This window comes from Cetorhinus maximus, chromosome 20 (genome assembly GCF_964194155.1).
Source record: "Cetorhinus maximus chromosome 20, sCetMax3.hap1.1, whole genome shotgun sequence".
NCBI classification, from domain to species: Eukaryota; Metazoa; Chordata; class Chondrichthyes; order Lamniformes; family Cetorhinidae; genus Cetorhinus; species Cetorhinus maximus.
The window spans coordinates 37,892,829-38,019,096 of NC_135898.1; the positions used below are offsets into that span (position 1 = coordinate 37,892,829).

At 42.3% G+C, this 126,268-nt stretch overlaps 3 protein-coding genes across 6 annotated transcripts; 1 reads left to right on the plus strand and 2 right to left on the minus strand.

Annotated features, from left to right (window-relative positions):
* Positions 1-22,912: 22,912 nt before the first annotated feature.
* Positions 22,913-60,250, minus strand: tfam (transcription factor A, mitochondrial). Of its 2 annotated transcripts, XM_078565909.1 has the most exons (7): positions 60,046-60,250; positions 51,516-51,643; positions 47,954-48,024; positions 47,585-47,734; positions 41,487-41,582; positions 38,004-38,060; positions 22,913-23,684 (listed from the first exon to the last, which is right to left on the minus strand). In XM_078565909.1, exons 1-7 carry the CDS (start codon positions 60,123-60,125, stop codon positions 23,418-23,420), a joined length of 849 nt encoding a protein of 282 aa, XP_078422035.1. In that variant the 5' UTR covers positions 60,126-60,250; the 3' UTR covers positions 22,913-23,417. The 2 variants fall into 2 exon arrangements, with proteins under 2 accessions (XP_078422035.1, XP_078422036.1); XM_078565910.1 differs by lacking the exons at positions 22,913-23,684; positions 38,004-38,060 and adding an exon at positions 40,542-40,876 and having other exon boundaries at positions 60,046-60,180.
* Positions 60,251-73,750: 13,500 nt separating this feature from the next.
* On the minus strand, positions 73,751-92,705 carry LOC144695032 (ubiquitin-conjugating enzyme E2 D4-like). Of its 3 annotated transcripts, XM_078565912.1 has the most exons (9): positions 92,572-92,677; positions 82,460-82,612; positions 82,038-82,357; positions 78,523-78,586; positions 78,391-78,422; positions 78,215-78,292; positions 78,019-78,124; positions 76,800-76,893; positions 73,751-75,661 (listed from the first exon to the last, which is right to left on the minus strand). In XM_078565912.1, coding segments are annotated over exons 4-9 (357 nt in total). In that variant the 5' UTR covers positions 78,524-78,586; positions 82,038-82,357; positions 82,460-82,612; positions 92,572-92,677; the 3' UTR covers positions 73,751-75,615. The 3 variants fall into 3 exon arrangements, with proteins under 3 accessions (XP_078422038.1, XP_078422039.1, XP_078422037.1); XM_078565913.1 differs by lacking the exon at positions 82,460-82,612 and having other exon boundaries at positions 92,572-92,675; XM_078565911.1 differs by lacking the exons at positions 82,038-82,357; positions 82,460-82,612 and having other exon boundaries at positions 92,572-92,705.
* Positions 92,706-97,828: 5,123 nt separating this feature from the next.
* Positions 97,829-109,992, plus strand: cisd1 (CDGSH iron sulfur domain 1). Its single transcript, XM_078565914.1, has 3 exons — positions 97,829-97,982; positions 102,939-103,141; positions 108,559-109,992. Exons 1-3 carry the CDS (start codon positions 97,958-97,960, stop codon positions 108,646-108,648), a joined length of 318 nt encoding a protein of 105 aa, XP_078422040.1. The 5' UTR covers positions 97,829-97,957; the 3' UTR covers positions 108,649-109,992.
* Positions 109,993-126,268: the final 16,276 nt, after the last annotated feature.

Below are 126,268 nucleotides of genomic sequence, written 5' to 3' on the forward strand. Positions count from 1 at the left end.
AAGGAACGACGATATATTTCTAAGTCAGGATGGTGAGTGACTTGGAGGAGAACTTCCACGTAGTGGTTTCCCATTCATCTGCTGCCCTTGTCTTTCTAGATGGTAGTGGTCGTGGGTTTGGAAGGTGTTGTCGAAGGAGCCTTGGTGAATTCTTGCAATGCATCTTGTAGGTGGTACACACTGCTGCTACTGTGTGTCAGTGGTGGAGGGAGTGAATGTTTGTGGATGGGGTGAAAACCAAGCAGGCTGCTTTGTCCTGGAAGGTGTCAAGTTTCTTGAGTGTTGTGGGAGCTGCACTCATCCAGGCAAGTGGAGAATATTCCATCACACTCCTGACTTGTGCCTTGTAGATGGCAGACAGCCTTTGGGGAGTCAGGAGAAAGGTTACTCATTGAGTTATTCCTAGCTTCTGACCTGCTCTTGTAGCCACAGTATTTATATGGCTAGCCCAGTTCAGTTTCTAGTCAGTGGTAACCCCCAGGATATTGATAGTGGGGAATTCAGTGATGGTAATGCCATTGAACATCAAGGGGCGATGGTTGGATTCTCTCTTGTTGGAGATGGTCATTGTCTGACACTTGTGTGGCATGAATGTTACTTGCCACTTGTCAGCCCAGGTCTATTGTCCAGGTCTTGCTGCATATGGACATGGACTGCTTCAGTATCTGAGGAGTCGTGAATGGTGCTGTACATTGTGCAAGCATCAGTGAACATCCCCACTTCTGACCGTATGATGGAAGGAAGGTCATTGATGAAGCAGCTGAAGATGGTTGGGCTGAGGACAGTGGAATTTTACAACCTCCCAGCTAATGTAATTGTGGCAGTGCAGCTGCTGAACAAATGCTCCTTGTGACAAGCACCTCTCGGTTAAGCACAGTATTTCATTTCTGTCTTAGGAGTCTTATAACTGAAACCTTCCAGTTAGGATAGTAACAACAGAACTCCCTTATTGTAAAAAGAACTCCACCCAAATAGCATCTCAGCTATTTAAATGATTAGAGCTAACCTATGTGAACAGTGCTGATCCTGCAGACACCAGATGATGTTAGGTGCGTTTAAACAATGTTGATCCTTGTGCTGACACTGGATGGAGCCTGAGGTCTGTCAGCCAGAATACAGCAGTTGCACATGACAGGCAGTCACCCATTAGAGGGCACACAGTACTGAGATTATATTGGATTCACTGAACCAGCTCAGTGTGTTCACTGGGTCAGGCACAGTGATGCATGCAGCACAGTATGGTTTCCACACACATCAGGGTGTGTGCTGTCGTTCATTTTAAGGAGGTTTGAATGGTCAGGAATACCTCCACCATTAGGAGAAGTGTGTGTTGGCAGTTAATGGAAATCCCATTGAGGTAAGGGCCTCTTTATCCAGTGCATGCAATGTCTTTAAGCAATAGATTTATACCAATTGGTGTCCACTCTGGCTCAGTGGTGGCACTCTCGCCCCATCATCAGAACTGGATGTCCATTAAGCAGTCTTTAGAGATGGTGGAGCAGTCAAAGGAGGTGATGGTGAGGTAAATGGGGGTGTTGTCAGTAGACAAGTAAAATATAATGCTGTGCTTTCAGATGGTACCACCAAGAGGCAGCATGTGGATAGGAGGGGCCAAGGTTAGATCCTTGGAGAGACACCATAGGTAAAAGTATGGGAGCAGGGAAAGAAACCATTACAAGTGATTCTCTGGCTATGAATAGATAAATGGGAATGGAACCAGATGAATGCAGTCCCAGATAAAAATAGAATATGCTGGAAATGCTCAGGCGGCATCTATGCAGAGAAACAGAGTTAATGCTTCAGGTCATCAGAACCGAGGAAAGATAGAAATGTGATAGGTTTTGAGCAAGTGAAGGGGGGTGGGGTGGGCGCGGGGAAGAACAAAAGAGAAGACCTGTTATAGGGTGGATGCCTAAGTGACAAAAGGTTTCATTGTAAAAAAGCCAATGGGAGTGGTCATGGGTAAAGTAAAGAAACAAAAAATGTGTCAACATGAGGTGCGAATGGATACCAGCTGCCTAAACGCAAAGTAAGAAAGAAGAAAGAAAATCAAATTAGTAATGTTATGTCAATAAGACATGAAAAGAAATCCAAAACTGTATGTTTCAAAATTTTGGGTTATTTTGCCATTTTTAAAATGGATTTTCTGCTGAACCAAAAAGATGGCTGCTACAAGTCACATGACCACAGGATTAGCCCTTTGATCTGGGAGCTACCAACACGAGCTACAAGAACAAAAGAATCCTCCTCTCATGGTCACGAAATCTCACACCTAATTGTAAGGATATTATAATCACGAAACCAGGGAACTTACAGATCCAAATTCATTATCCCTGCAGAGTTGTTAACAGATTCACCTCACACCTGGGACCGTCCAGGTCCATTTAAAAAGGGGATCACAGAGAGAACAATTGACATCATTTGTACCTTGATAAGCTTACTCTGGGTCTACCCAGACAATGGCTTCCCGATGTAAGAACCTCAACATGGATGGTAACTTTCAAAAGCTAATGGCTGGGACGTTATCAGTCATGAAACCAAAACCGGCCCTGGACACTAAATAAACATCCCTTTTGAAATCATTGTAGAGAAAGAAGGTCACGTGACTCGAATGACCAATTTGAAAGTTCTATATTCCTCTGAGAACTAAAAAACCTTCAGTCTCTTGTTTTAACACCAGCCAGAAAGAACTCTAGCAGCTCTCAGCTGAGCAAGCAGTTGGCCAACATCCCTCAACTCCTCGAAGCCTGTTTGATTTTAAAAGTCTCTGATCGTCACCTGCCAAGTGGTCTAAGCACATCATGCTGCAACGTCATTCACTTCAAGGACTTTTGTGTTGTTGTCTCTAACCAGAAACTCATCGGGACTGAACTCCACCATGAAGGAAACGCCCTCTGGACTTTGGACCCTGGAAATCATGTGAACTAATATCCATTTCTGTGGTTGTTTTATTCTTGTTGTCCATTGTTGTAGATTTTCCTCTTTTCTATCCCCCCTTACTGTATACACGTGTGTGTGAGTTAGAGAAAGAGTGTATGTGTTTGCGTGTGTAAGAGAATGTGGGTTTTGTTTGTGTGTGTGTGCACGTGTATGTATGAGAGGGTGTTTTTGTGTGTGTGTGTGTGTGTGTCTGTGTGAGAGCATATGTGTGTGTGTGTGTGTGTGTGAGTGAGAGTGTGTGACAAAGTGTGTGAGCGCGAGTGTGTGTGACAAAGTGTGTGGGTGTTTGTGAATATATGAGTGAGCATGAGTGTGTGAGTGTAAGTGGGTGCGTGTGTGTGTGTATGTGGCATTGTGTGAGAGTGTGTTTGTGTGTGTGAGAGTGTGTGTGACAAACTGTGTGTGTTTGTGTGTATGTGGCATTGTGTGTGTGTTTGTGTGAAAGTGTGTGTGTGTGTGTGAGTGTGAATCTGAGTGGGTGAGGGGATGTGTGTGAGAGTGTGTGCATGTGTGTGTTAGAGAGAGTGTGTGCATGTGTGTGTGCGTACAAAAGAGTGAATGTGTGTGAAAATGTGTGAGTTTGAGTTGTGTGTGTATGTTTGTGTGCAAGTGTGTGTGTGCAAGTGTGATTTTGTGTGAGTGTATGAGTGTTTGTTATGAAAACTTCCTCCCTCAGGTTTGAATGTGAATAAACTAACCTTCTGAGATAATCATAATATGAGTTTGCTGCGAGTGATTATTAAAGTGGATCCCATAAACCAAGGGATGGGGAAACACACCACAGTGTTCTTTAAAAATAATTCAAAAACACCTCTGCTTACAGACAGACTTAGAAACATAGAAAATAGGAGCAGGAGTGGGACATTCAGCCCTTCAAGCCTGCTCCACCATTCAATATGATCATGGCTGATCCTCTATCTCAACACCATGCTCCTGCTCTCTCCCCATACCCCTTGACGCCTTCAGAGTCCAGAAATCTATCTATTTCCTTCTTAAATATATTCAGTGACTTGGCCTCCACAACCTTCTGTAGTAGAGAATTCCATAGGTTCACCACCCTCTGAGTGAAGATGTTTCTCCTCATCTCATTCCCAAATGGCCTACCCCATATCCTGAGACTGTGACCCCTTGTTCTAGACCCCCCCAGCCAGAGGAAACAACATCCCTGCATCCAGTCTGCCCATCCTTGTCAGAATTCACAGAATCACAGAATTGTTACGGTATAGAAGGAGGCCATTCAGCCCATCATGTCTGTACCGGCTCTCTGAGCATTTTAACTTAGTGCCAATCTCCTGCTTTTTCCCCGTAACCCTGCACATTGTTTCTATTTAAATTATCATCCAATGCCCTCTTGAATGCCTCAATCAACAGACAGACTTAGAAACATAGAAAATAGGAGCAGGAGTGGGTCATTCAGCCCTTCAAGCCTACTCCACCACACTTCCAGGCAGTGCATTCCAAACCCTAACTACTCGCTGTGTGAAAAAGTTTTTTCTCACCTCACATTTGCTTCTTTTGCAAAACACTTTAAAACCGTGCCTTCTGGTTTTTAATCCATTTACGAGTGGGAACAATTTCTCCCTATCTACTCTGTTCAGACCCCTCATGCTTGTGAAAACTTTTACAAGTCTCCTCTTAGCTGTCTCCCCTCCAAGGAAAACAGTCCCAATTTCTCCAATCTTTCCTCATAACTGAAGTGTCTCATCCCTGGAATCATTCTTGTAAACCTCTTCTGCACTCTCTCCAATGCGTTCACATCCTGCTAATAGTGCGGCGCCTAGGACTGTACACAATACTCCAGCTGAGGCCTGTTATGACGTGGAAGATGATGTGTGCCAGGCAGCTCAAATCCATGAGGGAAACTTGATCATGCGGTCACAACAATTTTGCAATTTGTATTTATTTCGAGATGTGTGCCCTGAATTCTGTAGCAATAAGTCCACCAAGACTCTTGAGATTTTTCTACAAAACTAAATTAAACATTTATTAACATAAGAAAATATCTCAAGCACATACATAGGTCTACAAATTACTACTATACTAACTCCTAAACCCCTAATTAATCTGGCTTCCAGTTATACACCCATTAAGGCAACAGTAAAAAAAACAAACAGATTTTAAATAGATTCCAGTCAGTAAACACAATACCCTGGACAGTAGAATTCAAAGTGGCTTTCCCCAGCTTCAGTTTCAATAGACAGCAGCTTAATGCACAACTACTGGAGGTTTTTCACACTTCTGGTAGATCTTACAATGCTTTTTTTTCTCTAACACATAGCCTCTTCTCCTTTGTACATGTTTCTTCCTTTTAATGCAAATTCCATTGTTCCCATATGTCTTTGGAACTTTACTTTTCTCATAATACAAATCTTTTCATGGTGCTAATACTATCAGTAACCTTCGGGCAAAATAAACACATTGCTTGGCCTAGCTTCTCTGGCTAGGTGTAACATCCTACCATCTCTTTGACATTCAAACTACCCTGATTTATCTACAAATGCAAATTCTCCTCACCTCACATTCTAAAACTTCAGCCATGTTTATGTATTTAGCATTTCAAACCTAGCTTCATTTGATAAGTCAAAGCTTCCAGGCCAGCTGTCTCCAACTCAGTTAAATCCCACACACACACACACACACACAGAAACTATCCAAACCCCACTATTAACCTACTTTTATTGTAAATCACAATAATATTATGAGAATTATTATACTTTCATGACAGGTCTAACCAGTGTCCTATATAAGCTCATCATAACCTCCCTGCTGTTATACTCTATGCCCCTATTAATGAAACATAGACTACTGTATGCTTTAGAAACAACTCTCTCTACCTATCCTGCCGCTTTACTGACTTATGTACATATACACCCAGATCTCTCTGCTCCTGCACACCCTTTAGAATAGTATCCTTTATTTTATACTGTCTCCCCATGTTTTTTGTACCAAAGTGTATCACCTCACACTTCTCTGCATTGAACTTCATCTGACACCTATCTGCCTACTCCACCAATGTATCAATGTCCTTTTGAAGTTCTACACTGTCCTCCTCACAGTTTACAATTCTCCCAAGTTTTGTGCTGTCCGCAAATTTTGAAATTGTCCCCTGCACACCAAGATCTAGATCATTAATATATATCAGGAAAAGCAAGGGTCCCAATACCGACCCCTGGGGAACTCCATTACAAACCTTCCTCCAGCCCAAAAAATACCCATTAACCATTTCTCTCTGTTTCCTATCCCTCAGCTAATTTTGTATCCACATTGCTACTGTCCCTTTTATTCCATGACCTATAACTTTCCTCACAAGTCTGTTGTGTGGCACTGTATCGAACACCTTTTGGAAGTCCATATACACCACATCAACGGCCTTGCCCTCATCAACCATCTGTTACCTCTTCAAGAAACTCCAAGTTAATTAGACACAATTTTCCTTTAACAAATCCATGCTGACTCTTCCGAATCAATCCACATTTTTCCATGTGACTATTAATTCTATCCCAAATAATTGTTTCTATAAGTTTCCCCACCATAGAAGTTAAACTGACTGGTCTGTAATTGCAGGATAGATCTTTACCACCTTTTTTGAACAAGGGCGTAATGTTTGCAATTCTCCAGTCCTCCGGCACCTCCCCATATTGAAAGATTATTGCCAGTGACTCTGCAATTTCCACTCTTACTTCCTTCAATATTCTTGGAAGCATCTCATCTGGTCCCGGTGCCTTATCAGCTTTAAGTACCAACAGCTTATCCAATACCTTCTCCTTATCAATTTTAAACCCTTCTAGTGACTGAGTTTCCTCCTCTGTCACCATGGCCTGGGCAGCATCTGCTTCATAGGTAAAGACAGATGCAAAGTATTCATTTAACACCTCAGTCATGCCTCTTGCCTCCATGTGTAAATCCCCTTTTTGGTCCTTAATCTGCCCTACTTCTCCTTTACCACCCTTTTACTATTGATGTGCTTATAGAATACTTTGGGATTTCCTTTTATGTTAGGTGCTTTTGTATGTTTCATTGAGACCTCCTCTCATTCTTCTAAACTCCAATGAATATAGGCTTAGTTGCCCAATCTCTCCTCATACGACAATCCAGCCATCCCAGGAATCAGTCTGGTGAACCTTCACTGCACTCATTCTATTGCAAGTATATCCTTTCTTAGGTAAGGAGTCCAAAACTGCACACAATACTCCAGGTGTGGTCTCACCAAGGCCCTGTACAGCTGTAGTAGGACATCCTTGCTCCTGAACTCAAGTCCTCTCACAATGAAGGCCAACATACCGTTTGTCTTCTCAGCTGCTTGCTGCACCTGCATGCTTGCTTTCAGTGATTGGTGTACAAGGACACCCAGGTCCCTTTGTACATCAACATTTCCCAATCTATCAGCATTTAAATAATACTCTGCCTTTCTGTTTTTCCTGCCGAAGTGGATAACTTCACACTTATTCACGTTATACTCCACCTGCCATGTATTTGCCCACTCACTCAACATGTCTAAATCACCTTGAAGCCTCTTTCCCTCCTCATCACTCACATTCCCACCAAGTTTCATGTTGTCAGAAAACTTGGCAATATTACACTTGGTTCCCTCATCCAAATCAAGAATACATATTGTGAATAGTTGGGGCCCAAGCACTGGCCCCTGCGGTACCCCACTAGTCACCGCCTGCCACCCTGAAAAAGACCCATTCATTCCTACCCTCTGTTTCCTGTCTGCTAACCAATTCTCAATCCATGCCAATGTATTACCCCCAATTCCATGCGCTTTAATTTTCCCTCTTATGTGGGATTTTATCAAAAGCTTTCTGAAAATTCAAGTACACCACATCCACTGGTTCTCCCTTCTCTATTCTGGTAGTTACATCCTCAAAAAACTCCACTAGGTTTGTCAAACATGATTTCCCTTTCATGTTGACTTAGTCTAATCTCGTTGACATTTTCTAAGTGTTCTGATATCACAGATGGGGAAGAAGATAGAGAAGTTCAGTTTTTCACTCTCCTGTCCATAACAGTAAAAAGAAAGCAAATACCAAACAAAATGGAGGCAGAGTTTGAGGGAGCAGGAGGTGAGTGTGATGCACAAGATGAGCTCAGAGAAGGAATGAGGGGAGATGGGAGAGAAACTAAAGAAAGATGCAAGTTCAAGGCTAGGGCAGGGAACAAAATTTAATTCCAGAAGCACTAAGATATAAAATGTATTTTGGACATAAATGAGACAGAATTTACTGTAGCACTGCATCTACTGGCATCTGCCATTAGTTAGATTTTCCCTTGCTCTCTTAAAGTAAATAAAACAAAACAAATAAAAAGTGCTCACAAAGTTGCTGAAAGTGCAGCAACAGTGCAACAAAGGAAACAGGGGGTCTGGGACCCGAGTGAACAGGGACTCTGGGACCTGAATAAACAGGGAGACTGGGACCCGAGTGAAAAGTGTGTCTGGGACCTGGATGAACAGGAGGTCTGGGAACAGAGTGATCAGGGGGTCTGGGACCCGGGTGAACAGGGGGTCAGGGAATGGAGTAAACAGTGGGTCTAGGACGTGGGTGAACAGGGGGTCAGGGAACGGAGTAAACAGTGGGTCTGGGTCGTGGGTGAACAGGGGGTCTAGGACGTGGGTGAACAGGGGGTCAGGGAACGGAGTAAACAGTGGGTCTGGGACGTGGGTGAACAGGGGTGCCCGGGACGTGGGTGAATAGGGGGTCTGGGATGCGGGTGAACAATGGATCTGGGATCTGGGTTAACAGGGGGTCTGAGACCCGGGTGAGGAGGGGTGTCCGGGACCCGGGTGAACAGCGGGTCTGGGACCTGGGTAAATGGGGGAAGCTCTACAGTGTCTCCTTTAACCTGCTAGTATTAATGAGATTTAAGGACTGTAAATAACTTGTGAGAGAGGGTTAATTAAAGGGGGTGAATGCAATTGTAAATCAGGTACTGAAAGAGAAATAAAGAGGAATGAAAGCCTGGATTGAGGGAGTGAACGAAAAGACAAATAAAAGAAAAAGGAAAAATAAAGCAAGAAAAAGATTCAAATTTTACATTAAATTTTTTGGACGTCAAAGAGGAGACGCTAAAATTGTAATGGTGATTTTGATGTGAGAAGAGTTGCTTGGCAGTAATTAACAATCACCACATTGTTAAAAAGATACCCGCTTTACTAATTACCTGCCCTGAATATTGGCAGCGAGTTTAGTTTTAACTCCTTGTCATTCAGTGCATGTCAGTACTGAGGCTGAGAGGGAGAGCCATTCTCAGCAGAGCGGAGACTTTTCGATATTGGCACTTAACCATGTACGTCCCCCTGCTTGAGATTGCTGCACAATTTAATAACAGCGATTAACCCCCACTGAAGCGAGTATCACCGTCCGATTGCCGCTCCCACTACTTTCCTGGGTCCAGACTCAGCTCCGCGTTTCTGGCTGGGTTTTCCAAGCTCTGCTTCTTCAGGAATGTGGAGCGTCCAATCCATTGGAGAAGCCCAATGCAGCACTGTAGTGTTCCGGGGCGGGGGGGGTGGGGAGACAAGGCACATGCCCTTTGACCACACTGGCTGCCGTCTGGTAAATTTAAATATCCAGTGTGAACGTTGGTGAACGGATGGGCAGGGTTCTAGGATGGATGGTGGGTGAGATAAGTGGGTAGAGTGGCAGGTGGTTAGGGTGCCAGGTGGGTAGGGGGTAGCCGGGTCAGTTTGTGAGGGGTAGGCAGGTCAGTGGCTAATCAGAGTTGGTCAGTGGAGGTAGTCAGGTCTGGTCAAGGGTAATCAGATTGGGTGAGCATTGGGAAGTCATACTTCCTGGGTAATTCCCTTGGAAGTCAGCACATCTGGACTTCCACAAGGTCCACGCGCACGCCCTCATTCCTATGTCCAGGATCCAGCTATCTGGAGACTGGAAGATCTGAGCTAATAGTCACTTTTCTCGAACTGCTTCATCCAATTCTGGGTCATGGGGGAGTCGGAGCCTATCCCAACTGGCAATGGGTGCTAGGCGGGGCACACCCAGGACAGGGCGTCTCACACACACACACAATCCACCTAACCAACACATCTTCGGATGGTGGCAGGAAACCGGAGCACCCAGAGGAAACCCACGCAGACACAGGGAGAGCATACAAACGCCACACAAGGTCAGAATCGAACCCGGGTCCCTTGAGGTGCGAAGCAACAGCGCTAACCACTGCATCACCGGACCACCATGGGCTAATGCTTTCACAGCAAGTTCCTGATGCACCCTCTGTGGGACAAAAGTGGTATTGCAGGTTGAGATCCAAGCTGTGAATTTCCTTGGGGTTTTCGCCAACCTGTTATCAGAACCTCACTGGAAACCCCATCAGAGTTACACCTCCAGCCAATGTTGTGGGCAGTGTATTGAGGAATTTTACCCCATTAAGCAGTTAGAAAGATCGAATGGGCAATAATGAGTGCTCTATGGGAAGAATAATGTCATGTCTCTTTTCTACTTACCCTATCACTGATTATTGAGGAATTCAATAAATCTTAATCACCAAACCTCAAGTTGTGATCCCATCTCTGACTGCTCAATTGGCAAGGGGTGCTGTTACTGTTGGGGCTTTCTCTCCAGCCCTGATCCAGAGACTGAATCCCTGTACATGCTGTGTTGCAGCACAGTGCTCAGGATTAAGAACTATGGTGTTAACAGGTTGGAAAAAGATCCCATGGGATGCGCACCACATTCTCCTGCTTCCTTTGAAAGTGAAGCAATTTTGTAGGGCCAGTTGTTCAACTGTTGTATCTGTCGCCATCATGGAAATGTAAAGGTGGAAAATAGTCACTCAGAGCCTGAGGTCACAGTAATTGAAAAACAATATAATAATTTGATTACGAATTCTTGGGAGAATGGAAACACACATCAACCCAGCATAGTTGATCAAGTGCTTCAAGAAAGCTGATATAGCGCCCCTCCAAGTCACCTCTCAAAAACAGCCCTAACTGTGCACCTTAAAACATGGGAGTTGGAGGCAAAGTGTTAGGAACAGCACTCAGGTCTGTCAGAACTTAACTATTGGTGTACCCAATAACCAAACTCTTTTTATTGCAGGGGGATAAAAACCCTTTAAATATTCAGTTTACAACATTTGTGAATTTAGGGACAGGATATGAATAGTGATGTCACAAAATTTCTCTCCTTCCCCGCCCCCACCCCCCCCCCAACCTTCAAAAAAATGTTTTTTTCTTCCCTACACCTTATTTATTTAACTGACCAATATTGCTCTAATCATCTTTCTTGAACTGATGATGTTACATTTTCAGCATCTTACATTCAGGTGTGAAAGGTTTATTGACATAGGTTGAAGTAATTTCCTGGACCTGTATTTTTCATACAGTTGTATTATTCTATTTAGCTCCTAAAGATCATCCCTTAGGCATTTTCCTTGGCCAGTTACTCCAATCTCATAGGATTTAAGTCGACAGGCACATGCTCCTCAACAGAGTTGAAAGCTCTTACACCCTACTCCCATCACATTGCACGCAGAACATTGAAGTCTCAGGAGAATGAAGGCACACTTCTCTACCAGACACTTCTTGTCTATGGGAGATTTGAAACATTTCACCTGCCATCAGTCACTAATTACTAATGCATGCATAACTTGGGTGTTGCAAGACACAAACAGAACTCAGACTGGCTGCCCAGTATAACCACAACTCGGAAGATCATTCCACATCTTGCCTCTTGGTTCCATGCTGGAACAGTCACCTCTGAATCAGCAGGTTCTGGGTTCAATGTACAGTCCAGAGACTCGAGCTCAAAATCCGCATGGATACTTCAGTGCAATACTGAGGGAGGAATGAGACATCAAACTCAGGTGCAGTTTGCCTGTTCAGATGGCTGTAAAAGATCATACGGAGCTATTTGAAGATGAGCAGTGAGTTCTCCCTGTGTTCCAGCTAACATTCATCCTTTACTGGATTAAGAGGTCATTCATCTCATTTGCTGTGTGAAAATTGGCTGCCGTGTTTTCTGACATTAACAACAGTGACTATACTGTACTTCACTGTGAAAACCTGCACTAATTAAATGAAATCTTTCTTGTTGGCTTTATCTCACGCCTTGAGTTATGCTTCTCTCAGTCGTACTCTGTTAGAGGATAATAGAGATGTGAATATACACACTTGTACAATTCAGAATACCATTCACCACCAGCACCATACAAATGTTAGTTAGGTACAGGTGAGCCATTTTCACAGCTGGTTATCCACCAGCATTAACAATAGGCTGTGTTTACTGCCAATGCCATGCATGTGCAGGTCTAGTCCGTTACTTCATCGCGAGCGACAGAGTAGTTCTGGTAAAGTTAGATTTGGTGCAAAGTGGTTCTGACTTTGTACTAATGGCAAACTTGTGACATGTGAATTCACTAAAAATAATTCAGTTTCTTTAATATTGAAAGTCAAAGAGTTAATTACGAGAAATGACTAACAAGTAGGACCAGGAAGGAGGTTCTGCAGAGGGACTACGAGCAGCTCGGGGCTAAATTAAAAAGCAGAACCACAAAGATAATAATCTCCGGATTACTACCCGAGCCACGTGCAAATTGGCACAGGGGAAATAAGATTAGAGAGGTAAATACGTGGCTCAAAGATTGGCGTGGGAGAAATGGGTTCCGATTCATGGGGCACTGGCACCAGTACTGGGGAAGGAGAGAGCTGATCCGTTGGGACGGGCTTCATTTGAACCAAGCTGGCACCAGTGTCCTGGCGAATCGTATATCTAAGATTGTAGATAGGGCTTTAAACTAAATAATGGGGGGGAGGGTTCAATTGAAGGGAAGTTTAAAAATTAAAAAGAAATGAGAGAGCAGAGGTGCAGGGTAGTGAAGAGGTGAATGATAATCAAAGTGTGATAGCAAGGGGCAGAAAATATAAACAGAAGAGGGCAGCAGAAATTAGAACCAGAATGAGCAATAATGGTTAAAAAGTCAAAGCTTAAGGCTCTTTATCTGAATGCATGCAGCATTTGTAACAAGATAGATGAGTTGAAGGCACAAATAGAAATAAATGAATATGACTTGATAGCGATTACAGAGACGTGTTTGCAGGGGACCAAGACTGGGAACTCAATATTCAAGGGTATTCAATGTCCAGAAAAATAGGCAAAAAAAAAGGTGGGGTCACTTTGTTAATAAAGGAAGGTATCAGTGCGGTGCTGAGCAGTGGTATAGGTGCAATAGATCATGATGTGGAATCAGTGTGGGTGGAAATAAGGAACAGCAAGGGGAAGAAGTCACAGGTGGGAGAGAAACAGAAAATGCTGGAAAAAATCAGCAGGTCTGACAGCATCCATAGAGAGAGAAACAGTTGACATTTCTGAACCTTCTTCAGAGCTACAGAGAAGTAGAAATGTGATGACATTTATACTGTTTAAGGTGGGTGGAGCAGGTGAAGCTGGCTAGAAGGCCAGTGATAGGTGGGTGCAAAGGAGAGAAGATGTCATGAACAAAAGAACAACGGGAGTGTTAATGGTAGTGATAAGGGCTAAAAACGGTGCTGATAGTGGCATTAAGGTAAAATGCAGAATGTGATAATAGCAGGACAGGGGTAAGCACTCTGAAAAGAACAACATGAATAAGTGACAGATGCCCTTGTGGGGGTGGAGTAGGGGGGGAGGGGGCAGCGGTGGGGAAAATAAAGGGTCGAAAATGGGATAAAAAGGTGGGATAAAAAAGGGGATAAAACAATGAATAAAAATAAAAATGAATAAAAATGAAAATAAGTGGGTAAAAAAATGAATTTTGAAAAAATGGATAAGAAAGGGGTGAGGATGGAGGAGAGAGTTCATGGTCTGAAGTTGTTGAACTCAATGTTGAGTCCGGAAGGCTGTAAAGTGCCTAGTCGGAAGATGAGGTGCTGTTCCTCCAGTCTGCGTTGAGCTTCACTGGAACAATGCAGCAGGCCAAGGATGGACATGTGGGCATGAGAGCAGGGTGGTGTGTTGAAATGGCAAGTGACAGGGAGGTCTGGGTCATGCTTGCGGACAGACCAAAGGTGTTCCACAAAGCGGTCACCCAGTCTGCGTTTGGTCTCTCCAATGTAGAGGAGACTGCATTGGGAGCAGCGAATGCAGTAGACTAAATTGAGGGAAGCGCAAGTGAAATGCTGCTTCGCTTGAAAGGAGTGTTTGGGCCCTTGGATGGTGAGGAGGGGGGAAGTAAAGGGGCAGATGTTACACCTTCTGCGGTTGCATGGGAAGGTGCTATGGGAAGGGGGTGAGGTGTAGGGGGTGATAGAGGAGTGGACCAGGGTGTCCCGGAGTGAACGGTCCCTATGGAATGCTGACAGGGGCAGGGTGAAGGGAAGATGTGTTTGGTGGTGGCATCATGCTGAAGTTGGCAGAAATGGCAAAGGATGAACCTTTGAATGTAGATGCTGGTGGGGTGAAAAGTGAGGACAAGGGGGACCCTATCATGGTTTTGGGAGGGAGGGGAAGGGGTGATGTCTGGGTCAGGTTGAGGGCCCTGTCAACCACCGTGAGTGGGAAACCTCGGTTAAGGAAGAAGGAAGACACGTCAGAAGCGCTATTTTGGAAAGTGGCATCATCAGAACTGATGCGACGGAGGCGAAGGAACTGAGAGAATGGGATGGAGTCCTTACAGGAAGCAGGGTGTGAGGACCTGTAGTCGAGGTAGCTGTGGGAGTCGGTGGGCTTGTAATGAATATTGGTGGACAGTTTACCACCAGAAATGGAGACAGAGAGGCCAAGTAAGGGGAGAGAAGTGTTGGAGATGGACCACGTGAAGGTGTTAGAGAGGTAGAAATTGGAAGCAAAATTGATCAATTTTTCCAGGTCTAGACGAGAGCATGAATCGGCACCGAGACAGTCATCGATGTACCGAGAAAAGAGTTGTGGGAGGGGCCCTGAATAGGACTGGAACAAGGAATGTTCCACACACCCCATAAAGAGACAGGCATAACTGGGGCCCATGCGGGTACCCATAGCCACACCTTTTATTTGGAGGAAGTGAGACAAGTTGAAGGAGAAATTGTTCAGTGTGAGAACAAGTTCAGCCAGACGGAGGAGAGTAGTGGTGGATGGGGATTGCTTGGGCCTCTGTTCAAGGAAGAAGGGGAGAGGCCTCAGACCATCCTGGTGGGGGATGGAGGTGTAGAGGGGTTGGACGTCCATGGTGAAGAAGAGATGGTTAGAGCCAGGGAACTGGAAATTGTTGATATGGCGTAAGGCATCAGAGGAATCGTGGATGTAGGTGGGAAGAGACTGGACAAGGGGAGAGAGAACGGAGTCAAGATAGCAAGAAATTAGTTCAATGGGGCAGGAAGGGGCTGACATGATCGGTCTGCCGGGACTGTCCTGTTTGTGGATTTTGGGGAGGAGGTAGAAGCGGGCTGTCCGAGGTTGGGAGACTATGAGGTTGTAAGTTGTGGAGCGAAGGTCTCCAGAGGAGATGAGGTCAGTGACAGTACTGCAAACAATGGCTTGATGTTCGGTGGTGGGGTCATGGTCCAGGGAGAGGTAGGAAGAAGTTGGCCCTCAGCCTCTGCAAGGTAAAGGTCAGTACACCAGACAACAACGGCAGGTTTGATAACAAAGCCAGGGCCTGACCGGGTGGGAGTCATCTATAGGCCCCAGAAGAGTTGCTTCACTGTAGGACAAAGTATGAATTGGGAAATAATGGAGGTGTGTAAGAAGGGTGCTACAATTGTCATGGGCGATTTTAATCTGCATATTGACTGGACAAATCAGATTGGCAGGGGTAACATGGAAGATGAATTTGTAGGGTGCATCAGGGATTGTTTCTTAGAGCAATATGTTGCAGAACCTACCTGGGAACAGGCTATTTTAGATCTAGTAATGTGTAATGAAGTGGGATTAATAAGAGATATCGTAGTTAAGGATCCTCTAGGGGGTAGCAATCACAACATGGTAGAATTTCAAATTCAGTTTGAGAGCGAGCAACTCGGGTCTCAAACCAGTGTCCTCAACTTAAATAAGGGCAATTACAGAGGTATGAAGAAAGAGGTGTCTAAAGCAGGCTAGGAAAATAGACTAAGGGGAAGGTCAATGGATGAGCAGTAGCAGACAGTTAAGCAGATATTTCATAATGCTTAGCAAAAATTTATCCCGGTCAAAAAGGAGCATTCAATGAGAAGGATGGACCACCCGTGGTTAACAAAGGTGGTTGAGGAGAGTATCCAATCAAAAACTAAGGCATACAAAGCGGCGAAAACTAGTGGTAGGCCAGAGGATTGGGATTTTTAGGAACAACAGCGGATGACTAAAAAGCTAATAAAGAGGGAGAAAATTGATTATGAAAGTAAATTGGAAAGAAATATATAAACAAACAGCAAGAGCTTCTACAGGTATATTAAAAAAAAGTGGATAAAGTGAGTGAGGGACCCTTGGAGGATGAGCATGGAGAATTGATAATGGGGAGCAAGGAAATGGCAGATAATTTAAACCAATATTTTGCATCAGTCTTCACAGTAGAGGAGCATCCCAAAGATATCAGATATAGCAAGGAGCTAATGGGAGGAAAGATCTTGTAACAGTCTCTATCACAAGAGACAAAGTATTTGACAAACTAATGGGATGAAAGGCAGACAAGTCACCAGGACCTGATGGCCTGCAGCCAAGGGTTTTAAAGGAAGTGGCTGCAGAGATAATGGAGGCTTTGGTCGAAGTATTCCAGAACTCACTGGATTCCAGGGGGGTTCCAGTGGATTGGAAAACTGCTAATGTGACATCCCTGTTCAAGAAGGGAGGAGACTAAAAGCAGAAACTATAGGCCAGTCAGCTTAAAATATGTAGTTGGGAAAATGCTAGAATCCATTATTAAGGAAGAAATAGCAGGACATTTAGAAAAGCTTAACACAATCAAACAGAGTCAACATGGTTTTGTGAAAGGGAAATCAAATTTGCTAGAGTTCTTTAAGGATATAACAAGCAGAGTTGATAAAGGGAAACTAGTAGATGTAGTGTAGTTGGATTTCCAGAAGAGTTTGATAAGGTGCCACATGAAAGGTTATTGCACAAAATAGGAGCTCACGGAATTGGGGGTAATGTATTAGCATAAATTGAGAATTGGTTAACACACAGAAGACAGAGAGTCGGGATTAATGGGTCTTTTTTAGGTTGGAAAGACGTAACTAGTGAAGTTCCACAAGGATCAGTCCTATGGCCTCAATTATTTACTATCTATATTAACGGCTTGGAGGAGGGGGCAGAGTGTAATGTAGCCAAATTTGCTGATGATACAAAAATAGGTGGGAGGGCATGTTGTGATGAGGACATAAAGAATCTGCAAGGGGATATAAATAGGTTGTGTGAGTGGGCAAAAACTTGACAGATGGAATTTAATGTAAGAAAGTGTGAGCTCATGCACTTTGGTAGGAAGAATCAAAAGGCAGACTATTATTTAAATCGAGAGACTCCAAAAAAGCACATCACAGAGGGATCTGGGTATCCTTGAAACATGAAATACAAAAAGTTAGCATGTAGATGTAGCAAGTAATTAAGAAGTCAAATGGAATTTTGGCCTGTATTGCTAGGGGGGTGGAGTTTAAAAATAGGGAAGTCTTGTTACAACCGTACAGGGTGTTGGTGAGGCCGTACCTGGAGTACTGTGTACAGTTTTGGTCCCTGTATTTAAGAAAGGATATACTGGCATTGGAGGCAGTTCAAAAGAGATTCACTAGGCTGATTCCTGGGATGAAGGGGTTGACTTATCAAGAACGGCTAAACAGGTTAGGCCTTTATTCATTAGAGTTTAGAAGAATGAGGGGTGATCCTATTGAAATGTACAAAATTCTGAGGGGGCTTGACAGGGTAGATGTTGAGAAGATGTTTCCACTAGTGGGGAATCTCGAACTAAGGGACATAGTTACAGAATAAGGGGACACTCATTTAAAACTGATGCGAAGGAATTTCTTCTCTCAGAGGGTAGTGAAAATCTGGAATTCTCTACCCCAGAGATTTGTGGAGGCTAGATCACTGGAAGTATTTAAAGGGGAGGTAGATAGGTTTTTGAAATATCAGGGAGTTGAGGGTTATGAGGAGCTGGCTCGAAAGAGGAGTTGAGGCCTGGGGCAGATCAGCCATGATCTTATTGAATGGCTGGGCAGGCTTGAGGGGCCAAATGGCCTACTCCTACTTCTTATGTTATGTAACATAACCACATCCTGTGAACGAATAAAAAACTTCTTATTCCCAGAAACGGAAAGAAACAGGCAGATGGTGTATGTACGTGGTGCCATCATTGACGCATGTGCAGAGGGGACTGGCAGTCTGGGCACAGAGAAGTGATGTCACTGCATCTCTGCGCATACGCAGACGGGTATCGGTGGCTATCTTGCGTGGCCATCTTGCGTTGGCAGGAGACAATGTTAAAAATATTGAACATTAAGTTAAAAATGAGTTTTCATTGAATCATTCAAGAGATTTTTTGATTGGCTTCGCACCAAACTGGAGTTATATTACAATCAGTTCTAAACCCAAAAAATGAGAGGATGAGAGATAGTCTCACACCTCCTAGCCTAATGTAGGAGTCAAATTGCTGACATGACTCTCAAGTTATACATCCATTGCTCTGTATAGATGAAAACTGGTAGCATAAACTGCCTCTCAACATGCACTGCTGGATGGTAGATAAGAATGCTTCATTAGGCAGCTAACAAAGATGGCATTTAAGAAAACTGACCACAGAGGCTTTATCTTTCATATCACATTGTTCTATCTCAGAAAAAACACATGCCCCAGTTTAATATTATACATTGCTTCACTACTTTAGCATCTGTGTTTTGTAACTTGATACAGATGATGGCAAAAAATTATGAAGGAGATTAAACGTATCACACTATTATTTCAAGAATCTCTTCATGCAGCCAATGCCATGAAGCTGCATGAATGGGACTTATTGTTGTGAACAAGTTGCTTATCTTTATAGCTGTTGTACTCATCAACAAAATTAAATTTTCCTTTTTGATCTTGTTCCTGCAAGTCATCTTCCTTAAAAGAACTGTTTCTTCACCCATTTAAAGTATTAAATAATTGAACTTCTGATGCTCTCAAATTACATTAAAAGAAAAAAATGTGCTCAACTTACACTTACTAAATTCTTTCTGACCTTCTGCATTCTTGTCTGTTTAGTATTTTTCTGCCTCTCCCTTTCTCTATCTTTATGCATCTCACACTAGTTCCTCTCATTGGCCTAGATTGACAAATTAACTCTCCAGGCTTTGTCATTAAAATAGTGCCCCAGTTAATTAGGAAAAGGTAAGACAAGTTGAACTACATGATACTCACATATTTAACCCTAAATAGTTTATACTCTGGTGCCCACCCTTTCCCAGGACTTCCAAATCATTCAACTATTAATGCCATCTTCCCATCAATTTGACCCCAAATAACGTCAGTGTCTCCACTATTGTTGACCCAACAGCTTCAAGCCAAACTTCAATTTGTTTTTTCCATGCTGCATATGAGGAAGAGAGAAAGGGGAAAATACTGTAGATGGTCGGAAAAATAAATTAAAATTGGGATGCAGACTGCCAGTTAGAGAGCATGGAACAACAATGGGCAACTCACAGAGAGACTGCTTCGACTCTGGGTCCACTGGTAGAAAACGATCCAGATCCGGTCAGTGTCGAGCAGATGAGACTGGGTAGAGGAGAATCGGCTGGACAATCAGGTCAGCTTGAAATGGGTAGAGAAGATTAACCAAATAGAAAGAACAAAAAGCCAAGTTAAAGATAATTAGGAAAGAGAATGTAAAGTTAAAACTAAAATTAAGTAAACAATTAAAACCAGAGTAGGTCAGGTCAGAACGCTAAGTATGGTCAGAAATCAAGCTGTCTGATTTGTTCTTCTGGAATTGAATGGAGGATCTCGGATTGGTTGAAGCTGTCACTTGGTTAGCATGGATTAATCAGAAATAGCAGACTCCACATTGTAAAGGGTATTCTCTTCACAGGCATAAACCTCCATTAATGGGTGAATACATAAACTGATGCTTCTATTGATAGGTTGATCCATGTCATTGTTATGGATAAGCCTTTCTGTTGTTTTCTTTTATAGCTGTTGTAATAAAATGGAAGTTCCCGATGTGCCTCAACCAAGCTCTCTCAGGGTTCAACCTACCCTAAGTTAATTAATGCAATTCATTTCTTATTCCACAGTCCTTACCCAAACAACTCCTGCAAGGGTAATCAAATAGATTTTGAAAACTTTACCCCAGAGGGCTGTGAATGCTCAGTTGTTTGGTGTATTCATCTCTGTCCTGAATAAGGGAATCAAGGGATATGGGAGTAGTGTGGAAAGATGGAGTTGAGTTAGAAGAATGACCATGATTGTATTGAATCATGAAGTGGGTTGAAAGGGCTGAATGGACTATTCTCATTCATATGTTCTAATCAGCCCAAACTTTATAGTAATACATTACTATTAAAATGATGAAGTATAAAAGTTTCCCAACAGTGTAATTAAATAAATGTTACAACAAGGCAGCTGGGTTTATTACCATTGATCCTAAGCAATAGCTAAAATGCTGCCAAACCACTTGCATGCTATAACAATCTCTCTTTTGTCTGAGGCTGTGCCTTGCAATATAAAAGGCTGATGGGTCAAACTCATTGTATTTGATCACTGCATCTTGATGCAATTGTAAATTATTACCACACAAGAATCTTCTGTTCTTTATTAATTTTACTTTAAAAAAAAGGGTTTCATACAGGATTCTAACATTAAAAGTAATATTTTCATTAAAATGATCAATTTTGTTCCTTATCCTGAAGGTCATTAACATACATACACCTTTTCATAGACTCATGCATCTTAGCTGTAACATTATTTATCCACAATTTTAAACACTTGACATTATATCTATGCTCAAGCTAACCTGGTTTGATTATTGCATTACCTAATGTTTCATGATGCATATTAATTATTTTTAGCCAACATAAGACTTACTGCCGCATGTGTTCGGGCCTCAGGTTGAATGAAGCCACTCATCTTCACACTGTTCACTGCTCCACCAATCACTGTTTCTCTCCCGCATCAGTGAGCCTATCAGCAGCAAACGCGGGAGAGAAATAGCCTGTGTTCAGAGGAGCCATTCCTTAGAATCTGTCACTTGCTCTTACCTGCGTTTTTAACACTGGCTCCGCGGGCTGGGTAGAGAGACTTGGCGGGCCAGATTGTGGCCCCTGGGCCATATGTTGGACAGCCCTGATTATCAGCAAAGGAGCAGGACATTTAGCCCAATGGCTTCCAGACGGACCTCTTATTTTGCTTAACTCTATCAATGTATTTTTCTATTCTTTTTTCCTAATTTCCTCCTAAATGCATCTACGCTACTTGCCTCAACTACTCCACATGGTAGCAAAGTTCCACATTCTAAATGCTACTAAGCTTCCTCACCTATGTTGTCTCCTCCTAAAGGGAAAGTGATGAGAGCCCGATGCATTGCTCCAGCAGGTATCCCAGCATGTCTATGGAGTTCTGTCCTCAGGCTCCACAAACAAGCTGCATGCTGCAGCTCCATGGGCAGAATGTGACTGAACCAGCAAGCAAACATGAAGTGAACAATGAAGACTGGAATAGCTCCAGCCTAATCTGTGTGCCCTCATATCAGGTACTTTTTACTAAGCAAAGGGCAGCACAATTGCTGGCAACACTGTGAACATTGAAAATCAGCTCGCCAGATTCTGAAGTGATTCTAAACATGTTAAACTCAGGAGAAATTTCCCAAGTAACATCATGGCGTAAGATTCTATGAAAAGTTGGAGTGAACTGAATGAAAATTCCAATCCAAAAATTCAATCATTTCCCCTTTTTAGCTTTCATACTGTCCTGTACCTACCCTCCCTTTTCCTCTTCAAGGTTCTACACACCTGGCTGTCAATGTCACCCCCTATAAACTCTGACAAACCAGTTCTTAACCTGGCTAACTATGATGGCTGCCTCAGTCAAAGTCTTAGTGCAACCTGATTACTTTTTACATACCTTGATCGCTCTGTGCTTTTCAACACAACTGACCACTCCATCCTCCTCTACTGTCAACCTCAAAGGGACTATCATACCACCTTCCACTCTTACTTAATCCAATGCACTTATGTCACCAGCGATGGTTTCTCCTCGCACACTGCGCTGTCCTTTCAGATACTTCTATACATGAAAATTGTTATTGCCCGCCTCCTTTTCTCTGAATATATGTTAGCCCTTGGGGATATTATGCATAGACATAGGGTCAGTTTCCATCTTTGCTGATGACACCATTGCCCTCGATTCCACAAATACCCTGTTGTCAGATTGTCAAACTAACATCAAGTCATGGATGAATCAGAAGATTCTCCAGTTGAACACTGAAAAGCAAAGCTATTTTCTTAGCTCATACCAAAAATTCTACACCTTTGTTTGATACTATCCTGTTCCTGGCTGCTAACCAATTGAGCAACTTTGTCATCTGGTAGACTCAAAGCTGAGCATCAAACCCCATGTTCCATCATAATATTGTCCATCCTATCTTGACACCAATACCTTATCCATGATTTCATTTCTTCCACACTACAATTGTTGAACAGTCACCTGAGCTTCCCTTATATAACTCCAATTGATCTAACATTCTGCTACAACATATGACAATGCACCAAGTTCCACTTGTCCTTCACCTCTATTCTCACCCATCCATACTCATTCCATGCTTCCCCACATATAATGTTTTTACTTCCATTGGTCCTACCTCTATCTTCACAAGTACTTCCAGTTCTATGCCCCAGCGCACAGTCTTTGGTCTCACATTCAGTTCGTCCCCAACCATAGCTATTTGATAGCAGAGCTTTCAACCATCTTAGCCCTATGCTCTGAACTCCCCCTCAAAGTCTCTTCAGCTTATGACTGCCCTAACTCTGCCAATAATGCTCTGCCCATTTCTCTCTCATAGGAATTGTCTTGGGATGTTTCATGATGCTGTAGCGACAATTACAAATTCAAGTTGTGTTAATAATATATGCAAATTTGAGTTTTTATTTACAGACCATCATTTGAAAAACTCCCTCATTGATAGTTGATGCATGGATCCATTATTTCAATTTACAAGAAAAAAATGTTGCAAAATTTTCAGAACATAGCCTGCCCACAGGAGAGTTCCCCAACTCAACAATCTGTAGGTCACAAGACTAGATTTAATTATCATTATTTCAGTCACCACTTGTTGATTTACAGATTGGTAAATTACATCACTTGTACTGTAGACAACAGGCTCTTCACATTTGCCCAAGTTAGACTACAGGCCTATTCCCTTTCATTAACTAACCAGAATACTATGCCTGTTGCTTCTGATGCCAATAAATGTCTTTCCATCATCAGCAAGTAGAAAAATTCAAAGATGCAACGAAACATTTCAGGGAGACACTCCCATATAGATTCCTGAAATGTCAGGAATCAGAAGTCAGTGTTCAACATCGGTCATCAGTATGGTCAATAAAAATATTCAATCTCTGAAGAACAGCCTTATTCTTCAGATTCCTTTTTGCTCTTGATTGCTTTGATTGTGCTTGTAGTTGCAGTTGGCTTTGAGGTTTTGGCAATTGTCGGGATAGGTTTCAATTCTGTTTGATTGGGTTTTGGTTTTGCTTTCGTCCGCAGCAACCTTTGAGCTCTTCGCTTCTGTTTCACACGGATAACATCTGCGTGTCCCGTCTCAATCATTTGCTCCTCCCAGATCTTGATTTCATTCTGGTAACGGATTTTGTCATCCTCGGCCAGTTGTATGTACATCTAGAAAAGTAACAGTTGGCGTCAGATATTTATGCATTGGGGAAAAAAAAATTATGTCTTTTGGCAAAGTTGGGGGAAGCTCATGAGGAACATAAACAGCAACTAGGGGAGGTGGTGGCCTAGTGGTATTGACACTGGACTAGTATTCCAGAGACCCAGGATAATGCTCTGGGGACCAGGGTTTGAATCCCAAAACGGCAGATGGTGAAATTTGAAATCAATTTTTAAAAATCTGGAATTAAAAGTTGATGATGACCATGAAACCATTGTTGATTGTCATAAAAACCCATCTGGTTCACTAATGCCCTTATGGGAAGGAAATCTGCCATTCTTACCTGGTCTGGCCCACAGCAATGTGGTTGACCCTTAATGCAATTAGGGATGGGCAACAAATGCTGACCACCCACATCCCATAGGTGAATAAAGAAAAAAAATCACACCACCACACTAATTGAAGTGAACTGAGATTCCTTCCTACACTAAGTTCTATGTAAGTCAGGACTGCAGAAACAGAACCGTTGTTTTGCCTGATTAGACATTTATAAATTGTTTAATTCTCTTAAAACATGGGAGCGTTGAAACAAACACAAGATTTCACCCAGCAGCTTGCACACCCCTTTCCCCTCCACTTTACTCAGGTCCTGGAGAGGGGGGAAATAGAAGTAATTTTAACCCATAAATACCGTGGGGAAACATGCACAGATTTCACTATCTCTTAGATTTCTCTAAGATGGAAACAATTTTAGTTTGACTCAAATAGCTGTGGTTCAAATCTCAGAGCCTAGATGGAATTCAAAACCTGCTAACCGCCCAGTGTAAAGCTGAGGGGATGGGGAGCTGCTCTTCTTCGGAAGGGATGTTAAGCCAGAATCACACAGGCCTGTTTCATTTAGCTGGACATTAAAATCTCACGATCCTAGTCAAAGAAGGGCCCAGATTTCCCCCCGCTGTGTCCTAGACACTTTTCCCATAACCTATCACACAACTGGTCATTCATCTCCTCGTTCTTATGGAGTATTTCCAATATAGAAATTCTGTGTTTAATAGCATAACAGACATTTCAATGTTAATTCATTTGAAATGTTTGGAGTGACAAAGGCATTATATACTGCAAGTACTTGAATAGCTTACACCAGTTTAACATAAAATATATATGTTAACATTATGAATGTATTTAGTGTTTGAAAGAGTATACTATAATTTAAATAAATATGATATATATATATATATACACACACACACACACCATTTTTCATGCTAAAGATTGACATGTTAAAGAATTTTTACATTAGTTAAAACTTTTGAAAGGAACAAACAGGCAAGCAAATATTATTCGCAGAACTGAAATACTCATCATACAAGTGTTGTCAGCAAAATTGTTGCTATCACAGAATTTTTAAAAAGTTCTTTCATGGGAGGTGGACATCACTGGCTACGCCAGCATTTGTTGCCCATCCCTAATTGCCCTTAAGAAGGTGGTGAAGGAATGTGGTGTTGAGTCCACACTCAGATCAGCCATGAACGGGGGAGCAGGCTCGAGGGGCCGGATGGTCTACTCCTGCTCCTAATCGTATGTTCATACGTTTGTTCACATTCCAGGCAAGTGGAGAGTATTCCATCACACTCCTGACATGTGCCTTGCAGACGGTGGATGGGCTTTGGAGAGTCAGAAGGTGAACTCCTTGCCTCTAACCTGCTCTAGCCACAGTAGTTACGTGAAAGTGTGTTTTTCAGGATATATAACCAAGTGGTAATGTCACTGGGTTAGTAATCAAGAGGCCCAGGTTAATGCTCTGGGGACAAGTGTTCAAATCCCAACATGGCAGCTGGTGGAATCTGAATTCAAGTAATAATCTGGAACTGAAAGCTAGTCTTGGTAATAGTGACTATGAAACCATGGCCAATTGTCGTAAAAACCCATCTGGTTCACCAATGTCCTTTAGTGAAGGAAATCTGCCATCCTTACCTGGTCTGGCCTACATGTGACTCTAGACCCACGGCAATGTGGCTGACTCTTAACTGCCCTCTGAAATGGTGTGGCAAGCCACTCAGTTCAGGCAATTAGGGATGGGCAACAAATGCTGGCCTTGCCAGCGATACCCACATCCCATATACGACTAAAAAAAGGAAAAGGAAGGACTCACTGGAACATCTGCCAATCAGAAGAAAAGAGAACACTATTTCTGCTGCAATTTAATACAATTATCAGCAAATAAACAGAAGCAAAATTATCTGACAGAAGCTAAAAGCATTCGACAGAGGGTTTTCGGCAGAATCATGTTCCAACTTCAATGGGTCGGAACAACTGAATGAAAAATACACTCTAGGGAAACCCTGTTCCCCACAAAGTCACACTGAAATTTGAGACCATTACTGGTGCCCTTCTACAGTGGTAGACCCAAATGTCAATGGGGGGTGTGGGAGTGAAATACTCCCCCAGTTGAGAACTTGAACTTGCTTCCTGTTTTGTGAGCACTTTAAAATATACCGCAATTATACACATACATCCAGGTGCAGGCAATACTTCCATGGTTCAAGTAGTACTTTACAACACAATTAAATGACAAGGTACTGGTTCCAGAATTATGCGAGCTCCATCACAGGACAACCCAAACTCCTCATTCTGGACATCTGGGGGTCATGTATCCCTTTGAAAAGCGATCGCATCTTTAGAAGAACAGAGTCCAATTGCTGGATTCCACAAAAATTTTAGATTTTAATCTAATTACAGATTTAATGCATTGCAAACTATTTCTTGCAATGGTAAAACAGCATCTCTGACCATGTTGTGCAGTTGACCTGAAGTTATAATGTAAGCCCTCGCACAAAATGCTTCTGCAGATTGCATTTTCCATAGGCAATCCCACAATGCCGGTGAGTGTAATAGTCATCTTCCTAAGGTCAGATCCACTGCTCATTCCTCCATGCCTTGCCGTCTTGGGGTTTCTTCTAAAGATGCTCATAGGAGCCTCCCATTTTCAGTTTCAATGAGTAATATGACTAGGGGCAAAGGAATACATGAGATGGTTTCCCATTACCTTCCTCATGTGTTTAAAGGAAATGCAAGTCCTCTTCCTGAAGTATGCTCTGCCTATAAGCAGCCATTGTCCCTCAAGGCTCTTCCATCATCACCAGCAACCTTTTATTGGTTCTGACATTGACCTTGGCCAGAAACCCTGAACATGGGACCCTTACCTGGACATGGCGTGAATCGCAAAATGGAAGGGTCTACTACACACCCCACCCTACACCAAGGTCTCAAATGACCCTGCTACCCTATGAATGAAGACTGAATTAAAAGCAAAGAAAATAGTAGTATGCCTTAGAGGTAATGATATACCCTTACACTGGAGTAATGTACATAAAGTTACATAGGATAGTATCTATCTTAATCTCTTTTATAGGAAGAAAACAGCATGTTGGCAGACCATACAATTCTATAACAGTTATAACAATTTATTACATTAAATAAATCTTCACAGAAACAAAATAAATCAGATAAAAAGTAATACAGTACTTGACTTAGTGATACTTTAAATGGCTTTCAAAACCAAAAGAGCAACGTATTTAAATTATTTGCATCTCTTAACACAGTGTTTTAATGATTCTTAGTTACGAGCACCTGGTTCCAGGGAGTTATCGCACATCAGAAGATAAACAGGTATACTGAAAGCATCTAGTGTCCTAGATCTATTGTTCAGATATAATCCTCCATTTCTTCAACATGGAAGCCAGCTTTTTTGCAGGATACCCTAGCTCTGTCTCAACAGGCAGGTAACCATCTTTAATTTTAAAAATCTAACATCTCCACACACCTTCCATCTGCAAAGCCTTACTTTCTGTTATCACCTTGATGTTCCTCATTTTAAATGCCTATGTTCATGATTATAATTGGAAATGCTGTGTTTAAACCCTTTTATCACTAGTAGCACAGTAATGTTTCTTTTGCATTTTACAACTCCTCAGCCTGTATGCATTTTCCAACAAATTCTACTTCTCTGTTTAGCAGTCTGTTTTTAAGATTGGATAGAAGTTTGCAGTAGTGTTCCCCAGCAGATGTAGATGCACCACTGCTCTTCTTGATATATTAATGACCTGGACTTGTGCTTATAGGGCATAATTTCATAGTTTTCAAACGACCCGAAACTCAGAAATGTAGTGGAAAAAATGAGAAGGGTAGTAACAGACTTCAGGCAGACATGCAAACACTGGTGAAATGAGCCGACACCTGGCAGGTGAAATTTAAGGCAGAGAAGCGTGAAGCGATTCACTTTGGCAGGAAGAATGGAGAGGGGCAATATGTACTAAATGATACAATTTAAAGGGCACAGTGGGAACAGACAGACCTGCACCCACACAAATCTTTGAAGGTGGCAGGACAAACTGTGGAGACTGTTAAAAAATAAAGTATCCGGGGTCCTTGGCTTTATTAATAAAGGCATAAGGTGCAAAAGCATGGAGGTTATGCTAAATCTTTATAAAACACTGGTTTGGCTCCAGCCAGACTATTTTGTTCAATTCTCAGCAAGAGAAGGTTAAGAGGAGATTTAATAGAGGCACTCAAGGCCATGAAGGGTTATTACAGAGTAAAGCAAGCAGAAGAGTCAGTAACCAGAGAACATGGATTTAAGATAATTGGCAAAAGAACCAGAGGTGACAGGGGATAGCATTTGTTTTTAAACACAGCGGTTGTTGTGATTTAGAATTTTAAAAATTCATTCAGGGGATGTGAGCGTCGCTGGCTAGGCCAGCATTTACTGCCCATCCCTGATTGCTCTTGTTGAGAGGACATTTAAGAGACAACCACATTGCTGCGGGTCTGGTGTCACATGTAGGCCAGACCAGGTAACGATGGCAGATCTCCTTCCCTAAAGGACATTAGTGAACCAGATGGGATTTTATGACAATTAGAAATGGTTTCATGGTCATCATCAGACTTCTAATTCCATATTTTTATTGATTTCAAACTTCACCATCTGCCGTGGTGGGATTCAAACTCGGGAGCCCACAGCATTGCCCTGGGTCTCTGGAATACTAGTCTAGTGACAAAACCACTATGCCACTGCCACCCCACAACTGCCTGAAAGGACAGTGAAAGCAAATTCAATAGCAGCATTCAAAAGAGAATTAGATGAATACTTCTAGGAAAAAGATTTGCAGGATTATGGGGAAAGAGCAGGGGAGTTGGATAGCTCCACCGAAGTGCAAGAAGGGCCAAATGGCCTCATTCTGTGCTATATTATTCTCTGTGCTATAGTGTGAAATCAAAGTGTTATATAAAAACGAGGATGTATGTATTAAACTGAGGACTGAAATACAGCCATTTATCTCCTTCCTTCTAACCACAATTCACCTGAAGGTTACACTTAGTCTCGCCACTTTGTGTGAAAGACCAAGGGAACTGAGCAACCCTGATTATTTATATCACCGAAATATTGATGTTACTGTCTAAAACAACACTTGAGGCAAAAGCAGAAACAAAAGCCGCAATGGGAATGGGGCAGCTTCGAGTCAGATGTCTGCTTTACTCTACAAACAAAAGGAGATGAAATCAGAGTGTGAAATGAGTCATAAGAACATAAAAAAATAGGAGCAGGAGTAGGCCATTAGGCCCCTCGAGCCTGCTCTACCATTCAATAAGATTATGGCCTTAACTCCACTTTTCTTCCCCACATCCACCCCGCCCCGCATAACCCTTGATTCCATTGTAGATAAAATAAGATCTGTATAACTCAGCCTTGAATATATTTAATGAACCAGCCTTCACTGCCCCCTGCAGTAGAGAATTCCAAAGCTTAATGACCCTCAGAGAGAAAAAAATTCCTCCTCATTCCCATCTTAAATGGGAGACCCATGGGTCATCTGACCCTGAACAAGGCCCACCCCCATCATGCAGGTTAGGTTCAAATTCGGCTAAAGCCTTTTGGAGCTTGCATGTAGCATGACATCCCTTCAATGGCTGTGATGCTTTATAAGCAATAAACTCCATTTCTCATTGGTGACAAACTAGCATGTCGTCATTTCACAGGCTGAGATAAGCTTAAATCAGATTCTGTTTCATCCCTGTACAATCCAGTAGCTATTCTCCAACCACTACTGAACTCTGTACGTCAGCCTCGAAGGTAAACAAGATCCAAGAGCAATATTGAAAAAAAAATGGTCTAGCTAAAAATTCATGTGAAAATATTAAACAAATTATATTGAGCCCAGCATCCGTTATAATTTATTTTAAAAATAAAGTTCACTATAATAAGGTAAACTACCACTCTTGCAAAAGGTGCTCATTAATAGGTACAACCTGTGCTCCAGAAAGCAAACATTTTAACATGTTTTCCAAGGACACAGTGTTCAGAAATGCTAGTTGACCGGATCAGTCTGGTTTGGTTTGTAGCTGGTGGGCCACAATCAGTTCCGTGGTGGAGTTTTTAAGCAAGGTCATATGAGACTATAGAATATCCTTTGGAAATTGGTCACCATGGAGCCAGAGTATCAACATACTAAGGAAGTGCACCAAGGAATAACATCCCATTATGATGTGGTAGGTGATGTGTGTCAGGCAGACCAAATCCACAAGGGAAACTTGGCCACGCCATCACAACAGTTTTGCAATTTGTAGTTATTACAAGAAGATTTGTGCACTGAATTCAGAAGTAGTGAGTCCACTAACAGCTTTAGTGTTTAAAAAATTAAATTAAAAAGTTTATTAACAAAAGAAAAGAATTCAAATACATACATAAGATTGCAGTTACTTGATATTCTAACAAATCCCAAAATTCCTAATTAACCTGACTCCCAAATACACACCCCCTTTAAGGCAACAGTCCAAAATAGATGTTAAATTTAAATAAGCAATCCAGCAAGGTTAACACAGCACCCACTCAACAGTGGAATTCCAAAGGCTTTTAACATAACTTTAGTTACTGGACACAACAGACTTCTGCAAAAGTGGCTGAAGGCTTTTCCCCAAGGCTGCTTTACACGGTGTACCTTTCAAGCTGTCACGCGGTCACACCCCACATAGCCTTCCATCCTTCTTGATATATGTTTCTCTCTCTTTAATGCGTAAAATCCCATTGTTCTACCTGTCTTCGGAAATTTACTTTTCCCATAGTATAAAAATCTTTCATGTTGTCAATATGGCCTCTTTCCTTTTATCTTCTTAGTTGCGAACATTTTACCATCCCATTGAAAATCAAACAACCCCTTCCCTTATGTAAAAATACAAATTGCAGTCACACTTTATCTGTGGAATCCTCATCCTTGCTTGTCCATCTCCATTTCAAAAGTCTGCTTGACACCTAACTCTTGATAATTTCAACCTTGCAGTCTATCTGACTAATTCAATTAAATCAGTCACACAGACAGGACTATCCACACTCTCACCCAAAAGCCTACAATAATATTATGAAAAATATTATCGTTTCATGACAGTTTTTATAAAATATGTCAACCTGCACACAACATTCAGGAAGAATTTCATCTCTGATTCTTGGCAACCTGACAATTGTACAAACAGAATATAAGGTGCGCCATGAGCCAATATCAACTCATCTGAATATTCTCAAGAATGAAAGTTCAGGGATTCCCATCAAATTGGTAATTGAAATTTAAAATTCAGCCAAAATAAAAAATTCAATCTATCAAAAATTATTACACTTCAATAATGCACTGCAGGAAAAAAATCCTATTACCAGACTTTCTTCCAATAAAAGCATCAACATAATAGTTTGAATCTGATGTCAGTATTAAATACCATCTAGATGGAAAACTCTGCAACCATGTTTACCTCCGTGCCAAAGCTAAACTGGCAACCAAAGAAAAAAATTGTGACTGGTGTGTCGTTGCCCACTCTGCACACCAGGTTTCAAGACACTATCTCTTCCATTCCATATACAAGAAACTCGGCCTGTCCTTGAATGTTACCAAAACAAAACTCACATCAACCCATCTGGTCAGCCAAATACTCTACCTCCCAAATACATTGAAGGAGAGACTCTGGAATGTGTTGAGCACTTCCCATAGTTGGCAGCAAAAGGCCACCATTGACGAGGAGATTCAACACCGGATCAGCTACACCAGCTCAGCCTTCACAAACTACAGCAGTGAGTGCTTGGCAACAAAGACCTCTGCAGGTCAACTGAAGTCCTATTGTACAGAGCAGTTGTCATCACCACACTCCTGTATTGCAGTGAGACCTGGACCGTATATCAGTGGCACATAAGAGCGCAAGAGAAATTCCAGCAGCAATGCCTCCGCTACATCCTCCGAATTCAATCGGAGGGTTTTCGAACAAACGCTCATGTCCTTCTTGAAGCCAACTCCACAAGACTTCAGGCAAAACTCCTGCAAAATCAACTACGATGCACTGGATACTGTGTCCAGATGGCTGAAAACCATCTTCCGCCACCAAGTCCTGTCTCTCAACTCGCCAATATTCCAGGGGAGGACAAAGAAAATGCTTCAAAGACCACATGAAGTTTTCCTAGAAGCATGGCGACATTAACCTCAAGGGCTGGGAGGAGCTAGCTACCAATTGTACAGAATGGAGACAACTTGTCCATCAAGCTGCACCATGCTTCAAGTCCCAACTCCTTAATGATGAGGCAGGGCAGCAGCAGAGAAGGAAAGAAAAGGAAGTAAATCCTGCACTCTGGGTCCCACTACCTCGTGGGATGTCCTGCCCCATGTGCCCAGAGATCCGCGTGTCGAGAATCAGCCTGCCCAGTCATAAGACCACCCACAGCAGTAACTCACAGCCCGGAGTAGACGTCATCCTTGAATTGAGAGACAGCCAATGAAGATAGCGTGACTAGAGGTACGTTATCTTTAAAGATTTTTCTATGGACTCCCAGTAGAACATTATTGGAGACAGTTGTGACACAGGCTCCCTCCCCATATACCTTCATTCACGTTCACAGCTCTAACACCTTAGAATCAAAACTTGGATCTCTATTCTTCACTGTGTAAGCATTAGTGTCCCCAGGTTTAACATTCAGCACACAATAACAGCATATTGTTCAATGGAGAACACAAGTTGCTACTCTGCTCTACTGTCAGCTCTGAAGGCAGATAAACTAAGTTACTAAAAGTAGATTTATTTACAGGTGAAATACTGTACAGAAGCAAAAAAGACACAACAAGATGCCAAATAGTATGATGACCAACCATACACAACACATGGTCTGATTAATTCATTAACAAGGTTGGAAATTTTTCTAGTTCTTTTCAGGAAGTTGTTAGTAACACTGCCCAGTGCTCACTGAATTGCTCCTGGAGTTCCTCTTCATAATTCCTTGAGGAAGAGATTTATAAACCAAAGTGTTTTTTGGGATTATGCTGCGTTTTTTTTCCTTTGACAACCAAATGATTTCTCCTCAGTGGTCAGGCAAGCCGAATTATCGTTTTTAATGCTTTGGTTGAATAATGTGCAAACCGTGGTTTCCAAAAGGTAGAAAATTCTTTTTGACACCTGTCAACCGTGAAAAACACAACTCTATTTGTAAGCCTGGAAAGGAATGATGTGAAATACTCCTGGTATTTCAAAGATTTCAAACTTTGATTAACTTGGGATTAAAGGCTTACCAGATCTTTGAACTAGATATATTGTGCTTTTTCGAGGAAACATTTGGACTTCAGACAACTGTAAGTTAATTTAATGAAATATAACCATGCTTTCAAAACAATAGCACCTGTCTGAGCAGATTGTTCCTGAATATTCTGCTCCTTCCAGAGCAATTAGAAACTTTGACGTCTTGAAGAACGTCACTGACCCAAACAATGTCTCTCATCTTACTGGCACATCACAAACAAATTGAATTAATTTAGGGGTGTGCGCAGGTTGTGGGGTGGGGGGGGGGAAATGGAGGGTAATTCAGGTTATTACTGCGGAATGCATTGCCAAAATGCTATGGCAAAATCTTTTGCTGCAACCAACTGAGGATCAGGAACTTCATTACATTTGGGACTTCTAAGTGACTGAACCTTGAACAAAAGGGTCCGGGAATGTCAGTTCAACCCCATCGGCTCAGCTCACCCATTTCTGGATTTGCAACGTTAATTCAGACTCATCCAATTCTGTGGCATCCACCACTTCAAATTGTAGCCCAGCAGGTGAACAACATCAGCCTGAGTTCGATGCAAAGTCAGGATGGAATTACCTACAGCCCCATTTATGATCATTGGTGATACTTCCTTGCAACTCAAACATTTTAGGCAGGGTATCTAATGTCGAAAGCAGTGATAGTATTCCCTTTCAAAGCCTCCAGTTGGTGATTTCCTACAACAAGTCTTTACCAGATCATTTGAAAACTGCCAATTAGAGGCTAGACTTTGATTGAAGTTTGAAGGTTTCATTTACTCCATGTTTTGATAAGGCTTTATAGGCAGCTGAATTCATTTCCTTTTTCCCCTTTAGACATCTTTCTTCAGATTGTAGGGAGGGAGGGATGAAATACTTTGGAGCGGCTTTTATTCCTTTCAAAATTTTTGAGGAAGCAGAGTTTAAAAAAGCAACTTCATGAAGTTTCAACTTTTCTGCCATCGCATGCAGCCATTCAGTCCTTGTCCTCTACATTGTTCGGCAGGACAGGGCAGGCTTGGGTGTTCCTGGAACTGCTCTCATGGAATCCAGTTGAGAAAATCATGTGTCTATTCTGTTTCTCTCCGTCCACTCCCCTTTTGCACTGCACACCCTCCAAAAAGGCCAAAAAATTTAACTCCCTAAGGGCTACCCATTTAATACCTTAACCAACAGTTGATTGAATTTTCAATGACAAACAATTCTAGGGCAATCTTCAATTCAGATCTTCTTGAGTGGCAGGCATCTTTAATTAATTACAATTATTAATTGAACCCACCGTCTGTGTTTTGAACTTTGGTCAGGGCTCATTAGGATACAATACCACAATCCATGGGCTTTGAGCACGCACTGCCACCACAGAAGGTAACCTTGGGGTTTGTGAGGAGCTGGTCAATGAACATTATAGGCTTCTCTTCATATCTGGTAATTCTGAGGTACTATGACCAAAAAGGCTCCAAAATGTCTGAAATATTTGTCAAATACTTCACCCTCACCCACTTTTTTTTGGTAATTCATCAACATTTTCAGCTCATGATGGGGAAGTAGAACACTCCCCATTTCAGGCACTTCATTTCAACTTTAAGGGCACTAATCATCCTTAAAAAATCTTTCCCAGAGAGTTGTGGATGTTCAGTCATTGAGTACATGCAAGAATGAGATCAATAGATTTTCAGACTCTAAGGGAATCAAGGGGATCAAGAGGGCAGGGAGGTAGAGTTGAGGTTGAACATCAGCCATGCTCTTACTGAATGGTGCAGCAGGCTTCAGAGGTCTTATGGTCTAATCCTGTTCCTACTTCTTATGTTCTTAAACTAGACTCAATAACTGTCAGTTTGTGATAAGTTAGAAACAGTTTTGTGCTGCAGGCCCCTGGTTACGAGAAAGGGGACTGAAATGGTACAAAGTCACTTCACACTGAAGACTTACAGCCACCAGACAGGAGACTCTGATCCCATTGGTCAGCACTGGACCTAAATCCAGATTCCAGGTGTGAAAAGGCCAATGTCTAGCTCACAGTGCCTATATAATAAAGTCTGAGAGGAAGGAAGAAAACAGGAAAGGCAATATAAAGCAAAAATTGAACAGAAGTTGTACTGGAGTAGAAACGCTGGCCTGAATCTTCCAATATGGGGAGTGGCGATCGAGCAACTTAAGTCATTGATGCGCCTTCGGAGCCTGAGGAAGTCCCAATGAGCATAAACGCACAATACTGATGCAGGAAGTTTTAACTTCAAATTGCTGGTTTTACCGGTATTGTTGAATGATTCTGTATGACAGAGGCACCAAATGGCAAGAACCAAGGAGACTTGGGCTGCTTGCCCTATACTTACCCTGGTTTTTACACAGGTTCACTTAGTTTTTCAGGAGTGCAGCTCGAAGTAAATCAGCTGGTATGTCAAAGCCTCGAGCACAATGGCAATCCTGACAATCTTCACCCCCACAGCAACGCTCAGCTCTCCCCCATCCCGGCTCTCCCCCATGCTCCTGACAATGTCCCCCACTCCCTCCACCACAACAACAATGTTCATACCTCCACAGCCCACACCCAACAATGCCCACTCCCTACTCCTGACAAGTTCATCCCCTCTCCTGACTTACATTCCAGAATCCCTGGCTCCTGTCCTCCAATGTTGGAAGCGTCAACATTGTCGGAGGGTGGGTGGGAAGGGGGAAAATGAGCATTGTTCAGAGTGGAGAGGTGGGGAGGGTGAATAATGTCGGGGGCGGGGGGGGGGGGGGGAGGTGGTGAGCCAGGAGGGAATGAGGGAGGGGGCGGACTGAGTCGATGTTTAGGGGAGGCGGTGTTGCAGTGGTGATGGATGAGTAATCCAGAGACCCAGGGTAATGTCCTGGCGACCCTGGTTTGAATTCCACCACAGCAGATAGTGGAATTTGAATTCAATAAAATCTGGAATTAAAAAGCCTATGATGACCATGAAACCATTATCGATTGTCGTAAAAACCCATCTGGTTCACTAATATCCTTTAGGGAGGGAAATCTGCCATCCTTGGAAAAACTCAGCAGGTCTGGTTGCATCGGCGGAGAAGAGCAAAGTTGACGTTTCGAGTCCTCATGACCCTTCAACAGAACTAAGTAAAATAGGAAAGGGGTGAAATATAAGCTGGTTTATGGGGGGGGGGTTGTTGGGACAAGCAAGCAGTGATAGGTGGAGATAACCAAAAGATGTCATAGACAAAAGAACAAAGAGGTGTTGAAGGTGGTGATATTATCTAAAAGAATGTGCTAATTAAGAGTGGAGAGCAGGACAACCAACTTTGCTCTTCTCCGCCGATGCTGCCAGACCTGCTGAGTTTTTCCAGGTATTTCTGTTTTTGTTTTGGATTTCCAGCATCCGCAGTTTTTTGTTTTAATCTGCCATCCTTTCATCTGGCCTACATGTGACTCCAGGCCCACAGCAATGTGGTTGACTCTTAAATGCCCTTTGAAACAGCCTAGCAAGCCTCTCAGTTCTATCAAATTAGGAAGTCAATAAGGAATGAAACTGGACGGACCATCCAGCATCGACCTGGGCACCAGAAACGACAATGGCAATCTCAGCCCTGTCGATCCTACAAAGTCCTCCTTACTAACATCTGGGGGCTAGTGTCAAAATTGGAAGTGCTGTCTCACAGGCTAGTCAAGCAACAGCCTGACATAGTCATCCTCACGGAATCATACCTTACAGATCATGTCCCAGACACCACCAACACCATCCCTGGGTATATCCTGTCCCACCAGCAGGACAGACCCAGTAGAGGTGGCAGCACAGTGGTATACAATTGGAAGGGAGTTGCCCTGGGAGTCCTCAACATCAACTCTGGACCTCATGAAGTCTCATGGCATTAGGTCAAACATGGGCAAGCAAACCTCCTACTGATTACCACGTTCTCCACTGCACCCTCCTTCCCCCCACTGCCAAGCTGATGAATCAGTGCTCCTCCATGTTGAACACCATTTGGAGGAAGCACAGAGGGTGGCAAAGGCTCAGAATGTACTGTGGGTGGGGGACTTCAATGTCCATTACAAAGAGTGGCTCGGTAGCACCACTACTGACCAAGTGGCTGAGTCCTAAAGGACATAGCTGCTAGACTCGGTCTGTGGCAGGTGGTGAGGGAACCAACAAGAGGGAAAAACATACTTGACCTCATCCTCACCAACCTGCCTGCTGCAGATGCATCTGTCCCTGACAGTATTGGTAGGAGGGGTTGAGCATTGTCGAGGTCAGGGAAGGAGTGGGCATTATCGGGGTTGAGCGAGGGGGTGAGCATTGTCGGAGGTGGGTGCTGAACGTTGTCAAGAGGTGAGGGGGTGAGCATTGTCGGGGGAGGGGTGAGGGTGGGTGCTGAACATTGTTGAGGGGTGAGGCTGTGCAGTTTCAGAGGCTGACAGCTCCATTTAGAAACGCTAAGTCAATGAACTGAAGACAGACCTTAAAGGGCACATCTTCCATTCATGGTGAAAAAGAGGGGCCCTGGCTTCGCTGGAATTGCTCTCACCACGTGTCCTCCCGGCTCTGCGCCTCACTGGATTCATACTGGAGCCGAGACTGGAAGATGCCAATGCTCCAGCATATAAAATGGTAAGTGGACAGTTTAAATTGGTCAGCAGCAGGTGCAGCCACTCCACCACTGACCGGAACATCTGGGCCACCAAGTCTATTAGCAAATTAAGGAAATCACTGTAACTACTACATTTAAGCAATAATTTAGTCTAAAATGCAAATGAAAGCAATTCCTACCTGCTTCTGCGTGTCAGACAATCGATGCCACTCATCCTGTAGGTTTTTCAGTTTGGCCTAAAAACAGAAGTCATTTGGGAGTTTATCGGAGTGTCAGAATATTTTACTGATTGGTATTCAGAACAAACCAAACACAATTAACATGCACAGCACTGGATTGCTGCCCCAGTCATAGCTGCCAACTTTGGAAATCCCAATGTAGTTTGAAGATCCAATTTAAATGTCACAAGGAAATATTTCTAAGCTACCCACCAGATTAAATCCAGAAATTCATGTCTGGATCCACCGTCACCGTGAAAATAATTGTCTCCGTTAAACTTTTGAAGAGTTATTTGTTAGAACTGCATTATGAGTGACACAAAACAGTGTGTGGGAAAGATTACTCTTCCTGAAAGGTATCATTCCAAGAGAGGTGCCACTTCTCTCCTGCACAGTGGTCCTGGGTTTCAAACCAGATGAGCTTCTATTTCTCACAATGTGGTTTACTGCCTTTGCTGCTTCTTTGAGTTATTTTCCATAAAGGCTCACCTGGGACAGCGCGACACATTGACATCCCAATGTGCTGTACCAGACTGACCGAGCCCATGTCACGATAAATATTCTTTTTCATTAACTTACCTTCCTCTCCAGAGGGCTGTTAGTCTGACACTCATGTCACTAGCATGCAGTTCCACAGCTGCCAGCAGCTTCTCTGTGCCTTGCTGCTCATTCCTGGTGTGGGAACCTGGACAGTATCAGCAGATTCTTCAACAGCAGAGGGCGTCATTCAGTAGCAATCTGGAGCCGGAACCCTGGTCCTTTCTAGCTTAAGGGCAACTGGAGGACTTTAAAGGTTACGCTGGCTGAGAGTGCCTACAGCCAGAATGCTCCTCTCAGCCTACAGTCCATATGAAAAGTCTTTCATGCCATAAGATTCGACGTGGGGTTCCGACAAGGGATTCCACACAAAGTCTTCCTTTCCTTGTATTTTTTTGTACCAGGCTATTTTTGCTGCTGTTTTAACCGCTGTTTTCACTTGAGTCGTGGACTCTGACTCAGGGATTAAAACAGGGGGCCCCAGGTCTGCTTTAATATTTGCAAAGTTTGAAACCCATCAATCTAAAACCTAAAAAAAAAGGATGATAATGTTCAAAGTGGGAAGGGAGTCACCCTGTCCGGATGGGATGTTCCCTACGTCACTGAGGGGAGTAACGGTGGAGATAGTTGAGGCTCTGGCCACAATCTTCCAATCCTTCTGAAATATGGTAGCAGCGCCAGAGGACTGGAGGATTGCAACTATTACCCTCATCTTCAAAAAAAAAATAGGGCAGGGGGAGAAGAGGGATCAACCCAACAAATAGAGGCCAGACAACCTAAATGTTGGTGATGGGGGGAAACTTGAAAAAAAAAATCAGAGATGAAAATGTGGGTTAATAAATGACAGTCAACACAGGCATATTAAAAGCAAATTGTGTCTGACTGACTTTATGGAGTTTTTGGACAAAATAATGAGAGGGTTGTTGAAAGTTGTACTGTTGATGTCGTCCATATGGACTTTCAAAAGGTACCACAATGTACCACAGAATAAACTTATGAGAATTGAAGCCCATGGGATTAAAGGGGCAGTGACTGCAGAGTACAAAATTAGTTAATGAACAGAAAGCAGAGAGGAGTGGTCAACAGTTGTTTTTCAGGATGGAGGGAAATGTGCAGTGGGGCTGATGTTAGAACCACAGCTCTTTTTAATATAGATGAATTGGGCTTGTGTATACAGGGTTAATTTCAAAGTCTGCAGACGGCGCGAAACTCAGAAACGTAGTAAACAAACAGGAAGAGCAGACAACATGTTCCTATACATTTATTTCCCTCCATTTTGAATGAAATTTTCATTCTCACTTATTGCAGTTGCTCAGTTCAGCTCAATCTCCCCCAACTGTGCATTTGTGAACTAATATAACGTTTATGAAAAGTTTAAAACGTATAAAATACTTATACAGTGGAATAAGCAACATTAGACCCTGTGCTGAATTGATCAATATAAAAATCACTCTGTTTTATTTGAACAAGCAGGAGATGCAATGTTTATAAATGAAGTTAATAAATGAAGGACAGTTGTTCAGCCTAACAGGAGGGCAATAATGATGTACTGTGATGAGGTTTGTCAGAGTTGCATGCCATACCTTCACCCAAGTATGAATCCCATCTACCTTGTGTAGAACCATCTAGAGACTTCCATTCCAGCAATGAGTTTAGGCAGTTTCATTCGGCTCCATTCAGGAATAAAATGACAGTATAAAACCAACCTAATGTGGCATTCTAGAAGTGGTGTTTTAAAACAGGCTGAACCATGGAAAAAACCTAAAGGATTAATATGAAGCATCTTTGGAGCTACAGACAGTTCTCTTAGACCAAAGGACGCTTACAGCTAGTGGCTGGCCCCAAGTTAATGAATAGAGTTGTGTAGACTAAGGTTGCCAAGTTTACAAGCTTACAGATGTCAGGTGGAATAAACTGTCTGGATGGAAATAAGCAATACCTAGTGGTCCAAAGGAAATCTCATTTTGTTTAATGTTGTCCTGTTTATTATTACTTAAGGCAGGAAAGTAAAGGAATTTAGCAGCTCACAAGCAAGCCTGGTACCTAACAAATAATTGAAATTTGTTCATTATAAGTCCTTGCCATGTGTCTGTTTAAGGTGACTTTGCTGAAGGGTTCATCCTTGCGTGTAAAAGCTATGTTGATTGGTCAAACATCAAAATAGGTAAAAAGAAGTCCCTCTGAATGAAATGGAGTGCACAAAAGATTGTGCTGTTGATACCCAAATCAGAAAGGGTGAAGTTTGGTGAAATCTGCAGATCGTTGTTTAACAAGCTAGTCTTCAAAGTGGAGAAGGTCTAAAAATAAAAGTTGGAAGTTTAGGCAGATTAAGTTGATACGGGCTAACAGTTAAAACAAATAACTCTTGTTACATGACATCCGAGAATAGAGTCGATGGTGATTTAAGTCTCAGGTGTAAATGAAGAAGTGCTCCATTCCACAGTGCTGAGGCCCAATGCCATTGTAAACAGAATAATCACACAACAATCAGTGTCATATAACTTACATACTTAATTTCAAAGAAGCTGGATTTAAAATGAATTCTAAAAGATAGTTCTGTATTGTTCCCACCAAAACTCTCAGCCCCGAATGGTATCACTTTCACCTACAAATCTTTATTCTAAGACTACACATCTCAATTTGTACCAATTTGTTTAAGGCCATTTATTGATGTTAAGGCCAACTTCCACAGTTTCTTAGAGCCATATCATTAAAATCTTCTGGTTGCTATGCCTTTATAATTACATGCAACATTCAAGGAGAGGTGCTAGGACAAATGAATGGGACATTGAAACCAGCACTCTACTTTTAATGCTGATGTTAATGGTAAGATATTAACCTGTAAGAAGAGTGTTTTAAATAATTATTTGTTCACCAGTATTAAAATTATTGCTGTGTCATTTTTACCTGTGAAGTTGCACCTTTGGCTTCATCAAAGTTTTCAGCCATGAAGATATTGAAGGCTGTCCGAGGTAGCTTAGGCTTTCCCAAAATAGTAAGCTTCTACAAGCAAATAAAAATAATTCAAAGTGAGCATCAGTCCTTTAACACCTGTTTTAAACCGCTTCATGTCTTGGCCTTCTTTACTTCAACAAAAGAATTACTGAGTTGAAATGTGACATTCCGTCAAAACCACTTTCTTCTCTACATTGCCAAGTTCCCACCTGGGAGCGCACAATTTTCACGTGCCTGTAGCCACCTTCAAAGTGAACAAGAGGTGTGAAGCACACATTTTAACTGCGACACTATGAACAGGGGTTTCTGGCTGCACTTATGTATGTGGCCATTTTTCCCTCAGAGTACTCGAAGCGGCATACACAACTTCAAGATTAATTTCAAAAGCAAAACACTGTGGGTGTTGGAAATCTGAAATTAGAGAAAGTGCTGAAAATACTCAGCAGGTCAGGAAGCCTTTGTGGAGATAGAAACAGCTAGCAGAGTTAGAGTTAGAAATCAGAACTGGGAAAAGTTAGAAATGTAGTAGGTTTTGAGCAAGTGAAAGGTTGGGGGGGAAAGGTGGGAAGAAGCACAAAATGGAAGGTCTGTGATGGGAGGAGGGCAGGAGAGGCTAAATGAAGAAGAGTCCGAAGAGGAGTCATCTGGACTCGAAACGTTAACTCTTTCTCTCCACAGGTGCTGTCAGACCTGCTGAGTTTTTCCAGCAATTTTTTGCTTTTGTTTGAGGTTAAATGACAAACGGTTTCATGGCACAAAAGTCAAAGGAGTGGCAATGGTACAAGTAATGAAACAAAAGATGTGGCTAGAGGTGGTGTGAATAGCAGGATAGCAGCCATCCAAATGCAAAATATAGGAATTGAGAAAGAAACAACAGCAAAAACCCAAACCAGCAAAAAAACACAAAACAAAATGGGGGCAGAGGTTATGATCCAAAAGTGTTGAACTCAATATTGAGTCCAGATGGCTGTAAAATGCCAAGTCAAAATATGAGGTGCTGTTACTTGAGTTTGTGATGAGCTTCACTGGAAAACTGCAGCAGGCCAAGGACAAAGGAAAGAGTTGGGAGCAAGTTAGAGAATCAAAATGACGGGCAAGGAATCTCGGGGTCATGCTTGTGGACCAAACGATGCTGTTCTGCATAGCGGTCACCCAGCCTGCTTTGGTGTCCCCAGTATAGAGGAGAGCACATTCTGCGAATATAATGGGGGAATGTTATGACCTCCCTTGTGGCTTGTTTGGAGGCATGGAGGGCATTTAATCAAGCAGGAGGACAACGTACAAACACCCTGCCACCTTCTGCCTCTGCCAAGTCCAGGGCAGGAAGACTCATGAACGGACTTCCTGCCCAGACTCCAACTGAGGCCCTTACATGGCCAATTAATGCCCATTTAAGGGCTGCATCCCTCTAGTATTAATCCAGCAGCAGGTGGGCCTGTCACCACTCGGGGAGCACAACAAGCAAGCCTGTCCGGGCTGCATATGGTCTCCCGGGGTAGGGAGGGCAACCCTCATCCAAAGGCACTCGGTGACTGATCGAGGGGTCTGGCATTGGGAAGGGGGGAGCCAGCGGAGAGCCATCCCCCTGCCACTGCTGCAAACCTGCCCTACCCCCTTCCATGACCCTCATCCCATGAAACTCCTCCCTTCATGACTTAATTCAGGCCTGGGTCGCTCCTGGATCCTGGGCCTCCGGTGGCTGCCGTACCGCAGCAACCATCATCACCTTGCTGGTGAGCAAGAGCTCTGGTTGGCCAGCAGAACTTGGGCCTTCAATAAGGAGGCAAGGCGGGTCGCTTTCCAGCTCTCCATAAAATTCCCCCGAGCATACTAAATTGAAATAAGTACAATCAAATCGTTATTTCACTGGAAGAAGTGTTTGAAGTCCTGAAAGGTTCACTAAATGAGTCCCTGGGATGAGGGGGTTTGTCCTACGGTGAGAGGCTGAGTAAATTGGGTTTATATTCAATGGAGTTCAGAAAAATGAGAGGCCATCTCATTGAAGATTCCGAAGGGGCTTGATAAGGTCAACACTGGAGATTGTTTCCGCTGGGTGGGAAATGTAAAACACAGGGGCACAGTCTCAGGATAAGGGACCAATCATTTAGGACTGGGATGAGGAGAAATTGCTTTACTCAAAGGGTTGTGAATCTTTGGAATTCTCTATCCCAGAGGGTTGTGGATGCTCCATTGTTGAATATATTTAAGGCTGGGATAGACAGAGTTTTGAGCTTAAGGAGTATGGGGAGTGGGCGGGAGAATGGAGTTGAAGCTGAAGATCAGCCATGATCGTATTGGATGGTGGAGCAGGCTCAATAGGCCGCGTGGTCTACTCCTCCACCTATATCTTAGGTTCTTATGGTGAGGAGGGGGGAGGTAAATAGGCAGGTGTTGCATCTTGTATGGACAGATGCCATTGGAAAGATGTTGGGGGTGATTAAGGAGGGAATGGTCCCTTTGGAAGGCTAGAAGGAGAGAAGTGAGGACGTGTTTGGTGATTGCATTGTGCTGGGGATACTGGAAATGGGGGAGGATGATCTGTTGAACTTGGAGGCTGGTGGGGTGGAAGGTGAGGACAAGGGGAACCCAGTCATAGCTCTGGGAGGGAGGGGAAGGGGTGAGAGCAAATGTGGGTGAAATAGGATGAACATGGCCAAGGGCCCTGTTGACCACAGTGGGGCAAGTCCTCCGCTGAGGAAAAAGGAAGACATATCAGAAGGGCTGGTACGGAAAGCCATATCATCAGAACCGATACAACAGAGACAGAGAAACTAGGAGAAAGTAATAGAGTCCTTACAGGAAGCAGGGTGTGAGGTGGTTTAGTCACGATAGGACAAGTAGGCAGAGCAGAATGTGACAGGGCAGAGAGGAACATCAGACAATATAATGTAGTTGGTATGAGGTAATAATATAGAACAAACTATACAGTGGTAAGGGCCATCAATTGAGTAACAGAGCTCAAGAGGAATTGTCAAAGGGACACTAAAGTAAAAAACACAAGACCAACAGAAATGACAGAGGGTACAAAAAGAGCACAGACGGAAGGAAAGTGTATATCAGAGATTATATAACTCAGAAGTTAAATACCATATGTCGATGGTGCTGTCCACCTTTTGGAAGAAGATACTCCCTTTAGCTAAACCAACGCCTATAATCTACCCCATTCACAAGGAAGGTATTCCCTCCTGTCAGGCTTCTCTCAGACAAGATCAAAATTGTCAAACTAATACAGGGCAGCAAAAGTAGGTATCAATGAAGACTAAGTTTTGTAAAATTTATTTTACTGGATGTGGGTGTTGCCAGCTAGACCAGCATTTACTGCCCTTGAGAAGGTGGCAGTGAGCTGCCTTCTTGAACTGCTGCAGTCAATTTGGTGTAGGTACACGCACAGTACTGTTAGGGAGTTGCAGGATTTTGACCCAGCGACAGTGAAGGAACGGCGATATATTTCCAAGTCAGGATGGTGAGTGGCTTGGAGGGGATCTTCTAAGTGGTGGTGTTCCCATCTATCTATTGCCCTTGTCCTTCTAAATGGTAGCAGTCGTGGGTTTGGAAGGTGCTACCTAAGGAGCCTTGGTGAGTTCCTGCAGTGCACCTTGTAGATGGTACACACTGCTGCTACTGTGCATCGATGGTGGAGGGAGTGAATATTTGTGGATGGGGTGACAAACAAGCAGGCTGCTTTGTCCTGGATGGTGTCAAGCTTCTTCAGTGTTGTTGGAGCTGCACTCATTCAGGCAAGTGGAGAGTATTCCATTACACTCCTGACTTGTGCCTTGTAGATGGTGGACGTGCTTTGGGGAGTCAGGAGATGAGTTACTCATCGCAGGATTCCTAGCCTTTGACCTGCTCTTGTAGCCACAGTATTTATGTGGCTAGTCTAGTTCAGTTTCTGGTCAATGGTAACCTCCAGGGTGTTGATAATGGGGGATTCAGTGATGGTAATGCCATTGAATGTCAAGAGGCAATGGTTAGATTCTCCCTTTTTGGAGATGGTCATTGCCTGGCACTTGTGTGGCACGAATGTTACTTGCCACTTGCCAGCCCAAGCCTGGATATTGTCCAGGTCTTGCTGCATTTGGAGGTGGACTACTTCAGTATCTGAGGAGTCCTTAATTGTACTGAACATTGCGCGATCATCAGCGAATATCATCATTGCTGACATTATGATGGAAGGAAGAACATTGATGAAGCAGCTGAAGATGATTTGGCATAGAACACTACCCTGAGCAACTCATGCAGTGGTGTCCTAGAACTGAGATGATTAACCTCCAACAACCACAACCATCTCCCTTTGTACTAGGTATGAACTCCAACCAGCGGAGAGTTTTCCCCCCGATCCCCATTGACTCCAGTTTTGCTAGGGCTCCTTGACGCCACATTCGGTCAAATGCAACCTTGATGTCAAGGGCAGTCACTCTCACTTCTCTGAAGTTCAGTTCTTTCATCCATGTTTGAACCAAGGCTGTAATGAGATCAGAAGCTGAGTGACTCTGGAGGAACACAAACTAGTCTCTATTTAACTGAGAACCCAGTACACCAACATTGCAACTGTAGACTTTTCCATAAGGTTGCTTTCAACAAAACCTCTTATTAAAATAGGCAATACACATACATGCAGCCAATACACCAGACTGCACTGTACTAGTACTTCAAATAACACAGGTTCTAAAGATAGTTATCTAACACCTACATTTTTGGCAATGAATATAACATCTCATTGTGCATGAGTCAAGCTCCATAGCTCTGTATCTAACAATGCACATGCTCAGATTTTATTACCAGTACTTGAAGTGGGTTTATATCCAATTAACGTAGGTTTTTGTAAAGAGCAAATAATTCAGTACACTAATTGGAAAAATGCCAGGTATCATTTTAAAGTGAACCTTGCGCTAGTCAACGTAACTGGGCTGACAATAATTACTTTGCGCGGGAAGACATTAAGGTCCATTGCTCTGGTACATTGTTACTAAGTGAAATTCTGAAGAAACAAATGAAAACTCATTTACAAGGACAGCCGTGTAAAGATAAGGCATAATTCCAACTACATTTTCAACACAACCGCTTCATTGAAAAATATGCTCTCACACAGTATTTTATGGTCCGTCAGTATACAATGCTGATTTAGTACTTCTCAAGAATGCTTTATGGTCATATCACTATACATTGCTGATCTGATACCCCAAGGAGCAGGTAATGGTCTTTCAGCATGCATTCTGATTTAGTACTCCCCAGGTAGCTTATGGCCACAGTGTGCGTTGCTGATTTAATGTCGGCAGTGGAGTAATTTAATGTCCTCCCCAAGACTGCTTTATGGCCTATCAGGATACATTGCTGATTTCGTACTCCCCAAGTATTTTATGGTTTAGCAGAATACATTGCATTGAATATACAGTACAGAAACAGGCCATTCAGCCCAATTAGTCTATGCTGCTGTTTATAGTCCACACAGGTCTCTTTCCATTCCATCTGCTTCATCGCAGTCTTTCAGCATATATTTCAATTCCCTTTTCACTTATGTATTTGTCTCTGGTCCTTTTGAAAACATCTAAGTTATGTATCTTAGCCACTTCTACATTCTAACCATGCTCTGAGAATGAAGAAATTTCTCCTCGCTTTCCTACTGAAATTATTAGTCTTCAGTCTGTGGGAGAATTGAGTAGCAAGAGCATCAGTACAACCATCTAGTACTGATGTTCTTGCAACTTAATTCTCCCATAGTGGAAAAATTGTCTCCATCTACCCTGTCCAACTGATTCATAATTTTATCGCCTCCTCCAAGTTCTCTCTCTTCTAAAGAAAAAAGCACCAACCTGTTCAATCTTTCCTGATAATAGTGATTTCTCAGTTCCAATATCATTGTAAATCTTTTGCACTTTCTCCGGTGCTTCTACGTTCTTTTTACAGTAGAGACTAGAACTATGCCCAAGTCTTGTCTAACCAAGGTATATTGGGACGAGAACTGTGCACAGTACGGAGTAGAGTACTGATGTAGTACTCTCTCGGGTATTTTATGGCCTAGCAAGATACTTTGCTGATGTAGAACTTACTCGTTTTTTCCTTATTGTTCTCCGTTTGGCCAGTTTTTGTCTCCTTTCTTCTTTCAAGCTGGCCAGTTGAGCTGGAGTGAGTTTAGCTTTGAAGGCTGCCAGTTCCACTTTATATTTCAATCTGGCATCAGTTGCTGCAAGTTCATATGGCTGGAAGGAAGACAGTTACATTCTCAGTTACGTCAAATACTTCCAGGTAAGCAAATACAAAGAGCCATTTTTGATAATGAGCTGAACAGCAGTGTTGAATGAGGACCTTTTTTTTTTCCACACAATGCTTACCAATTTCAGGTGTGTATGGTTTTTAGGCCATTTTACAATTTTTAGATCTTGCCAATAACTCCCGAGCACCAAATGGAAGATACTTACTTGCTTCTGATCCGGCGTTAACTGTCTCCATGCCTGAGCAATCCACTTAGTCTTTTCTGCCACCTTTACATCTGCAAAGAGTAACGTTCATTATACAAGGTCAAATAAGATATGACTTCATGGTATTAGCTAATAATCACCAGGCAATGTGAAAGTACAAAGGCTTTGAGCTTCCCCCATGGATGCAACCTGAAAGTTAGACCTGGAAGTGCACCAATTTTGCCAATATCAAGTTAGGCCCAAGTATGCACCCAATTCCATAAATTGTGAGCAATTTGGCTTAAGCTATTGGAGCCTAAGGAGAGCGCCAAACCCATAACATGCATTTCTTCCTTAAGAAAGAAAATTTAAGTTTAGGAATCTGGAAGCTTTCAATTTTAAACATGCCATAAAATTCAATTCAAAAGCTATGGCATAGTGGTAATGTTACTGAACTAGTAATCCAGAGGTCTATGTTAATGCTCTGGGGGCAACGGTTCAAACCCCACCAGGGCAGCCAGTGGAATTTAAATTCAATTAATAAAATCTGGAATTGAAAACTAGTCTCAGTAATAGTGTCCACGAAACTATCATCGATTGTCGTAAAAAATCTGGTTCACCAAAGTCCTTTAGGGAAGGAAATCTGCCGTCCTTACCTGGTCTGGCCTACATGTGACTCCAGACCCACAGCAATATGGTTGACTCTTAACTGCCCTCTGAAATGGCCTAGCAAGCCACTAAGTTCAAGGGCAATTAGGGATAGGCAACAAATGCTGGCCTTGCAGCGACGCCCACATCCCATGAACGAATAAATGAAAACAAAAGTGATGGTGAATTTGAAGTAAAATCTCCAAAAACTGCAATCGAAAAATGACTTATGTTCCTGCTGCACATCAACATCTGGTCACATTGTTAACAAAAAGGGTAATTAGAGGATCCCTGCATTTGAAAGTTGGAGACTTAGCCAGTTTTGTGGGTGAAAATTCGCTTGGTCTGAGGGTTTGATGGGCTAATGCAAAAGATCAAGCAGACTTGGTCATGTCACAGTTATGCCTGTAGCTCACGCACACCCAAAATTTCTGCGATTTTTTAAAGCACCATAATTGCTTGCACCCCAGGTTCCCATCTCTCAGGCCACAAATGTGGAGGAAACTCCAGGCCAAAATGTTATTCTTTTTAAGTCCTTAAATGCAGAATTCCACGATGTCACTAAAATGTTAAAATGTATTTCTTAAGCCTGGTCATAACAAAGGAAAAAAGAACAGCGATGGGTGAGATCTCAGCCAGCTGCGTGTGTAAAGGCATTGAAAAGCCATTGCTCAGAAAGGAGAGATATATACACTCAATATCCATTGCAATTCACAAGTGCCTGGTCCAGTGAGTGATCCACGTTCAGGAGCGAGCTAGATTCTCGGCATTTTGTAGAATGCAGGTCCCATTTTCTACTTATCATTCCCTATAAAAAAAATTCTATAAGTCTGATAGCTTGCAATACAATATTATACAATCATTGTAATATGGGCAGTGGGCAGGAAAGCTGAAGCAGAAGATTGGCCATGTTTGTACTGAATGGCTGAACAGGCTCCAGTGGCCTTATGATCTACTCCTGCTCCTAATTATTATGTATGCTTAAATGTCTGTAGTTTTCAGTAATGCCTGTGCAGGATTGTCTACAAACTTAGTTGAAGCCTCAACCTATGAGGGATGAGAGTGCTGTCCTGAGGAGAGATTGAGTAGAATGGGCCTATATCCTCTACAGTTTGGAAGAATGAGAGGTGATCTCATTGAAATGGACAAAGTTCTTGGAGGGCTTGATGGGATAGATGCCGAGAGGGTGTTTTTCTTGGCTGGAGAATCTAAAGCTAGAGGTCACAGTCTCAGAATAAAGTGCGGCCATTTAGAACTGAGATGAGCAAAGATATCCTCGCTCAAAGGCTTGTGAATCTTTGGAATTCTCTACCTTAAAGGGCTGTGGATGCTAAGTCATTGAGTATATTCAAGATTGAGATCAATAAATTTTTTGGGCTGCTAAGGGAATCAAGGGATATGGGAATAGAGCAAGAGAGTGGAGTTGAAATAGATCAGCCATGGTCTTATTGAAAGGTAGAGCAACCTCAAAAGGCAGTATGGCCTACTCCTGCTCATATTTCTTATGTCTGTCTGTTCACGCAAACTTACGTTCATCCTTGCTGTGCTCCAGAAATATTCTCTCAAAATTCCACTTCATGTTATCATGGGGTTTTCTAGTGTAAAGGCCCCTTCCCACCTCTTACCATCCACCACACGCCCTGCCCCACTGCTCCCCAACACAAAGGTCAACAGAAATGATCATCTGTGGAATTAACTGAGCACAAGTTGGGTGAAGAAACAGCAGATCAATGCACAAGAGACAGTTAGGGTTAGACTTGGGGACAGCCCAGAAGCAATGACATTGAGAACTGAATATGTTTTTGTATAGGATAGAACATGCACACTAATAGTCTTACTTTACCAAAAATTGGTGCAATTCTCCTTCTTCTTCACTTACCTTTCGTTCTCTCTTTTCCTCCATGGCTCCCAATCCATTTCTCTCTCAAAGGTTTTATCTAGTCCCATATACCAAGAGGCCCTCCATTCCAGAGCTATCTATCATCCCTTCCGCCACTCTCCATCCCCTCCACCCATCCCCATGGCCAGCTGAAAACTGCAGATTTGTGCTGATGGTCTAATGAACATTAGTTGATGGAAAAATAGATTGCCCGCTGCTGGGCTAAATGTCTGATAAGGTGCCACAGTACATTCAAAAGTGTGGGGGGCGGGGTGGGGGGGGTGGTAATTAGTTAATGTTGCGATATATTGAAATTTCGTCAGACCAGAATGGAAGGAATTTATTGTGGCCAATCTGTATCTCATACATCAGAATCAGCCAATTATAAAAGAGTCCTAGGTGTTGATTCGCTACTCCTGTTCGAGTGCTATCTGAGCAATAAGAGGTTCAGTGCAACACTAACATATAGAATAAAAGCAAAATACTGCGGATGCTGGAACTCTGAAACAAAAACAAAAATAGCTGGAAAAACTCAGCAGGTCTGACAGCATCTGCGGAGAGGAATACAGTTCACGTTTTGAGTCCATATGACTCTTCATCAGAACTATTATATAGAAACAATACTTAACAGAATGAAGAGAAAAACTTGCATTTATATAGCATCTTTCACAACCTCAAGATGACCCAAAGCACTTTACAATCAATGAAATGGTTTTGAAATGTCACTGTCGTAATGTAAGGAAAGGAGGAAGTCAATTCACACACAGCAAGATCCCAGAAGCATCAGTGAGATAATGGGATCATCTGGGGTTTTTTTTTAAATGATGTTGATTAAGAGATAAATATTAGCCAGGACATGATGATTAAAACAAAAAGATGAAAGAGAGATACAATCAAGTTTTTTTTAACCAACACCTTTCAATGCTGCTTGTAAGAGGATTCCCAGTCAGGGGACACAAAAAAATCTTTCAGACAATAAAACAGTTGCAGACATACAGTCCCAAGCCTGAAATGCTTTATTACTAAAATTATTTCCATTTACAATTTTACTTTTACCTGGATTTTGTTTAAATAAAACCTGTTGCTGTTCCACCACATAGCGCAGGTAAGCATTGAGTGGCCGCTTCGGAGGGGTAGAGGAGGTGTTATCCAATGACAGTTTTCTTAATGCTGAGCACACACTGCTGCAATTGTATCAGATAAAGAAAAATTTCCGTTACAATTCTCCATTGAATAACAATACAAAACGAACAAAAATTTTAAGATGGGAAAAAAGTATTTTTGCTCAACATTTGTGACAAATCTTCTGTTAGTTGTAACTATGATATAAGCTGTTCAGAGAAGAAATTTTAGTGATTGCTATGGATTGCAAAGAAAATCAGCCCATTGAGCAAAACCTATAATGCGAGAGAGAAAGAAGTTATAAGCGATTTGTAAAGTGAGAGATCAAGACACAATGGAGGAGGGCAGGGCAAACAACTTATTGAGCTAAACTTTTTGCCTCATGGGCAATGGGGCAAAGATACTTGTCTAATCATAGCTTGCAATCCAACGATTCCAACAACACTCAAGAAGCTCAACACCAGTCAGGACAAAGCGTGGCATGATGGCCACCCAATTCATCACCTCACACATGAACTTACTCTACCACAAACGTACTGCAGCAACTTGCGAATGCTTCTACAACAGCACCTTCCAAATCCATGACCTCTACCACCTAGCAGGACAAGGGCAAGGGAACACCAGCACTTCCAAGTTTCCTTCCAAGTCACACACCATTCAGGCTTGGAAATATATTGCCATTCTTTCATCACCACTGGGTCAAAATCTTGGAACTCCCTCCCCAATAACACTATGGAAGGATCTTCACCACATGAACTGCAGCAGTTCAAGAGTGCAGGCCATCAACACCTTCTCAAGAGCAATTTGTGACGGACAACAAATGGTCACATCCCATAAATCAATAAATTCAAAATGGTTAAAACTTGGTTACGGTAGTATAGTGGTTACATCGTTGGACTAGCTATTCAGAGCCTGGACTAGTAATGCAGACAATGTGAAATCAATTCACTATGAATTCACTTCTAAAAATTTGGAAATTTAAACTATTCAGTTTTTCTTACGAGAAGTTAGCAGTTACTGCTTACTTACTTGCCTGTTGAGATATTGTTTAATAGCTTTGGTCAGCAATTAAAGCCAAACTGAGAAAAAATCTCATGTTGAGACAGTCTGCTGCTGACCAAAGTCACAAGGAGGATCCAGTGGGGGGACTGGAATGAACTAATAATCAAAGCAAATCTAAAAAAGATTTTCTATTCATTGCCCTAGGCGTGCTATCAAAATGTACCTAGATATGGAGTGCATGCAAACTCTCATACATGCAAGGACCAAGAGCTCATTTACAGAGAGTCCCGACAAAAATAAACAGGTTAAAAACATGCAAAAATGTAACAGGTGCAACCTTTAACCTGTTAAGCACATTGCTCATAAAACCGACATTTTCTGATAACCAGGTGCAAGATCTGTATAAAGCACTTTTCACATCCTGTGGATTCACCAGTGTTTCACATCCAAGTCATTACTTTTAAAGTGTAGTTACTGTTGTTTTGCTGGCAACCATGGCAGCCATTTTTGTTATGCAGTTAGCTCCCACAAATAGCAATGGGATGAATGCTTAGTGAGTCTGTTTTTCAGTGGTGCTGGTAGAGGGATAAATGTTGATCAAGACACTGGGAGAAATCACCCACTCTTCTTTGAACAGTACCATGGGATCTCTCACATCCATCTAAAAGGGTAGATAGCCATCATCTGAAAGTCAGCACCACCCACTGAACAGTATTCCTTCACTTTCCACTAAAGCCTCAGTCTAGATTATGTGCTCAAGTCCCTTCTGACTCAAACAATTAATAAATCTTCCAGTGCTTTGATGGCAAGGATATTTTTGACGAGTCCACAGGTTCCACAGGGAAGTGCAGTGTCAATCCATCAATCTAGCCTGAAGCAGGTTTCTTCTGAGACCAAATAGAATTAGAACAATCACATGGCATCAGAACATCTCATTATTCTTTTTAGAAAAAGCTAAAACGTATTTAAGTAACAGGAAAGGAGTAGTAGGACACCTTCATAGTAAGTTTAGACAATGTCAAGTGTTGTAAGCAATGTTTGAAGCAAGAGACTCCCCCTTCTTAAAAAGATGCATCTCCCATGGTGTTAGATCAGGCAAAAATAATTAACTCTCTCCCTATAATTGCTTATGTTCCCTCCATTCCCAAATTCTTGCTGTGCTCACTCAATCTTTCTGGTTGTACTTTGCTCTTTCTGTATGGCTCTCATGCAATTCTGATGTCTGGATCCAACCATTTGTATCCTACCCTTAAAAACAAAAAACTGCGGATGCTGGAAATCCAAAACAAAAACAGAATTACCTGGAAAAACTCAGCAAGTCTGGCAGCATCGGCGGAGAAGAAAAGAGTTGATGTTTCGAGTCCTCATGACCCTTCAACAGAACTGAATAATATTAGGAGAGGGGTGAAATATAAGCTGGTTTAAGGTGGAGGGGTGGGGGAAGAGAAGTTGGTGAGGGGGTGGTTGTAGGGACAAGCAAGCAGTGATAGGAGCAGATAATCAAAAGATGTCACAGACAAAGGAACAAAGAGGTGTTGAAGGTGGTGATATTATCTAAACGAATGTGCTAATTAAGAATGGATGGCAGCACAGTCAAGGTACAGCTCTAGTGGGGGTGGGGTGGAAAGACTAACAGGGCATTAAAGGTATAGATTTAAAAATAATGGAAATAGGTGGGAAAAGAAAAATCTATATAACTTATTGGAAAAAACAAAAGGGAGGGGGAAGAAACGGAAAGGGGCTGGGGGTGGAGGAGGGAGTTCAAGATCTAAAGTTGTTGAATTCAATATTCAGTCCGGAAGGCTGTAAAGTGCCTAGTCGGAAGATGAAGTGCTGTTCCTCCAGTTTGCGTTGGGCTTCACTGGAAAAATGCAGCAAGCCAAGGACAGGCATGTGGGCAAGGGAGCAGGGTGGAGTGTTAAAATGGTAATCGACAGGGAGGTTTGGGTCTTTCTTGCGGACAGACCGCAGGTGTTCTGCAAAGCGGTCGCCCAGTTTACGTTTGGTCTCTCCAATGTAGAGGAGACCGCATTGGGAGCAACGAATGCAGTAGACTAAGTTGGGGGAAATGCAAGTGAAATGCTGTTTCACTTGAAAGGAGTGTTTGGGCCTTGGACAGTGAGGAGAGAGGAAGTGAAGGGGCAGGTGTTGCATCTTTTGCATGGGCATGGGGAGGTGCCACAGGTGGGGGTTGAGGAGTAGGGGGTGATGGAGGAGTGGACCAGGGTGTCCCAGAGGGAACGATCCCTACGGAATGCCGCCAGGGGGGGGTGAAGGGAAGATGTGTTTGGTGGTGGCATCTTGCTGGAGTTGGCGGAAATGGCAGAGGATGATCCTTTGAATGCGGAGGCTGGTGGGGTGATAAGTGAGGACAAGGGGGACCCTATCATGTTTTTGGGAGGGAGGAGAAGGCGTGAGGGCGGATGCGCGGGAGAAGGGCCAGACATTGTTAAGGGCCCTGTCAACGACCGTGGGTGGAAAACCTCGGTTAAGGAAGAAGGAGGACATGTCAGAGGAACTGTTTTTGAAGGTAGCGTCATCAGAACAGATGCGATGGAGGCGAAGGAACTGAGAGAATGGGATGGAGTCCTTACAGGAAGCGGGGTGTGAGGAGCTGTAGTCGAGGTAGCTGTGGGAGTAGGTAGGCTTGTAATGGATATTGGTGGACAGTCTATCACCAGAAATTGAGACAGAGAGGTCAAGGAAGGGAAGGGAAGTGTCAGAGATGGACCATGTGAAAATGATGCCGCACTGTTGGAAGTGCCGCACTGTTGGAAGTGCCGCACTGTTGGAAGTGCCGCACTGTTGGAAGTGCCGCACTGTTGGAAGTGCCGCACTGTTGGAAGTGCCGCACTGTTGGAAGTGCCGCACTGTTGGAAGTGCCGCACTGTTGGAAGTGCCGCACTGTTGGAAGTGCCGCACTGTTGGAAGTGCCGCACTGTTGGAAGTGCCGCACTGTTGGAAGTGCCGCACTGTTGGAAGTGCCGCACTGTTGGAAGTGCCGCACTGTTGGAAGTGCCGCACTGTTGGAAGTGCCGCACTGTTGGAAGTGCCGCACTGTTGGAAGTGCCGCACTGTTGGAAGTGCCGCACTGTTGGAAGTGCCGCACTGTTGGAAGTGCCGCACTGTTGGAAGTGCCGCACTGTTGGAAGTGCCGCACTGTTGGAAGTGCCGCACTGTTGGAAGTGCCGCACTGTTGGAAGTGCCGCACTGTTGGAAGTGCCGCACTGTTGGAAGTGCCGCACTGTTGGAAGTGCCGCACTGTTGGAAGTGCCGCACTGTTGTAGGTGCCGCACTGTTGTAGGTGCCGCACTGTTGTAGGTGCCGCACTGTTGTAGGTGCCGCACTGTTGGAAGTGCCGCACTGTTGGAAGTGCCGCACTGTTGGAAGTGCCGCACTGTTGGAAGTGACTTTTGGATGAGACTTTAAACCAAGGCCCCTACCTGTCTGCTCAAGTGGATGTAAAAGATCCCATGGCACTATCTCAAAGAAGAGCTGCAGTTATCCCCAGCATCTGGGCCAATATTTCTCCCTCAATCAAAATCACAAAAAAAGATCTGGTCTTTATCACATTGCTGTTTGTCTGAGTTTCCGACAACAGTGTCTTCGGTCACTTCAAAAAGTAGGTCATTGGCTGTAAAGCAGTTTGAGATGCCCAGTGGTCATGAAAAGCACTACATAAATGCAAGTCATTTTTATTTGATTGGCCCATCTCTTTCGAGTTATCAACAGTCACAGATTGCAACTCTTTTTGAGTACAATCACAGTTCTTGGTTTCCGGGAGTGGGACATGAACCCACAACCCTCTGATTCAAAGGCGAGGGTGCTATGAACTGAGCCACAGCTGATGTTGCATTGATTTGTACCTCTTCCTAACTATGTTTCAGCAAACTGGCGGTGGTCATTTGATCCAATCATGAATGTTTTTGCCTCAAGGAAACATCTTTTGTGAGATGCAATGCTGTTAACAAGCACTAGATGCTGCCAGACTATTTGTAGTTCAACTCTGGAAGCAAATGGCAAGAGTTTGGGTGACCCTTTCACCTTGTGATAAGTAATTCAGCCTGCTGCTGCTTAGCACATTCCTTAGATAATATCACCACCATCAACGTCTCTTTGTACTGTTGTCTATGACATCTTTAGCAATCTCTTCTTTGCCTCCACCTATCACTGGCCCTCTATCCAGCTCTACCTGTCCCACCCTCCTCTACCAGCTTATATTTCACGTCATTTCTCTATTTCCTTAGTTCTGATGAAGAGTCATACGGACTCAAAACGTTAACTGTGTTCCTCTCCGCAGATGCTGTCTGACCTGCTGAGTTTTCCAGCTATTTTTGTTTTTGTTTCAGGTTTCCAGCATCTGCAGTATTTTGCTTTTACCTTTATACCAAGGTATGTATTGCCAGTATTTATAATAGATGAACCTCAAACCTCAAAGCTTAGAACACTGATGTTAATTGTATAAATTAATGTTAAGTTAATATAGTTACGGCAATGTGGTTGACTCTTAAATATCCTCTCAACAAGGGCAATTAGGGATGGGCAATAAATGCTGGCCTAGCCAGTGACGCCCATATCCCATGAATGAATAAAAAAGTTGGGGCACTCATTGGATAATGATTTGAGCATCCAGTAAAGAGACATTCACCCCCTTAAAAAATTCTTTCGAGATTCACCCCTTTAAAGGGGCTGTCAATTTATTTATTAGTTAATTTATTAATTAGTCTATTTTATTTTATTGGCGTACTCAAAAGAGTAGAAAGAGACTCTCTGGTTCGCTTGAGGCCTTCAGTGGTTGGTAGGCATTGCGCGCGGGCGGGCAGGAGTGCACCATCAGCTCCAGGGACACTATTTTCTTTAAGTTTCCTTTTTTGTTACAGTGCCCCTTTAATTAGTTAATATTTGTTTATTTGTTTTTCAAAAGGAGCAAATAGAGACACTGGAGGGCTCACTAGGTGGGAATCCTCCTTTCTTCCATTGGGACATGACGTGGAGGGTGTTGCGTGCAGCAGTCCTGTGCAATCTAAGATTACGTCAGTTCACAGAATCCCAGGCCGCCTGCAATTTCTGCAGCCTTGAGGAGTCCGTGTTCCACGTTTACATAGGTTAAAGCCACTCTTTCATTATTTAAAAGGGGCTACTCCATTTTTGGTTGCACTTCAGCCCCACGCCTCTGGTCACCAAGTGTGGAGGCGGTTGGGGGCAGGCAGGTTGGAAGACCTCATTAGCCTTAAAACAGGTCCAGGCGGTTGAGGGGGTCGTTCATTCCAACTGCTTGCCTTTCTTTCGTGATTATGTCCGCGCCTGGGTGTCCCTGGAGAGGGAGGATGCAGTGTCCACCAGTACCCTTGAGGCCTTCCACCGTGACCGATGGGCATCATCTCCACCCAAAACATTTTAAATTAATTTGATAAATTTCCTTTAAAGTTTTGTTCACTACCTAATTTGCTCATTTATTGGATTTACTCAAAAGGAGTATAGAGAGGCATTTATTGACACTGGTGGTGGGTTGCAGAGTTACGAGCTATATTTTGTAATGCCTCACTTTATGAATAAATTTAAAACAGTAAAGATTGACTTCTGATCTCCTCCTTCACCAAATGTCTGAGAGAAGTTTAACAACTGATGCATTATTGTTTCCTGAAGGACCAGTTTGCACAGGAAACGAATAGGAGGAGCTAAACTGAAAGAATTCCCAAAATATTAGTAAAAGTTCAAGTATTCCACATAACGGAGAGAATATGAATTATTCAGTCGCGATAAACGATAGCCTGAAGGCAGAAAATAGCCGTTCTGCTATAAGTTACAAGCAAGGCCGCCATTTTCATCCAATTCAACAAAAAAAGAAATGGATGGAATCACTAAATCCAACCACCCCCCCAGCCCCCAAAAGAGTGATAGAAATCCAGGTGATGAAGAGAATAAGTTAAATTCAGCATCTGTCATTGTAAACCAAAGGGCCTTGATTGTAAACCATGCATCAGGCTGAACTGTCGAAAATTTATTTCAGCAAAGCATTCGTGATTTTCTCCCTTTCTGCAAATCACATACTGTCCTCAGCTTTCAGGCCTCCAATAAACTTGAACAGAGAGCTTGGAAACACACAATTGTGCCTGACATACTATTTTGGATTTACATTAATTTGAGGAACTCCTAATCCCCCAAGATATATTACAAATGCCCTCCTTCAAAGGCAATGCAGTGCCAACAAGTGCTTTTGACATGGAAAGAGGGTTGTCCATCTAAACAAGTATCTTTAAATAAAACATAACTATAATATAAATTGCACAATACAAAAGGGTCATTGCTCACCAGTGGACTCGCCTGAGCACTAGAACTCAAAACATGGACACTTTCCTAAATAAAGCATACTGTTATTAAGATTACATTTTTAATTATAACAATTAACACCTCATGTATTTATTTCTGAGCCACTAAATTTTTCAGTTAACAGCAGTTACTGATTCAAACCCAGCTACAATGAAGGAATTCCCCCATTTTTGAGAGATTGGGAGAGCACATGAAATTCATCTTAATAAAGAGAAAAGAACTTTCACTTCAAAAGCACCTTTTACATCCTCATGAGGATTAATGCGGGGGGGGGGTGGAAAGGAAAGAGTTATGTATTGTGAGGGTAGGAAGGTGAAAGTTATGTGTTTTGGAGAGGAAGGAGAGGCTTATGTATTTTGAGGGCAGGAAGGTGTGTTCTGAGGATAGGAAGGTGAGGGTTGTGTATTTTGGGAGTAGGAAGGTCAGGGTTATGTGTTTTGGGGGTAGGAAGGTGTGTACTGAGGGTAGGAAGGTGAGGGTTGTGTATTTTGGGAGTAGGAAGGTCAGGGTTATGTGTTTTGGGGGTAGGAAGGTGTGTACTGAGGGTAGGAAGGTGAGGGTTATGTGTTTTGGGGGTAGGAAGGAGAGGGTCATGTGTTCTGAGGGTAGGAAGGTGAGGGTTATGTGTTTTGGGAGTAGGAAGGAGAGGGTTATGTGTTTTGTGGGTAGGAAGGTGTGTACTGAGGGTAGGAAGGTGAGGGTATTGTGTTTGGGGGAGGAAGGAGAGAGTTATGTGTTTTTTCGGGGAGGTGGGTGGAGACGGTTATATCCTGGGGGAGGAGGGAACAAGGATGTCTCAGAGTAAACAAAGTATTCAGAGCGGGTGACCATTTCTGGAGAGGAAGGAGGGATGAAGGAGGGGGGGGGGGGGTGTGGCGGGAGGATGTAGGCCATCAGAGCTCTTATCTCTATTGAATCCCTCTCAGTTGCTTGAATGACCGATGGTTACATTAGTAGCAGACTCTGCATTGTAACAGATTGAGACATTGTAACATTTGCTGCTCCCGGTTACAATGCTGCAGCAAATGGAAGCCGAGCGATCCCGCCTGCGCGCGCTCCATCCCTGGGACAATGGGCCTCGCGGCTGCTTCCTGCACGAGCGCCGATTGCCCCCCGGACCGACCTCACTCACCTCACAGGCGGCCAGGAGCAGCTACTGAGCAACCCCCCGAGTCTCCTACCGAGCAAACCCAGAGACACGACGCTCGCCATCCCGTTACTCGGGGGTCACTTCAGCTCACGCGAATTGTTCACCGCGCCCGCCGAGGGATTCTGGGACGGAGGAGGAGGAAGAATGGTCGCACCGTTTGCACCAGAACATTTACTGGGTGCAAGGCAGCTGGGAGGAGCTCCCTCTGACTGAGAGGCAAATTCAAAAAAAAAGTGTGCAGTACTCTTCACTACAACTACACCAACAAACGTGAGAGCTTCCATCTACATTAGCAGCATCTGTCTGCCACTTGCTGTTCACGATGGTTTTAACATGATTTCTTTGAAAGTTGCTAGAGCATTTTTTTTTGCAGCAAAACTTGCAATGCCACAGTTTGCTCCCCAGAATTTTGTTTATTATTCTCTTTGGCTGTGTAAGGTTATTCCATCCAATTTTATTTCATTACTTTTTTAATCATTTGTAAGTTAAGTAGGAAAACATCGCCAGAGGCATGCTTGGTTGAATTTGACGGACTCCCAACGTTAACTTTGTTTCTGCCCCCCCACGGATGCTGCCAGACCTGCTGAGTGTTTACAGCATTTTCTGTTTTTATTTCAGATTTCCAGCACCCATTGTGTTTTGCTTTTATTGCTAGAGGCGTGTTTGGTTGAATTTTTCAGGAAAGGACAATTGTGGAATTTAAATACTAAAAGTCAAAACAGTCATATTTAAACACATTTTTAAGTGAGGCTAGACTGGCATTGGTCGCAAAATGTGAAAAAATATGTTGTTCTGTGACACCGAGAGAGTAATGCAAAATGGGACAGGATGGTTTATATGTTGCTTTTAAATTTAAAATTGTTTTCCATTAGCTCCTAGTAAAGCAAAGCTTCAATTATAAAAAGTTCGTCCTTGTTTTCAAATCCATCCATCCCTCCCTACCTCTGTAATCTCCTCCAACCTTACAACCCCCTGAGATATATGTGCTCCGCCAATTCCGGCCTCTTCACCACCTCCGATTTTAATTGCCCCACCATTAGCAGCCACGCCTTCAGGTGCCAAGGCTTTAAGCTCTGGAATTCCCTCCCCAAATCTCTCTGCCTCTCTTCCTCTCGTTACTTGGCACTATCACAATGCTAAATGGGATAGTTTTCAAACAGATGTCGTAACTCAAGACTGGTTAACCATGAGGCGCTGCGGGCCTGGTGAAGTCACAACACAGGACTACTTGCATGCCAGACAGCACAAACAGCGAGTGATAGACAGAGCTAAGCGATTCCACAACTAACAGACCAGATCTAAGCTCTGCAGTTTTGTCACATCCATTTGTGAATGGTGGTGGACAATTAAACAACTCACTGGAGGAGGAGGCTCCACAAATAGCCCCATCCTCAATGATGGAGAACCCAGCACATCAGTGCAAAGGATAAGGCATTCCCAACAATCTTCAGCCAGAAGTGCTGAGTGGATGACCAATGTAGGAGAGGTCCCCAGCATCTCAGATGCCAGTCTTCAACAAATTCGATTCACTCCACGTGATATCAAAAAACATCTGAAGGCACTGGATACTGCAAAGGCTATGGGCCCTGACAACATTCCGGCAATAGTACTGAAGACTTGTGCACCAGAACTTGCCGTGCCCCTAGCCAAGCTGTTCCAGCATAGCTACAACACAGACATCTACCTAGCTATATGGAAAATTGCCTAGGTATTCCCTGTACTCAAAAAGCAGGACAAATCCAACCTGGCCAATTACGACCCCATCAGTAAAGTGATGGAAGGGGTCATCAACAGTGCTATCAAGCATCACTTGCTTAGCAATAACCTGCTCAATGCCGTTCAGTTTGGGTTTCGCCTGGGTCACTCAGCTTCTAACCTCGCTACAGCCTTGGTTCAAACATGAACGAAAGAGCTGAACTCCCGAGGTGAGGTGAGAGTGACTGCCCTTGACATCAAGGCAGCATTTGACCTAGTGTGGCATCAAGGAGCCCTAGAAAAACTGGAGTCAATGGGAATCAGGGGCAAAGCTCTCCACTGGTGGGAATCATACCTAGCACAAACGAAGATGGTTGTGGTTGTTGGAGGTCAATCATTTCAGTCCAAGATATCACTGCAGGATTTGCTGGGTAGTGTCCCAGGCCCAACCAACTTCAGCTGCTTCATCAATGACCTTCCTTCAATCATAAGGTCAGAAGTGGGGGTGTTCGCTGATGATTGCACAATGTTCAGCACAATTCACGATTCCTCAGATACTGAAGCAGTCCATGCCCAAAAGCAGCAAGACCTGGACAATATCCAGGCTTGGGCTGACAAGCGGCAAGTAATATTCATGCCACAAAGTGCCAGACAATGATCATCTCCAACAAGAGAGAATCTAACCATCACCCCTTGACATTCAATGGTTTTACCATTGCTGAATCCCCCACTATCAACATCCTGGGGGTTACCATTGACCAGAAACTGAACTGAACCAGCCATATAAATACTGTGGCTACAAGAGCAGGTCAGAGGCTAGGAATCCTAGGAATGTGATGAGAAACTCACCTCCTGACTCCCAAAACCTTGTCCACCATCTACAAGGCACAAGCCAGGAGTGTGATGGAATATTCTCCACTTGCCTGAACGAGTGCAGTTCCAACAACACTGAAGAAGCTGGACACCATCCAGGACAAAGCAGCCCGCTTGATTGGCACCCCATCCACAAACATTCACTCCCCCCACCACCGATGAACAGTGGCAGCAGTGTGTACCATCCACAAGGTGCACTATGGAAACTCATCAAGGCTCCTTAGGCAGCACCTTCCAAACCCACAACCACCACCACCTAGAAGGACGAGGGCAGCAGATAGATGGGAACACCACCACCTGGAAGTTCTCCAAGCCGCTCACCTTCCTGACTTGCAACTATATCGCTGTTGCTTCACTGTCGCTGGGTCAAAATCCTGGAAGTCCTTCCCTAACAACACTGTGGGTGTACCTACACCATGTGGACTGCAGCGGCTCAAGAAGTCAGCTCATCACCACCTTCTCAAGGGCAATTAGGAATGGGCAATAAATGCTGGGCCAGCCAGTGATGCTCACATGCCCTAATGAATAAAAAAAAAGATTGCTCCTTAAACCCTATATCTCGTTGACCAAATATTTGGCTTTAATGTCTCCTTACGTGTCTCGGTGTCAAATTTTGTTTGATAAAATTTGCAAAGCACCTTGGAACATTTTGTAAGTTAAATGAGCTATATAAGTGCAAGTGGCTGCTGGGTTTTGGTAGACAATAGATGTAAAACAAACTTTTCTTGTAAAAAATGTCAAAGGCAGAACTTTGTTAACATCATCTATCCCTTTAAAGCCACAAAGTTGAATGGAACCAGAGCAGAAACCTGACTAACCTTGCAATGAAGTGCTGAAAATAGGCACTCTCTAGGTTAACTAGAGGCTCATTGCTGTTGCTAGGGGAAGTTTGTCTTTAGAAAAAAAGAGTGGGGCAGCAGATCTGCCTCTCCCGCCAATATTGAGCACAAGGGATGAGGGTGTCTCATGAATTGGCAGCTGCTTGTAAATCCTGCCTCCTTCTCTTGGGAGAAGCCTGTTATCAAAGTCGGAAAAAAACTGTCAGGGAAATGCTAGCTTTCTTTCATGTCATTATGTGGAGTAATGCAAGGCTTTTATTTATATGAATATTTATAGCAACAAGAATTACTCACTGTCCAGAAGGTGGTAGGACTGGCACATTTTTAATCAAATCCACAATCAAACAGGAGGCTGGCTCAGGCAATGAGAGAGAGTTAACTCATGTTTAGGTTTTATTTCTAGGGGTTCTGAACCCATGGTATGAGCTAGTTCTTTATCTTGTCCCTCAAATGTCAGATCAGGTTGTATTTGTCATTTTTCTCTTTCCCTATAGATAAAACTTTTGTTGTATGTGGACCACTCATCATCCACACCCCATCCCCTGTATTTGCATCTTCTTTTGTTTTCCCATGTTGCTGCATTATTTCACTGATGATCTTTTAAATATCGTTTTGACTCTCACCAGAGTCAGGAGGTTGATTTCAAGACCTACTCCAGAAATTTGAGCCCATAATCTAGGTTAACACCACAGTGCAGTACTGAGGGAGTGTGGTTTTTCAAAAGCGATGTTAAACCAAGGTTCCCTTTGTCCTGTCAGGCAGACGCCAAAGGTCCTATACACAACTTGAACAGCTGGGAAGTTCACTTTGTGTATTGGTCAATATTTATCACACAACCAGCTTCACTAAAACAGATTACCTAGTCATCATTATATTGTTGTTTGTGGGGCCATGCTGTATATGAATTAGCTGTTGTTTTTCTACATGACAACAGTGTTTGTACTTCAGATGTACTTAACTGGCTGTGAAGAACATCCTGAGGTCCTGAAAGGTGCTATATAAATGCAGGTTCTTTATGTCACCAATTTTTTAATCTCAGTTTGTAGGCCCTTTCATATATTAACTCCATCTTTGGGATTGTTGTATCTGTTAGATGTCACCCTTTCATCCCTATATTTGTCGCTTTTTTTCTATTTTTACTAAAATGACCCTCCATCTCTTAGCCTTCAGTTCTGAAGGAGATTACAAATCTGAAGCATCTTAACCCATCTTGTCCCTTGACAGATGCTGATTGACCTGCCATGTATATCCAACATTTGCAGTTTTTCCTTTTTTTTTCCTCAGTAACATTAGTCAGTGAGACAGCCACAGTATCAGTAAACATTACAACCTTATCTTTGATTCTTAGGACCTTTCTCTCATACAGTTAAAAATAGTATTACCGTAGAATTCTTCAAAGGCAGTTTAAAAACAAAAAGGGTAGCTAACATTTGCATCCTCTGGCAGCCTCTGAGCTGTCTATCCTTGGAACGTGCCCCAACAATATTTTACATTTTAAAAACAAATAGTGACCAAAAAAAACATTTTATTGTTAGAAATTATATTTGATAGCAATGAGTTGTTTACCACACAATATAAAATTGTGAACTGCCTGATATAAATTGGAAGGAGATTTAAGTATGGCTCCTAAATTAGATCCAATTCCTCAGGCCTATCGGGGTTGGAGGCTGTGGACACATGATAGTTTGAGTTTAGGGTAGGGAATTTTGGATCAGTGACTGACTTTTGGTGAATGGATACTGGATAGAAAACCTTTGAAGGACTGACAGGGTTAAGAAAAACAAAGACCTAAGGACTATCTTCCAAGAAGGGAGAGTCTCCCAAGCAGTTGCAAGTGAAGTGAAAAATGTTCAATCAGGTTATGAATCTACCCACTCATTTAGGATCCCATCAATTGGAAATGGAAGTGGAAGAGTCGGCATGAGCTGGTTCAGCCTGAACTTGGCGGGAAGGTTGTCTGGACAGGAATAGTCCTTAACAGCAGTTGAACAGAACGGGTTTTGTGTTCCCATTGTTTGATCGTAAAAATATCTGACTCACTGACAATGTAATGTCAGGTAAGAAGTCCAACAACTAAGTGTTGGTCATGTAGTCAAGGATGTTTGTGAAGAAGTAGAGTTGGGTGTCATCAACTTACATATGGAGAGGTACAGAACCATGAGATTTAGCTGCAGTTCTTGTAATTGTTGCATAAACAGAGGCCTGGCTTAATTAATTTTAGCATTTATAGTGACTATGATTTTGTTATAGATACAGCTAAATGGCAAGAATTTACTGTTTTTTTTATTCACTCATGGGATTTGGGCATCGCTGGCTAGGCCAACATTTATTGCCCATCCCTAATTGTCCTTGAAAAGGTGGTGGTGAGCTGCCTTCTTGAATTGCTGCAATCCATGTGGTGTAGTTACATACTTTTTCAAGGAATAGGAAATCGGAAATGAATGAACACTTAGAGATGAACAAGCCATTTGAAGCATAGTCAGTGTGGATTTGTAAATGACAGGTTGTAAATAATTGAATTTTTTTGTTTAGAAAAAGGAGTGTGGCGGGTGTGTATTTAGAAAATTCAGTAATATTTTATACTTAAAGCATGTACTATCAAAGAGAATGTAGTCGCATTGACCAAGAAATGACTAGGGCCAGAAATGAAAGTGTAGGGGGTAAATGGATCTATTGCAGGTAGGTAGAATGTGGATTTTGGGCACAAGTGCAATGTCCTCTTTCATTTAGTAAGTGATTTGGAAATATGAGAGGAACAATTTTGAAGTTTGCTGATGATGCTGAACTGGGGAGCATGGAAAATTGCCAGAGATTGACTGGTTTGTGGACAGGTGGCAGATGCAGAGAAATATGGGATACCACATTTTGGAAAAAGAACATATCCTTAATGATTGTTAACAATACTAAGCCGAGGAATAGAGAGATCCAGGATGCAAATACACAGATCTTAATGGTATTACAAGCAGTAAAGACTATTAAAAAAGTAAAAAGCACTGGGTTTTGTATATAGCATTAAATATAAAAGCAAGGAAACAATATTAAATTGGTGCAAGACATTGCTTAGGCCTCAGTTGGATTATTGCAGTTCAGGCCCTCAAGTTTTAGGAAGGATATTAGAACAATGGGAAAGAATAATTAGAATTATACAGACAATGAGACGTTATAGTTATGGAAAATGCCTTGAAAAATTTATGGGGGTGAAGGTTAAGGATGAATCAAACAGTTTTTCAAAATTAAGTTTCAAGAGGGTGAACAAAGTTATAAAAAGGGTGGAAACCACAGCATAAGGTATAATGGCTGTTATTTCTACCCAACTGCATGGCACTCTTACTGATTTCATGATGGTATGGGAAAACCTACATCTCGTTTCAGTCCAGCAAGGTTGATGAAAACAGAAGCAAAATAGATGCAGATGCTGGCAATCTGAAATCAAAACAGAAAGTGCTGGGAAAACTCAGTAGGTCAGGCAGCAACTGTGAAGAGAAAGAGTTAATATTTCAGATCAATGAATCTTCAGGTTACTGAGAACCTTAATTTTGAAAAACTGTTTGATTCATCCTTAACCCCATAAATTTTCAAGGCATTTTCCATAACTATAACGTCTCATTGTCAACCAAAGCAGTGCAATGCAAGTTGCATAATACCACAATAAAATATACAATACTCCAGTCAAACCACACCTTGAGTAGTGTCCATTGGTGAGACAGTGGCGAATGCAAATGGAATATCTTCCCAGAAACCTAAAGCTCTGCAAGGTTTTTGTCCCACCCCATATTTAATAAGACTTCTGAATATCAGTCTAACTACATTATTGAACCGCAACCTGCTCCATACAACAGAGGTTCTCAGTAACCTGATGAAGATTCATTGACCTGAAATATTAACTCTTTCTCTTCACAGTTGCTGCCTGACCTACTGAGTGTTCCCAGCTCTTTCTGTTTTGATTTCAGATTGCCAGCATCTGCATCTATTTTGCTTGTTTTCATCAACCTTGCTGGACTGAAACGAGAAATGTAGGTTTTCCCATACCATCATGAAATCAGTAAGAGTGCCATGCAGTTGGGTAGAAATAACAGCCATTATACCTTATGCTGTGGTTTCCACCCTTTTTATAACTTTGTTCACCCTCTTGAAACTTAATTTTGAAAACTGTTTGATTCATCCTTAACCTTCACCCCCATAAATTTTTCAAGGTATTTTCCATAACTATAACGTCTCATTGTCAGTATAATTCTAATTATTCTTTCCTATTGTTCTAATATCCTTCCTAAAACTTGAGGGCCTGAACTGCAGGCAATAATCCAACCGAGGCCTAAGCAATGTCTTGCACCAATTTAATATTGTTTCTTTGCTTTTATATTTAATGCTATATACAAAACCCAGTGCTTTTTACCTTTTTAATAGTCTTTACTGCTTGTAATACCATTAAGATCTGTGTATTTGCATCCTGGATCTCTCTATTCCTCGGCTTAGTATTGTTAACAATCATTAAGGATATGTTCTTTTTCGAAAATGTGGTATCCCACATTTCTCTGCATCTGCCACCTGTCCACAAACCAGTCAATCTCTGGCAATTTTCCATGCTCCCCAATTCAGTATCATCAGTAAATTTCAAAGTTGTTCCTCTCATATTTCCAAATCACTTACTAAATGAAAGAGGACATTGTACTTGTGCCCAAAATGCACATTTTACCTACCTGCAATAGATCCATTTACCCCCTACGCTTTCATTTCTGGCCCTAGTCACTGCTCGGTCAATGCGACTACATTCTCTTTGATAATACATGCTTTGCTTTGCTTTGTAGATTGCTTCTCCAGTGACTTGGCACATTAAGCACCAACTCCACCACAACGTAAGATCTCTTTCGATTTCATCTTAAGCTACTTCAACATCATTACAGCATAAATGTCACTTTGAACATCTCTTGTAACTGATCAAGTCATGAAAATATTTGGTGTAAACTGTATTGTAGGCCTTTGGTCTCTGTCCCACCACACCTCCTCCCCCCCCGCCCCAAACCCACTCCATCGCCATTGCATGTCTGAAATTTGCATCTGGCATTAATAAAGGATTTCAGATTAGGTGAGTGTGCTCCAAATAACAGATAAATACTTGAAAAAACAAAAATCAAGTTTGAGCCGAAATGTCGCTGGTCATTGAAGCATCTTAAAAGACAATTAAGTTTTCTGGCCCCTAACATTTACAATTGTGGTGCTGCACCCATCATTGACAAGTTAATAAGCGTCAACTGTCATTTAAATAACACAAGCAGTTTTGAGAAAGATTTATAACTTTTCAATATTAATGTATGTTTCTACACACCTTTTTTATGAGGACATTTTTCTTAAAATTCTTGCAGTTTGTCATTTTGCAGCCAAAGCTGGCATCTTGCCTCACCTTATGTTCTCTGTTGCCCCAAGTTGATGATGAATCTTGAACAGTTGCAATCCCATGCTGCTACCACCACCCCACTGGTATGCAGTATGAAATTCCAGTATATTAACATGATGAATAGTGACGTATGTCCAAGTCAGCAGAGGAGCTTGGACGTAAATGCGTTCCTACACATTACGCTTAATAACAAACCACTATCACGTATTTATTGGTAGAGCATCTAGAATTCACTGATACTTATACTTTGGTTAAGTCCTTTCAATTAGTCCACATCCAGCTGTCAAAGCCCAGGCAAGTAAGTTGTATTTGCACTTTTTTAAAATTCATTGGTATCTTCACTGAACTCCACCTGCCATAGTTTTACACACTCACTTTATGTATCATTACCATTGCAACGTAATACTCCCATCTACAATACATGACCTAAATTAGTGTCATCCACAATATTAGACACACAGGCTCTCTATTAACACCACCATACACCACTTGGGCTGAATAACCTGCTTTTTGCTGTAGACTCTATGTAATCCTTCATTTAGGTCATATACAGGCTTAATGAAAAGCCCTGAGGTCATCACTAGTCACATTCTGCCAATCTGAGTATGTAACAAGTGATTATTAATCTTTAAGATAAAAGCAAAATACTGTGGATGCTGGAAATCTAGAACAAAAACAAAAATACCTGGAAAGACTCAGCAGGTCTGACAGCATCTGCGGAGAAGGATACAGCTGACGTTTCGAGTCCGTATAACCTTTCATCAGAACTAAGACATACAGAAATGAGATGAAATATAAGCTGGTAGAGGGGGGTGGGACAGATAGAGCTCGATAGGGGGCCAGTGAAAGGTGGAGGCCAAGAAGAGATTGCCACAAGATGTCATCGACAAAAGGGTGTTGACAGTGGTGATATTATCTAAAGGATGTGCTAATGGGGACATTAAGGGTAGCAAGCTAGTGACAGATGGCCCTACTGGGGGTGGGGTGAGGGGAAGGGATCAAAATGGGCTAAAAGGTGGAGATGAAACAATTAAGTGAAATAAATTTAAAAATAGGAGGGAAAAGAAAAATATGTTTGTAAAGAAATTATAAATTATTGGAAAAAGGGGGATCGGAAAGTGGGTGGGGATGGAGGAGAGAGTTCATGATCTGAAATTGTTGAACTCAATATTAAGTCCGGAAGGCTGTATAGTGCCTAGTCGGAAGATGAGGTGCTATTCCTCCAGTTTGTGTTGAGCTTAACTGGAACATTGCAGCAGGCCAAGGACGGACATGTGGGCATGAGAGCAGGGTGGTGTGTTGAAATGGCAAGTGACATGGAAGTCTGGGTCATGCTTGCGGACAGACCGAAGGTGTTCCGCAAAGCGGTCACCCAGTCTGTGTTTGGTCTCTCCAATGTAGAGATCATCGCATTGGGAGCAGTAGACTAAATTGAGGGAAGTGCAAATGAAGCGCTGCTTCACTTGAAAGGAGTGTTTGGGCCCTTGGATGGTGAGGAGGGGGTAAGTAAAGGGGCAGGTGTTACACCTTCTGCGATTGCTTGGATAGGTGCTGTGGGAGGGGGTGAGGTGTAGTGGGTGATGGAGGAGTGGACCAGGGTTTCCTGGAGGGAATGATCCCTGCGGAAAGCCACCGGGGGGGGTGAAGGGAAGATGTGTTTGGTGGTGGCATCATGCTGGAGTTGGTGGAAATGTTGGAGGATGATCCTTTGAAAGTGGAGGCTGGTGGGGTGATAAGTGAGGACAAAGGAGACCCTATCATGGTTCTGGGAAGGAGAGGAAGGTGTGAGGGCAGGTGTGAGGGCAGATGCGCGGGAGATGGGCTGGACACGGTTGAGGGCCCTGTCAACCACCATGGGTGGAAAACCTCGGTTAAGATAGAAGGAAGACATGTCAGAGGAACTGTTTTGGAAAGTGGCATCATCAGAACAGATGCGACGGAGGCGAAGGAACTGAGAGAATGGGTTGGAGTTCTTACAGGATGTGGGGTGTGAGGAGCTGTAGTCGAGGTAGCTGTGGGAGTTGGTAGGCTTGTAATGAATATTGGTGGACAGTCTATCACCAGAAATTGAGGCTGAGAGATCAAGGAAGGGAAGGGAAGTGTCAGAGATGGACCATGTGAAAATGATGGAGGGGTGGAGATTGGAAGCAAAATTAATATTTTCCAGATCCAGACGAGAGCATGAAGCGGCACCGAATTAGTCATCGATGTACCGGAGGAAGAGTTGTGGGAGGGGGCCTGAGTAGGACTGGAACAAGGAATGTTCCACATACCCCATAAAGAGACAGGCATAACTGGGGCCCATGCGGGTACCCATAGCCACACCTTTTACTTGGAGGAAGTGAGAGGAGTTTAAGGAGAAATTGTTCAGTGTGAGAACAAGTTCAGCCAGATGGAGGAGAGTAGTGGTGGATGGGGATTGTTCAGGCCCCTGTTCGAGGAAGAAGCGGAGAGCCCTCAGACCATCCCGGTGGGGGATGGAGGTGTAGAGGGATTGGACGTCCATGGTGAAGAGGAGGCAGTTGGGGCCAGGGAACTGGAAATTGTTGATATGATGTAGGGCGTGAGAGGAATTGCGGATGTAGGTGGGAAGGGACTGGACAAGGGGAGAGAGAATGGAGTCAAGATAGCAAGAAATTAATTCCATGGGGCAGGAACAGGCTCACACGATCGGACTGCCGGGACTGTCCTATTTGTGGATTTTGGGTAGGAGATAGAAGCGGGCCGTCCGAGGTTGGGAGACTATGAGGTTGGAAGCTGTGGAGGGAAGATCTCCAGAGGAGATGAGGTCAGTGACAGTCCTGGAAACAATGGCTTGATGTTCAGTGGTAGGGTCATGGTCCGGGGGAGGTAGAAGGAAGTGTCTGTGAGTTGACGCTCAGCCTCTGCAAGGTAGAGGTCAGTGTGCCAGACAACAGCACCACCCTTGTCAGCGGGTTTGATGACAAAGTCAGGATTGGACCTGAGAACGGAGTGTGGCAAGTTCAGAAAGAGACAGGTTAGAGTGGGTGAGAGGAGCAGAGAAATTGAGACGACTGATGTCACACCGACAGTTCTCCATGAAAAGATCAAGAGCAGGTAAAAATCCAGAGAGAGGGGTCCAGGTGGAGGGAGAATATTGGAGGCGGGTAAAAGGATCCGTTGAACGGGGAGAGGACTCCTGCCCAAAGAAGTGAACACGGAGACAAAGGTGGCGGAAGAAGAGTTCAGCATCGTGCCGAGCCCGAAATTCATTGAGGTGAGGGCATAAGGGTATGAAACTGAGTCCTTTGCTGAGCACTGAATGTTCAGCATCAGAGAGGGGAAGGTCAGAGGGTATAGTGAATACGCGGCCGGGGCTGGGCCGCCATTTCCGCCAACTCCAGCATGATGCCACCACCAAACACATCTTCCCTTCACCCTCCCCCAGCGGCTTTCCGCAGCGATCATTCCCTCCGGGACACCCTGGCCCACTCCTCCATCACCCCCTACACCTCAACCCCCTCCCACAGCACCTTCCCATGCAACCGCAGAAGGTGCAACACCTGCACCTTTACTTCCCCTCTCCTCACTGTCCAAGGGCCCAAACACTCCTTTCAAGTGAAGCAGCATTTCACTTGCACTTCTCTCAATTTAGTCTACTGCATTCGCTGCTCCCAATGCGGTCTCCTCTACATTGGAGAGACCAAACGCAGACTGGGTGACCGCTTTGCGGAACACCTTCGGTCTGTCCGCAAGCACGACTCAGACCTCCCTGTTGCTTGCCATTTCAACACACTACCCTGCTCTCATACCCACATGTCCGTCCTTGGCCTGCTGTAATGTTCCAGTGAAGCTCAACGCAAACTGGAGGAACTGCACCTCATCTTCTGACTAGGCACTTTACAGTCTTCTGGACTTAATATTGAGTTCAACAATTTCAGATCATGAACTCTCTCCTCCAACCCCACCCCCTTTTTCCAATAATTTATAATTTTTTTACAAATATATTTTTCTTTTCCCTGCTTTTAAATTTATTTCACTTAATTGTTTCATCTCCACCTTTTAGCCCATTTCGATCCCTTTCCCCCAACCCCACCCCCACTAGGGCCATCTGCCACTAGCTTGTCCTCCTTAATGTCTCCATTAGCACATCCTTTAGCTAACATCACCACCGTCAACACCCATTTGTCCTTTTGTCTATGACATCTTTGGCAGTCTCTTCTTGGCCTCCACCTATCACTGGCTCCCTTTCGAGCTCTACCTGTCCCACCCCCCTCTACCAGATTATATTTCATCTCATTTCTGTATGTCTTAGTTCTGATGCAGGGTCATACAGACTTGAAACGTCAGCTGTATCCCTCTCCGCAGGTGCTGTCAGACCTGCTGAATTTTTCCATGTATTTTTGTTTTTGATCATTAATCTTTGTTTCCTACCTCATCGATTTCCTACCCAAGCCAATAAGTTACCTCCAGTTGCATATACCTTATTTTCTTTACTCATCTTTTGTGTGGAACCTTTTGGAAGTTTGTATGAATAACATTCATAAACACTCCATTATCTATCACATTAGTTACGTCAAGAGCTTCAACTAGGTTGGTTAGACATGACTTAACCTTTAGCTACTTTCCTTGGTTAGATGACAAACGGCACCCCGAGCAAAAGATTTATTCATCGATGATTGCAATATTGCAAACTCACAGGCTTTGAGCTCCATTATGTATTTTTCATTGAAAACTTTTTTTGTTGCAGATAACACAGTATGTACAAATACATAGTTTGAAAATTCCAAAGGTATCCAGCTATTACTATGACAACAGGAAACCAGGGGTAAATACCAATATTAATGTGCACGGACAAACAGACCTAGACAAAATATATAGAATACAAATTTAAAACTGGTTTACAAATAACAGTTGCCAACGTGGATTAATTTTGTGAACTTTTTTTATTTGGACAAAAAAGTGAAAGATGCACAAGCTGTGTGATTTTTTTAAATATAAGTTTTAACAATTTTAAAAGCTTTTTTTAAACAAAAACAAATCCACAATTAACAGCCATCAGTTATCAGAAGTAAAGCAAAGCCTCCTTCACATGTTGCTTTTACAAGGAATTCCATTCTGTCTCAATGCTTTGTGATTTTAAGCCAGTGATATCACTATGAAAAGCCAAACTCCTGAAGGCACTGCCTTAAAGTGACTAGTTGGCATTAATCCAGCTTCTGTACATCATGGGCCAGCCACTGTGGACATCAGACTGAACAAAGCAAAATACTGCAAATGCTGGAAATCTGAAATAAAAAAAGGAATATTCTGGAAACACTCAGGTCAGGTAGCATCTGTGCAGAGAAGAAGATACGGTTTGTGCTTCAGAGGGTTCTGATGAAGGGTTATTAAGACCTGAAACATTAACCCTACTTCTTTAACGAAATGCACAGAAAACAAGCTTTTGATAAAGGTAGAGGATAGATCCCATAAAAAGATGCGCACATCTCAAGTTTCAGCTAGGATAAATATCCAAGTCAAACACTGAAGCAAAAAAAATTAGTGAGAAGCTTTTTTAAAAAAAAAAGCACTGGCAAAACAGTCCAACTGTTTTAATTACAAGTGCAACAGTTCAGTTCTTCACTGTTTAGAGAAAAGGTGCATTTTTCAGTAATATTTAATATATAATGGTATAAAGATAACAGTTCAGTTGTGAATTCAAGATTTGTGGTAAGTTTCATACAGTTTGGCTGCGAAATATTTGTTTTCCATGATTTTACCTATATTCTAAATAAAACAGAAAAATTAGATAAAATGCCCTGAAATTTTTTCTGCTACAATGGTTCAAGCTTAAGGAATTCATGTAATTGGAAAATTGGCTGTGATTTTATTTATCATTTAATGTTAAGACCATTCACAACAGCAAATTTACTTCAAGTTAGATAATCACAGGCAAGCATGGCAAACCAATCAGGAGAGGGTGCAAATCAATCTAATGGATAATCAGCAAGGGTACATTTTACCAGAGGTAGGTAACACTGTGTATATTTGTCAAATATAAAAAGCCAGCACCATATACACTTACAATTAAATCCCTAATGAAAAAACATTTGAAACTAGATGAAAATTACTTAAAAATTCTGACAGGGTAACAAGGGGTAAACTTTCAGTCTTGTGATATAGTTGATGCACCATAATACAAGGCTTGTTGAGCGATACGATCAGCTGCACAAGTTTAAAAACTCACTCCAAGTACGAACATCAGAAATGATGCTGCGTCTTCACTTCCAGTAAATGAATGGAATGCAACTACCAATGGGCAGGCCAACATTTGCACATGTTGGTATCTGGCAACAACAATCACCGTTGGCAACCAGTTTATTCCCATGTTTTATACCAATATTTTGGAACAAGTGCAGCAAAGTGAAAAGAAAATTGTCTCAAAAAACATGTTGTTTGTTAGTACTAGTCCAAAATGTAATGCATAGAATTGCAAAGCAGTCTGACTGGAGGACTAATCAGAATTAGCATTGGAATGCTTGTTGGAAGAGGAAAAACATCACTATTTGGAATTTTATTGGTAAACCACTTGCTTCATTGCTCATTTAGCAATTTCTGCAAAAACAGTTTGTAGTTTTGAGTAAAGACACAATGAGTATGTTTTCTATTTGCACTGTTTCAACTAAAGAAAATTTACAGTACTCATCATCCACAATTAATATTTATTGTGAACTGCATGGGTTCCAATTGGAAAAAAATGTTGCCACCTTTTCTTCTCTTGTGATGGTTGTAGTAGAGCCAACATCAATTCTACATCGCATACTTCTGAGTCCAGTCTCTTGCTTGTTTGTTGTACCTACCAAAAATAAAACAGGCAACATGAACTTAGCACAAAACACACTTACGAAAATAAGGGGTTTAGGTGAAGTCTATGGGTTTTAATGGTTCTACCTTGAGATTTTTGACAGACCAACTTTATTAAAAGCAGATGGTAAATGAATAAAATCTTTGATACTTAAATTTAATACTGTTTTCATCACCTAAACTGATGTTTTACCAAACCCAAATTTAACAGGAGCACCTGGATTGACAGAAGGGAATCTGGCAGATAAACAGATGGATAAAGGAATCTCAAATGACTGCAATACCTATTGTTCTGGATTTCCCAATTTTTCTACTTTAGCCCTCTCCAGCTGCACTCACCTTCATTGGTCTGTTGCCTAAATTGGATAGCTTGGAAGCCCACTTAAACTGGTGGGCTTTATAGTGATTTTAAGGTTGGCATCTTCTTTGAGATGGAGGCCTCACAATAGGTTTGTTGGAAGTTAGTCATCATTACATTTCAGTGCTCAAATCTGTAGTGAGGGAGTCCATGGCTCAGGGAACTTTTTAAGGCCTCTTTTGGGCCTGTTTATGTCATGGGTGGGTACACAAAAAGCTGTGAGCCTGCAGAGGAGCTGATTTTATAGACAGAATGGCTATGTTCTGAAACAAACAAAAATATAGCCAATGGCAGAGTCTCCTACAGCTTCCATTGTCTGCAGTGGGTAACTGGGACACAGGGCCGCACAATTAATGGGTATTGGAGGATTATCAGGACAGGTCAAGGACTTCAGGTGAGGAAAGAATCTTAACTTCCAGTTACCTTTTCTCTCTCGAGCAATTCAGTGAAAATTAAAAACTGCAGTTTATGTGCATCTAATCAGATGCACAAAAGGTTTTCAAAATACCTGCTTTCAAGAACACTGGTTTAACAAATGAATGGTGCATCAAGTATGTTTAGAAACAAATAGAATGTTATTTTCCCCCAGTTTATTGAAGGTACTTCTCCAATTAGCTTTCTAACTTTCATAGAAATTAACCAGCATATTTATAGAAGCAAAAGGTCATTACTGGAGTGCTTTCTTGCACTTTGGATGAAATATAAATTTGTCAGAAACTGCTTTTCCATTTGATTAAACAAAGTGATGCTCAAGGCTCTATATTTTACTTACTTTTCCTTATCTGTTTTGTACATGTGTGCGATTTCTGGAACCAGTGGATCATCAGGATTAGGATCACACAAGAGTGAACAAATTGACAATAAAACTGTCAAGAAAGAACAATGCCCATTACTTTCCAAACCAGCTGAATTATTGAAAAGCAAACTGCACACATTTAATTAGTGTAATTAATTAAGATACTATACCAGACTAAAATTGTACGTGTAAAAACAAGCAGAGAGCTTGCATTTATGTAGCACATATCAGGACATTCCAAAGCACTTCACAACCAGTTCACCCTTTTGAAGTGCAGTCACTGTTGTTATATAGGCAAACATGGCAGCCAGTTTGTGCAGTCTCACAAACAGCCATGAGATTAATGACCAGTTACTCTGTTTTAGTGGTTTAGATTGAGGGGTGAATATTGGCCAGGACACCAGGAGAAATCTCTCGACTTTTCTTCCTATAGCGCCACAGACTCTTTATACGCACACCTCATAAGGCAGTCGGGGCCTCAGTTGAAAATCTCATCTGAAAGATGTGACCAACAAACACTCCCTTCAATACTACAGTGAATACAAGAAAAAAAAATCAGATTTAGCATCATGCCTAGATGAGAACATCCATCAAAGCTATATACTGAAATCCCAGTTTCCTCTGCTTAAACTAATCCTTTTATTCCTCTTCTAATTTCTTTTTCCATCAGATCCTACTCTAGGTAATGTTGTAGTCTCTGCCTCAATGGCCATTTGAGGTAAAACACTCCATCTTGTAATAACTCTAGAAAATAGTCTCTTCTTAACTTTGCCCTTCATTCTTCTGATGATCCTCAGTTCCGCACCAGATGAGGTACAGCGCGATTACATTTCCAAAGTAAAATCCACAACTATTCTGCTCCAAGATACACCTTAACCCTCTGAATACGGATGGGATCTTTCCTCTTCCTACACTAGTTATCAATGTGCTCTCTAAGTAGCCAGTTTAAAATCAAACTTATATCCTGTGAATAGAGAACCACCATGGGAGATGAACTGAGGTTGGCAGATTATCAGGACACTTCTCAATAGTCTGAGTTTAGAAACCAGGTCTTTCTATTTCAAACAGTCCCCATCTGGTTTTAAATGTTTGTTGAACAAAAAACCTTCACTAACATCAAAGAGGGGACAATTTATTAACATGAAATTGATTCACTCAAACAGTATTCTTACAATACTAAGAACATCAGCCATACCTTTTGATATCGTTAATGCTGGTGACCACTGTGACCGCAGAATATCAAGACATATGCTGCCATTGCTGTTTATGTTTGGATGATATATTTTTGTTGTAAATGCAACCTTTAAATTATAAAAAGTTACCATTATTTCCAGAGAAAAGATTCCTTTCTCCTTTCCCAAAGTGCATAATGTTTTAAAAGTGAAAGTTACCTTTGGTGGTTTAAAAGGGTAATCTGTAGGGAATTGAATTGCAAGAAAGAAAACTCCTCCCTGATACGGACTGTCATACTGGGGGGAAAACAGAAAATCCCACGTGTTAAATGCAAACAGGATTTCATATATAAAACTTGAATAAAATGTAAAATAAAAATTCATCAGCTACTCACAGGTCCCATTATAGTGGCTTGCCAAGCGAACACTAAACATTGAAGGCAAGAGATATTAAGCAATATTTAGAACAAAGTCTCATTCAAAATAAATTTAAAAATGCAAATCTTAAAAAGAAAAAATACCCTTACTATCATCTCCTGCTGGACCTGCTGAACACTGAGCTGGTGGGTCTCGTTGCAAGTCTTTCAATTCCTAAATGATCAAAAGAGAATAAAATTGTTACTGCAGCAAAATCATCTCCTGTGCAAAAAATTTAACTACGTCTTCTGAAGTACTTGATATGTTAGGCAGAGAGTGTGGTTTACACAAGCTTAGCTGCCAGATGTTTTTAAAATATCTTTAAACCGGTGCTCGTGGGGGGGAGAATTATATTACTCACATTTGAATTGAAGTGCAAATCATGAATTGGACTTCATTCAAATTGAAGGTTGAAGAGTAAACAAGGTGCCAAGACATCCAAGACTTGTCAATACTCGCATCAGAGTATGTGACATGCTAAGGGCCAAAACAATAACAGCATTGATGCTGCATTAAAAAGTAAGAGTGACACATAGCAAGACTACACAACACTGCAAAACTGAAGAATCAGTGAGGCACAGTATTACTCAGAATGGAAAAGATCTCAAACAAGTTAGTCTTCAACTGAACGTGCATCAAGATGATATTTTTGTCAAATTAAACAGAATAAATGTTATACTTATTAGTGACAGGATACTGTAAATGTTAGCTTCAGAATTAATTTTCCAGAACTTTTTTTCGCAATGCAATTAGCCAATAGTAGCTGTACAAATGTCATACAATGATGATGTGGATTCCAATTCCATGACTAAGAATCTACAGTATATGTACTGTGCATATTTGCTATCCCTCAACGCAGTCACATAGGGGACAGAGCAGAGACACAAGTTTTGTAATGACCTGCTTATTACAGTTATTATTGCTGCACCAATTGTTTTTAGTGTTAGACGGTAACTACAACAGCTATTTTGTTCCAACCGCGCAAGACGTAAAGTGGTACTTATGCCCATCGCAACCAGAACAATGTTGTTGGGTCTACTTGAAAACAAAACTGATTTATTTTACTGCATAACTGTGATCAGTATTCAATAAAGCACCATATAGTAGGAATTTTATACATCTGGTAATTTGCCTATACATTATAGCAAAACACATTATTGACCAATATTGGAGCGTATTCGCAGCGCTAACAAACATAAAATCTCAGTCACTAGTTTCAAGTAGAATATTTACACCCCATCTTAAAATTGTAAAATTTTTGTAAGTGGGAAGAAACTATACACACTCTGGTGTTTGATTTGCACAATTTTCCAATCAAATCTTCCAACAATCAGACATTACTTTGAATTTTGTGAAGATCAGTCCAGCACAATGATAGGTTTAATGTTGTATTAAACCAGTAAATGTCCCTGGTGTTGCTCATGATTATTCTGGGACGTGGATCAGGAGTGGAGCAGTTGGGTGGGAATGATGCACATGCAGGGGAGCGGAGTAGTTCAGTACAGTAGGAGCAGCAGCAGGACACAAGGCCTGACCGAACTGAAGCAAGAATAGAGTGGGTATGAATCCTGGCAAATTCCAGCACTTGCGATGAGCAGAGGCATTCTGAATATTGATGCAAGGAGTCGAGCTAATCCCCAGACTAATAGGGAGAATGGCAGATTCAATTCTCTACAACATACTTTATGCTCACGAATGCACATGCACTCATTCAATTGCTCACAGAAGTTGGATTTTAAACTGTTTTATAAAGGACACAAGTGTTATGTCATTTAACATACAATGTATTGTTCTGCTAAGGAAAAGCTATGCCAAATTAACTTTTTTAAAAAACTTTTAATTAGGAGCTCAGGTCACAAGTTTAACTACAGTTTTCTCAGGGAGGTTTGTAAATTGTAAAGTTCTAATCAGCTTCAGCAGCAGTCTGTATTAAGTATTTGTCCTTTCCTTAAAAAATTGTTCTGCATTTGTAGCAAATTAAGTGCAATGTCACAGTGTACATGCTACTTTTAATACTACAAAGGCTTGTACATGGTTATTTAAATTGTTTTCCTCACATATTGTTAAAAATATATGTGTTTCTCTTGTTTTTGGGACCAGATCATCTGAATAGTCACTATCAGACCTGGAGAGAACAAGTCCAGCATTCTCAGAGAAAGGTCTGTCTTATAGATCATCAAAAATAAAATCCATGCACCCTCACCAACTCTAAAATGTGGTGGTGCTCAGATCCAAAAGGAAGGCAGGCTTCTGTTGAATTCTGGTAGATGTAGCCAAGAGTGGCACTGGTTCATTCAGGGGTTACAGTATACTACCTGGTTGGAACTCTTCACTTAGAATGTTTCACAACTGGCCCAGTGACAGGCTTAAGAACTCTCAGGTGCCTGAAAGAGCTGTAGGCCTTCAACGAAAAATATTTAAGATTTCAAGCACTTAATAAGCAGCTGTTTCAAGGTCCTTTCTGAATGATTAATCGTGATTGTCCTTGGTAGGTTTGCGGCCTAGTCACTTCGGATTTATTTTATGAATGTCATTTTTAGTCAATCAGGTGCAGGACAGGCATATACTGGAGGCTCGAAGGATGGTACGACGCACACAGACAGACAATATCCTGTGGCATTGGTCAGTTGGAGGTTATGCTGTTTTATAATGGTACTACCAGTAGGCCATGCAACACAGAATGGAGGAGTGGGCCAGACTGGGAGAGGGAAGCTCTAGAATTAAGTGTATTGGAACAGAGGGGGCAGAGAGTGTGGGAGAGAGGTGGGTACTGGAAGCACTGCAGGGAAAAATGAGCTTGAGGGCCAGAAAAGTACTTGAGGACATGTAGCTAGAAGCAGTCCAAGACACATGGTTGGGCCTCAAGTATAGGCCCAGGTCTAGGAGAGGCCAGGCCCAGAAATGAAGCAGTGGCAACAGCTGACTGAGGGAGGTGGATCCACCAGAAATGAGCATGACCAGAAATGTCTGGCAGTGAAGATGCAGCTGAAGGGACATGAATCTTCATTTAAAATTAGATTCAAACTCTAATATTTGCACAGAACAGCTGCTTACCTCAGTTGACTTGGCAGCCTCATTTTTTAAAAAAAGTTATTTATATTCGATACACCCTAAAATAACCAACTGACACAAAAAGCAAGTTATTGTAGCTGTCAATCTCGCAGAGTGAATTAGAGATGTGAAAGAAACCGATGAATCCAGGGAGCAAACCACAAGAGTGTAATTTAATTCAGTTCCAATAACAAATAGAAGTCTACCACTTGAGTGATTTAAGTTAAATCCCAGGAGCAACAATTGTAAACTATACCGATAGAGAACATTGTAAACCATATATTGGACAATTTTTGCAATGCAAATCAAGGATGTACAAAACCAGCAATGAACAGGCCAAAATTTTGATGATTCAGATGTATTGAGCCAATAAGTATTTAAAGGAGCATTTAAGGAAAATCAAAAAGGGATGTGAGGTATAGGAAACCAAGAGCTTCACAATTAAAGTGTTTCCTTACAATAACATTCTTGCTAACGGGATGAACTACAGCAATTTTATAAAACAAAATACTGTATTGTTCATCTCCCTAATAGCTCAGTTGGTTAAGGCAGAGTTTGACTGAGCTATACCTACCAGAACTTCCCAGGTTCCATTCCCAGTCTGTGCTGAGTTAGCTGATCTCAGCCGAGGTGGCGGGAGGGGCCCTCAGCACCCACATGCTAAGGAAGAGTAAAATCAGTCAATGTTCCAGGTCCTGATCAGTACTTCCCCTGCTGTAAAGTGCATGTGTGGATAGGATCGGGCTCAGCTGTGATGCCCCTTAGTGTCGAACAGCTTGCCAAACCCAATCTCTAGGTTCACATATGAAGAATGGCAACTTGAGCGAGGTATCGGTTGGTGGCCAGTATTTGTTGAACTGTCCCCCAGCATGCCTTCAGTAGAAGGGGTGATAACTGGAGAGGAAAAATAAGTTTTTTTATGTAAAACATTGTACAAAAATAAGGAGCTTCATCCTTAACTTCCAATGCTGCTGGTAGAATCAAAGGATACTCTACCTAGTTAATAAAAGTGATTGTTTTTCTGTGTCATTTCCAGCATAGTAACATTCCTGCTACCTTGCCTCGGCTGCCATTTCCAGTGTAGACAAGTTGAGCAGATTGCTGCTGCATGTATGTCCGCCTGCAGCCTGACCCCATTTCACAGGCTACCTAAAAGGACATAGACAGATGTGAAAGGCTCACTCACTGTCTCCAACAAGTTCATCTAAAAAGAGAGGCAGAGCCAGATGAGTTACAGGTGCATTACAAAAACTATGTAACCTCAAGCGGAACAAAGGTTTATACATAAAAATTAAGATGCACGACTTCAAGAAAACGCAATTTAAAGCGGAGCACTAATGCTAAAATCTGGACAAATCGATCAAATTTCATCTTGACCCCATTATCAAATCAGTGATGGGAACAACACTAAACCTGTCACATTGCAGGAATATCTACTACATTCAAAAACAATTACCTATTTAAAATTCAAAAGCTAGCTTTAAGGAATACACAATGTAGCACAGTTCCTCCAATCAGAACAGTACAACACAGGAGGAGGCCATTTGACTCACTGCATCTGAGTCAGCTCTTTTGAAGAACAATTCAGTTAATCCCACTCTACTTTATATACCCGTAAATACTTTCTCTTTCAAGAACTTTCCCAGTTACTTTTTAAAGGTTACTATTGAATCCGTATTAATCACCTAATCAAGCAGTGCATTCTAAATCCTAACCACTCATTGCATTAAAAGGATTTTCCTCATGTTGCCTCTGGTTTTTAAGCCAACCACCTGAAATCTGTGTTGGTTATCAACCCTTCAGCCATTGCAAACAGGTTCTCTTTATTTACTCTTATCAAAACCCTCATAATTTTAAATAACGCTATCGCATCTTCTCTTCGCCTTTTCTCCTCAAAGGAGAACAATGCCAGCTTCTCCAATCTGTCCACATAACTATAATCCCTCGTCCCTGGAACCATTCTAGTCAATCTCTTCAGGCCTTCTCCAAAGCCTTCATGTCCTTCCAAACGTGTGGTGCCCAGAACTGGACGCAATACATAATACACTACCCGAACACCAGCTGGAGTAAGTTTAGCACAACTTCCTGGCTTTTGTACTCTACGCCTTTATTTATCAAGTTCTGGATCCCATATAATTTATTAACTGCTTTATTAAACATCCTTGTCACCTTCAAAGATTTGTACACAAACACCTCCAGATGTCTATGTTTGCACCCTTTAAAATTGTACTACTTAGCTTGCATTCTCTCTCCTTATTCTTCCTACCAGAATGCATCATCTCACACTTGTGTTGCATTTCATCTATTATGACTCTGCAAATTCCAACACCCTACGTCCTTTTGAAGTCTATCACTATCTTTCTCATTCTAATGCGTGACTCCTCAAGCACCAAACATGACTCAAATCATTTGTTGCGAACATCTAGTTCATGATTCTTGTGTATAACGTTTCGTTTTATGAATTAAAGTTTAACTGATGAAATTAGGATAAATGCAATTAAAGCATCTTGGGGGTTTTCACACTTGAAAGGTTGGGGCCATGTTCACTTAAGAAGTTAACAGTTTGATAAATAAGATCATAAAACTGTAGGTGTGTTTACTCAGCTGGGGAGCTTGCAGTATGGCAGCCCAAAGAAATGCTTTGAGTTGGGAGTTATAACTAAATTAGTTTAAAAGCATTCAGTAAACCCTGAAACGCTGCAAAACCCATTTACTTTATCAGGTCAAAGAAGAAATTATGAGGTATAATTAATCTCAGGGTTGGTTTGAGGACAACTCAGAGCATGATAGGTTGTCATGGAGATTGGTGGAGCTTGGCGGGGGGCGGGGGGGGTCCTCTGGTTTCAATTTATTTGGATATTTGCTGGGAGATTTAGTTGCAACTTGAACCTTGTGGGGTTTGCAGCTCACTAAGAGATAGCTGAAGTAAAGGAAAGTTAGCTAGGTCTGCACTATAACCAGAGCAAAAAACTAACTTCATCATTAGCCATATGAAATGCAGGTGAGGCTTAATCTCAGTTTGAATTTTGTGAGGAAACAGAAGCTAGGAGATGGCCTAGTTGAAACTAGCGGAAACATCTATAGTGGTCCTCAGAGAGTCTTGTGCCAAAGAACACAACCAGATTAACTTGACAGTATTGAAAAGTACCCAGAATAAGAGACTGATGCATCCACAGTCAAGAGATGGTAAATGAAAGTTTTACCTCTGAGAATAGTTAGAGCTGAGAATTCTCTAGAGGACTGTGGCATACTTACGGGTGGTCCCTATAGAAATAAATAACTCTAAGATTGACGTGTCTTTTAAGAGAATTCCTGGGGTGGGGGGGGGGGCGCGGAGGAGGCAGTAATAAGTAAACCTGAGTACACAACATACATATTAAAAAGCTTTGGTGTTAACTTACCTGTATTTGCTTTGTTTAATTTGTTCTATATACAATAAAGTTCTGCTTTGTCAGAAGAAAGTGAATTCTTCTGGCATAATTCTATTAGGTAAAACAAGGTATTCGGAGTTCTCTTTAAATGTTAACAGCCCCTAATCGGATCATAACAATTTGCATTAAATATTGTACCCAGCTTACCCACATACCCATTAGTATTAAACCATATTTCAACAGGAGTTGACTCTGACGTACCACAATGATTCTGTCTGTAAGAACAGGCAAACCAATTTCTACATAATTTAGTGCCGGGAAGCCACCAGGAGATAAAATACTCTACATAGCTTAACCAACCACCAGTAAAACAATACAAAGTTTAAGCATATACTGGTTGATCTCTTGTGGCAGTGCTCATGGCGACTTAAGAATCATGGTGTATAAGAGTTGGAGGGTTATACAAAATAGCACTTTGCCAAGCTTGTCAAGTTGTCTCAAGTGGTGCTACAGGGGTTTGGAAGTTAATGGGAGGATACATTTAGGAATACGGAAGAAGCCACCAGGAATTTGGGCTGGATGTTGAGGGGAGCCATACATGTTGACGAACGGTGCATTAAGCATTGTGGTTTTAAAAACGTATTTTTATCAACTTGTCCCACTTTTGAAACTTTTGCTTGGAAGGGCCTCTCATTACTTTAACTATTCTCATGTTCTCCATTTAACACCGTCAATTTCATATATGCTTTTCCTGCAGTCTTGAGAAGACTGTTTACATTATCTAACAATCTCTTCTCTTAGTGTCTGATTGCTGACTTACTTTTTCTTCCTGCCCTAATTCTATTAAAATGCTTCTTCATCAAATTCTGAAGGTGGTCCCAGCCCAAAATATTGACCCACCTGTTCACTCCATGTAAGCTGATTGACTTACTAACATGGTTCTAGCCTGTAGTTTTTGACATTTTTGTTTTGTTCTTGCACTTACAGTTGCTGTGCCTGTTGACAAAATGTCAGACAGAGCTAGCTGTCAATCATGGTGCAATAAGCCAATTGGCTATATAGAATATGCACAGAATACATTTGTCTTGGTTGCCAAATTGACTGATTCAGCATTTTAGGAGTGCACTATATCCAATTAACTACATCAGAGATTAATAAATAGGTATTAGTCCTTCATAAATTGTATAGGATTTCAAAAAATTAATCACAACAGATATCTAGCATTGCTTGCACTATGATAAAGGAATGTTTAACAATGTACACTTGGATTTATACTTCACAACTTTTGAAAACATCTATGATGTAAAACAAGAAGTAATTTTCATGCAAGTGACTTAAAAGACAAAAACAAAACTGCCAAATAATGAAAATGTGACACTCTGTTAGGTCATCTATATCTCAAATCCTGTGGATAGAAAATACGCCATGACCTAAACATCTCAAATTGAGAAACAAGTTAGTTTAAGGATAACTATCAGTCTCATGAGTAAAGACATTTTAGGAGAATAAAGTTTTTTTTTTTGGTGAAGTTTGTGCTCAAGGTAGGTAATGAACATCAGTCTGTGAAATGTAGCATAGTCACTTTGGGAGCCTATAGCAGTCTCTCACTCAGATATACAGTAATACACTCCATTCTGCTCCAACATACCCACAGGTTCAGTCTTAGATGGTCACATGCCTATTCCACCCTCCAGGCTTTGACACGACTCCAGTTCCCAAAAGTTTCTATAACATTATGATCATTGTTTCTCTCAGCATCTTCAGTATTCGGGGATGGATATAATGATAACGGAAGATTTTTCTATCAGTCACACAAGCTTTAACGATTTAACATTTGTCTGCAGTTGGGGATCATTCAAATCATCATATACTCTTAGTTTCTTCAGAACAATGTGAAAGTTGGACATAATACATATTAATTATGTCTAGCATTTCCTATTAAATGCAAGATGGCTTTCTTCTTGCAATGATTCAATCGTTTGACCATCCTTGTGTTTATGTATCTACAAAAGCCCCCATTATTGTCCCCCATGTTGACTGTCAGTCTTCTATCAGACTCATGAATAGAACGATGGGTAGACCCATCGCTTCAGCCTGTTCCTGTCCCATGAACTTATTTCTTCCTAACTTGACTTTTTTTTCTCCCTTGTCTAGTCTTTTCCCACCTATATTCGCGATTCGTCTGATGCCCTACATCATTTCAACAATTTCCAGTTTCCTGGCCCTAAGTGCCTCCTCTTCACTATGGCCCTCCAATTCCTCTACACCTCTTGACCTCATCAGGACATTCTGAGAACTCTTCGCTTCTTCCTTGAACGAAGGCCCAAACAGTCTCCATCCACCACCCTCCTCCCCGCCCCCGGCTGAACTTGTTCTCTCATTGAACAATTTCTCCTTTAACTTGTCTCACTTCCTCCAAATAAAAGGTGTGGCTATGGGTACCTGCATGGGCCCCAGTTATGCATGTTTTTTTGTGGAGTATGTGGAACATTCCCTGTTCCAGTCCTACTGAGGCCCTCTCCCACAATTTTTTTTCCCTATACATTGATGACTATATCAGTGCCACTTCCTGCTCTCATTTGGAACAGGAAAAACTCATCAATTTTGTTTTCAGTTTCCACCTTCCTCTCACCTTTACATGGTCCAACTCCCTTCCCTGACTTCTCTGTCTCCATTTCTGGGGATAGACTGTCTACTAATACTCATTACAAGCCCACTGTCTCCCACAGCTACCTCGATCACACCTCCTCACACCCTGCTCCATTCCATTCTCCCAGTTTCTCCATTGCATCTCTCCTGATGATAATACTTTCCACAATGGTGCTTCCAACATGTCTTCCTTTTTCCCTCAACCAAAAAATTCCCCCCACAACCGTGGTTGACAGGGCCTTCAACTGCGTCCGACCCATTTCCTACACTTCAGCCTTCACCTCCTCCCCTCCCTTCCAGAAACATGATAGGGTTCTCCTTGTCCTCACCTTCCACCCCACCAGCCTCCATATCCATAGGACCATCCTCCGCCATTTCTGCCAACTCCTGCATGATGCCATCAAATACACCTTCCCCTCCCATCAGCATACCAAAGGGACCATTCCCTCAGTGACACTTTGATCCACTCCTCTATTACCCCCAACATGTCATCCCCTTCCCATGCAATCGCAGGTGGTGTAACACCTGCCCCTTTACCTCCTCACCATCCTAGGCCCCAAACACTCCTTCCTCTGCCACCCAAAACATTGTATTTTTCTTCGATTTGCAACACAACTTTAATAGTCTAAGCACATTTCCCCATTTTGATCTCAAACTTATCTCAGCCCATCTTTGGACAGTCAAGTCCCTCAGTCAGAACCCTTTTACCTTCTCTTATTTTTTTCCCTCACTATCTTTTCTTTAGCCTATCTGCCTTGAACAACAGCTTTCCATCTTGCCCTGGAGTTCAGTATTTTAGACGACTGTCTCTCTCTTAACCTATCCCAAACATGTTAGCTTCCTGCCTTACGAGTTTAAATCTGACCTGTTTACATTCTGTGCTCCGTTATAGGCATCAGATTGGTTTTGTGAAAGCCATCTCATCTATACGGCCTCCCCATACAGAAATCTGAAACATTCTTTTCCACATCTGTTAACTATTGTCCAAACTGGCTTGGTGGGAAGCACCATGCGCAATCTGAAATTGCTTCCCAACAGGTCCTGTTCCTCATTCTAACACCTAAATCCTCAAACTCTAACTGATTTACATTTTGAACTTCCCTGGACCACTGGTTCTAAAGGTGAACCTCAATCTGAAGTTGATCACTTCCCCTTCCCATCTATTCAAACCATTACGTCTGTTACCATGACACCTGGGGACTTGGGAACACTGGCCACGACTGCAAAAAAATCTATTCTTCTAACAGAATTTCCTATAACTACTGCTTGCCACTTAGTGACTGCATTATTTCTTCTCACCTGGATAACTACTTGCTCCACAGTACCCAGTTGTGATTCCATCCCCACATCACTGTATTTGTTTGCATCATAGGAATTCAATATACTTTTGCCGCTGGAAAACTTCAGCCCAGAGTTTCTTGTACACTTTGCAACAATTCTACGCTCTCCACGTGGGATGGTCACCTAGATGTCTTTCCCTTGCTATTCTTCTCTAGATGGGGAAGGAGGTGGGTGGCAGTGGGAACCCTATCATGCAGCGTGTGTTCTGGGAACCTTGCGTCCCACTACATGGCGTGGAGTTTGTCTAGCCATTTCACAAACTGAAACTTCACGCTTCAGCAGGTCCACCTGAAGACATTTCTTTTATCTGTGTTTTTCCTATTGCAGAAATTCTCATTGTTTACAGGTTCCACGCAACACTCACTGCCACAGGAACCAAAATGAAATCATTTTGTACCAACAGATCAGCGTCAATGCTTTGATCATCTGCTCTCACAGCTCATGTGCCTCATTCTGATTTAATCCACCCATTCCTGTTCAGTCCAAACTCCCTCTATTCACTCAGCTCTCTTTTGGAGAGTCCTGGAATGGATCGTGAACTTAAAACCTTCAGGGTTGCTTCAAATTGAATCAGAATAATGCTGGCATCATGAAATATGCTTTGCATCTCAGCAATGCTTCATATGAAAACTTGCAGGTTGCAAAGGAAAAGGAACATTAGAGCACAGCATATTCAGATCACACAATTTCCAATAAAATGGTGCTGCACTTCTCCCATAAGCAATATTAGGTCTTTGAAGCTACCTGGAAAGTGCACTTTTATAGAATGACGAGTGCTAAAAAATGTTTGTACTTTGACAGGATTTCATCTCTCAGCTCAATTCTTTAAATTGCATTTTAATATTTCCACAATGGCAAGACAGCCTCAGCAAGTCCTGTGATATGGTCAGATTTTTTTTAAATGAAACTATCCTTAGAAAGTAAAGTGAATTCCAATCATTGTCACAGCTCTGGCACATTGATTTTTAGGGGCTGGGAAATCCTTAAAATGGCCTGGCGCATCTCCATCACCTTCCCAAGCCCATGACAGTACTGGTGTTGTCGATAGGGTAGGAAAGGTTGCGAGTGCAAACAGGCAGCTGGCTTGTTCAACACATTCACATTTTAAACAGCGCTTTGGACAAGCTAACAGGAGGAGCAGCATGGCAGTTCAAGTCGGAATTTAAAATCTGTATCAGGCTGTTGGCAGCAGAACTGAAAGCGTTACCAATCTTACTATACATTAAGGAAGATCACTCCTTCAACATAACGCATCCATTACACTTCAAAAGTGTAATTAAAACTGTACTTAGTAGTTCAGAACTTGAGTATTGTTAAATGAGACATGCTGTCAAAGCGTTTTGTCCTTTTTTCCCCATTCATTCATGGGATGTGGGTATCGCCAGCTAGGCCAGCATCTATTACCTAACCCTAATTGCCCTCGAGAAGGTAGTAGTGAGCTGCCTTCTTGTGCCGTTGCAGTCTACGTGGTGTAGGTACACCCACAGTGCTGTCAGGAAGGCAGTTCCAGGATTTTGACCTAGCGACAGTGAAGGAATGGCGATATATTTCCAAGTCAGGGTGGTGAATGGTTTGCAGAGGAACTTCCAGGTGGTGGTGGACTTGCAATCATCAGGACAGAATCACAAGAATACCAGATCTCAAAGCGAACAACAATTTATATTGCATGAGAAGAGGGTGCTGATTGGTTGGCATGTGGACTCTGATTGGTAGAGCTGTTGCCATGGAGAATACACCAGGGAACAGTTAACTGCCATGCATTTGTTTGGGGTTACTTCAAAAGCGAGGTTACTTCAAAAGTAATCTCATCTGACTCATTCATTCTTCCTCCCTGACCCATCTCACCAAAATCTTATTGCAAGCTCACCCATTACCAAGCCAACAGGAAATGTCGTTTATTATCATATTTACATACTGAGAATAAAATTGAAGCCAACAGAACTGTCTGTGTGTCCAGTCCAATGACTTGTAAAGTTATAAAAGCAAAGAACTGTGGATGCTGGAAATCCAAAACAAAAACAAAAATACCTGGAAAAACTCAGCAGGTCTGGCAGCATTGTTGGAGAGGAGCACAGTTGACGTTTCGAGTCCTCATGACCCTTCAACAGAACTAAGTAAAAATAGAAAAGGGGTGAAATATAAGCTGGTTTAAGGGGGGGTTGGGACAAGAAGAGCTAGGTAGAGGGCCAGTGATAGGTGGAGATAACCAAAAGATGTCACAGACAAAAGGACAAAGAGGTGTTGAAGGTGGTGATATTATCTACAGGAATGTGCTAATCAAGGGTAGAAAGCAGGACAAGCAAGGTACAGATAGCCCTAGTGGGGGTGGGGTGGGGTGAAGGAATCTAAAAAGGCTATTGAGTTCAACAATTTTAGAACATGAACTCTCTCCTCCGTCCCCACCCCCTTTCCGATTTTCCCCCTCCTTTTTGTTTTTTTCCAATAATTTATATAGATTTTTCCTTTCCCACCTATTTCCATTATTTTAAAATGTGTTTCCATCCATTGTTTTATCTCTACCTTTTAAGATTCCTTCACCCCACCCCCACTAGGGCTATCTGTACCTTGCTTGTCCTGCTTTCTACCCTTAATTAGCACATTCCTTTAGATAATATCACCACCTTCAACACCTTTGTCCTTTTGTCCGTGACATCTTTTGGTTATCTCCACCTATCACTGGCCCTCTACCTAGCTCTTCTTGTCCCAACCCCCCCCCCTACCCTAAACCAGCTTATATTTCACCCCTTTTCTATTTTTACTTAGTTCTGTTGAAGGGTCATGAGGACTCGAAACTTCAACTGTGCTCCTCTCCACAGATGCTGCCAGACCTGCTGAGTTTTTCCAGGTATTTTTGTTTTTGACTTGTAAAGTTTCCCCTTTCATAGAATGGTTATAACACAGGAGGCGGCTATTTGGTCTGTGCTGGCCTTCTGAAGGAGTAACTAACCTAGTGTCACTCTTGCTTTCTGCCCATAACCCTGCATATTCCTCCTTTTCAGATAATCCAATTCTCTTTAGAAAGCCTTGATTGAACCCATCTCTACCACACTCAGGCAATACATTCCAGATCTTAACCACACTGTGAGAAAAGGTTTTTTGTCATGTTACCATTGCTTCTTTTGTCAATTACCTCAAACCTGTCCTCTTGTTCTTGAGTCTTCCACCGATGGGAGAGTATTTCCGTATCTACCCTGTCTAGACCCACTGCGATTTTGAATACCTTTATCAAATCTCCTCTCAACCTTTTCTCCAAGGAAGGTCCCAACTTATCCAATCTATCTGCATAACTGAAGTTCCTCATCTCTTGTGAATCTTTTCTGCACCCTGTTTTATTCTCAGGATGTAAATACGATAAATAATAATAAACATTTTTTGTCGGCTTGGTAACAGGCGGAGCTTGCAGCAAGATTTTGGAGAGACGGGTCAGGGAGGAAGAATAAACAGAGGGATCAGTTTAAAATAACCCAGTGCGTGGCCGCTGTTGACTGGCCTGGGGCTGGCTTTATACTTTAGCCCAAGGCCCTTTGTGAGATCGGCCGGACGCGGACCCCCTACGTGGCAATAAAACGGAAAGGCCGGCCCCACACTGGGCCTGAGCTCGGCGGCTAACAGGGAGAGGGAGGCCTCACAATACCCGGCCCAACCTCCTCTCGCCCGGGGCTGGGGGACAGTGAGAGTAGCCGGGGCCGGGGCCGGGGCCGGGGCCGCAGCCTGACACACTGCAGCTGGGAGCAGGGGATCCCTTACCTTCTCTATCCGCCTCTTGGCCATGATATGAAGGGATGAAAGCGCCGCCCTCCTCTAAGCCGGCCGCCGCCGCCACCACTTCCCCTCTCCCACTTCCGGTTCCAGCCGGACGCCAGAACTGCCTCTCCACGCATGTGCACCATGCACGCTGGGAGCTGTAGTCCCGCAGATAGCTATTTTCTTGCAGCCGGATCCCTGCGCATGCGCCATATTCCAATTGCACGCTGGGAGTTGTAGTTCTTCAGGCGGCCGTTTTCATGAGAAAACGGTCTCTACGCATGCGCTGTGTCGTCGTCGTCTCCCCCCCCCCCCCCCCCACCACTGCCCGCTGGGGGTTGTAGTTCCTCATGTGGCCTTTCCCATGAGGCTGCGTCTCGCAAGGACTACAACTCCATTTCCCGATCAGGCTTACAGGAACCCTATGGCATTGTACAAAGTGTTTCCAAGGGCAGGCCATTCAGTCCATTGGGGCTATGTTGGTGCTTTTGCTCCACACCAGCCTCCTCCCACCATACTCCATTTAACCCAACAATATAACCTTCTAGTCCTTTTGTCCTCAGTTTTTTTAGCTGTGACCCAATGGGCCACTTTCACCTCCAAGCCAGAAGTTTGAGTTCAAGTCACAAGTTCAAGATGGGGGGCAGGAGGTTTAGGGGGGATGTGAGGAAAAATTTTTTTACCCAGAGGGTGGTGATGCTCTGGAATGTGCTGCCTGGAAAGGTGGTGGAGGCAGGTTGCCTCACATCCTTTAAAAAGTACCTGGATGAGCACTTGGCACATCATAACATTCAAGCCAAGGGCCAAGTGCTGGTAAATGGGATTAGGTAGGTCAGGTGTTTCTCACATGTTGGTGCAGACTCGATGGGCCGAAGGGCCTCTTCTGTACTGTATGATTCTGTGAAGTCTGACTCCAGGGCCTGCAGCTTAGAAATCTAGGCTGATACCCCAGTGCAGAGCTGTGGAATGCTGCATCTTTGGAGGAGCTGCCTTTCAAGTGAGATGTTAAACCTCCAAAGAAGAGTCATCCAGGCTCAAAATGTTAACTCTGTTTCTCTCTCCACAGATGCTGCCAGACCTGCTGAGTTTTTCCTGCATTTTCTGTTTTTATTATTTATGTTAGACCCAGGCCCTGTTCTGCTCTTTAAGGTAGATGTAAAAAATCGCATGACACTAAGACAGGACAGTACTCACTGGTAATCAATAATTAAATGCCAATCAACATCACTAAAACAGGTTATCTATTTGTATCACATTGTTATTTGTGGGAGCTTGCTGTACACAGATTGGCTGCTGGGAGTCCTATGCCACTACAGTGACTATACTTCAAAGTACTTTATTGCCTGTAAAGTGCTTTGACATGACCTTGGACCATGAAAGTCTAGTTTCCTTTTAAATGCATCTATGCCATTCACAGCAACCGCTCCCTGGTTGTTTCCCTGTATCTACCCTTTCACGTTGCTTTAATCATTTTATAAACACTTCAATCAGATCACCCCTCAGATCGCCCTCAATCTCCTATACTCAAGAGAATAGTCTTGTCTATGCAACCTGTCCTCATAATTTATCCCTTCACACCCCAGTATCATTCTGGTCAACTTGTATTGCACCCCCACAACATATCCTTCCTGAGGTCATGTCCAGAGCTGGACACAGAACTTCAGGTGGAGTTTGACCATGGTTTTTGACAACTGAACCCTTCCAACTTTTTGCATTTCAGACCCTTTGAAATAAAGTCCAACATCCTCTTAGTTTTTTTAATTATTTCTTTCACCTATCCACCAACTTTTAATCTGTGTACTTGGACATCCAATTTTTTTGTCCCTCGCCTCTTAGCCATGTTGGTGAAAAAAAGACCATCTCTGATGTACACTGACTAAGGTTTGGTTAATAAGACACAGTGAACAGAACCTAACCTGACCTATCCAGGGGTTTTGTATTGAACTCTCCTCAAAATTTAACGACCTGTTCAATCATTAGAACAACCAAGCACCTCACACCCCCCCCACATCCCACCCCCATCCACCACCCCATCTCCCCACCCACCCCCTACCCCCGACCCCACCCCATATTCCCCAACCCCCACTCCCAAATCCGATTCCATATCTTTGCCATCCCCAGACTCGACTATTCTAATACACTCTGGCCAGCCTCCCGCCTTCAACCCTATGTAAACTTCAGTTCATCCAAAACTTTGCTGCCCGTATCGTGACCTTCACTAGGTCATGCTTTGTCATCACCTCTACCCTTGCCTACATTGATAATGAACCATAGAATGTTATAGCACTCAAATAGGTCACTCAGCTCTTGTGTGTGATATTTTTTACCCCATGAGTTACTCAGTCTATCTCATTCCTTCCTACTCCCCATACCATTTGATAGTCTTTTTAAAGCAACTATTAAAATAAATTCACGAAAATGGTTCCAAGGATGAGGAACTTCAGTTTAGAAAATTTGTTCGGAGAAGTTAGGATTGTTTTCCTTAGAGAAAAAAAGGTTGAGAGGAGATTCGATAGAAGTATTCAAAATCATGAGGTGTCTGGCCAGAGTAGATAAGGAGAAACTGCTCCCACTCATGAGAGGATCGAGAACGAAAGGGCACAGATTTCAAGTAATTGCCAAAAGAAGCAAAAGTGATATGAGAAAAAGCTTTTTTGCACAGTGAGTTGTTAGGGTTTGGAATGCACTGCCTGAGCATGTGGTGGAGGCAGGTTCAATTGAAGCATTCAAAAGGGAATTAGACTGTTATCTGAAAAGGATGAATGTGCAGGATTACGGGGAAAAGGTAGGGAATGGCTATGGAGTTGCTCATTCAGAGAGTCGGTGCAGACATGATGGGCCAAATGACCTCCTTCTGCACTGTAACAATTCTGTGATTCTATTCAGTTCCCCTCTAAAGAATTTGTAGACTCTGCTTCAACAATGGTCTGCGACAGAAAATTCTCACAACCACCCATCGTAAAATAAAATTCCAATATCCCTTTTAATTCTTTCATAATTATTTTAAATGTGTGCCCCCTCCTTACTATCTCACCAATGAGGAGAAACAATCTGTGGCTATTTTTTAAACCATCATGTCAGAAGGGCCTTGGAGTACATGTCCATAGATCCCTGAAGGCAGCAGCACATGTAGATAAGGCGGTTAAGAAGGCATATGTGATACTTGTCTTTATTAGCCGAAGCATAGAATATAAGAGCAGGGAGTTTATGTTGGAGCTGTATAAAATGCTGGTTAGGCCATAGCTGGAGTACTGTGTGCAGTTCTGGTCGCCACACTATAGGAAGGATGTGATTGCACTGGAGAGGGTGCAGAGGAGATTCACCAGGATGTTGCTTAGGCTGGAGCATTTCAGCTATGAAGAGAGACTGGATAGGCTAGGGTTGTTTTCCTTAGAACAGAGAAGGCTGAGGGGGAACCTGATAGAGGTATACAAAATTATGAGGGACATAGATAAGGTAGATAGGAAGAAACTTTTCCCCTTAGCGGAGGTGTCAATAACCAGGGGGCATAAATTTAAGGTAAGGGGCAGGAGGTTTAGAGTGGATTTGAGGAAAAACTTTTTCACCCAGAGGGTGGTTGGAATCTGGAACACACTGCCTGAAAGGGTGGTAGAGGCAGGAACCCGCACAACATTTAAGAAGTTTTTAGATGAGCACTTGAAACAGCATAGCATACGGGCCAAGTGCTGGAAAATGGGAATAGAATAGACAGGTGCTTGATGGCCAGCACGGACATGATGGGCTGAAGGGCTTGTTTCTGTGCTGTATCATATTCTAATGGGGGGTCTTGTACACCTCTATTGCAACAGTGACTAGACTTCAAAATGCTTCATTGGTTGTAAAGAATTTTGGGATATCCCAAGGTTATGACAGATGTTGTTTAAATGCAAATCATCCATTGCAAGGTCAGTATTACATATTTTCCAGATTTGTTTCCTTAATTGTAGCAAATTTGTACTTGTTTTTACCTCTCCCTGGCAATATAGCTCCAGTCTGTCAATATTAGTAAACGCAATGGATTCCCTCATGCTTGAAGCATTGCATAGATGCTCAAAATAACATTAATGTGATCATTTGTCGATACACAGCAAGACCTGGACAACATTCAGGTTTGGGCTGATAAGTGGCAAGCAACATTCATGCCACACAAATGCCAAGCAAAGACCAACCACAACAAGAGAGAATCTAACCATTTCCCCATGATATTCAATGGCATTGCCATCGCTGAATTCCCCCACTATCAAAATCCTGGGGGTTACCATTGACCAGAAACTGAACTGAACCAACCATATAACTACTGTGGCTACAAGAGCAGGTCAGAGGCTGGGAATTCTACAGTGAAAAACTCACCTCCTTACTCCCCAAGCCTGTCCACCAAATACAAGACATAAATTAGGAGTTTAATAGAATAATCTGCACTTGCCTAGATGAGTGCAGCTCCAAAAGCACTCAAGAAGCTGGTCACCATCCAGGACAAAGAAGCCTGCTTGATTGACTCCTCATCTACCACCTTCAGCATTCTCTCCCTTCACCCCTGATGCACAGTGGCAGCAGTGTGTACCATCTACAAGATGCACTGCAGCAAATCACCAAGACTCCTTCGACAGCACCTTCCAAACCCACGACCTCTACCACCTAGAAGGACAAGGGCAGCAGATAGATGGGAACACCACCACCTGAAAGTTTCCCTCTAAACCACTCACCATCCTGACTTGGAAATATATCACCGTTCCTTCACTGTCGCTGGGTCAAAATCCTGGAACTCCCTCCCTAACAGCACTGTGGGCATACCTACACCACATGGACTGCAGCAGTTCAAGAAGACAGCTCATCACCACCTTGTTAAGGGCAATTAGAGATGGGCAATAAATGCTGGCCCAGCCAGCGAAGCCCACATCCCATGAATGAATAAAGTTCATCAACCTGAAACATTAAGTCTGGTTCTCTTGCTGCAAGCCTTGCTGGGTATTGCAGCATTTTCTGTTTTTATTTATAATTTTATTATGGTTTGAATTTTAATTTTGATTACATAATTGTTTAACTATTTGTGTTTTGTGGCATTTGAGACTGGGGCAACTCAGTGTCACCCAAGATCATGTTTCAATCAGTCCTATCTCACCCGCTCCACGACCAAAGTCCATCACGACTGGGGGAGGGAATGGGCCGCGCGTGACGTCATGGGCCGGCTGGGAGTCTGCGCATTGCCGGCTGGCTCTTCGGCGTGACGTCATGGGCCGGCTGGGAGTCTGCGCAATGCTGACTGGCTGGCTTTGCCCGGGGCACTGTGTCACGTGAGACTGGCCGTCTGGCCGGCAAGCAGGCGCGGTTTGTCACATTGTGACTGAGGCCGGGAGAGGAGCAAAGGGGGAATCCGCAACCAGCCAGAGGGATGGGGAGCAGTTCCACTGTGAAAGGTAATGGGACACACACTGCACCCCCTGCTTGGTGTTTGCAGGGCCTGCTCTCTCTGCTCCAGGTGAAGCTCCTGCTTCATGCTCCGGGAAGGGGGGGAGTGGGCTGGCAGCTCTGCTGCGGCAGTGGTCAGTTACTGTGGCGCAGTGTGCAATCTGTTAGTCCTTCTCCAGCCGCTGCAATAAGGTCAAGAGGGGAAGGTCAATGCCACCTGGCCAGCAAACAGAATCTGCACTAAGGTGGGGGGGGCCCCACCTTAGACCAGCTTATATTTCACCCCTCTCCTAATTATACTCAGTTCTGCCGAAGGGTCATGAGGACTCGAAACGTTAACTGATTTCTTCTCCACCGATGCTGCCAGACCTGCTGAGTTTTTCCAGGTAATTCTGTTTTTGTTTTGGATTTCCAGCATCCGCAGTAGCTTTTAGCTTTTTGTTAGAATCTGCATTGTCTAACGAGCAAATGTCTCTAACCAGTTCCCAGTGTAGACTGAGTGATTTGTTAATGGTTCGTCTGCTGCTGACATTGCCTCATGACGCCTAACTTCAGGTCAAAGGTCACATTTATTCCGCCCCCCCCCCTCTCTGCATCCCCACAGCTTTTCTTTAACTAACAGGGAACTGGGTTTATTATTGAATGCTGCTGGTCTTATGCATTAACTACCACAGTGTAGCCCTTACATTCATTAATGTGCTTTAATAATAAAGGATTTGGTTGTGGTGTGATGGAATTGTTTGGCTGGCTTTCTTTCCCTTATTTTCTGTTAAATTGATTTAAATCTCACAAATTGCCAATGCACAGCCCAGACTATTGTGTGGTTGATACTGTATCTAGCCATGTATGTATCTTGTGGCTAAGCACAGTTTGCAGAAGCCTTTTAATTCACTTGTGAATTACTGCATTCTATTGTTTATAGCGATGGTCTGGAATAACAGACTTAGTAAATATCGAGACACCTGTACTAAGGAGTTGTACATAATGTGTTATGGCACATGAAAGTGCTTTCTTAAGGTGTTAAAAATATTGTCAGCAGTATGTAGGTGAACTCCCACCTGATAATACAAAAGGCTTAGTTGCTCCACATGTGTGCAAGTAACAGATGCAATACAATTGCAGTAGTACTCTATTGACAATGAATGCATTTGCAAACGCAGTTGTATGCCCAGCTACAACAGTATGGGAAAGTCAACAGAATAGCATAGTGTATCAAACTTTCTTTCACTGAGGCCATGGCTGACTGCTCAATGTGCCTTCCTGGGCTTTGCTCAGGTTCTGTAGCTGGCTGTCATTTTGTTTGCCTTTGCTTCCAGAGCTCAAGTGGTTTCAGAATCACTCTGGTATGAACCAGAATCAATGACCTTGGCAGTCTTTCTGTGAGCACCATTTCACATAAAAACAAGGGTATCCTTTTGAGTTTGTCACTTTAATTCAAACAGTTGTCAAGGTTTACAGTATGACATCATGCAAAAGAAAACTGCAATCAGTGTTCACTGTCACAGTAAGATGCCAGTACTTTAAATCAGCTCTTGTTCATAAATTGTATATTTACATAAGTAATGTTTAATAGGTTACTATAATTTATCAATTTTCCATCAATAATAAGTATCTAGGAACCTGCAGTAAGTAAATGTACTTGTTTAATTATTAACTAGATTAACATACTGGGGTTTTATCTGGTTTAGATGTAGCACTCTTGTTTCTGATTCAGAAGATTCAAGCCCACAAACCTAGGCTAGCATTTCAGTGCATATGGAAGGATTGTACTATTGAAAGAGCAGTCTTTTGAATGGGGCGTTAAGTTGTCTGGTCTCTTGGGTGAACATTAAGAGAAAAAGACCCATGGCACCATTTGAAGAGCAGGGGAATTCTCACTGTCCTGACCAGTATTTAGAAAAGTAATGAAAAAGGTTGATGGAATTTTGGACTTTATCTCAAGGGGTTGGAATGTAAAGGGGAGGAGATTATACTTCAATTCCAGGGTACTGCATTTTGCACCACCTGTGAATAAGGCCTTGGAGAGGATACAGAACCGGTCCATTAGCATGATACCGGAGCTTAAAGGGTTACGTTCTAAGGATATGTTGCATAAACCTGGCTCATTTTTCCTTAAGTGTAGAAGGGTGATCCTTGTAAGGTGTTTAAAATGATGAAAGGATTTGATAGGGTGGTGTGTGTTACAGTTCACTTGGGAAATCTGAGTTGCAATAGCAACATGCACTATACATGCATGTTGTAGTCTGGAGCTATGGATAGTGATGGCAGAGGCTCCAACTTTCCATCATGTGACTGATCAGGAATCTCTCCTCTTACCACCTGCCATTGGTGTGTGTTGGACGGATTTGCAGATTGACACTCAACCTGTTTAGTCACGTTATGAATGCACCTTCCTTAGCCATTAAATGCTGGAATGGGACTCGAACCCAGAACTTCTGGTTCAGAGGTAGGGAAGCTATCCACTGCACTACAAGACCTCCTCATTTGATAGTGTAGGTATAAAGAATCAACTTCTCTGCCAGAGAAAACCAGACCAAGGTGTCACAATGTTAAAATTAGAGCTAGTGAAGTCAGGAAGCACATTTTCAACATAGTGGAAATCTGGAACACGCTCCCTTAGAAAATATGGATGCTGGGTCAATTTAAATTTTCAAGCTTGAGGCTTACAGCTGTATATTGGGTCACGGCATCAAGGGATTTGGATTAAAGGCAGATAAATGAAGTTGAGATGGTCTAATAAAAAGGTGGAACAGGCTCGAGGAGCCAACTGGCGGCCTCCTGTTCCTATATTTTCATGGGAACAAGCTAAGCCAAACTAGAGTTAGATGGTTATGATATTGGACTGGTAGTCCAGATCTTTTAAGTTTAAATTCTTCCATGGTTAGTTATAAAACTGGTAGTTTGCAGGCTAGCACCAGAAAGATAGCCATAAAAGCTGCCATATTGTTGTTTTAAATACATAATTTGTGTTCTTTGGAGAAGCTTCACCTAATCTGACCTACATACTGAACCTCCTATTAATTTATTGGTAAAGTACTCTAAATTGTTTGAGGCTGATAGCTCCTTTTGCTGTCTATGAACAGATTAAGAAGCTATAATGGAATTTCTCAATGTGGATTTTTAAATACAGCGTACTGGGTTTTGTGATTGATACTGAGCAGCGGTGCACACCGCTGGTCTTAAAGCTGCCCCCAAACATACAGCAATCTGTTATGTGAATTTCCCTTTCCTGACAACATTTTAAATCTGGCATTAAGCCAAGGGAATTTACAAACGTGTAGTAACATTGATGTCAGCAATCAGGGCAAGTAGCCAATCACATTGAAGTATTCTCACAGACAGCAAACCAGAAAGTTTAAAAACACTGATAATCTTTCTTCTAATTTCAGATAGCAAAATAAATGATCGATTGGATTTAGAAGCTAAAATGTTAACATAAAGCTTTCAAAAATATATTTTAAAGCTGTGGAATTATTTTAGCATAATGGAGAAATTTATTAATCTACAAATATAAAATTTAACTTTTCAGGACCAGTGTTTAACATTAATTATGAAGTTAGTAAGCCACTTAAAAATCCAATTACACCTCATTCAGCAAAGTATAACATTTTTAAAAGTCTTTACAGGAAGACATCACAGTGTAACAGTGAGTGTTTTCGTGAGATTACTGATTGCTTAGAGATTGCACTCTGGGACCTCAACTGTGCAGCCATTGGAGGAGGAAAGAAGAACAGCACTTCTGGGTTTCCACATTATCCTGTGCATGTACAAAGTCCCTAAGTTGCCATCATTTTCAGTGGGGTAATGCCATGGAGTAACAACTGGAAATGCTGACAGTTTTGCAGTGATTACCACTGCAAAATCTCGGCCTTTGTTGTTTCTGTGTACACTCTCCTTTGTGTGGGTTGGAAGGTAGAGCTCAGTACTAATTATTCTGCATTGGATAGCAGCATTCAATAATTTTACAACCTTTCAGGCCTTCTGTAGACTGAGTTGGGATAGGGTAAGCTGTTGTGCCATTTCCACAATGCCCTTAATAACAATATTTTTAAAGAAAAGCCTCCCAAGATCTCAGAATCCAGGACTGCGTCATAATGGTAATTGCCTTTGATTTGTTGTTTACTTCTATGTTTTAAAAAAAAACCTTGATCACTGTAATCTGCAGAACCTGGCTCAACACACTCTTGATCATAATGGGAAATTTCTTTAGTGTTTATGTAGTGTACATGAGCTGCTTCCAGTTCATTCACTAGGTGATGCCAAGGCTACCATTTAATTGCCTACATTATAGTTAGTTAATAAACTGTAACATTTTAATTATAGCCTTGATACCTCTCTTGAAAGACAAAAGCATGTCTTTGAGAGAGAATGATTACTGAGTGACTTACTATTAAGACAAGCAATTTTCTCATACACCTGTGTTCATGTTTATAAGTTAGTTACAATACATTTATATAGCCTGCCTTTAGCATAAGCATTCATTTATTTCACATCACCATGTGGATTTTATACCAAGTAGAGCACAGTGATATTCTTGGTTACCCACTGAAAACAAAATACTGCGGATGCTGGAGATCTGAAATAAAAACAAAATGCTGGAAAAACTCAGCAGGTCTGGCAGCATCTGTGGAGAGAAACAGAGTTAATGTTTCAAGTCCAAAATGACTCCTCTTTGGAACTGAAGAGAGATGGGACGGATCAGTTCTGAAGAGGAGTCATATTGGACTAGAAACTTTAACTCCATTTCTCTCTCCGCAGATGCTGCCAAACCTGCTGAGTTTTTCCAGCATTTCGAACTGAGTAACCAATAAATAAAAACATTGTCGCTAGTTGTTTATTTTTTCGCTTACTGCTGCCATTGTATTTACAGATAAGTGACCAGGGTTCCTGTGATGTGTAATTTAGCACATCTCATGCATTTTATTTCATCCAAACATTTTTTTGTTCCTGTGTTCTTCACTCAGAATGGGCTGCAGCAATTTCACTGACTGTTGGAGCAGCTGCTGTTGGGTACCTAGCCTACAGAACTTTATACTCCAGAGACAAATGCCATAAATCATTGGTTAACCTAGACATCCAGAAAGATACCCCTAAAGTAGTGCATGCGTTTGATGTTGAAGACCTGGGCGATAAAGCTGTGTATTGTCGATGTTGGCGATCTAAGCGGGTAAGAATATCAATTTGATTACCTCGTTACACGTCAAGGGCACATAGAAATGTACAGGGTCACAGTCTCAAACTCGGATAAGTGAGAAGAGAGTTTAGATGAGTTCACTTTCTGCTACTGATGGTGAATTTGTGGAATGGACTGCCAGGGAGGCAGTGGAAGAGTGAATTGGATAAATGAGAAATGTTGATGGGTGAGAGGTATCATAGGATATATTTCCTAGATACTGGGACTAGTCAAATGATCCAAAGTAAGCTTTGTCAGAACCTGTACATCCCTATGTTCCTATTTCAGTCTGTGTATATTTTGTTTTCTGACTTTTTGTAAGTACTTTTTGAGGAAATATCAGACTTTTGCATAAAAAATAAAAAGGGGGAATTTTACAAAAGATAATTCCAAAGGAAATTGTTGTAACTTGTAAAAGGTGATGAGCAACCAGGAAATTATTCTTTTGTTCGTGATAAGTTTGATTTTAAGAGCAGTGAGAGTGGGGAGTGGTATTTATTTTGATGAGGATGTCCTATAGCACTGGCATGTGCTATCTCAGCTGTTTTCTCATTGCTCCTCTGAACATCACAATCCCGTTACTGAAGAAAAGGTTGAACACCCTTCCTCGCCAACAGACCAGGTATCAGTAAATCTGGGACCAGCCAGTAATCCTAGAGGACCAGTAATCCACCAGCTTGTTCCTCCTTTGAACTTCAGGATGCCAAATGTGCTTAGCTAATGACTGAATGGAAATTCAAAGGAAATAAGCTAGGCAAAGCATTGAAACTGAATAAAGACCATGAAGGAAGCACCCAAAGGAAGTAGGACCCCAAAGTTACGATCTTTGTCTTTTTACCTGTGATAGTTTCCCTCTGTTCACTGCCAGAGACTAATCCCAGAAGTGAGTGCTTGTTCCCAATGAATTGGAGTTGCCTTTATTTGTCTGATAACTAGGTAATTATAGTGAGAATAGAATATAGGTAATAATCAATATAGATAGAAAATTCAGTGGAATTCCCAAGCCTGGTTGTGAAGATAACACTGAGACTAGGATGCTTTGGTGGAGACTCTTTATTGCTTGTCACAGAGTTTACTTCTCCACTCTAACACCAAGCACCCAGTGCTGGCTGACCCTTCTTAATATACACATCTGAGTATAATTAACTAGTCAATACCCAACAAATGTCCACCTTAGTACCTGAAACTACTGGGTATTTAACATCCATCAACAGAACCTATCAGATTGATCTAACATTAATCTTTGTCACTGAAACAGATACGCCTTTTCAGTGTTAAACTGGAAAGAACAAATTACATACAGACATTGTTCTGGCTATTAATATATTTTATTCAGCATATTTTGCCTCGTAAGCTGGCTTCTCAGAATAAATTATCCACACTAGTTTGCCATTGTTTGCAAATTTGGTCACTGCAATGAGCAGACTTGAAGAGGACATAGATTGGCGAAATGCGTAGCAGGTGAAATTTAATGTGTGTGAAGGATGCATTTCGGAAGAGGAATGAGGAGAGGCAATATAAGCTATATGATACAATTTTAAAGGGAGTCCAGGAATACAGAGACTCAATGCAATTTATTAACTTGCATTCAAAAAGCTCCTTTAATTTCCCCAAGGTGCTGTACAGAACCATAATCAACAGTTAATGCCACTGTACCAACAGGGAAGACATTGGGTGTGTAACTAAAAACTTGATCAAAGCGGTAGATTTTAAGGGAGGGAATTTTAGAGGAGGAGAGACAGGTGGAGAGAGAGAGTTAAATCAAGTTATTGATTTAAATTAGACAGTTTTATAGATAACAGGAACGTGTTCTGCCCAGAAGGAACAAAATGGATGGCACACAAACACCGTGAGTGGTGCCAAGAAATTGAAAGGGATCCAAAGGTCATGGTAGGCTTAATGTTAAAATGTATAGCAACTACTGCGTAGTAACCAAAAAAGCTAACAGTGCTGAACCTCTTTTGTGCTCTAATCGGATCACGTCTTGGGTACTGCATCCAATTCTGATCATCGAGAAAAGCAACTGAGGCTGATCTGTGGTGTTGAAGGTAGCGGATAAAAAAAACAGATATTTGGGCTTTTGAAGCCTACTTCTGATCTGGAACAGTACCATCCTGATATCCAGTAACTTTCCCACAATTGTCAGAGACTCGAGGTCCATCCCCTGTCTCTCTTACTCATTTTCTGATTAACATAATCTCCCTTTGGAGAACTTTTGTTTTGTTCCTTTTTGAGTTATTAATTTTGCCTATGTTATAGCTGTTTGGGAAAGCATGTTACTTGTCTTTCCTTATGTATACTTGGAGGAAATAATTATTCAGCATGGTTACTATCTGGTGCCCTTTGTTATAACCCTTAGTGTACTTTATGATTCTCACCTTTTCTGACTATTCCCCTACTATAAAATTATACTGTTCTCTTGAAAGTGTTTCTTGCTGTTTTTTTTTACCTGCAGCTATGTATTTTTTCCAAGTCTTATACTTCTTATCTTGTTAACTTGTTTCAGCATTTATTTATTTCATTGCCAGTCATCTATCTCCCTGCAGTTTGTTTTTACTGCTAATATTTTTATGATTAATTTGTTAATCCGTTTAAGGTCATGCCTGTTCAGTTTATTTCACATGCTCAGTGCTGTGCCTTAAAAAGTTTTGCAGTTGTCTGCTATTGAACTGTTGCAGAATGACTATCCTCAAAACTATTTGATTAAGCTTTTGTTTAATTTCTTTGAAGTGAGCTGGCTCCTGGTTTTCTGTATTTTTGAATCCCAGATCATTTAGGGCTGGATCATTCTGTGATTGTTCTCTCTCTTGGATGCCATGACTTCCATTTCCTGGAGGTGACCAGGTCGCTTAGCATTAGCAGGACAAGAATTTCATTGCCCCTCATGGTTTCTCTGAAACACGGGCTATAAAATTGTCATGCATTCCAATTATCATCTTAGTCTGTGAACCTCTTTGATATTTATAATTCATACCTGGCTGATTGAATTTGCCCATTTAAATAATATTTTGTTCTTCACTTAGCCTGCTTGTTTCTACATTGAACAAACTTTGTTCATGGAAGTGCATTGTTGAGGGCAGATTTAAAATTATGTTTATCCTGTCTATCCAAAGTCATATTAAGTGTAATATCGTAGCCCTTTCCCTCTGACATTGTTGTATAGGCTACACAATACAATCAATACAAATGCTTCAAAATCAGAACCTAAAAAAATGAAAAACATGAGTTAATCATGCTTTGTTAACCAAAAATCTACTTGAACAGCCCTGTTCAAAGTCACAAATTGCATTCTGTGTGACTGACCATGGTGCATTGTCCCTCCTTGTCCTTCTCTGTTTCCCTGCAGCATAGTCAACCACACCATCCAGCTCATCTGTTGTCCAGCTCCATGAGGTGGCTTTTGCTTTGAGGCATTTTTACCTATTGAATCATAATTCATTGCTAGGCTATGCTGGATATCTCTCTTCCCCCGCACCATTGTGTCGGAACACTCCAGAGATCTATCCTATCAGCTTCTTCATTTACATGCTGCCTCTTGGTGACATCATCAAACGTCATGGTATCTGCTTCCACATGTATGTTGATGGCATCCATCACTCTTTCTCCACCATCTTTCTTGACCCCTCTATTTTCTCTCTGCTGTCATCTACTTATTTGACATTCTGATGAACCACAATTTCCTTCATGTAAATATTGGGAAGACTTGCTTCCCTGCCACAAACTCCATACCCTTGCCACCATTTTTAACTCAATGGACACAGTCTCGAATTGAATTAGATTGTTTGCAATGTGAAGTACTAATTGACCCCAAGCTGAACTTCCAATTCCACACCCCCTTCATGACAAAGATGTCCTACATCTGCCCCTGGTATGGCTTGTCTCTGCCCCACCTGAGTCTGAAACCCTCATCCATTATGTTGTCCCATCCAGGCTGATAACTCCACTGCTCTCCTGGCCAGCCTCCAAGTATAAACTCAGTTGACCAAGCTCTATGCCACTGCAAGTCCTGACCATCTATCATCAATGCAAGTTGACCTAATTTGGCTCCCAGTCCCCAGCACCTGAAATGCTAAATTCTCTTGCTTAAATCCTTTAATGGCCTTGGACCTCCCTATCTCTAATCATCTCCATTCGTCAACAGTCTGAGAACTTAGCATTCCTCCAATTCTGGCCTCTTATGCATTTCCATGCCTTTGCCCCACCACAAGTGGCTGTGACTTCAGCCAGCTTGGCCCTAAGCTCTGGAATTCCTTCCTAAACCTCTATCTCTCTACCTGTTTCTCCTCCTCTATAATTCCCTCCCTTAAAATCTACCTCGTTGATCGAGTTTTTAGACACCCCTCCCAATGTCTTCCCTGTGGGTACAGTGGCATTAACTGTTGATTATGGTTCTGTACAGCACCTTGGGGAAATTAAAGGAGTTTTTAAATGCAAGTTGATCAATTGCATTGACAGTCCTGGACTCCCTTTCAAATTGTATCATATAGCTTATATTGCCTCTCCTCATTCCTCCTCCGAAATGCATCCTTCTCACACATTAAATTTCACCTGCTATGCATTTCACCATTCTCTGACTATGTCCTCTTCAAGTCTGCTGCTTTCCTCTCCACTGTTCACAACACTTCCAAGTTCTGTCTTTTCCAAACTTTGAAATTTTACCATCTATACCCAAATGTTAAAAAGAGAAGTGGCCCTGCTACCCCTGAAGGAGCTCAATGTATACTCCCTCTGGTCTGAAAACAACTGTTCTTTAAAATTTATTCTCTGATGGGATGTGGTGCAGGCCAGCATTTGTTGCCTGTTCCTAATCGCCCTTGAACTGTGTTGCTTGTTTGGCCATTTCAGAGGGCAGTTGGGAGTCAACCACATTGTTGTGGGTCTGGAGCCACATGTAGGTCAGACCAGGTGAGGATGGCCGATTTTCTTCCCTAAAGGGCATCAGTGAACCAGATGGGCTTTTATGACAATCCATGATAGTTCATGGCCACCATGACTGAGACTAGCTTTCAATTTTATTAATTGAATTTAAATTCCAGCTACTATGGTGAGATTTGAATCCATGTCCCCAGAGCATTATCCTGGGCCTCTGGATTACCAACCTAGTGACATTACCACTGTGCCACCATCTCCCCACAAACTGTTCATCAGATACTTTCTTTGTTTTCTGTCCATTAGCTAGTTCATCAACCATGTTGCCACTGCCCTTTAAATCCCATGGGCTTCAATTTTGCTAACAAGTCTATTTTGTGGCACTTTATCAAACGCCTTTTGAAAGTTGACTGTCCTCACCTCAACAACCCCCTCCATTATTTAGCCAAGAAGAATTTCATTGGAGTTGTGCATTTAATCCAAAAATCAAAACCTTATACATGAAGCAGTGAACTAACCTTTTCTCTTTTTTTTAATTTCAGTTCCCAATGTGTGATGGTTCTCATACTAAACACAATGAAGAAACTGGAGACAATGTAGGGCCACTGATAATCAAGAAAAGAGAAGCCTGATGCAAGGATATTTTAACATATAAAAACTATAGAACATGTTTTGTGTTAATATACAAATAATTCCTGCACACCATGACAGGTGTAAAATTAAATAGATGTAAGCTGTGTGGTACAGACCTTAATTTTCATCAAGGCCCTCTCTGTATGACTGAAAACACTAATCTGGCCTTGATATCATTTCAGATGTTCTTACAAAATGACTGTGGTTGCTCGTATTTTTGTTATTGTGCGTGTATAAAGTAAAATATTGGTGTGGTACAATGCAGTAAGATATTTCTTTCTAAATTGTAGTGGCAAATACATTATTATTTTGATCATTTCACAAAGTCAAACGAATAAAGGATTGGGAGTTGTTTGAAATCTGTGTTATATTTTACCTAATGCCATGAGGGGAAAAAAGATTTAGATTTATAAAGCACCTTTTACAACCAATAGATGCCTCAAAGTACTTTACAGTTGATTAACTAATTTTGAGTACATGCAATTGAATAATATTTGCTTTGGGCTGGATGTAGGCTTGTTAAAAACTTGTTCTGCTTGGTTCCAATTTGGATGTACAGGAGCATGGGAAAGTAGAAGGGCCCAATGGCCTAATCCTGCTCCTAAGCCCCATGTAGAGGAATGGAAAAGACTCTGCTCTCTATCTGACTAACTCCAAAACCTAATAACTACAAAATGCCCACCGCCTGAAACAACTATCCATTTCTGAATTAAATTTTCCACACTATCTGCTTCTCTGATCAGTCCATTCCACACATTCAGCACCAAAAGTATTTAAATCAAGCCATCCATTACTACTCTTCAAGATTTGAACCCTGTATTCTGGTTCGTGAGACTGGCAACTTTAGAAAGGATCTTTCAGAATCTCAGTTGCTTAAACAATATTTCGCCTGTGTATTCTCTTCAAAATAACACTCACCAATTGCTCCTTGCCTTGACATAGGCAGCAGTTTGTTATTTTCTGCACTACTATATTTGAATATAAACAATTTACACAGCAAGAAACCATTACTTAATCAGTGTAACTTGCATGTTTTAGACAAAATGTAGTTCTCGTGTGTACATGCATACATGGAATTAGGTTAATATATAACAGTACATTTTGAAATGTGTATGCTTGATAAATTGTGAAAGGTTTGGCTAGTATATTTTTATATTTTCATAATTCTGACCGCTGGAATAGTGCAGAAAGTCTCTCACGCAGGTAAATTCTTAGATGATTTGTGCTATCTTTCTGAAGTCAATTCTCCATTTTATAATTTGGAAATATGTAAACTGGCCCCATGACAGAGGAAAATTGAAATTCCCATTGATTCTGCTCATAAAGATGACCTTTAAATGTTACCTGTTCATTCTTGGGCTTTTTTCAGTCATTAATGAAGTATGTGTTTCAGGTTATGTATTTCCATGTTGGAATGATTAGGTGCCTGAATGTGCTTGTGAATCTTCATGCTTGATCTCCCGAATTATCCATTTCTAGTTAAGTGAGAGTGTGTGGCTGATCATGTATCGAATATCTCAGCGTTTTAGGACACAATTCCATATGCTGGTCTCTGCTACCTTGCAGAATGATTTCACTCGTTGAGCATTGCTGCCAATTTCATTTTCTTCTGTGCGTTTTTATCATTTGTGTCTCAGTTTAGATAGGTTAAAAACTGTCAAAGCTGAATTTCCACGGCAAAGAAAGTCAAATTCTTGCTAAGGGCAGCTGGGTGGTATAGTGGCTTTACGACCTAACTCAATGATGGTGAGATTCTTTGACAGATGTACCGATTCTTCATAAATTTTAGTTTGAGTAGTCTTGTGGTTGAACTTTCTTTGGGATAGCATGTTGTCTTGGGTGGTAGCGTGAAATCAGTGATATGGCTTAGGCTGCCTGTTATAACACCCCACTCTGTAATTCAACTTCATTGAATTCAAAGAAAGGCAGGTAGCCAACTTGCCATTGGCCCATTTGTTCTTCTATCCAGACTTTGTTTTGTGTCCAAAACATCTACTTCACTAAAATAAAATGTTAAATGCCTGAGAATGCATGGATGATTCCTACCATTCCTGGACTAAAGAAAAATGTAACTAAAGGCGAGTGGAAAGAGTTTTACTGAGTCTGGGCACACTAGGTTAAACCTGGAAGTGCTTGCAGTTAATGCTGAGTGGCTGAAGTGAAGAAAACGTCCCCTTGCCAAGCACTGAAATCTATCATCTTAATCACTGAAATTTCATCATTGTTTACAGCCCATATATTAAAATTGTCTGCTTAGTATACTGGCCTTATCGTATTTTTAATTCCACTATTATAGAGATTTATTTACAATGGAGAATACATCACGGCAAACAGCAAAACAGGATTTATGTTCTTACAGGTAACTTGCTCTTGCATGTACTGAACTGGCAAGTTGGTTGTGATGTATCACGGAGAAGTGATAAAAATCTCTACAGCTATAGCCTGTTATTTTTCCTACATTGGTGGCTAATTTGAGAGACCTCTTTCTTAGGTAATTCAAGTATTATACACTGCCAGCAGGAAGCCACACTGGAATGGAACGAAGTGCAGGGATAGAACAAACTCCGTTCCCACTGGGATTGTCAAATTAACCCTTTATGAGCACTACTTAAAAGCAAAATGTGACCTGCAAGATTAGCACCAGTGACAAATGTCAGCTCAACCCAGTGGCAGCGCTCTCTCCTTTCAATCAGGTTGTGGGGTCAAGTGTTACTCTGGGACTTAGGTTTATAATCGAGGCTGACTGTTCAGTTGTAAAGTGTCTTCTGAATGAGATGTTAAACCAAGGACCTGACTGCCCGCTTAGATCATCATAGAAGATCTAAAGGAGGATGAGAAGTTCTCCTGGGTGCTAGCCAATGTTCATCCCTCAACCAAATCATCAAAGCAGAGTAACAGATCATTCATCTCATTTGCCCTTGTATGATCTTCCTGAGCTCAAATTTGACTTTCACCTTTGCTGAAAAGACACCAGTGACTATGCTCCAAAAGTAACTGGTTAGCTGGGCTACAAGGAGAGATAAAGAAGAAATGGGGGATAGAAGGGTCTGTGGAGAGTTTATTGAAAGGTAACGGTTAAACTGGAGTCGATTAAATTCACATAACTGCAAACTGTGCAATCAGGAGTATGAACTCAAGATCATTAAAGAAAAGTGAGCAGGCAGCTTACATTTAACTGCTTTAGAGAAAGTGGAGAATGTGTGTCCTAAACAACTCAGCAAGACTGTTGTGTTGACAACTTCAAGAGTGAGATGGATAGTTTTTTAACGTGTAAATGAACATTGGCCATCAGCAGACAAAGGCTCAGCATATTTGTATGATATTCCACTTCTATTTTAAAGCAGGCATTCATCTATTTATTTTAGATGACTTACTGCTCCTGTTAAATGAGTAGACCAAGAAATGCCATATGAATTGGCAACAGAAATTTATAGGCCACAGTACAGTACAGACCTGGGAATTGGAGGAGGTAGGGGTCAGGAGATTGGGGCTCACGCAGGGATGTGTGGCAGGGCGGTCAGGAGCAGCAGCAATGTGATGAGTTGAATTGGTGTAAGGGGAGCAACCAGTAAGGGGTGAATGAAACCCGGGTACATTAGTCTGGATCACAGTGAAAAATTGTTTCCGTGGGTTGAAGAATGGGGAACAAGGGGTTGCAGACTGAACTTGAGACTGGCAAAGCTCCCAATGGTGGAGCAGTTGCAATCTGGGATGCCCAAGAGACCAGATTTGAAGCAGTGCAAAGATGTAGGAGGGTTGTAGGGATGGAGGGGATTACAGGCCATAGAGGGATTTGAAAACAAGGATGATATTTTAAAATTGAGGCATTGTCATTCAGGCAGACAATATAGATCAGTGAGCACAGGACTGATGGGTGAATGGGGTTTGATACATATTAGAATATGGGTAGTTGAGTTGTGGATGGGCTCAAGTTTATGTGGGGCGGAAAATGGGAGACTGGCCAGGAGGGCAATGAAATATTAAAGTCCAGAGGATTTCAGCAGCAGATGAGTTGAGACAGGAACAAAGTTGGGTGATGTTATGGAGGTGGACATGGGCAGTGTTGGAGATGGTATAGATAAGCAGTCAAAAGTTCATCTTGAGGTGAAATACAGCACCAAGATTGTGGATGGTTGGACCACCATAAGGCAAGAATGTGGTGAGCTCTGAAGACAATGGTTTTGGTCTTCCCAATTTCTGTTCATCCGATACGGCTGTCAGACAAGCGTTTTTTTTATTCTTTCTTGAGGTATGGGCATCACAGGCTAGGCCAGCATTTATTGCCCATCACTAATTACCCTTGGGAAGATAGTAATGAGCTGCTGCCTTGAACCACTGCAGGCCATGTGGTATAGGTACACCCACAGTGCTGTTAGGAAGGGAGTTCCATAATTTTGATCCAGCGAGAGTGAAGGAACGGTGACATAGTTCCAAGTCAGGATGGCGTGTGACTTGGAGGGGAACTTGCAGGTTCCCGTGCATCTGCTGCCCTTGTTGTTTGAGGTGGTAGAGGTCATGGTTTTGGAAGGTGCTGTCAATGGAGCCTTGGTGAATTGCTGCAGTGCATCTTGTAGATGGTACACACTGCTGCCACTGTTGGTCAGTGGTGGAGGGAGCTAATTTTTGTGGATGTGGTGCCAATCGAGCAGGCTGCTTTGTCCTGGATGGTGTCAAGCTTCTTGAGTGTTGTTGGAGCTGCACTCATCCAGGCAAGAGAAGAGTATTCTATCACACTCCTGACTTTTGCCTTGTAGATGGTGGACAGGCTTTGTGGAGTCAGAAGGTGAGTTACTTGCTGCAGGATTCCTAGCCTCTGACCTACCCTTGTGGCCACATATGGCTGGTCCAATTCAGTTTCTGGTCAATGGATGTTAACAGAAAGGAATTCAGCGATGGTAATGCCATTGAATGTCAAGGGGAGATAGTTAGATTCTCTCTTGTTGGAGATGGTCATTGCCTGGCATGAATTGTGTACTGTGAATGTTACTTGCCACTTAGCAGCCCAAGCCTGAATGTTGCTCACGTCTTGCAGCATATGGAGCTTGATAATTTAGAGACTGTGGAAGAGCTGAGAGAGGTGATGGTGAGGTAATTTTGGTTGTAATCAGCATGCCTGTATTTTCAGATGTTTGTGGAGAGGAAGCATGTAGATGAGAAGTAGAATGATGCCAAAGGTAGATCTTTTAGGAAAATAGTAACAGAATTCAACAGGACATAGACATGCTTGTAGAATATGAAACAGGGTATTATGGTATTATTACCAGTGATTTATAGATAAACAATGGGTTATTTTATTACTGTTGGTTCCAAGGGTTTCTGAGTTTTACCAGTATTACTATTTGTACTTGGTGCAATTTCAGTGAGTTACTGCAGTGAGCAAAATCAAACTTCCTCCTATCCCTGATCTAGCACCCCTGCAAATCCAGCCCCCCAACCAGTTTCCCCTCTTCACCTGCTCCCAGCTGGCCTCCTGGAACTTTGTAACTTCTTGACAACGGCTCCTATCAAATCAAGCAAAAGTGCTCAACTATAAGTGACACACCCTTATAAGATAGGGTTACCAATCCTTCTGGATCACCCTGGAGTATCCAGGAATTAAAATTTAACCTAACTGGACACTGCTGCAAGCAACACTAGGAAAAATTCATAGTGTTATTAAAAAGATCGGGTTTGTAAAATTTTCTTTGAACACTTTTTTTATTGGCTCTGAAGCTGTTGGAGTTGGTGACAAAAGGCTGATTAATAGTCCAGAATTATTCAATTGGATAACAGCCTACTCATTATCCAATTAGTTTGGAGCTAGTGATCTGCATGATTGGTTGAGTTGGCCAATCAATGCAGAAGTGTGGGGGTGGGGTGGTTAGAGACATGAGGCCATGTGAAGACACCTCCAGAAACATGACCAAACCGAATTGGTAACCCTATAATAAGGCAAAATCAATGTTTACCGATGCCATATAATCAGATAGTTCTGTTCTTTCCCCTAATAGGGTTTTTGTCTATATTTAAGAACATTGCGATTTAGATACAATTCACAAAGGACTATGCAGGAGAGAAAAAACAATAGATACTACTTCACAGCTACTGCCATTTTACCTGGAAAAACTTGACATTAACATTTCATAACTTGGCAGCTATCATTGCAGGTCTGGTACTTTGATACATATTTCCATCACTTGGACAGGAAACTAGACCCAGACATCACTCAAGGCAGCTGCTAAGAGCTTGTATGTAGTACTTACTGTTCAGTTATGCTTTGAAGGGTTTCCTGTTGATGAAAGACACAGAAGTGGAGCATCTGTAAGTCATCAAATTTGAGTTAAATCACCGTTATCGCAAGACCTCTTTCAAACCTGAACTGAAATTGGACAAGACTATCAAAATGTATTGCTGGTGACCAATCAGACAACATTTAAAAGAACTTATTGAGGACCTATACAACAGTTCTTGCACAGCTTCTATTGGCAAGAATACCCTCATTACCAAATGTGGAGCTGGTCTTGCAGCTATCCATGGAATAATCAAGCTATTGTATAAAACAAAAAAGCCACTGTGGATGCTGGAAATCCAAAACAAAAACAGAATTACCCGGGAAAACTCAGCAGGTCTGGCAGCATCGGTGGAGAAGAAAAGAGTCGACGTTTCGAGTCCTCACGACCCTTCAACAGAACTGAGTAAAGTTAGGAGAGGGGTGAAATATAAGCTGGTTTAAGGGGGGGGGAGAGAGAAGTTGAGAGGGGGCGGGCGGTGGTTGTAGGGACAAGCAAGCAGTGATAGGAGCAGATAATCAAAAGATGCCACAGACAAAAGGATCAAAGAGGTGTTGAAGGTGGTGATATTATCTAAGAAAATGTGCTAATTAAGAATGGATGGCAGGACACTCAAGGTACAGCTCTAGTGGGGGTGGGGTGGAAAGACTGACAAGATATTAGTTGTAGATTTTAAAATAATGGAAATAGGTGGGAAAAGAAAAATCTATATAAATTATTGAAAAAAATAAAAGGGAGGGGGGAGAAACGGGATGGGGATGGGGGGAGGGAGTTTAAGATCTAAAGTTGTTGAATTCAATATTCAGTCCGGAAGGCTGTAAAGTGCCTAGTCGGAAGATGAGGTGCTGTTCCTCCAGTTTGAGTGAAGCCCAACGCAAACCGGAGGAACAGCACCTCATCTTCCGACTAGGCACTTTACAGCCTTCCGGGCTGAATATTGAATTCAACAACTTTAGATCTTAAACTCCCTCCCCCCATCCCCATCCCGTTTCTCCCCCCTCCCTTTTATTTTTTTCAATAATTTATATAGATTTTTCTTTTCCCACCTATTTCCATTATTTTAAAATCTACAACTAATACCTTGTCAGTCTTTCCACCCCACCCCCACTAGAGCTGTACCTTGAGTGTCTTGCCATCCATTCTTAATTAGCACATTTTCTTAGATAATATCACCACCTTCAACACCTCTTTGATCCTTTTGTCTGTGACATCTTTTGATTATCTGCTCCTATTACTGCTTGCTTGTCCCTACAACCACCGCCACCCACCCCCCCTCAACTTCTCTCTCCCCCTCACACCTTAACCCAGCTTATGTTTCACCCCTCTCCTAACTTTGCTCAGTTCTGTTGAAGGGTCATGAGGACTCGAAACGTCGACTCTTTTCTTCTCCACCGATGCTGCCAGACCTGTGAAGCTATTGTATAATCATTTGCAGTCAATACTCAATTGTAGGTTATACTTGCAGTGACGCATTCAATCTCCATTCTGGATTGACACAATGTGCCAGTGATTTTGCCTTATCTTTTAAAGTACCCTATTCCATTTGACAATACATTCATTCCCTTTTTTTCATGTTCTTGGGAAATGGATGTTGCAGAAAAGGCCAGTATTTTTATTGTCCATGCCCAGTTACCATGAGAAGGTGGTGTTGGGCCTTCTTGAACCTCTGCATGTCGAGGTAATATACAAACTGCCTTGCAAAGCCGCTTCAGAGAGCAGTTAAGTCAACTGGACTAGTGTGGGATTTAAGTCACATTTGGCCAGACAGGAACAAAAGGGTAGGTTTCCATCTCAAAAGGACATCAGTGATTTTTACAACAATGCAGTAGCTTCATGGTCACTTTTACTGATACCGACTTCTAAGCTGTAATCACCACTGACAGATAATACACTAGCTACAACCACAATTAAATGCTGGCTGTAAAATAAAGATACGGTATGACAACAGCATTAAATCTCTAGTCATCCATGTAACACATGCTCAACGACGCAACAGCCTTTAGCTGTTCTTTATTCTCTTCATGAAATGGTACACAACTCTGACTCACAAGCAGTGTTAAATATTTTACACCCACAGTTATTCAGCAACCTCTGATTCATCTCTCTCTTGCGATGTCTGGGCCTCGTTTCCTAGCAACTGCCTTTGAATTCCAACAGATGGGAGAACCTTCAGCTTGTCTCTGTATCCTAATTATAGTGGCATTTGCAATCACTCTGCTGAAAATGCCTTAGACTTTCCTTACACAGGGAAAAAGGTGATAATAAAAACATAAAAGAAAAGGGAGATTGGGATATGATCAGGAGGGATAGTTTACCATGGCCACAGTCACACAGAATGTCATTTGTAACTTTGCTTAAGGCTGTTTCAGTATTGTGGCCGCAGTGGAGAGATTCAAATAGACAAGGATTTGGGAGTTGATAACAAACTTGAGGATGTTGGAGAAATAAATTCTGAAATATAATACTGCATTTTATTGTTTTACAATTTGTTAAAATTAATTACTTAGGAAAAGAACGTACAGTTAAACTGCCCTTGGTGTTGGACTAACTCCTGAAGTAGCTATGCAGTGATGAGGCTGGGCTTTAGAATTGGTGCTGGGTTTCCTGCCTTTGGAAGGTAGTCAGGAAGGATTCTGAGTGTGAGCAAAACACAATAGAGGCCATGTTAACTCAAGCTACTCTAGTGGGCAATAGCTGGCGAGGGTAAGCACATGTCTAGGGAGGGCCTGAAATATGGCATGGGACAATCAAAGTATAAATGGTTACCTTGAAGTAAATCCTTGAGTTTAGTTTGAATCAAACTCAGTTTAATGCAGCACCAGATTCAAACCCAAAATTAACAACAAAAATTCACAAGGTAATGAGATGTTGTAGCCAGTTGCCCTGTGTTACAACATTATAATCAATTCCTGGCATGTGAGCATCTCTGGCTAGGCCAGCAATTATTGGCCATCCCTACTTGCACTTGAGAAGGTTGTGGTGAGCCACCTTCTTGAACCGCTGCAGTCCATGTGATGTAGGTACACCCACAGTGCTGTTAGGAAGGGAGTTCCAAGTCAGGGTGGTGTGTGACTTCTTGGAGTGGGGAGGGAGGAGGGTGGGGTATTCTTGCAGGCGGTGGTGTTCCCATGCATCTGCTGCTCTTGTCCTTCTAGGTGTTAGAGGTCTTGGTTTTGGAAGGTGCTGTCAAAGGAGCCTTGGTGAGTTGCTGCAGTGTATCTTGTAGATGGTACACATTGCTGCCACTGTGTGCCAGTGATGGAGTGTGAACATTTAAGGCGGTGGATGGGGTGCTGATCAAGCGGGCTGCTTTGTCCTGGAAGGTATTGAGCTTCTTAAGTGTTGTACTGCACTCATCCAAGCAAGTGGAGAGTATTCCATCATGCTCCTGACTTGTACCTTTCAGATAGTGAACAGGCTTTGGAGAATCATGAGATGAATTATTCACTGCAGAATTCCCAGCCTTTGACCTGCTCTTGTAGCCACAATATTTATATAGCTGGTCCAGTTCAGTACCTGATCAATGGTAACCCCCAGAATGTTGATGATGGGGGATTCAGTTATGTTAATGCTGTTGAATGTCAAGGGGAGATGGTTAGACCTCTCTTGTTGGAGATGGTCATTGCCTAAAGCTTGTGCATTATGAATGCTACTTGCCACTTATCAGCCCAAGCCTGAATGTTGTCCAGATATTGCTGCATATGGACATGGACTGCTTCAGTATCTGAGGAGTCGCAAATGATATTGAACACTGTGCAATCATCAGTGAACATCCCCACTTCTAACCTTATGTTATAAAATCTTTGAAATCTCTATATTCCTTTGAGAACACTCAGTCTGCTGAATTACCAACTGATCGAAAAGACCTACAACAGCACTCCCAGCTGACCAATTGTAACAGACAATTGTTACAGACAGGAGACAAACTGAACTTATCTATCCTCTGTCCATCTGTCTGTAAGCAGAGGTGGTTTTTGAATTATTTTTAAAGTAGGCTGTGGTGTGTTTCCCCAATTCCTCAGGTTATGTGCTCCAATTTTATAGGTAACATGCAGCAAACTTTTTATGTTCAACTCAGAAGGTTAGTTTTTTTCACATCCAAACCTGGGGGAGAGGCAGTTTGGGGGTGCGGGGGGTGGTGAGGGAGTTGGTGGGAAGAGGTGACGGTGGGATTGTTTACAAACTTCTTACTTACACACACACACTCACACGTGCACACATATACATAAGAGGGAACGGAAGAGAAGGAGACTTTGTAATTACTGATAACAATAGTAAAAGAACCACAGAAATGAATATTAGTTCCCGTGATTTCCAAAGTCTGGAAGATCAAAGTCCAGATGGTATTTCCTTCATGGTGGAGTTCAGTCCAGATGAGTGCCTGGTTGGAGACAGCACACAACATTTCTCAAAACAAATGACAATGCTGGGATGGGATTTCTGTGCTTAGACCGTTTGGCAGGCAATAATCAGAGACTTAAAATCAACAGGCTTTGAGGAGTTGAGACATGGTGGCCAGCTGCTTGGTCAGCTGGGAGTCCTGCTGTAGGTCTGTTCGATTAGTTGGTAATTCAGCAGACTGAGGGTTCTCAAAGGAATATAGAGATTTCAAAATGGTCACTCGAGTCATGTGATCTTCTTTCTCCACAATTATTTCAAGAGTGGTGTTTATCCAAAGTCTAGAACTGACTTTGTTTTTGGGACTGATAATGTCCCAGCCATTAGTTTTTGAAAGAGTTACCATCCAAGTTGAGGATCCTGTGTTGGGAAGCCATTGCCTGGATAGACCCTCCGACTCCACTGGAGGGGGTAAGCTTATCAAGATGCAAATGGCATCCACTGTCCCTTCAATGGTCCCCTTTAGAAAAGGACCTGGACAGTCTCAGGTGTGAGATGGGTCTGTTAACAACTCTGCAGGAAGAATGAGATTTTAACTGATTTCATGATTATAAAGTCCTTCCAATTTGGGTGTGAGATTCCACAATGATGAAAGGACGATTCTTTTGTTCTTGTAACTCCTGCTGGCAACTTCCAGATCAAAGGGCCAATCCTGTGGTCATGTGACTTGTAGCATTTTAAAAATAGCAAAAAAAAGTGCACAGTTTGGATTTCTTTCATGTCTTATTGACATAACATTATATTGGAGTAAAGGTTATTATGAAGCAGTTGAAGATAGTTGGGCCTAGGACTTGGCCAACTTAGTCAGCACTGGTGCTACCAAACCACTCTTGGTGATGGACATTAAAGTTCCTTACCCAGGATACATTCTGTGCCCCTGCTACCCTCAGAGCTTCTTCCAAGAAGTGTTCAATATGAAGTGCTGATTTTTTGGCTGAGGGAGGGGTGGTGAGGTGCAGTACATGGTTACCAGCAGAACGATTCCTGGCCCATGTTTGACTACATGCCATGAAACTTCATGGCGTCCAGAGTCAATGTTGACGACTCTCAGGGTAACTCCCTCCTGACTGTATACCACTGTGCCGTCACCTCTGGTGGTTCTGTCTTGCTGGTAGGACGGGGCATACCGAGGCATGGTGATGGAGGAGTCTGGGACATTGTCTGTAAGGTATGATTCCGTGAGTATGGCTATGTCAAGCTATTGCTTGATTAGTCTGTGGGACAGCTCTGCCAAATTTTGGCACACCCCCCAAGATGTTAATGAGGAGGACTTTGCAGGGTTGACTGGGCAGGTTGTCATAGGGATGCCAACTCAGAGTGAAGTTATTCCGGGATTTTTTTTTCAAATATGGTGACATCATTGATTGATCTTTGACCTGTCACTTCCAAACCCATGCACAATAAAGCCATCATTTTTCATTTTAGTGTGGGTGAGGGGGGTCAAGCAGCAGGCAGCAGTGCAACACTCATTTTAACAAATGACCTCAGCTTGAGAATCTCTGAGACTATTTAACTCGAGTCAAGTCTCTCGGAGTAAAGCTTTGGCTCTTAGGTCTTTTTAATCAATGCAATTTTGCCAGCCCAGCAGCAAAGCAGGAAGCTGGAAGCAGCATTCCCTCTTACCTCAAATCTCGGCCTCTCAGAACTTTCTTTTCAACCAGGATCTGTGGAGACAATTCCAGGCTGGGCTGGACTGGTGGGACCGTGAGTATGGGTTTTCCTGAAAATTCCAGGGTGTGGATTTTTCAGGCAAACGGGATGTTGAAAGTTCAGACAGTTGCCTTTAATCGTTTGCTCCTTCACCTCCTGGCTGGTCTGCCTCCTTCATTGGTTCTCTAACTTCTCTCCCTCAGCTGCAACACATGGGGCTCCCTCGCTCGCTCTAAGGCTCAGCACTGGCTGCCAGCTGGAATAAGACAGGCTGGGCAGCAAACAGCGACATTTGTGAGCGCAATGCGTGTGCTCAGCTGCAGCGTGAACATTCTACGTCATCGCCCTGCACTGTGTGGGGGCGCTGCCTCCGAATGCACCATTCAGTTAAAAGGATTCTGTGGCTGCTGGGAGTCCATTAATAGAATCCTATCACTTTAAAATCTCCAGGACAGCTTTCAATAGCCACTTGGAGATCGAGGGCGATTCCGGTAGTCTCCCGGCCATTTCGGGAGGGTTGGCAACCCTACCTTGTTGTTTCCCATACCTAGGTCCATGCTTCGTTGTCCGTCTCGTTTTATTTTTATTCAACTTTTGTCTGGTGGTCTGATATCACCGAGGTGCTTGCTCGGTCATTTCAGAGGGCAGTTAAGAGTCAAACACATTGCTGTGGGTCTGGAATCACATCTAGGCCAGACCAGGTAAGGATGGCACATTTCCTTCCTTAAAGAACATAGGATCATAGGAGCAGGAGTAGGCCACTCAGCCCCTCGGGCCTGCTCCTCCATTCAGTTAGATCATAGCTGGTCATCTACCTCAACTCCATTTCTCGTGCTATCTCCGTATCTCTTGATGTCATTAGTATCCAGGAATCTATCGATTTCCATCTTGAATATATTCAATTACTGAGCCTCCACAGCCCTCTGGAATAGAGAGTGCCAAAAATTAACTACCCTCAGAATGAAAAAAATTCTTCCTCATCTCAATCCTAAATGGCCTATCTCTTATTCTGAGATGATGTCCCCTTGTTCTGGAGCTCCCAGCCAGGAGAAACATCCTTTCTGCATCTAACCTGTCAAACCCTCTAAAAAATTTGTATGTTTCAATGAGATCACCTCTCATTCTTCTAAACTTTAGAGAATAAACCTAGACTCCTCAATCTCTCCTCATAGATCAATCCCGCCAAATCAGTCCAGTGAACATTTGTTGCGCTCCCTCTATGACAAATATTCTTCCTTAGGTAAGGAGACCAAAACTGTACACACTACTCCAAGTGCAGTCTCACCAATGCTCTATCCAATTGCAGCCAGACATCTTAGCTCCTGCACTCAAATCATCTTTCAATGAAGGCTGACATAACATTTGTCTTCCTAATTGCTTGCTGCACCTGTGTACTAGCTTTTAGTGACTCACCTAGATCCCTTTGGACATCAACAAAAGGGATGCTTTTTTAATTTTAGATGTATTAATTAATTGAATATAAATTCCACCAGCTGCCATGATGGGATTTGTACTTCTGTCTCTGCAGCACCAACCCTGGCCTCTAAATTACTAGTCCAGTAACATACCACTGCGTTACCATTTTCAACATTGAGTAAAGGAAACCAAGAACTTGCATTTGTATAGCATCAATCATGAGCTCAAACCTTCCTGAAGTGCTTTACAAAAAATGATGTATGTTTGAAGTGTAGTCACTGCTGTAATGTAGGGTATAGTTTTGATGGACATGGTAACTGGAGGAGATCATCTCCACTGATCTGAAATGTGCTGCTGGAGAGGAATGTGGCGTCCAAGTGCCCTCTAGTGTCTGGGACAGATCTACAATCAAAATTACCCCCAAACGATTATAACTGAGTTGCTTCAAGTTACAGAGGAGTTAGATTAACACCAGCTGGAAGTAACCAGCATTGCTGACTAAAGATGCGTTGCTTAAAGAATGGTTGGAGGTGACTTATAAATGAGAAATACTTGCATTAATATAACACCTTCACAAGGTGAAACATGTCCAAAAACACTTATCATAGTTAAAACATGGCGCTGTGATTATTGTTTAGGCAATAATATTTAAAATTGAATTGCTCACTGCCTCATTCAAGTTTTGTTTAGTGGCCAAAATATGTGGGGGTCAGTGGGGTGGGTTGGCGTGGGAATACGAGCAAAAAGTTGTAATGAGGAAAGTATGAAATGGAAGCAGTGTGCCTCCTCTATCAGAAAAGACATGCAATTATATAGCGTCTTTCATTAGCTCAGGATGCTCCAACATGGCTTACAGCCAAAGAAGTACCTTTGAAATGTAGTCACTGTTATATGTGGGAAATGCAGCCGCCAATTTACACAGGTCAGCTCAAGGTCCCACAAACGGCAACGTGATAACAAACAGATAATCTGCTTTTAACTGTTGGTTGAGGATAAACATTGGTCAGGATACTGAGAAGAGAAGAGCTCCCCTGCTCTTCTTTGAAATAGTGCCATGGGATCTTTTACGTTCACTTGAGGGAGCAGATGGGGCTGATGAAGTCTTTCCCTTTATCTATCATCACCTGTTTACGCAGCCTCACCGAGTGTTGCCTCCTATTTTTTTATTCATTCATGGGATGTGGGCATCACTAGCTAGGCCAGCATTTATTGCCCATCCCTATTTGCCCTTTAGAACGTGGTGGTGAGCTGCCCTCTTGAACTGCTGCAGTCCATGTAGTGTAGGTACACCGACATTGCTGTTAGGAAGGGAGTGCCAGGATTTTGATCCAGTGACAGTGAAATAACAGCAATATAGTTCAAGACAGGATGGTGAGTGTCTTGACAGGGAACTTCCAGGTGGTGGTGTTACCATACATCTGCTGCCCTTCTCCTTCTAGATGGTAGTGGTCGTGCATTTGGAAGGTGCTGTCGAAGGAGGCTTGCTGAGTTCCTGCAGTGTAGATGGTACATGCTGCTGCCACTGTGTCAGTGGTGGTGGGAGTGAATGTTTGTGGAAGGGGTAGGACTGTAGAGATTAGCTCTGATCCGTTGGTTGTGGAATCGCTTAGCTCTGTCTATCACTTGTTGCTTATGCTGTTTGGACACAAGTAGTCCTTTGTTGTAGCTTCACCAGGTTGACACCTCATTTTTAGGTATGCCTGATGCTGTTCCTGGCATACCCCCTTCCCTATTCGTTGAACCAGGGTTCAATCGCTTGGTGGTAATGGTAGAGCGGGCTGCATGCCGGGCCATGAGGTTACAGATTGTGTTCGAGTACAATTCTGCTGCTGATGGCCCACAGCGACTCATGGATGCCCAGTCTTGAGTTGCTAGATCTGTTCAAAATCTATCCCATTCAGCAGGGTGGTATTGTCACACAATACAATGGAGGGTATCCTCAATGTGAAGACGAGACTGTGCAGTGGTCACTCCTACCTGTGCTGTCATGGACAGTTGCATCTGTGGCAGGTAGATTGGTGTGGATGAGGGCAAGTATATTTGTCCCTCTTGTTTGTTGCAGGCCCAGTTTAGCAGCTATGTCCTTTAGGACTCAGCCAGCTCGATCAATAGTGGCGCTACCGAGTCACTCTTGGTGATGGACATTGAAGTCCCCCTCCCAGCGTATATTCTTCACCTTTGCCACCCACAGTGCTTCCTCCAAGCAGTGTTCAACATGGAGGAGTACTGATTCATCAACTGAGGGGTTACAGTACGTGGTAATCAGCAGCAGGTTTCCTTGCCTATGTTTGACCTGATGCCATGAGACTTCATGGGGTCTGGCGTCAATTTTGAGGACACCCAGGACAACTCCCTCCCAACTGTATACCACTGTGCCGCCATCTCTGCTGGGTCTGTCCTGCCAGTGAGACAGGGCATACCCAGGGATGGTGGTGGTGGTGTCTGGGACATTATCTGTAAGGTATATTTCCATGAGTATGACAATGTCAGGCTGTTGCCTGTCTAGTCTGTGAGACAGCTCACCCAATTTTGGCATAAACCCTCAGATGTTAATAAGGAGGACTTTGTGAGGTTGACAAGGCTGAGTTTGCCGTTGTGCCTAACTCGATGCCAAGTGGTCCATCCGATTTCATTCCTTATAGGCTTTGTAGTGATTTGGCTTGCTCAGCAATTTCGGAGGGCATTTAAGAGTCAACAACGTTGCTGTGGGTCTGGAGTCATATATAGGCCAGACCAGGTAAGGACAGCAGTTTTCCTTCTGGACATCTGGAATTTCCTTCCCTAAAGGGGATTAGTGAACCAGATGGGTTTTTTCAACAATCAACAATGGTTTCATGGTCTTCATTAGACTTTTAATCCAGATTTTTATTGGTTTCAAATTCTACCACCTGCCATGTTGGAATTCAAACCTGGGTCCCCAGGGCATTCCCCTGGGTCTCTGGATTACTAGTCCAGTGACAATGTCACTGCATCACCACCTCCCCATACCTCCTAAAGGTTGCAAAATAGTTTAAATCCTCTCAGGACCTTTTTAAAGACTGATAGCAGAACATTTTCATTCTCTGTTGCAGAACAGGTGAGCAGATCAACTAGAAATGGAAGGTCCAGTACATTTAAACAACCAAGTCTCATTTAAATGAAGTGAGTGAACTGCCTGCGCAAAAACAGAGTGCCCAGAGTCAGCATTCCACTCCTGGGCTTGTACAATATTGAGTACCCCAGAAGCTGCTTGGCTGGTAACAGCCTTTACCATCATAAAACCTCTCAAGGTGCTACACAGGAGTGAATTCAAACAAACTAGGAACTAAAGAAACATGAAGATAGATGACCCTAATTTGGTCAAAGACACTGGTATTAAGGAGTGCATTAGAGGAGCAGAGAAAGATAGAAGGTGGAGAGGTTTAGAGTTTAGGACTTAGATGGGTGTTGTGTGTGCCTGCATGACATTGTAATGTAAAGGTGCCCCAAGGGTTAATGCAGGACTGGAGAATAGCTCAACCCATGGTATGATGTATAGAATCACATGGTAATAGACTCATAGAACAAACTAGAAAGATCCTGCATGGGAGCTGCACCATGCATGGCAGTAACTGGGGTCGGTACATAGTTAAGGATTAGCAATAAATCATTCATGCTTAAACATATAAGTCTCAAGAGATCATCAATGAGACACCAAACAATCCCATAACAGAACAATGGGTGAATGAATGGTTGGCAATGGCAAAGCAATAATAATTGGGGATATGCAAGAGATAAGACTTGGAGGAATGCTGAGTTCTTGGAGAGTTGTGGGCTGGAAGTAGTTACAGAGAGGGGAAGGAATGAGGCCATTGAGGGATTTGACCACTAGGATGAGAGTTTTAAAATCAAGTCTTTGGTGCAATGG

What these genes read in the sequence shown, in the direction of transcription:
- cisd1 (XM_078565914.1), top strand. Translation starts at nt 97,958, where the DNA reads ATGGGGAGCAGTTCCACTGTGAAAG. An exon ending in GAGCAGTTCCACTGTGAAAG is followed by an intron (nt 97,983 to 102,938) that starts GTAATGGGACAC and finishes TTCTTCACTCAG; the next exon opens with AATGGGCTGCAGCAATTTCA. An exon ending in GATGTTGGCGATCTAAGCGG is followed by an intron (nt 103,142 to 108,558) that starts GTAAGAATATCA and finishes TTTTAATTTCAG; the next exon opens with TTCCCAATGTGTGATGGTTC.
- tfam (XM_078565909.1), bottom strand. Translation starts at nt 60,125, where the DNA reads ATGGCGAGCGTCGTGTCTCTGGGTTTGCTCGGTAGGAGACTCGGGGGG. An exon ending in TTTATTTAAACAAAATCCAG is followed by an intron (nt 48,025 to 51,515) that starts GTAAAAGTAAAA and finishes TACTCTTTGCAG; the next exon opens with ATGTAAAGGTGGCAGAAAAG. An exon ending in CCAAAGGTGCAACTTCACAG is followed by an intron (nt 38,061 to 41,486) that starts GTAAAAATGACA and finishes TTCTGTTTTTAG; the next exon opens with GCCAAACTGAAAAACCTACA.
- LOC144695032 (XM_078565911.1), bottom strand. Translation starts at nt 92,595, where the DNA reads ATGGCCAAGAGGCGGATAGAGAAG. An exon ending in AGCATTAACGATATCAAAAG is followed by an intron (nt 76,894 to 78,018) that starts GTATGGCTGATG and finishes CTTTCTTGACAG; the next exon opens with TTTTATTGTCAATTTGTTCA. An exon ending in TACAAAACAGATAAGGAAAA is followed by an intron (nt 75,662 to 76,799) that starts GTAAGTAAAATA and finishes TATTTTTGGTAG; the next exon opens with GTACAACAAACAAGCAAGAG.